At 37.2% G+C, this 144,179-nt stretch overlaps 5 protein-coding genes across 8 annotated transcripts in view; 2 read left to right on the top strand and 3 right to left on the bottom strand.

Annotated features, from left to right (window-relative positions):
- The window catches only part of LOC117786537 (DNA-directed RNA polymerase III subunit RPC4), a 1,724-nt gene extending 579 nt beyond the window's left edge, over positions 1 to 1,145 (top strand). The window contains exons 2-5 of the mRNA XM_034624850.1: positions 1 to 183; positions 246 to 320; positions 377 to 789; positions 848 to 1,145. The exon at positions 1 to 183 is cut by the window's left edge and continues 197 nt beyond it. Coding sequence (XP_034480741.1) covers positions 1 to 183; positions 246 to 320; positions 377 to 789; positions 848 to 1,024 — 848 coding nt within the window. The 3' untranslated portion in view covers positions 1,025 to 1,145. The remainder of the gene's footprint in view (positions 184 to 245; positions 321 to 376; positions 790 to 847) is intronic.
- On the bottom strand, positions 1,110 to 1,944 carry LOC117786539 (probable 28S ribosomal protein S26, mitochondrial). The gene is made up of 2 exons (XM_034624852.1): positions 1,652 to 1,944; positions 1,110 to 1,587 (listed from the first exon to the last, which is right to left on the bottom strand). Exons 1-2 carry the CDS (start codon positions 1,849 to 1,851, stop codon positions 1,155 to 1,157), a joined length of 633 nt encoding a protein of 210 aa, XP_034480743.1. The 5' UTR covers positions 1,852 to 1,944; the 3' UTR covers positions 1,110 to 1,154.
- Positions 1,945 to 2,031: 87 nt separating this feature from the next.
- LOC117786538 (WD repeat-containing protein 92) lies at positions 2,032 to 3,391 on the top strand. The gene is made up of 2 exons (XM_034624851.1): positions 2,032 to 2,417; positions 2,475 to 3,391. Exons 1-2 carry the CDS (start codon positions 2,143 to 2,145, stop codon positions 3,331 to 3,333), a joined length of 1,134 nt encoding a protein of 377 aa, XP_034480742.1. The 5' UTR covers positions 2,032 to 2,142; the 3' UTR covers positions 3,334 to 3,391.
- LOC117786536 (tetratricopeptide repeat protein 27) lies at positions 3,324 to 6,035 on the bottom strand. Its single transcript, XM_034624849.1, has 4 exons — positions 5,931 to 6,035; positions 5,510 to 5,877; positions 4,948 to 5,453; positions 3,324 to 4,875 (listed from the first exon to the last, which is right to left on the bottom strand). The coding sequence occupies exons 1-4, from the start codon at positions 5,992 to 5,994 to the stop codon at positions 3,408 to 3,410; spliced, it is 2,406 nt and encodes an 801-aa protein (XP_034480740.1). The 5' UTR covers positions 5,995 to 6,035; the 3' UTR covers positions 3,324 to 3,407.
- Positions 6,036 to 45,147: 39,112 nt separating this feature from the next.
- Positions 45,148 to 143,905, bottom strand: LOC117788435 (ecdysone-induced protein 75B, isoforms C/D). 4 transcript variants are annotated; one of them, XM_034627202.1, is made up of 6 exons: positions 143,843 to 143,905; positions 141,466 to 143,556; positions 89,178 to 89,266; positions 64,148 to 64,292; positions 52,742 to 52,980; positions 45,148 to 48,140 (listed from the first exon to the last, which is right to left on the bottom strand). In XM_034627202.1, exons 2-6 carry the CDS (start codon positions 142,988 to 142,990, stop codon positions 45,591 to 45,593), a joined length of 4,548 nt encoding a protein of 1,515 aa, XP_034483093.1. In that variant the 5' UTR covers positions 142,991 to 143,556; positions 143,843 to 143,905; the 3' UTR covers positions 45,148 to 45,590. The 4 variants fall into 4 exon arrangements, with proteins under 4 accessions (XP_034483093.1, XP_034483095.1, XP_034483094.1 ...); XM_034627204.1 differs by lacking the exons at positions 141,466 to 143,556; positions 143,843 to 143,905 and adding an exon at positions 123,496 to 123,615; XM_034627203.1 differs by lacking the exons at positions 141,466 to 143,556; positions 143,843 to 143,905 and adding an exon at positions 96,303 to 97,501.
- Between the last annotated feature and the right edge of the window lie 274 nt (positions 143,906 to 144,179).

Here is a 144,179-nt window from a genome sequence, read left to right as displayed (position 1 = left end):
CGAGGGCAGGCGAAGAAGTTGCAGTATCGCGTAAGCGCACAGATCGCAAAGATGACAAGTTCCAGGATCAGCGAGTGCGGGAACTGATCGGAGAGGCAAGTGATGACGATGAAGCCGATAGTGATAACGAAACGGAGCTGAACAAGACTGATTTGACCTACAAGCCGATAATGCTGAGCGAAGGTAGTTGGTTATATATAGATACTATATACTTGACAACTAAGATACAATTATTGCCATTTTAGGACTCTGGCACAGCCAAAAACACAGCGTTAAAGAGGAAAGCGCATCCATTCCAAATCTCAAGCCCAAAAAGGAGGGTAAGTCTAGTTTTTATGACTCTATTTACCCCATTTAATGTGCAACTCTCTCACAGAATCGCTAGATATAACACAGGATCTGCAGAGCCTGCACATGGCTGCTCAATCCGGTCTGGAAGAACCTCCAGCACAATATGGACGTTATCCCCGCAGCATTGGCGCCTTTCTCGAAGCGACGCAGTCGCAAATCTTTGTCATGCAATTACCCAACGTGCTTCCCTGTGTGACAGACGATGCTGACGATGTACCCGCTGCCAAAGAACAGCCAGCGCCGAGTACATCAACGGATCGTTCTAACAGCCCCATTCCCTCAACCACAGCAGTTAATGCGCCCAAGCACAGTGTGTTACACCAGCTGGAGGAGGGGCAGATTGGCAAGATACTGCGCTACAAATCGGGACGTGTTAAACTGTTGCTGGGCGACACACGTTTTGATCTAGACATGGGCCTGGAATCAGGTTTCCTGCAGGCAAGTTTATATCTAAATGAATTTGTCAGAATTAAAACATTCTTTTAAATTTCCTTAGGAACTCATGTCAGTCAGCAGCAATCGAGAACAGCGCAGCGGAGACATGATCAATCTGGGCACCATCCAGGCCAAGCTGAAGGCCACTCCCGACTGGGTGCATCTCTTTGAGCAGCAGGAGAAGGCGACGCGGCAAGCAGCTCCGGCAAGTGGCATCCAAGCTGCATCCTCTACATAGCAGACGGTCTTCTTCAGCTCTTTGCCTTTGACTTAGTTTAGTTTAGGAGCGAAATTAATTATAAATTATTTAACTCTATTGGTTATGAGAAAATGCTCTTTAATATACGAGTAACAACAAATACCTAGTCTCAATTGTTTAACGAATTCGTAGCACGTCCTCTATAAAGATTCCCAGCCGCATCAATGGCAAAGTTATGGTCCACAGGATTGGCCAGTGCCGTCTCAATAGCTTCATCCAGATTGTCTCTAGTAATGAATGTCTTGGATGCCTCGATCTCCATACGAATGCGTTCATCCGCACGCTCACGACGTTCCTCAGCTCGCAATTTGCCCGCATCCAGACGTTCCTGGACATAGGCCACCTTTTCCTCCCGTTCCTTGGCCAGACGTGCGTCCCGCTCACTGGCAATCTTTGCATTCCAGGCAGCATTCACATCCAGGCAACGCTGGAACTCTGCCTCCTCCTGCTCCGGCGTGAGCACAATGTGGTCCGCCGTGGACGTCTCCTGATGTCGGATCACCTCCTCCCGCAAATACTGCCGCACCGAGCGTAGCTGGGTTCTAATTTGGAATATCAATAAATGTAGGTATTTCTTTTAATGAAGCGTACATTTTTTGTGCTCACTTGTACTGGTTGTGCAGCCGCATCAGCTCCGTGCGCTCCTCCTCCGTCTGCTTCTTCCGCTCGGGCACGCGAAACACTTTGCTCTTGGCCACCGGCAACCAACGTGGCTTTCGTCGCCAGCGCACGAATTCCAATGCAAAATCGTTGCTGCCTGTCTTGGCAGCAGTCGCCGAGGTGTGATTCAGCAACTGGCGCAGCATTTTATTTACTTTTTATTTAATAAAACTCAATTTACTTTGTATATTTTTTGCCTTGTTACGGCATCCAATTCACGTTCGATAATTCCACTCAACTATCGATAGCTTGAAAATATCGCTTGTGGTAAACAGTGACATATCGATTGCAAGCTAGTTGTTTGAGCAACCCTGGTCATCACCAAAGCAACGATGTTGTTGACTTTTAAAACAAATTGTTTTTCAAATGCTCAAACAATTCAATTGTAATTTATACTTTGCCCTATAAAAGTCAACTGATAAAGGCAGCCCGGCAAGATGGACAAGCCTCAAATGATTGAACATTTGCATGAAGCCGTAAACTACACGGTCTACGACACCAAATGGATTCCACTCTCGGCCAAATTTGTGGTGCTTGGCTCAAAGGCGAATAGTCATGGGATTCTGGACATTTACGAGCTGAACGAGGACAAGCTGGTCAAGGTGAAGTCCGTGGAGAAGAAGGCGGCATTCAAATGCGGCACCTTTGGCGCCTCCTCGCTCCGCAATCGTCACCTGGCCATTGGCGACTTTGAGGGCCGCCTCCAAGTGCTGTAAGTCCACAAAGATTGAGCCTGAAATCTAGCATTACTGCTTCTTTAACATTACAGCGATCTGGAGCGACCTGACATGGCCGTGTACAATGTGAAGGCGCACAGTGGGATAATCAACTGCATCGATGCCATTGGCGGCACACAACTAGAATGTGGAGCCCCAGAGATTGTAACGGGCAGTCGCGACGGCGCCGTCAAGGTGTGGGACATACGCCAGGGTCAGGCACCCGTGGTGGACATATCGCCACCACCAAATACCCAAATGGGCGATGGCATTAACAAGTCGAGTCCCAGGCGCGACTGCTGGGCCGTTGCCTTTGGGAACACCTACAACGAGCAGGAGAGAATTGTTGCCGCCGGCTACGACAACGGCGACCTGAAGCTCTTCGACCTGCGTGCGCTGGCCGTGCGTTGGGAGGCAACCATTAAGAATGGCATCTGCGGATTGGAGTTTGATCGTCGCGATATTCCCATGAACAAGCTGGCTGTGACCACACTGGAGGGAGGTTTATTGGTCTACGATATGAGAACCCAGCATCCCAGCAAGGGATTCAGCTGGGTGGAGGAACGCAATGCTGGACGCAGTGTGGGCACAAATGGTGTCATCAGTGGACCGAAGGCAACTGTGTGGACTGTGCGTCATTTGCCGCAGAATCGTGATGTGTTCCTCACTGGCGGAGGAACTGGTTCTATACGTTTGTGGAAATACGAGTATCCCGATCGACGGGTCATCGAGGATGCGGATGGCAGCAAAGAGGGAGTCGCTGGCAAGCTGCACATGGTCAGCGCCGTGACCTTGAGTTCTCAGCCGGTGCACAGCTTCGATTGGCATCCGGATAAGCTGGGTCTGGCCGTCGCCGGTGCCTTTGATCAGAGTGTGCGTGTCCTGATCACAACCAAGTTGAATACGCTATAAGCCTAGCTTTATTATTACTATTAAATACATTAGTACAAATATATGTATGTACAAAGGGAATCCAGGTGTCGCCACTACGTCTTCTGCATGCGCTGCTGCACAATCTTGGTGAGCTCCGTCAGCTGCTGCTCCAGCTCATCCATTTGCGTCTGCTGCTCCTTGGGCACCTCCACCAGGCTGGCACGTTTCAGAGCATTCAGGCAGGAGGTGGCCGCTAGTCGACTCGAGTTGAGCTGTGAGGTGATCATCGCCTCACTCTCATCCGTCGCGTGCTCCTTGATTGCAGCCTGGGACAACTCGGCCACCTCCAGGCAGAGACTCAGCGCCTTCTTGGCATGTGCCGACTTGGTTTCCCAGCCCATCTGTTTGGCCGTGTACGCACGATAGGATTTGACCAGACGCTCCGCTTTCTTGAGTGGCGTCAAGGCCACCAGGGCGGACAATTCCCAGACCATCGGCTCGTTGCCATGCTGAACGCATTGTTGGCCCAGCAACTGAGCGATGCGACGTTGCAGCGAACTGGAGGCAGCTTGGGATGTGGAATCCGACTGCATCTGGCGGGCAATGCCGTAGACGATCCTCGTGAGCACCTCCTCGTCCAGATAGTGTTGCTTCAGCTCGCCCAGACGCTGATAGGCACGCATGGCATCCTCCCAGTGACTGGTGTCCACGGATACGAGCATGTAGTTCTCCCACACCTTCCAGTTGCCATAGTTGCACTTGAGGGATTCCCCGAGAATGCGATGGGCACGCTGCTTGTCTCCTAGCTTGATCAGAGCCTTGGCCAGATTATTCCACGACTCAAATCCATTTGGCTCCAGGTGCGTGTAGGCCAGATAACACTTGACAGCCAACTCCCAGCGTTCCAGCTGAATGGCAGAGTAACCACAACGCAGCAGAATCGATTCCTGCAGAGAATTAATCTCCAGCGATTTCTCGAAGTGCTCTATGGCCTGGGCGTAATCCGCCCGCCTGTAGAAGTAGTTGCCCCAATAAGCCTTGGCCTTGCCACTTGTCTGCTTGGAGTGCTGCCACGCCTGCTCATAGCACTGGGGATCATCGATGGCATCGCCGAGCAGACAGTAAAGCAAGGCGGTGGGATTCTTTTCCAGCTCTTGGCGTATAATCTCCGCCGCCCTGTGACGCAGCTCCAGGCTGGTGTAGCACTCGATGACCTGCTGCCAGGCATGGATCTGCAGGCATATGTCCAATGCGGTCTTGGTCATGCCCAGCGAACGCAGCAGATCCACAAGTTGCAGCTGCACCTGCCACTTGGGTTGCAAGAAGGCGGCAAATCCGTAGGACAAACGTGTGCGCAGTGGGTGTCGCTCCACGGTGTCCAATAACTTGACGCACTCCTCGCACTGCTTCCAGCTGCGCTCAACGGTGCGACGCTGACCCGACTCCTGGTGGCAGTTCAAGAGCAGAGCCGCCTGCCGCACCTGAAACGGTCCGTGCTCCTGGTAGAGCAAAGTCTGTGTGTACGGCTCCAGTTGCTCATCCGCCAGGCGATCTTTGGGCTGCGAGCGCTTTAGCTGCTTGCTAGATTTGGAGAAAGGAAAGGGCATCAATTTATAGATATTTGCTGTTAATCTTTGATAGACTCGCACTTACACCTTGGCCAGGACGAGCGCTTGTAGCACACTGGGCAGCGTCATTACCTCGTTGTCCTGCAGCTCTATAAACCGTATCCGCTCCAGGCGTGTGTCATCCTCCAGGAGCAGCAGCTGCGGCAAAGTTGTCTGTGCATTGCTCAGCTTTGCTGTGGGTAAACATTGATCCTCAGTCTGCTGCTGCACCACCTTGAGGCACAGTTGAGGCAAGGCCTTCTGTTGGAACTTGGTGCGCATGCCCAGCAATCCCTCCACCCGTAGTTCCACCTGCAGATGCGCACAGAGCTCATCCAACTTCTGACACGCCAAATCGGAGCGGTGGAACTGCAGATAGCCATTGGCCAGCTCCAGTAGCAAGAGAGCCTGCAGCTCCTTTGTGGCAAATGCCTCCAGATGGGAGTTCAGATCCGCTGCTGCCACTTTGAAGTCCTCGTACAAAGAGCCTGCCAAGTCGTCCAGAATATGTTGATGCAGGCAAATCAAACGCAGACGCCACCAGATGAGCAGCTGCGAAGGATTTGAGAATATAAGTCTGTCTAAAAAGGGGATTTCAAGAAAAGTACCTTCGATGTGGGATGAGCGGCAATTAAAGCATCCAGAATCTGCTTGGCTATTAGCAACAATTGTGCACTTTTTACATTGGGATTCAGCTCCTCTCCACTGGCCTTAAGTTGCTCCAAGGGATCACAGTTGTCCAGCTGCAAGTTGGACAACATTTCTGTGCAGGATGACAGCTTGTCAAAGGGTCCAGTGAAATTGTTCTGCACAAATGCGAAAATCAATTGCAGGAAATCATTTAGCAGTTCCTCTGTCTCCCCTAATTGATTCTCTCCCTTCTCCTTCCAACGTATGATTATCAATTGTAGCTCCTCCACCGTCCAGAGCTCCTCGCTCGTCCACAACTTGCGAAGTCTTCCATCAGCCGGTAAATCTGTTGAAAAATTTATTTACATTTGTTAACATTCAATAATTCCTTTTCCTTACCCTCCAGCTGCACTGCATCATTGAAGTTGCACAGAAAATATTCACTAAACGTTTCCTCCAACATTTCGATATGAATTTCACTCAATTCGCCGGATAAACGTTTCCAAAGTTTCCACGTTTGTGCTGTTTTTTAAAAGGCAGCAATGTTTATTCTTGTTCTTCTAATTGGGGCTGCCACCCTACAAAATTTTTCGATCTGGCAGCTTGTTCTAATTTAATAAAAAAAAAATTCAGTTGCAACTTCAAAAATTTGACTAAATTGAAATTTTTCTAATTTCTTAAGCTAGAATTTTTTAAATTTTTGCAGCATTTTTGTTGGAATTTTCTTGATTTTATGAAATTTTTTTTTAGATATAAATTTTTAACTTATCTCCCGTGGGTTGACAAGCTTCAAACCTTGATTAAAATTTATATATATTTTTTTTTGAATTTCGAATTTTAAATTTTCATCAAATTTCAAAAGTTTTTGCATTTTAAAATTTGCGTAAACTTTTTTCGATTTGTAGAGAAAATAGCCAGATCTAGCTATAAAATAGCTTATTTGACAACAGTGTGCCCGAGTATCGTTATCGTTATCGCTTTCTGTTGCGATACAGCGCCATCTTGTGTCACATTTGCACCACCGTACTCCACGTTAGTTCTATTCTGTTGGGTGAGGAGCAATGCTGTTAATTAACATTTATTTGACATTTTTTATTTTTAGTTAAAAAAAAATTTTTAAATGCAATAACTTTGAAATTAATTAACATTTTGATGAAAATTTAAAATTCAAAATTCGAAAAAAAATAAATATAAATTTTAATGAAGTTTTGAAGCTCGTCAACCTAAGGTACGAGAAGTTAAAAATTAAATTCTAAAAAAAAAATTCCATAAAATCGAGAAAATTCCAACAAAAATTCTGCAAAAATTTTCAAAATTCTAGCTTCAAAAATAAGAAAAATTTTAATTTAGTCAAATTTTCAAAGTTGCAACTGAATTTTTTATTTTATTAAATTAGAACAAGCTGCCAGATCGGGAAATTTCTGTAGGGTGGCAGCCCCAATTTAAAAGGACGCCACCACGGGAGAACTAACGGTGCTTTTTGAACAGAACAGAAACGATTTAGGAAATATTTTTAACAATTGAAAACAATCGACATTTCTTGAGATGGCCGATGGCCAATTTCCTGGTGGAAATTGAGATGGTCGTCCATCTCAAGAAATGTCGATTGGTTTTACTAAGATAAATATAAAATTATTCTTTCACAGTGATTTTCGAAAGCATTACCAGGAGCCCTGTTAAGTGTAAGATATTTCTGTTAGCTGCACTACTTATCAATGTTTATCCGATTTAATTTTATCGTAACTCAATTGCCATTGCTCTTTATTGTTTTTGTGGCGCTGAACTTTAAGTTCACAATAGGTATAACGTAAGTTTGAATTATTTCGTCACATAGACCTCAATATGTGTGTGTAACTGCTTATACAAGCCATTTTATACTTACACAAAGAAAGCCAAAAGCTTTTAGCATTTTTTTTTTACGTCGTAGCCGGCCGTAGCTTCTAAAATTAAATTTCACGGTCAAGGTCGAGCTCGCACCCGCTGTCGAAGTCAACGTCAACGTCAACAGTCGACAATTTGATAAAACGCCTTAAGCCACAAAGTAGTACAGCTAATGAAATGTGTAACTGGAAAAATGATAAAATGTTTGCAAGTTTTATGACTAATTTGAATGGTAAATAATTGTCATCAAACTCAAAACTTATATGTTATTACCAATAGTTTATTATTGTATTAATTACCAATTTTTATAATGAATTTATAATGTTTCTTATTTCTCTTATCCGTTTACATGCGGTTTTTATGTTGCAGCTTTAATAGTCTTAATTTTGCTCTTATTTGCAACAACATTAAAAAGTCTTAAATTCACCTCAGTAAAAAGCTCTTTTGACTGTTTGCTCTTAACACTGATTACTCTTAATTTCTTTGAAGCTTTCGACGATTCGTCAACTTGCACTCTCTTCACTTAGTATTGTTCCACGCCATTTTCGCTTTTTGCCGGCGTCTTTTTTATCACAATTGTTAAGCGTTGCACGCCGGCTTCAAGTGAACTTACACTCTATAAGCGCATGATAAGAGAGTTCAGCTGCGTCAGCAATAGCGTCACCTGGTGTCAGCGTGCTGCAACTGTATTACTATGTTGCAATTCAATATGCATAAAATATAAATTAAATATAATTTATTTGTAATTATAGAAGAATTTATGCACTTTATCTTCTATAAATATGTACCTTTCCTTATTAAGCCTAATAGAATTTTAGAAAAATTTAAGATATTGTTTAGCTTTAAACGGATTTATAAATTGCAACTTGTTCAAATTTAATATTATAATTAAAACTAATTACGTTGCTTAGCAAACCAGTTGCTAATATATTTTCATCATACATTCTGACTCACTTAATTTGTTTATTAGTATGAATATTATTTTCTTATATGTTTGTTTGCTGTCTCAAGGTCACAGTGCCTTATTTTGTTTTGTTATGGCTAGAAATGCAAATACTAATAATATAATTAATAACTCATTTAATTGCTGAGACGAAATGCGACAGCAGTATTTAAAATATTTGTTTATTTTTTTTTAAACAATTAACTTGCCGATTTTCTGCGTCGTCGCATCGCTCTCACATGTCCCGTGACAACCCCCCGTCTTCCTCCCCTTTTCCCTTCCCCCTTCACTCACTGTCTATCAATTTCTCAAATTGATGTCAGTGGGTTTTCATGCTAGGTGGCAGCAACTGTGGCAACGACAACAGCAACAATTTTCATTTTCACTTTCACGGGCTGCAACTTTCACGGCAACGGCAGCAACATCTATCTATCTCGCTCTCTCCTTTGTTTGCCATTGTTAGCTTGTTGCATTCCACACAGCGACAAGCTCGGTCAGCTTCAGATTCAGTTTCAGTTAAAAAATCAACTTCTTTTTGACCCATATCTACATGCATATTTGTAACGACTGCAAATCTTCAAAATTTTAGAGGTTTAAGGCGGATGTGGGCGGAAGGCTTTTACAAAATCCGCATCTTAATGTTTGAGCGCGAACATTGTTTAATTTAATTCAAAACTAAAGCAGTTTAAACGATGTACGAGATTTAATATAGTCCAGATCCGGAAGCTCTTTCTGAAACTTTGTAGTTTTTAAGTAAAGTATTTAAAGTAAAATGTACTTTCTCAATTTTGTTTTATTTTCTCTACGTGAAACTAATTAATTTGTATTTATCATTTTACTACACTTTTTGTTAGACCATTTCAGGGATCTACAGGTAGTTAACACTTTTTAAACAACTCGTTGTACTTACAGAACAGTGACATTTCCACCCTTCAGTATTTGGCAGAAAAATAATAAATCAATGTTAACATCTGCGTATTATTCAAAATGGCAAAATACTACTAAAGAAGGCGACGCATGCTAAAAAGTTCTACTGAAATTAATTTATTTCGCACTTAATTATTCAAATGCCCACACGCGAGAAAATACGCTGACCTTGAGCCGGCTTCGCATCCACTTCGGCTTCGGCTTCGGCATCGGCATCTTCTTCAACATCGTGACCTTCGTCAAGTTTCTAGCTGGCGATCAAATAACGGGCATAGGCAACAAAACCAAAGCCTATGAGTACATTTAGTAGGCAATAGGAAGAAATAAGAGCAGTATTTGTGTAGGAATAAATGTCATTACTTATGTATAATTGTATATACATATGTATCTGTGTATATCCCATGCTTATAGGCAATGTTGAGATGTATTTGTGTATTTGTTTATTTGAAAGTTTTCCAAAATCATATTTACTATGAATAAATACAATGCGCAGTTGTCGGAATAGATCTGGTTCTAATATTGCTGAAACAGCAAGATCACAAACTGAAATTAATGTCAGCATGACAGTTGTATGAATTTTCAACTGATTTGCTACAGTTGCTTTATTTAAATAAGCAACAAGCATTATTTAATAAATTTTTGCATTTTTGTATTTAACTTCCTTAAGATTCACTTTCTTTAATATACATACTTAATTGATAGCACGATTACCTAATCAAATTGGTTATTTGCTATTTAATGTATCTCTTAAACTTCACACCTGTTGCATTTAAATACATATACCCAACGTGAATTCCCTCCATTCACCTGTTGTTTTAAGAAATACCCCATACTACAGGTTTGCAAGGGTATTTTATGTCCATGTATAAGCTTAGATACATGTGGGAATGTTTTTAACGAGTATAATGTACTTGTTGGGTGAATATGTATATTTTTATTTTGAATAGAATGCCATAAAACATTTTTAAATAGTACAGTAATGTACCGCAATTTAAGTACAGGGTGCTCCAAAGTCGTGCAATTGACTTTGTATGATGACGACTTGTTATTATTGTTCTTGTTGTTATTTCGTATTTGTTTTGTTCTAAGCGAAATTCATATCTTGACCTTGAACAATTATTGTTTATTAATATTGCTGTTTTTGTTATTTTTGTTGTTTGTTGTTTTCGAATATTGTTGCTGGTGTATTCGTAAGTGTGTGTGTGTGTGTTTTAATTTCATTTGAGCAATATTCCTGTTTTTTTTCGATGTTGTTGCTGCTAGTTTCGGGTTTAGACATAGACGGCGTGTGCCAAGACTCATCGACAGCTTGACGTCAATCTCAATTTTCCCTAGCAACTAAATAAAGAATCGTACCGAGCATAAATGCCTCGACATATTTCGAATTAATCAAATGGAGGCGTCCACGTGTCGATTATAATTTGTGGAAATGTTCATTAGATTTTAACGAGCCACAAATCAAAAAGTGGATGCATCTATGAGTATGAAGAACCGCGAAACGTGCGATTTGGAACATAAATTTCCTTTTTGGAATAGTCCGAATTTGAAATGCGTATTTTGATTAATGGTGAATTCAATAGCATATCGTTGGCATTGGGCATTGAATTTGCATTTCATCAGGAATTAAGTAGAGCGGCAAATTAGCAAGCAGAACTCAATAAAAGAAAAAGCCCTGAACAAAGGTGTTATTCCGATTGTGGAAACGCCCCAATTACGAGTCGTACAATTAATGCATTCATTCTTGATTCTTGAATCGATGATTCTGCATTGTGCACTTCTCTTTCCCCCCTCTCTTAAAGTGAGTGCATGAACAGTTGAACAGTCCTTGAACCTCGACATATTTGCAATTTCTTGCACTTTGCCCAAATTGAAATTAAATCGCAACAACAAAATATATGTGCATATAGAAATATAATATCAAGTGCAGGCATAAAGTATACGAGAATAGCAAGGGTGTGACAGACTCTGCTATACCCTGTAAATCAGTCGATTGATTGCCAATTGAAATAACGAAAATAAAAATCATCGAGTTGAAATCTATAAGCGTTATATGTTATACTATACATACATATGTAAATTCAATAACAAATTTTATTTATATTTTCCATTGTCGCTGTAATCCATTTGCATGTGTTTTTATGTATTTAGCAACAATTACTCACCGCATTGTAATACGTCATGCTGCAAATTGCCTCTTTTTTTTTGTCCAGCCCTCGTTCTTTCTCGGTGTACCCCCCTCCTTTCGCCCTGCTCCATCTGTGCGGTGTTGTTGTGAGTTATTTGCGTCGACGTCGCGACGTCGCTTGAGTTTAGCGGCCCTGTCGCATTTCAAGGACGCGCCGCTTTGCTTTGTTATTGTCTGGACATGTTGTTCTTGTTGTTGTTTTTGTTATTATTATTTGATACGCTCTCTCTTTCTTTCTCCGCTTTGTTGCAGCAGTGCTCGCTTATTGAACAACAACAACAGGAAAGAAATTATATCTTCGTCACTCCGAAGACTTAATACCCTGTATTCAGCTATTGACTGATTTTCTATGTTACAGCTATATGATAAATTAGTATGATTTTATCTATGTTTTATCGGCTTGTATAAAATAATAATGAAAACACTAATTGTAAGATTAGTTGAAAAAAATATGTTAATAGCGATATTTCTTTAGATCCGATCTGCCCGTTTCTGACATATGTAATTCCTGCTGTAAATTGATGCACATGTACAAAGTTTCAAGTTCAAGATATATGTAACTTATTTAGGCTTATTTAAATGCGTTACACACTTTATTCCAAACTTTTTATACCCTTATCAAGGGTATCAAAAGTGCAATGGAATTTTTAATATGTATGTGTATATACATATATAGAATATATTTTGAATAAAATAATATATATATATATTTTTATTTTGAAATGTACTCGAACTTTGCATTTGTTTTGCTTTTGTCGCCACTTTTGCTTTGTTTATTTAGAATTTTAACGCTTTATTCGGGGCATATTTTATGCCCGTCTTGATTTACTTTGGCAAGACGTAAGCAATACAGTGTTGAGAAAAAAAGTACCTCACATGTGTTTGCCTTTGACTTTTGGAAAATTCAAGGTTAAGCTCAGGGGGGGCTACCGCACCTGAGAACCCATAAATAACATTTCTATTTATCTAATTAGCAAATTAAACTCTCAACAAAAGCTGCGATAATTTGGCAAATAAAAAGTAGCAGCAGTCGAATTGCTTAAAACAGCATTTAAAAAATAAACAGAACGAACACACAGAAAAAAAGGTTTCAAGTTTATGCCCAAGGACGTGAGGTAAAAATCACTTAAACGAAAGAAAACTTAAAAATACCCTGTAAGCATCAATTTATAAAAAACCTTTTTTTATGTATTAAGAAATTGCGTCTCATTTTAGAATAACATGACTAGGAATCGGACCCATCTATTTTTTCGACAGGTCGGCGACTCTAACTTAAAAACCACGAGCCACCGAATCTTACGCAGATGAAATCTGCTAAAAATATTTGTTTAAATTTTCAACAAATAATTAAATATTATTTTAAACTTGAAGCTGCCCATAGGCGATCCGTATTAAAGACTTAAAAGACAAAATAAACATAGGCCGATTTATCATAAGCAACAACGGCGCCTCTAATGATTATTTAAAAACAAATTAAATCAAATAAATATATCTGTATATATGTATGCAAGTGTGTATATATTTGTGTATAATTAACTGTGGGGGCTCGTGCTTTTAATTAATGACCTGAACTTGGACGTATCAAAGTCGGGCGACTAGTTTCAGTTGTCAGTTTCCAAAGCCGGAGCCGGAGCCGGAGCCAAAGCCGAAGTCAAGCGGAAGTCAGAGCCGACAACAAATTTGCTCTTATCTTGATGCTCTGACGTTGTGTCTGTCGCAGCGTCTCATCAACATCTTGGGTTGATTAGCGTATCAGTTGCGAGAGAGGGAGGGAGCACGAGCTGGTGAGAGGGAGAGAGGGAGGGGTAGGTGGGAAGCGCACCTTAATTGAAAACGCAGACGATCCAAAGTAAATGTGTTCAATTTTTTCTTTTTTACTTAAAGCAAATTCTAATAAACGCGACCAGAGCAAAATAAAAAGACATTAAAATATACATATGTATGTACAAAAAAAATACAACACAATAAAAGAAACACACACACAGACACGTACACACAAGCAGATTGAAGCAACAAAAATCAAATAAAATACGTTGCTCAAGGTTAGGGTTATCATATTGCCAAGATCAAGGCTATACGACTAAAGCGCTTGTTATATACAGACAGACGTTTGTCAGTCGTTAGGTTTGAGTGTTTATATGTATGTATAGAGATACCACTGTGTGTATATGAGCTATGACCATTTCGCGGCAGACAGATCGTCGAACGTGCGATGCTTCTGAAAACTGGCTCAGGAGAATTATGAATGTATTTGCCATTTAAATATTTGGCATATATGGTATATTAATATATATACATATACTAGATTTAGCAAAATTAATCACTCATCAAAGTTAAATAATAAAAAATAATGTTCTATTTACTTTAAAAGTTCAAGGCTGACACTTTGACATTTCAACTAGAATTATTCCATGCGAATATTCAAATAGAGTTTTGAATGGTTTTGAATAATTAAATTTATTTATTACTATAATGGGTTTAATCGATATTAAACTTTAATTTTATTTCCAAAATAAAGTGTTCCTAAATTTTTATTATAGTATCATAATTATGGTGGTATATTTAATTAGAATGTATTTAAAATATCGTTATTATCCCATTATAATTTTTAAGTTGATTCGATAATCAATTCATATTCGAATCTATCTACAATCTACTTTAAAAATCACTTTAATATATTTTTCTTTATTTATTTAATGTCAACTTAACTAGTTGACCTAGAGTAATTTTAATTTAAAGATAAAATTTAAAAAAGGCTTAAAATTAAAAAATAAATTAAAATAATAAAAATTTCAAATTGTAACTGATAAGATTAAAAAATAAAACAAATTAAATATTAAAAATTATAAAGCTCTGGGGATATTATAACTTATCCTGTGTTATAAAATCAATAATTGTTCGATATTATTGCTGGTGTTATAAAAGCGGTCTGTTTTCGTGTCTGATTCGATTTAATTGGTGATTAATTGCTTGAGGAAGTCACTCTGATGAGTTGGCCTCACACTGAGGTCTGCATGCGACTTAAACTTCAGATGTCATTGGGCGTTGGAAATGAAAACGGAATCGAAAAGATAAACAATCAAGCGAGAGGGCTGTGGCTGTGGCTATGGCATTTGAATATTGAAATATCGGAAGTGGTGTTGTAGTTTATTCACATCTAACGGTGTTTCATTCACTTAATATATAAAAGTACAAGTATGCGTATGCGAAGGAAAACTGGTTTCGATTTGTAGACCGTGATTTCAAGACTGTATTTTTATGTGTATCTGTATCTGTGTCTGTATCTCAAGCTGTGTATCTCGAGCTATGCATGCGGGCGACTGTCATACTTCTAAGTGCTGCTGTCAATGTAGCTGCGATTCGGTTTGGTTTTCCAATTTGTTTGGTCGTTTATTTATATTTCATTGTCTGTCTCACTGTCTCTCTGTTTGTCTGTCTGTCTGTCTGTCTGTCTGTCTGCCTGTCTGTTCAAGTTCAAAGCCCAACCCAAAGATCAGCTCAGTTCAGCTGTGGCTAACTTTGCCTTCAGCTCAGCGACTAAAATGTATAGTTAGCTAAGGTCAGTCAATGGCGTTGAAATTGTTTCGACTGTTTGGCGACGCCCAGGTCCAAATATTGACGCTGACGCTCTAAATAGCCCACAGAGTTGAGGAAAAACCTTCACTTCACACCGAGTATCTCGCGGATACCTTGACTTCAATTCGTCGACGTTTCGTGCCTCGATCGGAAGCAGAGGAGCTTCGACTTGTAGTTTGCTTGGCAACCCAAAACTTGACCTAATTTTGAGCGTGGAAAATATGCCGCTTGCTGTTGTCGTTGTGCCTCCAAATTTAGCCATAATGATGTTCACGTCTCTGTGTGTCTAGCCCCTGACCCTGACCTGAGACTTTTGAGTAGGGCTCCTGTTGTCTGCGGTTTGTTCATGACTCAGAGCTTTAATGTTGATGTTAATACTTTGCCCAAGGCGTCTCACGTTTCAGTTGGTTTCCTGTTTGGGTTTTGGCCAATCTTGTGTGACTCTTCGAGTTACACTTACATCAAGATCAACAAACTCTGTAAACTATAAATTGTTTACAACTCTCGTTGACAACACTCGACGCTTTGTTTGTTATTGCGAGCAGGCAAGTGTCCGATAAGCGATCAAGTATAAATATAAGTATATACAAGCTGGCAGCAATAATAACAAACAACATCTGCCTAGGGACTCGACGGGTAATGAACACCACAAATTCACCACAAATCTATTTATAGCATCTGGAAATGAGTTCAATGGCTCATCAAGCTCTGATATTGCGCTTTCTCACAAAGATTACGCCCACATGCAGTTTAAGAATGTCGCCTACATATATGTTGAAAGATCCTCTACCATTTCAACATAATTGCCTAAAATTATATGTCCTGGGATTCTGCAGGTAACGTGCTTTGCATACACAAATAAACTGACAACTTTTTGCATAATTCTCAAAGGAGTCGCCATAAATCACACCCAGAAATGCACAGCGATGACATCAAGTCAAAGAAGCCTCTACAAACTCTGCAGAATTTCGAAATTTTTATGAATACACACCAAATTTATGTCAAGGCTAAGGCAGGAAAATTACAGAGAGAGAATGGAAGATAGAAGAAGAGGCAATTTAAGAAAAAGTCATTAAGACTTGAGTTAAGAGAACTGGAGAAAGAAAAGGTATTATGTATATATATAGTTTGAAATTATACATGAATTTATTTTCATTGTAATTATATTAAAATTTGTAACTTAAAATCTATATTTTATGACTTTTTAGACAAATTAAAGATTAATTTAAATAAATTCTCTCTTATTATATATATTTTTTTAATTTTACATCTATCAAAGGTAGGATGATTAGAAATTTCCTCTATAAATCTACATTTCAATTGATAAAAGAATAGAAAATTTTGTATTTAAAGGTACTCAAATCAGATACTAGAGACAAGGAAGACAGAGCCAAGATAAAACCGATTATTTCACTTGATTTAAAAATTGGTAAGTGATACTTATAAATCTATGTGGTTAAGCATCCGCCGTTGCCCACACAACTCAATCTGACCACATACTATAAAAGCAACCAAGGGCAGCTTGATTGAACAAATTGGACCAACCGGATTGTCGTCCGGATCGCTGCATCGCATCGCCAGCATATTTCCGGCATCAGTTTCGGTTTTTCTTTTCTTTTTTTGATAAGGTTTGTTTGTCTTTTGTCTTTCAGTGCACTTATTAGCTGCTTCCTTCTTGCAGAATTGCAGACAAAAGAAAAGAGATCATGCAAGAAGCAGCTGTAGACCCTGAACTTTGTCGCCCTTGCGCCCGAGTGCAGAGTCATTACTTCAGTTTAAGAATTTCGATTTCGTTTCCAATTCAAATTCTTTGTCATTGCAGATCCACACAGCACAGCAAGCACTTGAGTAACTGCAAGTTGCTTTTGTGATTGCCATTGGGCATTGCCTTGAATTGAGTTAGTGAACCACTGATTAAACGCATTACTTTTCCCCACACAATCACCGCCTCATCGTCGAGTCCATTGTATCGTGGTCTGTGGTCTGTGGTCTGCATAATGCTCCTAATGCATAAAGCGCACAAGGACCCGGCTCTTCTTGGCACCCTTGAACCTCATATTGACCGCTTAATTAGGGCCTGTAAGCACTGCTTTCCGTCATGGTCGTCTCTCCGCTTTGTATGCGTCGTCGGCGACGTCAACCCCTCGTATCCCCTAGAGTACAATGCCCGGTCCGGGCTGATCCCTCGGTCTACGGACTGCCACGCGCGTCAACGCTTTTAATTGTGCACTGCATATCATTTGATATTAAATCAGTATATATACTCTCATATATACATATGCCTACACATTTACATACATTTGTGCATCTACGCTTGTATATTGTGAACAGAACAGTAAAAGAGTATTCCATTCTTATAATACTCTGTACTTATTGTAGAAGGCACCAATTTCGTTGAGGACATGTTTAAAACAGTCAGAGCAGCACCTTTACTCAAAAATAAAGAAGGAATATCTCTATAAGAGTGCATTGATTTTTCCGAAAAAAAATGGTACCCCATATTCGTAATCTACGGTCAATTCTAAGATGTTTTTACAAATAAACCATAGTTCTAAAATCAATTCCTAATCCCCGCTTTTTGAGTTGAAAAATTTTGCGTTTTTAGTCCTTGAAAGTACGAAAATTTTGTTTTTTTTAGGACAAATTGTCTTTGTTTTTGAAAGTCCTGGTCCTAACACGAGTTTTGATACCAAAATACTAAAGATATGGTTATAATTCATGATGAATATATCAAAAATACGCGTTTTTCAACTCAAAATGCGGGGACTAGGAATTGATTTTACAACTATGTTTTCTGGTTAAAAATATCTTAGAATTCACCGTAGATTACGATTATGGGGTAGCATTTGTGAATTTTTGTTGGACCATACGAATCGTTGCACTCTAATCTCTATTCTTTCTCCACTGCAATATTTATCTATTTCTTTATATTTTTTCAATATTAAAAGAATTTTTATTTGCTGCTTGTATCGTTTTAAGCAACTTCTCCAGAAAGTGCATAAATGTAAAGATCCCAAAGATCTGTAAAGAGATGTATGTGGTTTTCTGTATATGCTAAGTATATTCAGAAGATTTTATTACATTCTTGTCTAAGCTATGTTATGTGCAAATTTCAGTCTTCTAGGTCTTATGGTGTGGGCGGTGCAATGATAAGTAAGTCAGTACAAATCATTTTATATACATAAATTAATGAATATCTCTTTCGAGCTCAAAATCTAATTTTCTAGTTGTTTTTTGACAGGTTTGTTGTGTGCAATATATTTAAATATGTTGGCTCAGAGCTGAGTACAGGGTAAATGATCGTTGAGTAATTTTAACCAATTGTATGTTTAAAATAATTTCTGTTTGCTTTTGTGCAATGCTGATTAATATTTTAGCTGTGGCAATTACGCGATGATTAAGCGACAAAGAATTCGCTGGAGTTCCGACTGGAATTGCCTAACCGACCTGTGGCAGCTACTTCATCTAGGTAAGAGAGAGAGAGAGAGAGAGACAAGTTCCTATAAAAATAGGTTCAATGCATTAAAATTGCATTCGCCCGATTTTGTGGGTTGCAGCAGTTGGTACATCAGGTGGTTGCTGTGGTGTTGTATAGGAGCACTGGAGGGGGTGGTGCTTTGAAAGTGGCCGCCCAACTAATTTGATTCATTCTTATTACGACTGTGCACTTGACCCTCAACAATTTGCGTCAATGTCAATGTCAATGTCAATGCAACCACCCGAAATGGTTGAACAACCCCCGCGGCATGTGTTGGGTTAGGTAAGATAATTACTGTGTATGCTGTTGCACTTGCTGTTGTTGTTGCTGTTGTTGTTGTTGGTGGCCATTGCGCCAACAGTTGCGACTGCAGCAATGACCTTGAACGATGCTGGGCAAAACCCGCGCACACTTTGCGACTAAACGAATGACCTTTCAATGCAATGCTGCCTCTCTTTCTACCCTTCTCTCTCTCTGTCTCTCATTTATTGTTACTAAAAATAAGCTCTGTGGAAAAGCTCATGCTGAAGGTCAAAATACCCGCCCAGTGGCACTCAATGTGCGGCACATGCAACTGCCGCGTGCGCAAGTTCAAGTGCAAGGGTTGCCATTGCACCCGAACAGCTTGTTATTCTCCACAATCTGCTGCCCACCCTGCTCCTCTGCATTGACGTGGCCAACGTTGAAGGCCAAGAGTGGGTGTGCCAAATGCCTGGTCAAAGCCCAGTGGCCGGCTTTTATTTATAGTGAATATCCTTACGGCATTACGAGCATTATTGTGGTGATAAAACGTCACTCGAGTAAGCTTTAACTATTTATTTGTTTTTAATTGAAACTCGAGTTCACTGAAGCCCAATTGCGTCAAAGTTGCTTGATGCGGGAGCCAGCCACGCGCACAAGCACGCTAAATCTGTAAAGCTCATAAAACTGCCAGCTATCAAATGCTGCTCCTACTTTATATCTTTGCTCATCCCTCTCATCCGGAGATAAGTTAATAAAACAAACTTCAACGACGACACGTGGCTAAAATGCAACTTTGCTGGCATCGTGACTTGATGATAACAGTGCCAGCTCAAAGTATCCGTCCTTTTGTTGACCTTTAACAAAATCTGCCAGGGCGTGGAATGTCAGCCTGAAATTTCAGGACTGTGGCCAGGGAAGAAGCCATCAAGGCGATAGAAAAGAACGCAAAAAGTAAAAGTCGGAGCAAAGCTGCTAAAAGAATCATTTAAAAATCAAATCAAAGTCACGCGCCGCAATGTAATCAACAGTCGTGTAGGTGGTGGGTGGTGGGTGGTAGGGCAGATTCAGGGAGCAGTTCAAGGTTGAAATGCTGCAGGTGTATAGAAAAAGCGTAGGAAGGGAAAGAAAAAGGTCCTGGTCCAGTCGAACAATAAGCAGCTCCATGCGCCGCTAAGTATGCTAAGAAAAAGAGAACGGGAATTTCTGCCTCAGTCGCACTCAATTGCCACGTGCGGGATTTTGCTCCAGAGAGGCAGAGGAGGCGGGAAAGGAGGAGGAAGAGAGAGAGAGAGAGAGAGAGAGTGAGGAGAGATTACGCCTGGCATTGGCAATGTCAAAGCAAGAAATCCTTCAGCTTTAACCTTGAACTTCACCGCTTGCTATGGTACGAGGCAGTTAGAAAAGCCTCGCCACGCATGCTGTCTCTCTCGCACGGGAGCTTTTACGTTAACCTTGCCTTGCCTGTTGTGTAGTAGCCTGTAGAGTCCTTGAATGTGCTGTTGCGCCTACGCTCACACTTGAGCAATGCAAATTGTTGCCTGCTGTTGCCGTCTCGCTCGCGCCACAAAAGTTGAAGGGCATTTAACGTTGATTGACGCTTAATAATAACGGCACTTGCGTAAAATACCCCTGAAAGCTTTCTCGCTCTCTCTCTGTGTCTCAGAGAGCTCAGCCCCTGTCATGTGCTCTTGGGGTAAAAGCTTTTAGGTTGACTGTACTTCTGTGACATTGCTCGAACTTTTGCCTTGGCATTGCACGCGCTTCAACTTTGCTCTCTTGAAGCTCAGTTTCCCTCTGCGGTTGTCGCTCTTTGGCGAAGGCCTCAAGTAACTTTTGGTTGTCGTTTTGGCCAAAAAGCTTTGCCTCGCTGTTGCGCATTTGATTTTTGGGCCTAAATTGCTTAGGCGCCTGTTACACTTACTACCAAAATATCCTATATGCGTCATCTGCTATTGTTGTCGCTATCACTTGCTTGCCACTGGTCCCTCCCCGCTCCCTCAAAATTCAATTTGCATTCCAAATACCATGAGTAAATTTTCCAGGAAATCTGCGTGCGTAAAAGGGCGCGGGCTTTTCTTGAAACTGCCGAATGGCAGCCGTTTTAATAGGTAGGTTTCCTTACATGCCACACGTTGCACGCACACGTGCTCTTGCCCCCAACCCTAGGCCTGGCAAATAACGCGCAATTTGTTAGCCGCCTCGTAAAAACTTTTCCAGTCCCTCAGCTTGCCTTTGCTTCTTCAAAGGCAGTCAAAGGCCAAGGCAATTTTGTGAATGAAGTTCGAAGCTACGTCGACAGAGCTGGAGGTAAGGGAGCGAACGGGAAGGCATGAGACTGTTCTGGTAGGTCAAAGTTGGTCACAAGTTAAGCCTTGTTTATGACGCCTTGTACTTTATGTTCGCTCCATCAACCTTTCCAATAAAGTCCTTAAATTGTTGCCAGTCGCAAATGTCACAATAAATAAACACTGCCTAGCCTTGACTAATTATAGCCTCTCAGATTTGTGTATTTGATCAATCAGTGGGAAAAACCACTTATTTCATTCCTACCCATTCCTCCTGCACAACTATCAACAATGTCAAGCACCTTAAGTTACTTTAGGTATTCTTATCCAAGCTCGCAGTTTATGCTGTTTTCAAAGCAAAGTTCTGCACATTTTACAAGTATTATTTTGTGTGTTATCTGGGTGGAAATTTGAACTTATTATCGATTCAATGTCAAGTGTTTGCGCTGAACTTATGCCAATCTTATGGCCCACGCACAGTTCGGTAATTCTCCTGACATCTTCTTGTTTTCGGTGCGAAGCAAAAAGTCACCCTTGAAATATATAGTCAATATTTTGGGGAGCATTTTCCTCTGAATTTGCTTGCCAGCTTCCGGTTCCAGCAACAAAATGCGAAAGCTTCCGGCAAAGCAAACAGCAACAACCCCTAGCATCTGTGTATTCTCCATGCTTCCACCCACTTCCAACGCGTGTCTGCGACGATGGTGGGGCATGGAATAACTTCGGTCCGGGGCATTGCCTCAAATGTTCAAATGTTCAGTTAGATGCGCAGTTGGTTGCCACTTCCACTTCCTTCAGAGCTTTGTATGTTGTTGTCGCTTGCAAAACTTCAAGGTTAACTTCCGGTTGTCACTTGGCTCCCTTGCGCAACATTGGCCAACTTGTGCGGGCTGCAAAACACGAGTTAACCCAGGCCAATTTCAGGGAACGCCATATTGTTACTACCAAACATTTTGGCCATTATGTAATCCTGGTCTGAATAGCCCAAGCAAATTTCTACTTTGGCGTGGGCGTTTCTGCTTGAAGAGTTCGTTAAACTCGCAACTGCCATAAATCTTGACAATCCTAGAACATCCTAGGACCCTCCTCTCCCCATGTAAGTACATAGTATATTATGGGTCATTGCTCGCCAGGCCGCTGACTGCGTGATATGCTCGAGGTGAATGTCCTAACTTCCGTTCCGAGTTTTTGCTCTGCACCTCCCACCATTTTTTCGCTGATGGTTACGATTACAATTTAGATTTGTTTTTTAATACCCTGTAGATATTGATATAAATAAAGTGGGTGCTATAGCTTGAACAGACAGAAGGCTGCATCTGCGACTCAAGTCGAAATATGGATATAATGGATATAAAAACAAATAAAAGTAAAAGTAAAACTCAATATATAAATTTAGTATACAATTTTTACATTTGTTATCTTCTTTATTATTATCAAGGCTGCAAACCTCCAAAATTTTGATCAGTGTTCGGTTCGGCGGTTCGAACCATAGAGCAAGACATCGGTTCGGTTCGCGAATTGGTTTATAATCCCTCTGAACCCAAGGCTTGGGTTCGAACCTTGGTTCAATTTCATACAAAAAAATATTTTTATTGCTATACATTTTTTTCCAGAGTTTAAACTTATTAAATTTTTTTTTTTTTAAATATAATTTTAATGATAATTTAAATTTATTTGAAGATAAATTGTATGTAACTATTCTTTTTTCGAACCGAACATTTTATTTTAGAAAGCGGTTCGGCTTAGGCTCGGGTTCGCAAAGTAAATAATTTCAGGGATTCAGTTCATGATCCGGTTCAGGTTGCTTTAAAACCCAAACCCGGCCGGGTTGAACCGGTTTGCAGCCTTGCAGCATTGAATAAGATAAGCTGGCAACACTGTACGACATGTGAACATATTTTTGGTATGTCAAAAGGTGATTCAGAGTGTTTTACAGAGTATATAGTAGTATGGTACTCGCAAATTATGTGTTCGCAGTTATTTTTATTATTGTTTCCATTAAGTTGATGAATATGAGTTAGTTTCCAATAAGTATTCGAATTATGCGTGGTGCGTGATTCTGAAACAAATCAGATAAGATCTCATTCTACTCTTAGAGACTTGATTTGATGATTAATTGTTCTTGTATTTACGCCATATGAAGTCATTTGTTTATGCTGTTTCATTGATTTTAGAAATATTTGTTTAAATATGTATGTGTTGATCATCGAATGAATTGGTTGCTTAGTATTAATTTTGGAATAGATCTAACATACATACATACATTAAATGTTTACTGCATGTGATGTAAGTATTCGTATGAACCAAAAAACTTAAATGTAATTCGGAAACGCTTTAGCTTTTGATCTGTAGGAAAAGTTTTCAACTTGCTTGCGGTTTCCCTCTCACATTGTCTAGGCAAATTCTAATGAAATTGAAACTTTGAAATGACCCACATTGACCACAGAGTAACTATGACAGTAGTATATCATCAGTCCAGAGTTCTCACGCTTCCCTTGACGATAAACTCCGGTCCGAGTTTCTTTGGTTTGAACTCAGACTGATACCAATTCCCGGAAAATCGCCACACATGCGCTGCATGATACAACAACAACAACAGATACAACAACAAAATGTTTGTTAAATTTAAAAAAAAAAATATTTGTAGCTCTTTCATTTCTTTTTTAAGTATATGTTGTTTTTGTGCTTTGTGAGCAAGAATTTTTTTTGTCATATAAAGCGCAAACTTCTTTTCATAATTAGCTTTATGTAATTTGTTGTCAGCGTTTGTTCAGCTCAGTTTTTTGTGGCGATTTCAAGGTTTCAGCAATTATTCAATACATGTTGATATCCTCCTCTCCCTCTCAGCTATTCTCCATTGTGGGATACGAGTGCTAATCGCTTGAAATGTGCCAACATCAACGGGTTTCGGTGTCGTTGTTCTTTCCTGGAATGCCCTGAGCTAAAATGTAAACAGAACTACAGTCAAACATTCCTAAATCGAATTGCAATCTCATATTACCATTTCTATACAAATAATTACAAAGTTTGTATAGCTATTTAATTGAATAACAGCTGTACTTTTAAATAAAATAAATTTTCTATAATTAAAGTTGACCCACAATTCCCAGCTGTGGTCTTAAATTTGATTAAAAATATTAAAGAATTATTGCATTTAGTTAGTGTCGAGTTTGAGAAACTACTTTATGTCTAATCATATGTGAAAGAAATTTCATAACAAAGTTTTCTAAGAATTATTCAAGAGTGGAGTATGATTTTTCTAGAACTTTCGCAATTAACTTTATATAGAATTTTAAAAATTAGTTTCGATTTTGGTAAACTATATGCCCAAACTATTTCAAACCAAATATTTTAAAGCCTGGGTAAAAACATTTCCAAAAGTTTTCAGATGTATATGAACTTGTACATTACGATTTGAAAATTCATAGATTAAAGTTGGAAAAGTTCAGCTTAGGCAAGTTTGGCTGTATAGATGGTACATAATAGAGCGCACAATTTTCACGATTTTATTGCATGACAGCATGACGTCGCGATGTTTCAAGTTCAGCGAATTTCTAGGTACAAGGCATCGAGGTCGCTGGGGAGTAGGGCCAATGACCAATGTCCGCTGGTCGCAAGTAGATGTGGGGACAATTGCGTTGTTGATGACGCACTTGAAACTGCTGAGATCCGCACTAGGTGCTCATGGTTAGCGTGAATGACCCTTGTGTACGTTGTACCCGGAACGAAACGGGGGTTCATACAATTAAAGCACATAGGGAAGAGAGAGGAAAAGGCGTATGGTCAATGTGGTCACATGGTGACCCAACCGCAACACACCCATTCCCTTTTACACTACCCGTTGTCGTCTTTGTCAGCATTTCCTGTAAATGTTTAGTCAAAATTACTTCTGGCACCCTATAAATGAAATCGAAATTTGTCACATACTCATAGCTTACTCACCCTGACCTTTACCCCAATGCACTAAGTGCTTAACTTGTGTGGTCTTTGTCTCTGATGTAATGTTTCTATTTTGATTACTCGGTATTTATTTTTGGTCATAGGCTAACATTGAAATTTCTGTATGTTCTTTATTGTATTTTAATTCTACCCAAAGTGTGAGAGGTAAGCAATTGAAATTACTGAAATGTATTATTTACAACAATTAAATTTCCATTCAATAGCTTTGTTTTTGTTTTAATACTCTTAAATAAATTCAAATTTAACTAAAAGTTACTTAACAACTGTTGGTAGCAGTTCTCATTAAGCTTTCAGCTGCTTAAGATAAAAAATAATTGTTTCAAGGTTGCATGAATTCATTTGTAGGGATTTCTAGGAAATTTTTACTATTAACTCACTCTCTACCGGATGAGTTTAAGTAAATTGCACTTAACTAAGGAATAATGCTCGACAAAACAAGTAACTATCTTGCCTTAATCTATCAGAATTTTAAATTTTGTAAGTAGCACAGATTTTAAGAAGGCTTCTTCGGGTTAAAATTAGGAAGCTTGTTTAAGCTGTCTGTAATAAAATGAATTTCTTTCGTGCAATCTGCTCTAATCCTTTTTCTTTTTTCTTCACTCTTAAGATACTTTCTTTGGGTGCAGCTGTTACCATTACGTTCGCTTGACTGATCAGATGTCATTTGATATCATATCGTATGCTCTATAACTTTCAAGCATTTCATGTGTTCGTAGTCTGCTTTCGTTCAGTGACCCCTTTCATAAATAAATTAAAAAATAAGCCAGCACCCAATGAAAGTTTGTAAGTTTGTGCTACGATGCGTCATGACCAAAAAAAATAAAATAAAAACACTGCAGCTGAAACTGTGAAAAGTCGTTGATATAGAAAAATTATACATACTTCATGATCGTCAAACCAAATGCACGATAAACATCATTTAAGCCCCAGCTCTAACGTCAACTCCAACTCCAACTCCAAATCCAACTCAAACTTCAACTTCAACTTCAACTTTGAGTGACCTCAATAGCCAGAAAACAACATTCAAATATTTTTGCTCTGCGTTCAACTCTCACTTTTGCCGATCGTTGAGGGTTCGCTCGGATTGTTTCGCGGTGAAAATAATTCAAATTCAACTATTGTTAGGGGAAGTTCAACAAACCCGCTTGAACTCAATACGGTGCAATGACACTGGAAGATTGAGGGACTAGAAAAGCTGGGAGATTTCATATTGACCATCGTTAAGGCATTATGATTATGATATATTTATCATAGGCTTAAAATATTAAAAATGTAAATCAGATATAATTTTATATTTGATTATATTTTAATTTAGAATCGAACAGGCATTTTTATTAATTTGTTTTAATTTCATTTCACTCTTCCAAGATCAACTTTTCAATTTTTAAACTAAGCATTTTATTCATTAAATATTATCTTTTATCTGTCATCATGTTATTTGTGCTAAATGTATTCCCATAGCTGTACATCACTTTCTTTAACCGAATAACATCTGTATTCTCAGCTGTTGTTGCAACATTTTTCACTTTCTTTTCTTTCCAAATGTCTGTTGTTCAAGTCTGTTCGCCAGAGTTCGGTATGGATCGCATTCGGTTTGGTTCGACACGTTGTTACACTTTAATGTTGACTAGTGTAGTTGATGCCCACCTACCCAGAAAGCCAGAGTTGAACTTCAACTGTTTGCCATAGCCAAAAAGAAAGTGTTGAACTTTCCTGATCGTGATGTCTGCTGTCTGTCTTTTGTCTCTTGTCCTCCACTGTGTTGTCTATGTTTCAATTTTGAATTTGTATTTATTGTGGCATACATTAAATTGCTTTTAATGGGAAAAGCTTTGGAGATCAACAGATATTTGCTTCTTTTTTTTCTTTTTGTTGTTTTGGGTGTGTACCATAAAACGAAAGCGCAGAAAATTGTTTAAATGAGTTTGATGAGGCTTGAAATTGAAATTGGGCGTATTCAGCTCAAATCGTAGACCACAGACCCCAATAACAGTTGCTGATCAAACGGAATTGATACATAATATGCATAAAAACAGTTAACAGACAGTTGACCAGCTAACCAACTGGCCGCAGACACAGATCACAGCCGTTACAATAATTAATGTCATCTTAAATATTTTTAGTACCTTCGACTCAAGCAACGAGGTTAAACCCTCAGCTTTCAGCCCTCAGACTCGAGCCATGAGCCCTGAGCCCGAAGGCCATTAAGAAAGCCAGCAGCTGCAAAAGCGCAGTGTCTGGTTGTGAGGGAAGGGAAGAAGGAAGAGTGTAGCATCAGGATGTCGATGTCTTCATTTCCGTAATGTCTGCCGTTTTTATGATGCGCGCTTTTTTTCTGGTGATCCGTTTTGGTGGCAACAGCAGTGGCATTTTTTGTATGCGCTTTTATACAACAGTTTTAAATGCTTTGCTTGGCCAGGTTGATGTGTCATTGCAGTTGGCTTTTGTTTTTGGGTCAGCAGCTCTGCAACCGCAGTGAAAGTCGTGGCACAAGGTGCAATATTTAATATACACGCATATGCTTATGCATATATTTTATTTTACAAAATCAACTTCAAGCTGAAATCTAATTTGCATTCTATTATATTGCTAAAAACAACTTAACATTTGAACTCTTTTTTTTGAGAAGAACTTGGCTTAAAACGAGGTCAACTTAAATTTCAAATTTCACTCTCGCTACTAATTTGCTTTTGGCCATTTGTAATTGTCTAAGGAGAGATGTAAATTGGACAAAGCTGAAAAACATTTCTTCATATTCTTCTGGCTTATTCAACTTTAAAATGAGCCGAATGAAATGAGCTGAATGATAAATGTTAAAGAAAGAAAGAAGAAAGTGAAACCGTTGCAAACGAAATTGAATAGCAAAAGAAATTTGAAGAATTGTTGGCACCATAACAAAACCAACAGCAACAACAACCACAGCAAATATAATAATAATAATAATATCAGTAATACAAAAAGTAATAAAAACAATAATAAAATAGACTAGAAAGAAATACACTTTCGCTTTTGCTTTCAATTTCATTTCAAATTGTGCTTAACCGTTGTTGCCCATTTCGCTTCTGTTTCGTTATCAATTTCTGTTTCTTTCTCTGTTTCTGTTTCTTTTATGTTCGAGCCGTTGCGCATGCGCGTCACGAGTTTGTTATTCGGATCGAGATGGGATGCCCAATGAAATTGTGATGTCTTTGGGTAATTGACAGTGTGGATTGGGCTTCAAATCAAAAATTTGCGATTGGGGCAATGAACTTGAGCGAGGGATGCAAAAAAAAACGAAATATGTATATAAAAACCACATATTAAATTAAAAGTCAAAATGCATTTTGTCGTTTTAAAAGAGATATGTATTACTTTTATACTTTTTCTGATTAGATTAACTAGCTTTTTCAGATTGTTTAATAAATAAATGTTCATTATTATTTTTTTTAAATTATTCATTTATTATTTATGATGATACCTCTTTTAATAATTCGATAAAAAGCATTAGATCTGGGAGAAGGGACTTCTCCTTCTCATTCTAGCATATAGCTAATATTTTAGTTAATAATTAAGCAGTTATTAGCTTTGTTAAATATTTCATCTCATTTTAGCTTATTTACTTCTTCAACTTTTTCTTTCATAAAAACTTTTGTGTTTAATAATAGAAAAACCACTAAAATTTGTAAATCATCGGCTTAGTTAAGAAATCAGAATTTTTTTTTTTATTTTAGAATATAATCTAGCTATTGCAGTTACTAAAATTCTTAAGGTTTACGCCCAGCTCTCAGAATAGTTTAAAAAAAAAATCAAAAATTGAACCAATCATGTCTAAAGTTTGTTAAACTTTTATTTTTTTATTTTTTATTTATTTATGCACGACTAAAAGCAGTCGGCAAACAAAAAATTACCAAGTATAAGAATTAAGTTAAAGAATAAAAATACAAATATAATTAAAAATAAATTATGAACTGTAACGAGAAAAAAAATTATAGTTAGATCTGGGGTAAGCAAAATTATAAATGATCCAACATTTGTTGCTAGGATTGGGGAAAACCCAGAAAAACCCAATCAGATCAATTAAGATTAGTATTGTTAACAGTATAGATAGATATGTTAATAGATAGTATGAATGTTAGATTAGTATAAAGTAGCATAACAAGTTATTAGTATTAGTAAGGTCAGGGATTTAACGATAGGTATTGGAAAATTGCGGATTTTAGGGAAGGGAGAGAGAGTTCTGAGGACTTGTCAAAAATTGTTGCATGTTCATGAAAAGCGTTTCAATGTTTGAGGTTAATTCGCATAATTCATTGCAAAGACCCTCAATGGCAATTATGAGGTTATTTATACGTCGGTGTCGCTGTCGTCGACGTCGGCCTCCTCTGCTGCCGTTTTTAATAGTTATAGTTGTTGTACAGAGTTGTGACTCGATGTTGTTGTTGTTGTTGCTACTACAACATTGAGCTTGGCTCATGGCACTGGAACACACAGCAGCACACTGCGACATAGGGACAGGTGCGGGTGTTTGCATCAACAACAACAACAACAAAACGACACTTGCTAATTGTCTCTGACCTTTTTTGGCATATTTTTCAGTGGCGAGGCTTTTTGGTTGTCGTGCACGCCGAGCACATAAACTTGGCGCCAATAACATCAACTATATGGCTGAAATAAATGCCGAAAACTGAAAACCAACAAAAAAAAAAGAAAAATAAACCAAAGCCAAGACCAACAGCAACAGCAACAGCAACAGCAAATCGAAGACCGACGTCAAGTTTCGAGTCACAGTCAAAGTTGGCATTTAATTGGGTTATATTCCGTTGTGGACGCTTTCATTTCGAAGTCTTGTTGGTTCATTGACATTTCTGCAACTCACTTTGGTTACAGTACAAGTACCACACTGCCAAACCCAACCCCAAACCCAACCCCAAACCCAACTACAAGTCCAACCTTCCCGATCAAGTCTCGATTAGCTTCACTTGCATGTGGAAAAGAAAGTAAAATTGTTGCTGTCTTTGGTTCCGCTCTAGTTGCACGAGTCGAGGCCAGTTGCTGTTGTAGTGGCATCTGCCTTCCCCTCTCTTCATCAACTGCTTTTCAAAAATGTACCCTTTCCCCAGTTAACTCTGCCTACCCTTTCCCTGCTCTCGTCCGACTTGACTCACTTGCCGAGTTCAAAAACCTCTTTCAAGTTTCACTTTCGCTGTTCGACGTTGCGCAGACGCAGCCAAGTGAAATTTCATACTGTCTTTCATATACATATATAAATCTATATGTATATATACCTACATTGCTACTTATGAATTTATGTGCACACTCAAGTCCCATAGCTGGGTTATTGACTTCGTTTTGGTTTGGATAACTCACGTGAGGCAGCTAATTAATATGCTAAATGATTACAAATATATTGTTATTATTTCTCATAAATAATTTAAGGTTAATTTAAAGGGGACAAGCAAGGTGTAATTATGTATGCTTATATGGATAATTACTGATAACAAGTATGTAATAAAAATTGTAATGGCAATTTGTTTGTCCAAAAAGTGATTAAAATGTTTTTAATTTTGTAAAAAAAAATATCATATATAATTGTGAAAAATTATGAAAACATGTTTAGGAAATCTAGATTATCTGTTAATGTACATTTGTATATTGTAAAATTATAGATTTGTATATTTAATTTTTTTTAATAATTTCTAAATAAAAATAGTTATTTAATACAAAAGATACAAGGTATAAATGAACAAAGTTATACAAAACACAAATTTTCTATTTTAGTTTAAAAATATTTACACTCATTACAGGTAAAGAAAAAAACTGCAGCAGAAAAAAAATAAATTAAAACGTGATCAGTTTTAAACAAATATTAGAATTACGTAAATCGAAAAATATTTATTAATTTTTATACCTTGGTCTTTTTCCTTAGTCGTTAATTAAATTTGAAAACTTTTCAAGTTTACTAATGAAAAGTTTTATATAAATCATTTAGCAATTACTGGATCAAGAATTGTTATTTTTGGTTTGAAGTACATGATCTTGCCCCCATAACAAATTTGAATGGGTGTGCTTGACATTAAAAGTAATATTGAAATCGCATTGTAGTATTTATTTAAACATTGCCTTGGCTAAAGGTTGCGCGACGTTGTCGCCACAAAACAAAAGCCATTCGGTTCAGTTGGTTTTTATTATTATTTTGTTTTATTTTGTTTTATTTTTTTTTTTACATAAACCTAAACTAAAAATGGCAGATTGAATGTTGGAATGGAACCTCCAAATAATTTATTGTTGCCTGTTGCTAAATAGTAGTCGTCTGGCAAGCAGGCTGCTTCATATTGTATTTTATTTTTATTTCATTTTCAATGTTTGCGGTATTGAAATTGGGTCACTTGCAAAAGTCGCGTGCTCACACTGCGATTTTCAGGGGCGTTAATAAAACGCGTCAGCGTCGCGTTGGAATCGCGCGCGACTTTGTACGCCTGCAGGCTTTGAACTTTGCGCGTTTTTTGCTCGTATTTTGTATTGTATTTTGTATTTTGTAGTTGTTGATTTTGTTATTGTCTTGCTGCTTTGTTGTACTCATTGCGTATTTTCATGTATATTGTTTTACATTTTTTTAATAATAATGTTGTTGTTGCTGCTGATTTGGCCCGTTGCACAGCCTACTTTGCCTTTTGGCTCCCATTGGGGAGCTGACAAATTTCTCCGCCATTTCACCGACGCGACGCATTTCTGTAGTGTTTTGTTCAGTCGCTGTTGTAGTTGTTGTTGTTGTTGCTTCTGTTGTATCCAATGGCTGTGCAAAAGTCCGTTGACTTTCGTTTTCATAAGCGAAAGTGTACTCCATTTATTTTAAATTTAAAGTTTTTTTTCTTTCTTTCTTTCTTTCTTTCTTGTAGTTTTGTTGCATTTCTTTAACCCGTCGGCAACTGAAACGGGTTTTCAGTTGGCTTTCTGGGTCAACGAAAAGTGTGTGGAAAGTGTTTCTTGTTTTTGTCAGCCACCTTCCCCTTCCCCACTGCCTACCCCACTGCCATCTGTTTCCCCCCTTGTGAAAATGATTGAGCTGCACTCCGCGTTGCCCAAAACACGAGTTTGTTTATTGGATTTTGACCATTTAATTATTAGAAACGCCAAAAATACAAAAAAATGAGTTGAGTGAACTATAAAAACACAACACAAAAGAGAGAAACTCTGAAATATCAAAGCAAAGAAAGTGAATTTCAAAATTAGGTCGCATAGTGGCCCCCTCTCATGATTTTGTTGTACTCGTAGTTGTAACAAATTGCCGACGCTTAGCGCAGTTGTTAGCTGTTTGAGTCTAATGGTGGTAATGAGTATGGCCAACTAAAAGTGAAAATATATACGTGTATGTAGGTGCATATTCATGCTTTAATCAGCTGTAGTAACTTGGCTTGAATTCGTATCTGATCTTACAACCACCCTCATGTTACTCCTGTAAGACTTGGTTTTGTCAGGCTTGTTAAATAAGTAATAATTAATTATTATCGATTAATTGTACATGTTGAGTTTGCAAATGAAATTAGGGACATAAAGTTTCTTTCACCATCAATGTATCATTAAGAAGTTCATTACCTTAACAATTATCGAATAATATTAAAAAGATGCTTTAAGAATAAATGCAAGAACATAAAGAAAACTTTTTCTTAAACATAAAACTCACACATTTGTATATAATTATTTATCAAGAAAGTGAACGAGAACGGGTACAGTTATTTTAAATTTGATTGCATGAATTTTAGAAAAATATTCAGATTTTTATTTATTAATTAACTTGGTCAATTCAAATAAAATATTTATTAAATAAGAATAAGTTCATTTAAAACAAAAATTTTCGGCTTTCATATAAACTTTTGCTAATTCTTCAAACTGCAGATCATTTTTTTTATATATTTTTTATTTTGTTATTTGCGAAAATTTTTGTAGTCGGAAATTTTTTTTTATATTTTAATTTTGCATCTTAAGTCCCAGCTGAGCTCAAATGGCGACTTTTAGGGCTTATTTCTCAGCTTAAAGCCAAACTGTCGACAATTGTATTCAGGAATTTTTTGTGAAACTTTGACAAAAACAACTACGCAAATTGCGGCGCCATAAACATTGTGAGACGCCTACGCTAAATACTAATTACATGCTATCAGTTTAACAATTTACTTATTGGGCAGAAATGGTGGAGGGGCAAAGGAAGGGGCAGGGGAGGGTTTTAGGCAGTGGTACAGAGCCACGGCAACAGAAAATTGACCCAGCAAAAATGTTTTCCCTTATTATATTTATTGGACTGTGACGCAGTTAGCAAGTCCATTTAATATTATACGTTTTTTTTTTTTTTTGGTTAATCAGCTACAGGATAAATTGTAGGTAAATAGAGGGAGAGAAAGAGGCAGACAGACAGTACTCGCAAAAGGTATAGCAGGAGAGTGTGTGAGTAAGTGAGAGGGGACAGTTGGATCAGCGAGTTTGTGGTCTATGCTGATTGATGAGGTATACATCCATACAGGGGTCTAAAGGCTTTTTCATTTGCCTGTCATTAGGCCATACTCGTATTTTATGACCCGCACATAAATATAAAGCCAGGCTAGGTTCTCTACAATACGCCTACAGTGGGCCCTCCCCCAGTCCAACCCCCTTTTGTGACTGATTGAATTGCGTAGCAGGTTTCGGGCTGTATTTTTGCTTTTGTTGCTGCGTATTATCATAACATAACCTTCGGCTTATTTTGGTTAACTTTATGAAACTTTTGTACAACCCTCTTGGTCGACTGTGTTTGTATGTAACATAATTGCTGGCGTATGCGGCGTATACGTGACGATTTCTGTTTGCCGCCAAACTCGCATCCTTGGCATCGTTTTATGCCAAATATACGTATGAACAGAAAACGTTATGTTGTCTGCGGCTTCGTTCTACCAGCTCAACTCTCCATAAACTGTCGCGTCGTCCTGTGAGTTGGCCTAAATTTTGTAAAGCCCTGCTTTATGTGGCCATAAAATTGAGCTTATGAGCTTTCTATTTACATTTGATTGCAGATTTCATGCGTGGCCACGTCGCAGATGACAGAGAGAGAGAGGGAGAAAGAGAGGGAGAAAGATGAGGAGAAGGATGCGGGATACATTCCTAGTCATAATCATTTACCATCATTAATATAAGTACATACAACATTTCATTCAGTTTAGCCTTGAGGTCTCTCCCTCTCTCTCTCCCCCCCCTGCCTCTTTCATTAACATTTTCGTATATTTTTACATATTTTAAGAATTATTTCTCGATTACTCGACAAGTTTAAAATGGACCTTTCTCTGCACTGACAATTCTTCAATTTTACATTAAACAAATTGATCTGGAGAAACAGATGTCACAAGGTTATATACTCACGTAAATATCCAACATATTCATAAGATTCAGTTATTTTTTGAATGCTATCATTCGAAGCATACATTAAACTCAGTTATCGTCGTCTGCTTCCTGTCCCATCGACCGAGAACTCAATGAAATTAAACATTCTCCCAAAAATCTCATCTCAAAATGCTGATCAAGTGCTGATCAAGAGTGTTTTGATCGATTCGCAGTTATTCATCCTATGCAAATCGTTTGTATATATTCGATCAGAACTTCCTGAATTGAAAACTTGAAGAGCAAACGCTCTCTGACATTGACAATCAACCAAATGTTTGCCATACTTACTTTGCAATGCAAAAACGCGTGCAAACATTCAAAAACCAAAAACAAAATGCAAAAGAAACAAAATGTTAAAGAAATGAGGCCTCCGTCTCACAAATTTTATGCGCATTTCGTTGAGGCCTGTAATGCGAACGATGTCCTTGACAGGCGGCGACTGGAGACAGTCGGCGCCGCCATTTAACTGACCTCCCACGGTCCCCACCTCACCCTCATCACCATCCCTTAACACTCCCACCACGCGCCATCAAATGCGGCCATCATTACACTGCTATTTATCGTTGGCAACAGTTGGTTGCCATTGCCACTGTCTCCAGACACGCACATGGATACTATTAAAAGAGGTCAGACCATGTCATTATCGGACTCAAGGATTCTAGGAGTCAAGCCCTCAAGAGGAAAGTGTTGATAGCAATGAAAGTTCCTTGAATATAGAAAAATAAAATGTGACTGTCGACCTAGACAGCCAGGCTAAAACACTGTCCGTTCTAGGCTCTTATTTAATATTAATCCATCTATAGATACTTTATTTTTTAAGTATCTTTAAATTCATATGTATATATTCTAGTCCAGCTTAAGTCGATATATATCCCTCAGCTCTCAAGGTGAGGTAGATAATACATCAGTAGTGAATGATACAATAGGTCCTTCAATCTATTCCATTCAAAAAGAAGCATATATGGAAGCTAAAGGAGTAAATTTTAAAGTATTTGTACAAAGGCTTTTATATATAGAACAAAGACAAAATCACCTAATATAACATAAACAATATGAATATGATAGATAGAGTTTAGGATACAAATACCGCTCTAGATAAGAGAGAGCAAACTAAATGATCCTGCCTGGACATTTGAGACACATAAGCAGAGTAAGTAAGGATCCTCAATCCAATGGAAATCCTTGCAATTGTGCAGAAACATGAGTTGATAAATAAAACTATAATTTATTACACAAAGTCTTACCCCATTACTATTATATAATAAAAGAAACTTGGGCTAATTAAGTAACTGTTTTTATCTGATAAAGGAACAGTAGGAGATCACAGTGACCTACGTATGTTATGTTTAACTAATTGAAGATAAATTCCAAACTTTATACTTCTCTGATTCCGGCAGAAACTTGTGCTATTGGAAAAGCGCTAAGAGCAAAAGAATTTACACTAGACATTTAAAATCGAGGTACATGTGACCTTATAAAAAACCATTTAAATTTATAATAATAATAAGAGCCTTGACAGTATTTAATACAGCCTCCATTCGGATTCTGATTTTTAATGTCATTAATGGTAAACAATATCTCGCCTTCGGAATGATTTGCATTGCCTTCGAGCGATCTGAGCATTTTTTCTTGACGTATAAGTCGTAAAAAGAGCCCTCGGATTGTTGTAATAAATATCGAGAGCACATATTTAAATATTTATGTAATGTAATGCCATAGCTCATAGCTTGATGTCTGATTGAATGTTTTGACTTCTGTTCAGTTCTGTTTATGAAATGAAATCAAAATAAATGTAACGCGTAATTTGATTCATTTTACGATCGATCGACATCGATCGATGATCTCAATTTACTTGACTTTTTTCCTCCAGTTTTTCCATATGTCGTAATCGTTGATTGCCTTCAGTCTCGCCACACAAATTGGTATACAAATTGTGTATTGCAAAGTATTCTTTTTCAATTTTATTGTCAGTTAAGAGGAAAGAAGCTGTCTCATTTGCTGACTTGATTGAAATTCAAGATGCTTAAAGAATCGACCAAGTTTACGCCTACGTCGAAGACTCCTCTCTCTCTCTCAGCATAGACTGGTCCTTGAAGTGGTCTTAGGGCGCTTTTAGTACTCGGTGTATGCCATCAATAAAACAGGAGATGGAGGAGGAGGAGAAATTACTTGTCAGCAGTCTGAACAGCCCAACTCGATGTGGTTTGAATAAGAGCTCAGATAACATATGTAGATTCATTATTCATACGAGCTCGAATCTGATTCGAGTAGATCCCTTGTCATTTACAGACTTTAGACTTTGTTCTAGCTGTACAATTTTCCTGATTTTAATTAGACAATTAAACAAAATGTCGCCTTTTGATATATTTGTTCGAGAACTTTTTGATTTGGGTCAAGTTGACAGCAACAAAAGGCATAAAAAAATGCGAATCACAAAGTTATTGTATGAATTGGGGGATGATTCTGGCCGTGCTGATGGTGTTCCTCCCGGGCATCACAGACTAATGCCAACATCAGGCGATTCGGCGCACTGACTTTGACTGTGGACATATACCCTGTAATATATGAGAATACTCTGTATTTACATCGTGTAGAAAGAAAAGCTGAGCATATCAAAACTAACTAATATTTTAATTAAATTTTCAAAATTTATCATTTTTAGGGTATTTTGAGTTCTTTACTGCATTGCAAACTCGCTTCTTTTGTCTTTACGACCAGCGCTCAACTTTGACCTTGAATGCTAACCAAAATAGGGATGGTGCAAAGCTTTCCAAGGGAAATACAATATAATTTTCGTAAAAGTTTCTGCTTTAGCTGTCCCTCCGCCAACCAACCCCCCTATCCAACCCCTCCGCCCACCTCATTAAATGTTCGCACAAAACATTTTCGACGCAATTTCGTTTCGCTCATGTTTGGCTTTGTTTTGATGAGGGGGTGCTGGATCTAAGGGGGGTGGCATTTACGGAGGCGGTTGCGGAGACAGGGTAAATATTTTGTTGTTGTAATTGTGTAAATAGCAAAATGGCTCTAGGTTATTGGCTTGTGGGGTTAGCGCGCGTGTATTTTGTGCGGTTGTTTGAGTTGGAACCCGACCGGGCCAACAACGTTACCAAAAACTGAGTGGGTTGAGTATTTGGGGGAGGGGTGCATATTTATTTAATATTTGTAAAATTAGTAGGCAGCCGTTACCCAACTAAGGGTAGTTTAGTAGCCAAGACTGTGCTCAATTAGCCAAATGCGAAGACACACTTCATTTAACTGCAACCTGCTGAAATGTCAGGACTAAAAGCGGAGCAGCAGGATGCGAGAGTATTCCCAAATGTATGCCACGTGCAAATAAGCAAATCAAGCCTGCTCCGACAAGGCATTTCCACGAAAATTTAGAGCTTTCACATGCCACTCGGCTCGGTGCTTGAACAAGAATTTCACGCGCCATATTGGCTCAACAAAGCAGCGACTAAACGACCCAACCAACCCAACCAACCCAACCAACCCAATCAACCCAACGACCCAACGACCCACCGACCTGATGGCATGCAATGTTATTGTCAAGGACATTTCAATACAACACACGCGTTGTCGTCGACCCCCGCACCGCGCCTTCCCCTTCCAGATGGCGTCTTGAAAGTGCTCAAAATGGCAGCATCCACACGCTTTTGACCTTTCTGAAGGAGATTTTTTTATGGCCAAGGGAAAGTTTGTTTAGGCCCAATAGTAGTAAAAGTTGCAGTGTATAAAGAAAATAGATCTGAGATTAGACAAAAGAGAACAGCTTTACCATGGAGCTATCTTAAATGATATCGATAAAGAGCTCTGCCGACAAAAAATGATGTGATATTTCAGTATATTTAAATTTGGAACTTTTTAAATTATGTTGATTTTCATCTCGCTACAAATCGAGCCAATTTTTTGTTTGCTTAACATATTTATGTAGAAAAACAAACAGTTTTAGTCTCACAGTTAAACGTGCGAGTGGAAGAGACAGAGAGTGAGAGAGAGAGGGTGAAAGAGAGAGTGTGTGTGGCAAGCGCGTGTCACTAATCAAGTGAAAAGCAAAAAGTAAGGAGGTAAAGGCAAACAAGAACGAGAGCAGTACAAACGACAAGTGCCAAGAGCAGAGCTCACGCATCCTCCAAATCCTACAGCTCCCACACACACACCCCCTCCCCACGGTCGTACCACCCACGCACCTTCCACAGAACTTCGCCCATTTCGTCAATCGCAGGCGCGTGCAACACTTGTCAATGTGACCTTGGTTCTGGCCAATGCCAGCAGACATTACGCCTCACCCCAAATTACACACTGAATTTTGTACATTTAGCATACTATTAAGTCTCCATCGTTAAAATCCTTAAGGTTATCAGTCGAGAAAGTGTCGATCAATTGGTTTGTTTTTTTTTTTACAAATTTGTATACCAAAAAAAAAATTTGTATAGCTTTACTCTTACTCGATTTTTTAAATCAATAAATTTTTTTTGTTCAAAAAATTAAAGTGTTAACGATATATCTCAATTTAATGATTTAAATACAATGTTATTTTAAAGTATTTATTCAAAGTCTGACATAGAAAACTATCAAGGAAAATTTTGATAGCTTTAATTTTCCTCGATTTTTTCAATCAATAAATTTTGTTAGTTCGAAAAATTAAAAATTTAGTGATTTATCTCAATTAAATAGGATTTGTTATTTTATTGTTTTTATTCAAAGTCTGAAATAGAAAATGATCAAAAATAAATATTTTTATAGCTTTATTTTTCCTCGATTTTTTAGATCAATAAATTTTGTTAGTTCGAAAAATTAAAAATTTAGTGATTTATCTCAATTTTATGATTTAAATACGATTTGTTATATTATAGTATTAATTCAAAGTCTGAAATAAATTGGCAACATTAGAAATACAATATTGTTTTGTACAGAAAATTGTTTGGTTCGATTTTCGGTTTGCAGAGTAAAGTCAAAATTTCAAAATGTTTGTTAACTGAGACTTTAATAGAAGCAATCTAAAACTTAGCCAATTTATATTTAAAATTATTTTTCTTCTATTTGCAATTATTAACTGACGCTTTTAAATACCTTTATAAAAAAATTATTAAAAAGACTGTTAATTATATACACTTTTCGTATGGTTAAAACAGGTTTTCATCCTTTCTGTCTACATGTTTTGCGGCTCATCAAACTTATGAGCTGTTGGTCCTTATTAATCCTGCTCATATTGCTGTAAGTTTCCAACGGAAAAGGCATTTCAAGAAAATTGAACTTTAGTTTTCTTATTACTATTCAATTACTAAACTTTCCTGTGGTTCCCATTTAAATATAGGTCTTCTCTCATGGGTATAAAAAAAATCCCTAGATATAATCATTTATCAATCTGTAGACTTCTGACTCAGTCATTTTCCTAGGCAAGTGGTTTCACATTGATTTGAATGCGTTAAAAAGTTACTCATCTACCATATAATTCTGTTATTTCAATTTATCCGATGCAGTTGCATATTGTTATTTTGTGTAAATAAATGCAACTTTGTATATATATTAAATATAAACTTGGGCTTTTGTAAAATCATTTACAGCTCTCACTCTCTCATTGTTGTTGATGTTGCTGTGATTAAGCTGAGTTCATTTTTCCCCTATTCAGTTGCTCATCAAAGCATCTGTCCCATCAACAGCAACAACAACAACAACAACAGCTGCTGTTGATTCTGATATCAGCTCACTACTATGACACAGACAACGTTGACGGCAACGCCAACGCCGACGTCTACAGCGACAGCGACAGCGACAGCGACGCTGACGTAAACGTCGTCGATTGCACTGCAGTTCAAGTTCAATGTCAAGCGCATTTTGTTGTGTATATGTATCTATAGCTGTATGTGTACGTGTGTGTACATTTGTATTATTTTATTTACCTTACGCCAAAAGCGTATAAACTTTTTTGTTTATAGTACAATTTACTTTTTATGAAACTTACTCTGCTGCCGCCTTGGCTAATTTTGGTTTTTAGCTTGCGCTCAAGTTGTAAATATACCTTTGATTTATTTTGGGCATCAAAGTGAACAATAGAAAGTTTCCTGTATTAGAATAATTTAATTACGTTTATGAGCTACGAGATCAATGTCCAAGTTGAATACCACAAATTGCAAATTACATAGGCTTATCGTACCAACTGCCATTTTTGGTACATTTTTACCAAAACAGGTACATTTTATAAAAGTTGATACATCATAATAGTTGAATTAATATTTTGTTATTTTTACTATGAGTACTTTTCACTAAAATACTTTTATTATTATAGATTTAACCCGAAGTAAAAGTATAAATTAATTTTTTCATTAATATTATTTTTTTTTACGGGTTTAATTAAAACAATCTATACTTATAATAAATCAATACAAAACTAAAAAAAATGTTATTTATTACATTATAATCATCAAACTCTGTTAGACTTTTTGGAAGAGGTATTTTCCCAAAAAATTTGGTACACAATATTTTCATAAAGTGTGACGACAATGCTTTTTTAGTGGTGAATTTCTAATGAGTGGAATTGTAGTTGCTTGGGGAAAGGGGGGAGGAAGGTGGGATGGGGAGTCAACATGCGTGTGCGCGAGTTCGGCTTGCTCAACTTCGGGTTTGCTTCGGCTTTGATTCGGCACGCACACGCACAATCAGAAAACGAAACGCGTTGCGTGGGCCTTTTTTTTTTAGCGCGTGCTCTCATCACCCGCTCCCCATAGCCTACCTCTGCCCCTGCCCCATGCCCCTCGCCCCAGATCGCAACCCGCTGACTCGTTCAATCATCTGCTAGAAATTCGCTAATTTCGTCTAATCAGTTAACCTTGAATTTTTGATTTTTTTTTCTTCCCCCACCGGCATTTGTTCTTGTTTCTAAATACATATACAATTTGTTGTTGTCGCTGTTGAATTATATTTTATTTGTTGGCGGCGAAATTTGCTCGATTTGTGTGTATTAATTTATTTGAGGCTTGTTGGATTTCAAGGTGAAATACGCAAAAATCTAATAAGCAACCTAATATATAAATTCTTAGTATGTAAGTACATTCATCATGCTTACGTTTATACATACTAGCATTTTTGGAAGGGATAGGGACACTTTTATGAGTCTGAAATAATTAAGTTACAGCTCGAACTTTGATATCATTTTAAATATAAATATTAGAGTGTATACAAAGTGCTTTCATTTCGAATAATCGATGGGCCTTCTAGTGCTTTCTGTAGACACAAATAAAAGCTCAAATTGTTTTTTATTTCGAAAGATTCCTTAATTTTTTACTGACAATTGACAATCTTGCATCCTGACAATTCAGATAAGTATATTCTTTCCAAATCAACATCGATGCAGAAAGAAAGGCTGTTAGGAATTCGAGAACTTCATTTTTGTACAGTTATCCTCAACCTGTTCATATATGTATGTTTAATTCTGCAATTTAACAGGCCCTGCTTCAATACATTTACTAAAACAGTCTATTAAGATTGACAGCAAGGGATAATGAGGCCCATTTAAGTAAATCGATTTTCTGTCTATTGATTCTTTTGTACTATTTATTGCAGTTCCTGCTCGGTTCTTGGCATGCATTACTCATACGCCACATTGTACATTTCGTTAATTTGTTGCGCTGTTGGACTGTTCCCTTATCTATCTATTTCGCTCTATCTCTATCTAATGCTGTTTCTTTCTGCCACAGCTTTGACATTGACTTTGAAGATAACAGATCTGAGCGTGTTCCCACCCCTTCTCTATCACCCTCCCTTTCTCTATTTAGCTCTCTTTCGCTCTGTCTCTCCCGTGCCTGCACATCACTGTACGCTCTTCATTTAAAATTAGAATATATTGCAAATAATACAATGCCGTTGTTGACACCGCATCCTCTCTTCTCCGTTCCGCTCTCCCTGGGCTGTTCCCATGGGCATGGCGCTATCTGACTGCGCGTTATCTCTATACGCGACACTCACACACTCCTCTTTTCTCTCGCTCCCACTCGAGACATTGCTTATTTGATTATTTCGGTAAATTCATTTTGCGACACTTATCGCTCAAGGTCACGAGCAAAATTCCAAAATACACAGGCGACGACATTGAGAATTATCGTCGGGCATACTACGACGATGAAGAAGAAGAAGAAGCAGGAGACGGAGGCGAACAAGAAGAAGCAGAAGCCTTAACAATGTAGTACAATATGACACATTCAGTTGCTCTGGAATCATAGAATTTTCAAAAATAATAATTAAAACAATTGGTGTTTGGTTTTTTTTGCTGTTGTTGTAATTTCTGTTGATATATTTTAAATACTTATTTTCATATTTTATTCACATATTTCATACTGGTTTTTTTTTTTATTAAAACAAACTGCAATATTATGTTATTTCACAAATACAAATTTCGTTCTTCTGTGTCGAGTTTCTCTTGGTATCATTTAGCCATGTTCTTAGATACGCTTCTATTTATATATATATGTATGTATATATTTGCTGATCTGGCGGCATATATATGTATGTTTGTACATCCGTGTACATATGTACTTTGCCCCGTCGATTTTTTAAAATTGTTGTTGCCTCAATTCACAAATTGTGACTGATGAAAATATATATATATATATATGTGAGTGTGTGTGTGTTCATATACATACATACATATACTTACTCGTTTCGTATTTATAAGCACATATATGTACTCGATCTTCCAAGTATCATATTCTATATGCCTGCTCAGTTGGATTTCAGCTCAGTTACGTTAGTTGCTATTACGTTTTACATTTACGCTTTACGAGTTACGTTTTACGAATTACGAGTTACGCTTTACAATTTACGATTTACGGTCTTCGTATTGTATTTTATTATATGCTTAATTGTCGTCATTTCATTGTTTCGGTTACCGTTACTTTCCCCCCTTCACACACTAAATATCTATCGTTATCGGTATCGATAGACTGCTTTAACATAAGTTCTATATCCAGACACAAGCTGGCTGCTATCGTACTACAATACACAGTGTTTTCTTTTAGTTTTATACATAAAATATTCAGTTTTAATACAATATTTGTTTTTTTATTTTTATTTTATTTTATTTGCTTGCTAAAAATTACGGACAATTTTACACACACACGCAAAAGATTGTTACACACACATGTATGTGTCTGTATATATATATATATAATTATTGAAGTGTGATATTTTATCTGGTATAACATTTTTGTCATAACCTTCTTCCCTCCCGCTGTTCATAATATTTGACGTAGCTTCTTCATTTCATTTTGTCAGCACGTTTGCATAAATTTTAAAAGAATATATTTATAATATATGTATATGTATATGTATGTGTATGTATCTTAGATTTCATTATATTATGCTTATTGTTTTTTCTTCTCATATCTCAATCGTCAAGTGAACTGTTTTTTTTTGTTGTTCTCCTTTTAACACACATAATACAATATGCAAAACTTTAAAAATTATTATTTTATGTTTTTTTTTTTGAGTTCTTCAACGCGGTAGTTTATAAAGGCAAATAAAAAATTATTCGAAATAAATGATATATTAAAGATTTTGATTTCCATTTGTCGGCTTACCGTTCCTTGTAAACTTAGAGTAAAAGAAATTAACTGAAAAACTTAAGATAAACTGAAAGTTGAAATGAAATAAATAAACTGAAGATATTTTTTTTATATTTTTTTAACAATTTTCATTTTATTGATTTGACATACAAATTTCTGCGCCGGTTTTCTTTGTTGTTTTTGTTTTTTGTTGTTGCTTACCACAAGAAATAGTAATTAATTAATCATAAGAATTAGAATAATCATAATAGTACTGCATAATTAATTATAATATAATTAATGTAATAGTTTTTTGCTACCGCAAGTGTATTTTACTTTTTTTTAAATAATATATTTATATATCATCAATAATCTTTTTTGTTTGTTTTTTTTGTTGTTGTATTTTTTGCTGCTAAGTTTTTGTTTGTTGTTGTTCTTATGCCAATTAAACATTAAATCGTTTAAGCATATATTTCATATTTTAAATACGTTGGTTTTACGTTTAAATTTAATTATAATTTTAATTTAACATTTAACTATTTACACAACAAATATATTAACGTTGGGTTTTTTGCTGCTAAAACTCTTAAGCATTTTTTGTTTGATTTAAATTTTCATATATGTATAAGTATATGCTCTTTTATTTTTTTTATGATTTTTTTTTCTTATTTTGTGTGGGTTTTATTTAAAATTAGAAAACAATAATATTAAACGCTTAAAATTTTACATAATTTTGCAATTCATAAAAACTGAATTTTATCTGAACTTAAATATAGTTGAATTTTTATCGCATGTTCTCAATGTTTATTAATAAAAAACAGCAATTGTTTTTATATTTTTTTCACTTAACGGAGATCGCAAAAATAAAGTTCATACCATTTTTTTTTTCAAGGGGGGTTTTTAAAAAAAAGAAATAAAACAACATTAAATTGCAGTTTTTTCAAAAAACATTTCAAAAAGCAAGTAGTTGAACGCATTGCTTGTCTAGAATAGAAATAATTAATAATAATATGTAAAATGTAATTGTAATATGTACAACAAATTGCTTAAAACTTAAAAAACAATTAAAAGTTTTGCGGAAATCAAATCGAGTTCGAAATCAGTATTGAAATTCCAATTGGCAACCTCAACAGATGCCATAAAAGCAAATGGAAAATTTAATTAATAATTTATGTTGTTTTTTTTTTTGCTGTTGTTTGTGTGTGTGTGTGTTTGTTGTTGTATTGAGTTTAACTGCTAAATTAAATGGTATATATGCATTGTTGCCTTGCCCACGTTTTAATACATCGACAAACAATGTTTTATCAGCTTTTGTTTTTTTGTTTTTTCCCTTTGTTGTTAATTAATAACTTGTAGTTTAAATATATATTTAAATTGCATGCATTTTGAAACTTTGTACACTTGCTCATTTGTTTTGTTTTCTTTCATTTACTTATGTTTTTGTTGCTTTTAATTATTTGTGAAGTTGTTTAAAGTTAAAAATAATTTAATTTAATTTTTACGCTTTTCTTTTCTTTTATTTGTATTTTCTTTGCTGGCTTTTCTGCTTGCTGCGAGGGGTGTTGCCAGTGCTTAAGGAAAATGTACCCAATCCCCTGTTACTTCCCCTCCTCCTCCTCCTTATTCTCATTAACCTGTCAGTCTCTCAGCTCTGATGCGATTTACGCCTCTAACATGACTTTGTGCACAGTCGGAACGCCTGAAGAGGCACTGTTGTTGTTGTTGTTGCTGCTGCTGTTGTTGTTGCTGCTGCTGCTTGTGGGCGGTGTGCCACTGGGCGTGGCTGCATTGCTGGCCGCCGTGACAGTGACATCAGCGGACAGTGTTGGATAACGCTGCACAGCATTGGCGGCAGCAACTAATGCATGCAACTTACTAGGCGGCGGCGTCGGCGATTTCTTGGACAGATTCAACGGCTGCGCAGGATCTGCAATTTCCACCTTCAGCTCCAACATGGGCGATGGTCGCGGTGAAGGTGTCACTATACAAGTGGACGTTGCTGTCGATGAGGTGGCGGAATTGCTGCTGTTGCTGGTCGAATGCGGCGACTGGAAATACTGACAACTGTTGCTGTTGCTGTTGCTGCTACTGTGACTGCTGCTGCTGTTGCTGTTGCTGGAGGAGGAGCTGGATGAGCTGGAGCTGGAGCTGGAACTGCTGCCATTGCTGTGTGGCGAGACAGATTGCTGTCGCTGCTGGCAATTGCTGTTGATCCAACGTTGCTGTTGCTGTTGTTGTTGCAACTGGTGCTGCTGTTGCTGTTGCTGCTGCTGTGGAGGCGGTGGGGAACTTGTCGAGGGCGAGGGGCAATGATTGCTCGGACTGCGTCCACCGCCTGTGGTGCTGCTGGCAACTGTTGCCGGCTCACGCATCAAATAGTTTTGTATAATATCCGAGCGCTTGATCTGCTCGGGTGTCATGCGTGGCTCGGCCATCAAGGATTTGGCCAGAACCGAGTGTGTGCTGGCCATGGAACCCAGCTGTTGTTGTTGTTGCTGCTGCTGCTGTTGTTGTTGCAACTGTTGCTGCTGTTGCTGCTGCTGCTGCTGCTGCTGGCTGGGACTGTTGCGCGTTAGATGCATGTGCAGCTGACTGGTTGCACCTGCGGGTGGCGGTGTCTGCACCACACTAATGTGTGCCGTGTGCGGCGTGGGACTCTGGCGCGGACTGTGAGCTGGTATGCTTGTGGAGCTGCTCGCATCCGCCTCGGCGCTTTCGAACTCGCGATGACGCAATGCACGGAATTTCTTGTGCGGCTTGTAGGCCTCATCCATCAAGGAGTTGGTGTCGTACAGCGGCGGCGCCTGCAACACGCGCTTCAGCACGGGCATATCCTCGACAATCTGACGCTTGAGATTGGCGCTGCTCGACGGTTGTGGCGAGCGCACTGGCGAAACGGAGACACTCACTCCCACTCCCACACCGACTCCGATACCGACTCCGGCGGAAGCTGCCTGGGCGGCATCGCTGCAGTCGAGCGCATCATCGACACTGGAACGGGGACTGGAGCAGGAGCTGCTGCCGCCGGAGCTGACCGCCTTGCACTCGTTCTTCTCGTTGCCGGACTCAATGCCCGAATCGGTGGGCGAGTCCAGCTTGCGATAGCGTGTGGCACCCGAGGTCAGATGATGATGCAGCTGCGGATGTTGCTGATGATGGTGATTCACCTGTTGTTGCTGTTGTTGCTGCTGTTGCTGCTGCTGCTGCGGATGTTGCTGCTGTTGCTGCTGCTGCTGGTGACGCACAATCGGCGTGATTGTCAGACCATTCTGGGTGAGATGGGCATGGGAACCAACGATATCCATATCGGCAGCACCCGAATCTCCGCTGGATCCGGAGTTGGCGCGATTGCGCAACGGACAGCCGCCGGAGAGTGTGGCAGCGAGCAGAGGCGCCGAGCTGGCCAACGAGGAGGTGTTGCCACTGTGCAGATGCGACTGCACTGGCGTTGCCACCTGCTGTTGCAGCTGTGTGCTGCTTGGCGTGCCATAATCGAGATCGGCGGATTCAGTGCTCGAAACGGAGCCAAGCGGACTCTTGGCTGCCTCCACATCCATGGCATCCCAGCTGGCGGCGGGACTCTTGCTGGATGCATCCCCCTCCTCCATGCTCCACATCTGTTGACGCAGCAGCTCCTTGTGCTCCGTGCGGAATACAACGAGCTTCTCCGTGTGCAGTGTGCTCAGAGTGCGCAGATCTGGCATCGTGTCCAGCAGCTTGGCGAGAAAGTCGGGCTGATCGGGACGATTCTGGGAGACTATGCACTGCAGGCAACCCTTCAGGCGGCTGTACATCTTCTCGATCAGCTCCAGATTCCGCAAGCCCGGACGATCTGGCGTTATCAGTACGATGGCGCAGAAGAGTCCGATCTCGGCATCTGTCAAATTCATCGAGTTCATGCGTTCCGCAAAGTTAAAGGTCGAGTCCACCAGGAAACGGGCATTGGCGCCATTTTGGATGGCATCGCGACGCATCACTTGGCCATTGAGGCAGATGATCGAGTTGATCGAGGAGTCGAACATGCAGATGAGACGCACAAACAGCGCATCGAAGAGTCCCGCCTTGAGCAACGTGAACTTATCGTCCTGGGTGAGCAACTGGAAGCCGGGTATCATGCCCGCAAAGTCGATAACTCCACGTATGACATGCGCAAATCTCTGTGAGAATTCCTGCTCTGACTGAAGCTCGGGCGCGGGATTTAACGGACAAGCCTGCAAATATACAAGGAATGCAGAAAAATCAGGTTAGACTGAATGATGACAGTAATAGTTAATAAAAGTTGTAAAAAATTAGAAATATAATGACAATTATGATGGTAATGATAATGAAAAGTATAATAATAATGAAAATAACAATCACAATGATCCTGATAATGATAATAACACTGATACTAGAAAAAGAAATTGCTAATGATAATGATAATGATAATGCTAATGATAATGAAAAGTATAATAATAATGAAAATGACAAGGACAATGATACTGATAATGATAATGAAAAGTATACTGATAATGACAATGACAATGACACGGATACTAATAATGATAATGATAATGCTTTTAATAATGAAAAGTATAATAATAATGAATATGACAATGATACTGATAATGACACTTATAACGATTATGATATTGCTAATGCTAATGATAATGAAAAGCATAATTTAAATATAAATAATAATGATAATGAAAAGTACAATAAAAATAATATTCATAATCATACCGAAAGTGAAAAGTATAATAATAATGAAAATGAAAATGACAATGGCAATGGTACTGATAATGTTTATGATCTTAATATTAACAGCTTTTGGTATATTAATTATATTTACTATAATAGTAACTGATTTAGTGTAAGGCTGCCACAAAACTGTTGCATTCCCCTCCCCATTGCCGCGTCATCAAATATTTATATGCGTTCTATTCACGCGAAGGTCACCGAACTGCCTGTACCTGTCTCTCTCCATCTCTTTCCCTCGCACTGCAATCAATAATCACAACTACTATTTGTACTTCCGCACACTCCCACACACATACATATACAGGCACATTCACTCACGCTCACTCACACTTACTCACCCTCCATCCCTCAACCCTGAACTACTTTGCTCTCTCTCGCTCTTGCCTAACGTCGCACTTCCTCGTCGCTGGAAGCTTTTTATTACAATTACACTACAAAAGCTTAGCTGGTGACAGCTTGTTTTTAGTTTCTAGGGGCGGTTTTGCTCTCCCTCTCTCTCTATCTCTCTCTCTCTCTGTCCCTTTCTATAACTGTTCTTGTTGTTTGTGTGCTTTCATCGCCTGTCGCTGACATTATCACCAAGGTCGACGAACCAGAGTTCAAGGTTCCGGATTGTAGTTGTTGTCGTTGTCGTTGTTGTTGTTGCGCGTGTGTTCGCTCGTGAGGGCGAAAGGAGTGTATGTCGGGGGTAGGGGGTAGGGGGTGCTACTGATTTTGACCCTATTGCTCAGGCGTTGTCATTGTCGCTGTTTTGTCTATTTCAAGCATTGTTCATGTTATTATGCCATTTTGTTTTCCGGGTTTTGAGTTACATGCACGCGCCAGACAAACGCGAACGTGCCTGTCCCCCCAACCAAAAAAAACCACCCTCTCATGCTCCCACTCTACCCCCCCTCCCCATCTCCGCCACACCTCTCTTTTCAATGTTATAAAATTATGTTTCATTTCATGTTTGCACGTATGTGTGTGTGTGTGTGTGTGTGTTCGTTTTTCGTCTAAATTTGTATGATTAACCTTGAAAATTATTCGCCCCAAAATGCCGGCAACGTTCTTGCCTTGTCTTTCTTCCCGACTCAGTCTTCTCTTTGCTTTGCTTTGCTTTCTTGGCTGGCCTTCGTCAAGTGCAAGCAAAAGCAACAACAATACGCCGGCATACAACCGGCACAACAACAACAACTACAACAACAACTACAATAAAAACTACAATAACAAATTTCTTTCTATTTTCTACAACTTTTTGCCGGCGCTTTGACGTCGTCTTTGGGATTTATTTCGTTTCTATTCTTGCCCGTTTTATTTTAGAAATATATATTTTCGAAATTTTTTATTCGTTTCATTTGCGCAAAAGCGGAAATAGTTTGCAAATCTACTAATGAGTGAGTGAGTGAGTGTGTGTGTGTGTGTGTGTGTGTATTAAATTCTATGAAATGTATTTTTGTATGACCCGCTTTCCCCGCTCTCCACTTGCTGTTGTTGTTCCCCTTTTCCCTTGTTTTGTTGCTGCTCGACCTGCGTATCACAAGACCTTCAATTTAAATTTGTTGGCTGGCAAAATGATTCCTAGAATTCTTGTAGCTGATAGAGCCAAAAAAAAATGTATAAAAAAAACAAACTCAAGTCTAATCAACACTGAAGAATTTGCAGTTTATTTATTTATTTATTTATAGAAAGTAGACAAAAATTTATAAAAAATCTTAGCCTACTTGGAGAAGAGTCATGACAACTTAGGTCTTCGACTACATTTGCAGTTTATTATTCATTTATAAATATATGTACATGTGTAATTTAAGCATCAATTGCACCTGTCACATTGTCAGATTGTCACATTGTCAGATTGCCACAAACCCCTTTTCACCTTGTAACTTAAACGCTTCCGTCTCGTCATAACTCAATAGAATTTAGCATAGAATGCGATTTATTTCCTTATAAGTATTTACGAGTAAGCATGTTAAAAAAAAAAAAACCACCTGACTATTAAATGAATTGCGCCATCGCCACTCTCTCTCTTTCTCTGTCTCTCTCTCTCTCTCTTTCTCTCACTCTATCATCATCTCTCCCTTGCACTATTGCTCTACTTGGCGCAGCCTCTACAGCTCTCTTTCCCTCTCTCTCTTTCTCGTCATGATCGCTGTTGTAATTGGCTCTCTCTATTTCTGTCTGATTTGCTTTGAATTTGCTTCCTCATACTGATGACATTTAAAGAGTACTAAATATATTTGCATATTTGCATGTGTATAATTTATTTTTTGCGTCATTTATTTTTCCTTTCTTATATGTACATACATACATATTTATTATTAGTATTATGTATTGTTGTTTATGCATATACAAAGTACTATACATAAGCAGTTCTAAATAATTTGTATTTGTCTAATCGTAACAAATACATGTGCAAGAACCTACACACACACACGCACACACACACACATTTGTACAGTCATTTCATTCATTCCAAGGTTAAAAAATAACTCGCCACAAGGTCGTCTCGCGACTCGTGCGAGTGTTCGAGTGTGTGTGTGTGTGTGTGTGTGTGTCTGAGTGTGTGTGTGTGTGTGTTTTGATTCTACGCTGCAGACATGTGCAAATTATTCTTTTGGCGATAGCGCTGATCGTTCCCTCTCTCTCTCTCTCTCTCTCTCTCAGTTAAACGTCACTCACTTATTCTTTTACGCTCTCATTTTTGGAATTTCTCTCAGTGTTGTAAAAGCTTACACTGTCTCTGCTGCTGCGCCGCTCTGTCGCCTTTTGGCCTTGCACTTGACTTTGACAATGGCCATACATTGTTTACTATCGCCTTCTCTATTTGCCTTCTCTTATCAACGCTCTCATTAGCTCAACTGCTTGATAATTAGCCGAAATAAATAACAGAAACACTGCAAGAAACAAAGAGTTCCCGCTTTTCCCCTACCTCCCATTTATTGCCTTTGTAAATACATTTGTTATTAGGCTTTTTGTTGGTTTAAATATTTAATTTTAATTTATTTAAACAGCCGCCACATGTGTCTTTCCCCTTTTGCAATTCTCCCTGCTTCTACTCATTCTTAATCATCCTTTTTTCCACTCACTCTTTCTCTCTCTCTCACTCTCTCCCTTACTGTAGTATTCTCTATGTGTTTACTTGTATTTTTTTTTTTATAATGACGCTATGCTTGACCTTGAGCTGTAGAAATGTTTTTTTTTTTTTAATTATAAATTTTAATTTTTGTTGTTGTCGGAACACGTTTCTCGTATTGCTTTTGGTTTCGGTTTCCTTATCGTGCACTTTGATAATTCTACAATACTTTTGCGAATTTTTACTGCGATCCTCTAAGTAACATTTTTGTGATCATATTCTATATTTAAATTATATATTTTATATTTCAAATGTTGAAATATTTAAATAATTTTAATGTGATTAATGTAAAAGTTTTCAAGTCATTAGAAATTAATACTTATTAAATATAAAATAATTATGATCATCGCATATATATATTTTACATTTAAATTGTATATTTTCTATTTAGTTATATTTTAACCATGACGTCAGTTGTAAGCAGAGTTATTCACTGAATTTACAACTCATTTATCATTGTTTGTCTTTCAGTTTCTGACATTGACAATTTTTGTTGCTGTCAAAGTTAAAAAATGTGTTTAGGGGCAACAAGAACTTGACCCAAAACGTTTCAATGGCCCAAGTTATATATTTCTGACCATATCGGAGGTCTCTTTGCCGCATTGCAGAACAGTAAAGACAGAAGACAGACGGACAGACGGACAGATCGACAGTCGGTTAGTTGTAGACGCGTCTACGTGCGATGTCGTTGATTTCCTGGTTTAGAATCATGCAAACAGGTTCACCTTGGCGTATGAGTAACATGCCACTAACTAGTTTGTTGTTGTTTGTTACTGTTATTATTGCCGCTACTATAGTTGTTGTTGTTGTTGTTGTTGATCTATGCATGCCAATAAATGTGCCCGGAAATGTGCTTGACATTCGCCTACACAGCAACCTTTAGCCATATTAGTTTATAAGCCCAACTAAATACGTATTTAAGAACTTCAAGATTAAGATTGTTTGTTTGGCTGAACTTACCAGCAAGGTTGGCATTGAGTACGATGGGCATTCTCGGGCACGCTGTCGCATGGCCGAGACCTTCTCCTTGGTGAACTCGCATGTCTCGAGATGGGCGCGCAGCACGGCCGCCAGGAGGCGTGGCTGATCATCCAATTCGGTGGCAAGTGCCCGCTGTTGGCCACGATTCTGTGTGCTCTGCTGCATGGCGGCCAAAATGCGCGCCTTCTCACGCTTCGGCACGCGACCAAAGCGCACAGCTGCAAGAAGATAGAGAGAGAGGGAGAGAGAGAAGAGAGAGGAAGATGAGTATAGACCTTGTAAGCGCAACTTATACTTAAATATATGCACATATATTTCAAAAGGGGGTCTCAGGGGGTTAATAGCCGCTTGAGTGAGCAGGTGCAAGGACTTGACAACAACAGCAGCTGCTGCAATTGTTGTTGTTGTTGCTGTTTGTCACGCAGGAAGTTGTCATACACACTGCACTGTAATTTATGACCAACAACAACTGCAACTGCAACCAGATGAGAGTCCCTTTAAACTGGGTCATTGCCTGACTTGACTCTCAGCTGTCGTTCCACTCTTTTTCTTATTTTTTCATTTATTTTATTTTTATCGACTTGTTCTTCTTAAACTTGCTATACTTTCTCTTTTTTTGTTTTTCTTTCTTGCTTCATTTTGTAGATTTTAATTTGCACTAACGAATTTGTATGTGGGTGAACTTTCACATTTCGCCAGAGACATGAGAAGAGAGAACGAAGAGCGACCGAAATGCGACACGTTTCTGGTCACGTTTTGTAGATCAACGTTGACTTTTCGACTGGGCCAAAAGTTGTAGGCGCTAATTGTAAAGGTGTAAAGTGTTTAAACTAGTTTCACAAACTGGGTTAAAAGCAAAGCAATTTTATTAGCTTGGCCCTAAAAGACATTGGCAAACATTTGGGCCTGAAACACGAGAGTATCCTATAGACATCTACGTATCTATCCAAGTAACTAACTATTAATCTATCTTTCTAAGTATCTATCTATCTATCTTTATATCTACTCATTTCTTGGCCAACTTTTGGGACTTTAACATGAGAGTATCTTCTAGACATCTTAATATCTATCCAATTATATATTTATCTCATTATCTATCTAAGTATCTATCTATTTTATCTATCTATCTATTTATCTTTATATCTACTCGTTTCTTGGCCAACTTTTCAATGTCAAAAGCAATGCAATTTCTACAATTTCACTCACATGGATAAAACTGGCACACTAAACAACAAAATCAGTAACAAAAGTGAAACAACTACAACAACAAACATAAAAAAAAAAAAGTAAACGAGGCGCTTTGCAGATTTTTCTACTACTTTTTCCACAGCAGCCGCAGTCGCAGTCGACGTCGCCGTTGCTGTCGAGAAATCGCCACACTAAAAGTCAGACTGACTGACTGACTGACTGAACGAGTGAATAAATGACCCACTTGCCAGGCAGCGAAATTCAGGTCAAACGAAATGGAAAATGAACGCAGCTGCTGCGACTGCGCGTAGAAATTAGAGCGAGCAAGCAACACAACATATCAACAACAAACAAATCAACAGAGCGTCGACAGCGACGGCGACGGCGACGGCGACCGAGACAGCGACGCCTGCGCCAACTTTCAACGCTTTAAAGTTGGTCAGACATGCAGAGAGCAGCAGAAGCGCTACTTCTTGTTGTAATTATTGTTGTTGTTGTTGTTGCTTTTTAGAAAATAGCAAAAGCAGTACAAGTGATCGTCGACGTCGACTGCGACTGCGACTGCGATTGCGACTGCGACGCCTGCTGTTAAAGTTTCATTTCAAGTTTAAAGCTCTTCCGCGGCCGCAAACCAAAAATGATGAAGAAAAAAAACAACAACAAACTGATTATTATTATTATTGTTGTTGTGCGTATAAACGAGGTCAACACTTCAATGGCGCTTAAAGCGTTAGCAGAAGAAAACGAAACAGCAATAGCAACAACAAAAAGGTAAACAAAACGAAAAGCAAATCAAAGTCAAAAAAAAACTTTGCTGCTGTCGCTGTCAAAGTAAAAAGTATGTCTAGTTATTTCTATTTGTTGTTGTCCAAGTCTCGCTGCCGCAGCGCAGTCGCAGCGCAGCAGCAGCATCCCATTTTGCTGCGTTAGAAATTGGAGCTTTTACGAATTGTTGTTGGAAATTGAAAGCGAGTCGCTGCGAGCAGAATTTGTGTCATGTTTTGAGAGAGTTGCGAGTTGCGAGTTGCGAGTTTGTGTTTGTGTATCTTTCAAATGCATTTGTATCTTTTACTTTTCAACTTCAACTTACGCGCATTGTGATAGTTAACGTTGCCTTTGAGTATGCCTTTTAATATTGGTAATTCTTCGCCCATTTTATGTGTGTTTTTTGTATTTTGTTGCTTTTATTATGTTGCTAATTTAGTTTAATTGTTGGCACACATATATGCACACACATACACTGAGAGATTCCAAAATTCTCTTTATTGCATTTTCCAATTTTTAATTAAACTTTCATTTGGTTTCTTTTGGCACACACAATTTCAACTTTGGTTTTTTCTTTTCTTTCCTTTTTAACAGATAATATACAACAATATTTTCTTCTGTTTGCTTTTATGTTGTACAATATTTTAAATAATTTTCTTTTTTTTAATATTTGCACTTTATGTTTTCTAAATATATTTTTGTTATCAATGCAGGAACTTTCTTTGCTTTTGTTTAAATTTTTAAATTTGTTGTAAATATTTAGTAATAATTTTTGGAATTGCTCATTTTTTGTTTAAATTATGTTTTGGGTTTAACTTTATGCTATTTTTGTTGCTTAGGTTTTTTACCGCGTAATCCAAGAAACGTGTGTAGGGTTCTGGAACTGTAGCTTGAGTTAAGAGACTGGTCGATTTATCTTCACATTAACAACAGTTGCACATTAGGAATTGTAATATTTGTGTATATATTTAAATTGTTTGTAATGCTTGTTGTTGTGTTTTGTAAATATTAATTAGTATTATTTGTTGTTGAAACACAGAAATCGTAGTATAGTTTAGTTTGCTTTCTGTTGATTTTCAAATAATTCGCTAACATGACAAAACTCGACAAGGTCTCGAACGCGACTAACTGTAAAAGCAAAAGCACGTTACGAATATACCCCAAAGGTAGCAAGCAGCAAGACTGAGACCGAGACTGAGACTAAAGCGGCCTGAGCAGTCGAGCAACAACAGAAACACAAAACAGCAACCGAAACCGAAACAGCAACGACAACAGAAACTGAAAAACGCCGACGTCGCGACGTCGCGTCGCTGCTGCCGCGTAAAAAAGCCGTAGAGGCAACGACCAACGCAAAGTGCCAAAGAGCGGCAAACGAAACAAAGAGAGCAACAGCGAGAGCGCACGTAAGAGAGCCAGCAGTCAAAGCAGTTGTGATAAAGCTCTGTGAGTAATTGAAAGCAGCTCTGATTAAATTGTGATATGCACAAAACAGAGCCGAGTTAATAAAAAACACAGCAATACAACAAATATTATAAATATATTGCAATGCAAAAAATAATAAATTATTTATTTACACTTGTACATTTGTAATTGCAGAGATGATTAAACACATTAACAGTCATCATTAAGCACATTAAACCCAAGCGCAAGTTCAAGCACTGATAAGCTTGCAACACACGCTCTATCCACAGCTCTTTATCTTTTTATCTTATCTGCGGCCACAAAAGTTCAATGCTCGTGGCGCCAAAAACAAATAGCAAAAAAAAAAAAAACTATACCGCTTTAAGAGTACCAAAGCAAAGAGCACAACTCTTAAGTGGCTGCTCTCTTGTAAAGCTCTTTAACTGACAGAGCTTTTCAACACACCACACAGCAGTGTGTTGAGTTTCGCGCGTAACTTAAGAGAGCCAAAAGCTCTTCGAGAGCTTTTCAGCAACATTTGTAGCACTATTTGTAGCGAGCAAAAGCGGATCACAAATTGGAGGCTGGAAACTTGAGAATTTGGAGGCTGTCACATTTGCATTTGCATTTGTAATGAGATTTGTTTAGAGTGTCGTTAAAACACAATTTTTGTCATTTACGATTTAACGCTCGTTTATGTTTTATGACTGCACTGGCCCCGTCTATGCAAAAGAGCGAGATAGATAGACGTTGAGTCATTTAGTGAGTGCTAAGTTGTAGTTATTTGTACTGCAATGGGTGCAACTAGTTGTAATCGCTTTGTCAAGGACAGTTACACACATCAAACATAGATATAAAATCAAATTCGAGATACAAGATACTCGACGCGTATCTCAAAAATACATATTATTGAGGTCAACTCGCGCGACTCGTTTGCTGAGTCAGTTGATTTATTTTTTGAGTCATAAGAGAGCAATTTGATTATTCAAATTGTATGCAAACTAATGCCCGTTTTCAAACTTAAAAACGTCATCGAAACCACTTGAAGGAGCCACTAACAGACTGACAGACGGACGGACGGACAGACGGACGGACGGACAGTCGACGGTCATCGAACTTTAGGTACGAAATGAGGCCAAAAGCCAAACAATGGCGACAACAACGAAAGCCACCAAAAACAGAGGAAAAAACAAAACCAATTTAATAATAATAATGTTGTTGGCATTTTTTATTGTTGTTGTTGTTGTTGTTGATTCAACGTCATTGCCTCACATTTGTACGCACGAAAGTAAAAGTGAAAGTGTAGAAATGTGGAAATATTGGGGAAGACAAACAGGCAACAACAACAACTACAATGTTGGCCAAGCAGGTAGTAAATAGGCCTATAAACTTGTTGGGAAACAAATACAGAAGATGGGGAACGCGTTACATAATAAAATTGTACGAAAGATACTGGAATATTCCAAACAGATACTTATAAAGTAGAGTATCTTTTACTAAATATCACTGAAATATTCGACTTAGATAGATCTCTTTTCATAGTTAGATCTATCACTTATCGCACAACTCGATATCAATTGTTTATAGAAATTACAAAAAGAAATGAAACCAGTTCGAAAATATGTCATAATAACAAGCTCATCATATTTTCGAACAATTAAAAGCCAATTAACAAGTTTTCAACAACATTTCACTTTCACTCTCAACTCGTATCGACTCTAACCTCAAATGCATTGACACTTTTGACAGTTTTGACAGCGAAACAATTTGCCGAGCAATTGTCGAGCTTGTTGTCACTCGCTGCTTTCTCTCTAATCATTTTTCAGGGCATTGAAATAGCAAATTGAATAGCAATTGTGTTTGCATTGTTATTATTATTATTATTATTTCTATTATTATGATTGTTACGACTTGACTGAAGTAATGGCTTCCCGTATTACGGCAGGCGCTAATTGTTGTTCGAGAAGAAGTGAGAAAGAAAGAAGAAAGAAAGAAGAAGCAGCAACAACAACTAAGGCACATAAAAAAACATTTGTTTATGTTTTCTCTTGGTTTTATGAGTCAAGCGTCAAAGCAAAGTTCAATGCACCGGCTAATGAATTGGCTAATGAAAAAAGCAGAAGAGGATAAGATAGAAAGAGAGAGACAGAGAGAGGGAGAGGTAGGCCTACTTTTGTTTGTTACTTTGGTGATTCACAGCGTTTTTTTACGTAAAAGCGACACAATTTTTTGTTTTTGTTGCGTAAGTTGTTTACAAAATGATCGAGAAATGCGGAAAGACGTAAGTTGAGTAAAAACAAGAAGAAGAAAGCAATAAAAACCGAGAGAAACAGATAACAACAGCAGAAAAAAAACTAAATAAAGACATCATAAGTGTTTGTTACAATGTATTTCTTGGAATCGAACTGGCTGTGACAAAAGAAAGCATTGTTGTTGTGTTTTGAAAAACCAAAAAACAAAATAAATAAAAAAGCGCCTATTTTTAATGTGTATTTTAATTAGTGGGTCACGAAAAAATAAGCTCTCAATGAAACATGGAGGACGCACAGGAGGGAGGTCAGACAACGAAGGCAACACAGCCAATAATACAATAATAATAATGAAATCGTTCATTGGGGACCCTGTGCCATATACGAGTATTACAATTATTAATTTCACATCACATAAAAAGGTCACGCTCATCAATTGTCCGTATGTATTCATGTATGTATGTATGTATGTACATTCTTTTAATTTCATCAATAAACCGAAACAGAAACAAAGGCAAACCTCGACAACAAAAGAGACAAGCAATCATTTCTTTTTCTTCTTTTATTTTATTTATGTATTTTTTTGTGCAATGCGTCGGCTACGTAATGTTTTGTTTTGTATGGTGTGTAAGGGCGGGAGGGAAGCTTATTAACTTGAGGGAAATTTTAAGCAACTGTCTGGCTAAATTAAATTGCTATACTATATAAAATGCATATGAAATACATCAAGGGAATGCCAAATAAACTAATTTTGTATTTTTTTTTTTTTGAATTCATAATTATTTTCAAATAAATGCGCGCCAAGGCAACCGCCAATTGCAAATTGCGATTGCAATGCGAATGCGAATGCGAACTCAAACGCAGCAGCAGCGCTGCAACTGAGGCGAATGACCGTGCCTGACCCAAATAAAAGTCGCTGCACTCGCCAACAAAGGCGACAAATGCCTGCTCACTCACTCACTCATTGACTTATTCACTCACTCACTCACTCGCTTGCTCATTCGTTCTGTTCGCTCAGTCGTCGTCATCGTGCAAAAACAAAAAATTGCAACAAGAAAAAGCGCAGCGCGCAGTCCAAAATGAGGCCGAGTGCAATGAACAGCATTCAGCACAAGAGAGCGAGAGCACAAGAGAGCATGCATTACACTAGGTCTGTAGGTGTGCAAGTTTGCATGCACAAGAGACTGAGCGAGAGAGCGCGCCAGAGAGTGGGAGAGTGAGCCTATGCAAATGCAGTCGAACAAGTTGCGACGCTGACGTCGACGCTGATGTTGCAATGCGAAACCTTCGAGAAATTTTACAAGAGTCGTTGAACTCTCCAGCGTGTGTCGGTCGTTTAACTGTGCCCCAAAACGCTGATGCCTATGCCGCTGCCGCTGCTGATGTCGCCGTCGGCGCAGGCATTGCAGCAATGTTGGCTGTGGTTCGGACTCGGCTCCACTTGGAGCTTGAAACTAGTTTGCTGCCGAGGCATTGAAAAAGCGAAAGTACATTTTTCTGCTGCTGCTGCTGCCCGTCTATGTCTCTCTCTCTCTCTCTCTGTTATGTGGCGTTCGTTTCGTTTCGTGTTTGTGCTCGTGGGATTGGCGCTCGTTTGACGTTCGTTCAACGAGGTAAATGAACCTTTTGAAGGTTCAGCTTGCGTAGTAGGCGACGTCAACGTCAACGTCAACGTCGTGTAAAACAAGTTTGTTACGTTGCTGCTGCTGCTGTTGTTGCTTTCGACAGTTTTGTTTGGCGCTCATTTCTTTGCAATTTCACCGTTAAGCCAAATAGCAACAACTACTATTTGTAAGGCAGGTGAAGCGTCTTTATGTAACAGAAGCAGCGACAGCGACCGAGGCAGAGCAAAAGCAGCGCTGCTTGAAATTGTTTTGATGATGCGTGTCACGCGTTTAATGATTTCACTTATGAGAGCGAGAAGCACAACCAATTATTGTATAATAATACTGAAGTACAAATGTATCTACAAAGTGTATCTATGTATCTACTGCATGCATTAACCTTCTAGCCAAGCTCACACCTTAGATACACACACCTAGACACACAGCCTTAGTCAACTGAATTTGTAATTGCATTGAGAACAAACCTCTCCCACATTTATCTCATTGCATTCCTCATTATCATCGTCATCATCATCATCATCATCATGATTATTAGTATTTTGTACTTGAAGCTTTGACCCCTCGCAACCAGGGCTCCTCAAGTGCTCCGATTGAACCTATAGACCTCCCCCTCCCCCTCCCATTATACACCCATTTCAATATAATCCAATGTGACCCCAGGCCAATCATTGTTGTTCTTGTTGTTGTGGCAGTAGCCTCCAATATTATTTTAGTCAACACCTCGACTCACATATGTGTGTGTGTGTTTGTGTGAGTCTGTGTTTGTGTAGCACTGGCATTTTAATGTATTTGTAATTGACCTGAATAAAGTTCAAAACACTCGCAGCAGCAGCAACAATAACAACAACAGCAACAACGACGTCGGCAAGGCGAAATCTACATGCAAGTTGTTGTTGCATGTGTGTGTGTAGCCTCAAAATAATAATGATTGCGACAACAACAAAAGCTACAACAACAGCGTCATTGCTACTGTTTTTTGTAGTTGCTGCTCATGTGCACACATATGTACATACATACATATACACACACACACACACACACACACATTTTGCCTACGTTAATTGACAATTGTCTGATTATTTTTATGTACATAGATAATTGTATATAATTTTTATTAGTTGTTGCTTGATTTAAGTTTGAGATACAAAAATATTTACTTAATGCAAACAGCTGAATTTATTTTTAATTACTTCTTGATTTTAGTTTTCAGATACAAATATATTTACTTAACTCGCAGCAGCTGAATGTATTTTTCAATCTAATTCTTTGAAATAACATTTGCTGTTCATAATTTAGTTGCTCTCTTATAAATGACACATACAAATACTCATACTCATACTGTTGTGCTTCTAAAGAGCAATGATCATAAGTGCAACATAACTAAATAAATTTGCTCTTTTGTCTTTGCTCTTTTTATTTATTTTTTTGATTTCAATGCATATTTACTTTCAATTTGCTTAACCTCGCGCTAATTTAAGTTCATTTCAATTAAAATAAACATGCTGCATGCATGTGAAAACTAATAAAATACAAAAAAATGTCTACAAAAAGTAACTGCAAACATTTCTATGCCTGCTGTGCGACAACTAAAATAAAACGAAATGAAAAAATATAAAATAAAATAAAATAAAAAAAAGCAAATGCAAAATGAGCAGCGGGACGACGAAATGAGTAAAAATGCTTGTTTACTATCAAGTTAACTTACAGACACACTCACACTCACACTCAAGCACCTTCACTGCTGCTGCTGCTGCGGCTCAGCTGCTCAGCGACGTCGCTGCTTTGGTTGACCCAGTTTCGTCGGTCAATGAACTGAGCGCTGCTGTTGAGGCTGAATGCTTTGTGGGGGAGAGAGCAACTGAGAGCGGAGGAGACTGAAGAGTGGAGAGTAAAGAGCGGGTGTCGCTTGGCTCGTGTATGCTTATTGTTGTTACTTTTTTTTCTTTCTTTCTTTCTTTCTATGTTTTTTTGGGGGGCGCTCTATCCATGAGCGAGTGTGCTTGCGTGTGTCTGAGTCTGTGTGTGTGTGTGTGTGCGCTAAATTTCGGTTTCGTTTTCATTTTCGTTTGACGGCGTCTTGCGTTTATTTTCGTGTCTTTGCAATAGGCAAACACAAACACACAAACAAAATGGCGCCTAATAATATTACTACACACATATGTATGTATGCATGCATGAAAAGAAATTATGAAAGCCGCAAAAAGAAAGTGTTTCGAAATGGCCAGCGGCAAAAGTGAAAGTCTTTGCATATTATAATGTAGTTGTACTAAATGTGATATATGTATAAATTCAACATTTGCGACAGCAACAATTTCTAGGTCACGTAACTGTAAAATATTCGACAACAGCCCACATGTGAATGTTTGTTTGTGTGTACATATGTGTGGGTACATTTAATTTTCCTTGAAAGATAAGGCAAGCCAATGCAGCGCAGGCAACGTCAACGCTGGCAGCGACGGCGACAGCGACTGCGACTGAGCTTAAATAGCACACGGTCATTTTTATTATAAACAATTCGAATTTTGTTGCTTTTTTTTCTGTATTATTTGTAGCTGTTGCCGAGTTCGAGTTCGCTGCTGTTTATTTTGATGGCGGTCGTTTATTGAGATTTTTGTTGGTTTTTTTTCTATTTTTTGGGATTCTCATCGCTTATTTTTGGCATTAGTTTATTGTGTAGAACTAGTTCAAGGATTTGCCAATTGTTAATTAATCTAACGATAGTATCTGAAGTACTATGAAATGTATATTTATGAGCTTTTATTGTTGCTCTGCATTTCTCCCGTTTGTGCCACAAAACTAATTCATCAATTACAACATAATAATAACAATACATATGTACATACATATATGTATTATTTAACACACGCTGCGCCTGCGTGCTGCGTACAAAGCAGCAACTGAAACGTCGCGTCGTCGCGTCAGCTCTCGCTCTTTCTTTTCTGTCTCTTTCTCTGCTCCATAAGCACGCAGCTTGAACCACTTTCGTTTTCGACAGCAACATGGCCGCCATTAAAGAGCAGCAGAAGAAGAGACCGCTAAAAGTCAATGAACGTTGAGTGTGTGTGTCTCTCTGTCTAACTCTGTCTCTCTCTCGCTCTCTCTGTCTGTCTCATTTATATTTTGTTTGCTTTCATAATCGATACGAGCGTTGGGCATTTCCTGTTCAAAATGTTCCGGGCTTGCGTTTAATTTTAACAAATTATTACAAAATTTAATAAAGCCAAAATGCACACAGAGAGCAAATGAGAGAGCAAGTGCGAGTGTGAGTGTGAGTGTGAGTGGGAGCGGGAGAGAGGAAGACGGCGGCATATTTCATTGCTGGCTGTATTTAGGTTAAGTGCGTTCATTCAACTTTGGCACAATTTCGAAATGGCGCACAGTTGTTGTTGTTGTTGCGGCTGCTGTTCCCATTGGAAATTTGTTTAAATTAATTTACATATGTGTGCCTTTTTGTGTGTGTGTGTGTGTGTGTTTGCTTTGCTGTGCTGCCTGCTAACAACTTTTACTTTGCCGTGAAATCGCGCGCGCCTCACACAAATGGTGCAACACACACACACAAGCACACACACACACAGCAAAGCTAAAAATTTCGTTCATGGCTGGTCAACGAACTCGTCGCTTGTCGCTTGTCGTTTGTCGCTCGTGTCTCGTTTCGATTCGTTTAGTTTTAGTTCGTTTGATTTTTCGTTTTTGCTTTTTGAGCTTGACTTTCTTATTATTTGTATTTGAAAAATGGCTTGGTGGGGGCAAAAAGAGCTAGTTAGGATATTGCTAATACGCACTGTTGTCATTTAAGTCAATTTGTGGATATTTATTATTTATTAAAGTTAAAGAAAAGACTAGTTAGGATATTGCTAATACGCACTGTTGTCATTTTAGTCAATTTATGCATATTTAGTATTTAGTAAATTCAAGTAAAATCTAACTAGAATATTGCTCATACATTCTCTTGACATTTTAGCTATTTTTTGGCTATTTATTATTTCTAAAATTCAAGAAAAATCTAGCTAGGATATTGCTAATACGCACAATTGACATTTTAACTAATTTATGGCTATTTATTATAAATCTAATGCATTTTGAAGCCTTTTCTCTTATAACTTTATTTTATTTTTTTTTATCTAACCAATGATTGTTATTGTAATAACGGTACTCACCATCACGACTCATGCCAACGGCAATGCACTTTTTCAGCCGACAATATTGACAGCGATTGCGATTGATCCTCAAAATGCTGCACTGTTGATTTTTGGTGCATGGGCGATATTGTATCTTTTGCTGTATGGAGCGACGGAAGAAGCCCTGCAATTAAATTAAAAACAAATGCAAATTAGAACAACACATCTCATTTAAAATAAAATTAAAAAATTTAGTCATAATAATAAATTTGCAATTAGCTTTAAATATATAATGAATATAGATTAGATATAAATATCTTAGATGATAATCAATTTTATCACTTATATTGCACCTACATCGGCACTGGCATCCTCAATTGCTGCTGTCAGTTTGGCAGCAGCTGAATTGTTGTTGCTGCTGCTGCTGTTGTTGTTGTTGTTGTTGCTCAATGCCGTGTCCAACTTTTCGTCAAACTTTTGACACAAATAATTCAGCTGCGATGCCTCGAGTCGCTGATGATGTTGCTCACAAAGCTCATCATCACAGCCCGAATCCTGGGCGTCCATATCCTCGATATGTTGCTGCTGCTGTTGTTGCTGCTGCTGCTGTTGTTGCTCCTCATCGCTGCTGCTGCTGTTGCAAGTGCAATAATTGCCAATGCCATTCGTCAGCGACTGCGTACTCGAATTGCTCAGCAGCGAGCAATTGCTGTCGGAGCTGTCACGTCGCTGTTGTTGTTGCTGCTGCTGCTGCTGTTGTTGTTGTTGCTGCTGCTGTTGTTGTTGCTGCTCTTGGGTTTGTTGCAACAATAAATTGGCAATTTCTTTGTGTGTTTGCGCGGAAAAAGGACTATCACAATGCAGTTGATTGAGCTTGTTGCTGTTGCTGGTGGGTCTTGTTGTGGCAGCAACTGTTGCCGCTTCTGCGCTGCTCTTTTCATCAGGTTGCTGCTTCGCCATGGAATTGTTCTCCAATTCACGCTGTTTCAGCTCCCGAGCATAGCGTATTTTCTTCCAAGGACATTGATATTGCTCATAGTCGCTGCCATCGTCGACAGCAGCAACTGTTGCAGTTGTCGTGCCAGTGGCATCATCATCGCTGTTGGCACAATCCTCATCAATGCCTGATTCGCTATCATTTTTGGCGGTCAGATCGGCACATGGCTTTGGTGTTGCTGTTGCTGTTGTTGCTGCTGCTGCTGTTGTTGCAGTTGCAGCTGCAATTGCTGTTGCTGTTGGCTGTTGCAGCAACAATACAATCTGCTGTTGCTGCTGACTAATACTATTTGTTGTTGTTGTCTGCTTGGTGGTTGTCTTTACTAATGTTGCAGGTGTGTGCTGTTGCTGTTGTTGTTGTATCAGCACTGCTTCGTTTTTCAGTCTTATGCGTTGCTGTTGCTGTTGTTGCAGGTAAACTATTTGTCTGGGTTGCTGTTGTTGCTGTTGCTGCTGCTGCTGCTGTTGCTGTTGTTGTTGCTTACTGAGCGGTGCAGACTCCAACAATTTAACCAATGCCGAATGTTGCTGCTTAAGCTGCTGACTTTTCATCTGTTGCTGCTGCTGTTGCTGCTGCTGTGCATGTTGCTGCTGCTGCTGCTGCTGCGGTGCACTGACAATGTGCACATTGCTGTTGCCGGCTGTCAGCAACACAATTGTTGTGCCATGTTGCTGCTGTGTCGACTGTTGCTGCTGTTGCTGTTGCTGCTGCTGCTGTTCCATTGCACAAACCATTTTGGCTAAAACTTAAACTTTTCTCTCTCTCTCTTTTATTTTTTGGTACCACAAATGACACTTGCTGTTGACTGCTGTTGATTTTGCTCTATGATTTGCTAATAAGGAACATTGCGTTTGCTTTTTTCTGATTTTGAAACTTTAATTCAGTATTCACATCACCAACAATTTTTGCTTTTAGCGCCAAAAATACTTTTAGCGGAAATGGAAGTCTTTTTTATATGATCTCTCTCTCTCTCTCTCTCTCTCTCTCTTTCTCTTGCTTTCTCGCGTTGTTGCACTTCACTGGCACCAATAAAAATAATATATGATTTAGATATATTTGTAATTATTTAAACTATTTGTTTGTTAGCTTTTGTAACGTGTTCTGTGTGCTCTTTTTTTTTTTTTGTTTTGCCGTTTTTATCTATTTCACATTTATGTGTTTCGCGCGCTTTTCTTGCTCTGCACAACCGCTGCCAACGACGAGCAATTTGCGAATGAAAGCAGCGCCAACAGCTCCAACAACTCATGGCTATGCAATCGGCTTCGGCTCAAGCTCGGCATACATCGGCTGCCTTCGCTGCTCTCTCAGTTATGCGCTCTCTCTCTCTCTCTCGCTTGTTCGCTCGCTCGCCAGTGCCAACCTCGCGCTACATATTGTTTTTGTTTTTGTTTCTATGTACCAACTGAGGACATTCACTCCAACGCTATCGTCAACGTTAACGTCAACGTCGACGTCGACGCGAGCAGCTAACAATAGACGCCGTTGGCGCTGCTGCTGCTGCTGCCTCTGCTGGCGCTGGCGCTGCTGCTACTGTCGCTGCAATTGGTGGGGGCGCTTTTATTATTTTGTTGTTGCTGCTGTTCTTGTTGTAAACAATTCTTGGAACACCTACGCGACGCAGATTTAAGGTAGCTTCTGCTGCTGCTGCTGCCACCTGACTGATCAGCTTTGTTTGATAACAGCAGCAGCAACAACAACACACACAAACACACACACACACACACACACACTTACATATATGTGGCTGAAGTTTTTTGATGCTTTGGCTTAGTTCAAATATTTGTGTGTGTTTTTGTTTTTCTAGCTTGTTTTGAAAAATGAGTGACAAATAAGATTAATTGATATTGAGTGGTGGGCGTGGAGGGGGGCGGGGGTAGGGCTATCAATAAATATGACAGCTATAAGAGGATCTCAGATCTGGAACGGACTCTTAACATGTCTGAACTATTTTTGTGGGTTGTCTGCATAGATTAGAATTCGAATTCGAAATAGAATTGTTGGAAATTTCTAGAGAGTGTCTGGAGTGTGCTGGGGATTACTTAACCTATTTATCATGAAACTTTAACTCGATATCAATATTTATAAATCTTTGTTGGCCCAATTTTAAAGCTATTCAGCAAAGATAGCCTGATTATTTAATTGCGACCATTGTTGCGCTGTGTGCTCAACACAAATTATAGACTACAAAATTAAACGCTACGCTTTTAATAATATTAAATAATATTTTGGGAGCGAGTTGTTTTTGTTTTCTTTTTGTGTTTTGTTTTTTCTTTTTTGTCTTTTGAGGCCACACAAAAGCAGAGACGCTGCTGTCTCTTTTTATCTCTCGCCCATGCTGGAAGGCTACGTAACCAAAAAGCCCCAAACACCAACAACAACAACAACAGCGACAGCGACGTCGACGACGTCAACATAATACGACGACGTCAGCAGAGGTTGGCTGACTGGCAGTTCAGTTCAACGAACCCCGCCATTGTCGTGACCTACTTTTCGGTCAAATACCTCCAAATGTGGAGCTGTTGAGCGCGCCAGAGACGACCGCACTGCCGAACTGCCGAACAAGCAAACGAGCGAACGAGCACGCACGAGAGAACGAACAAACGAACAAACGAAAGAGCGTACGAACATTCGAGCATTTGATGCGACGCTCTCAATTGTTTAGCGCTCTCTCAGTGCATTTGCATGTGAATTTGTTGTTGCTGCTGCAGTTTGCAAGCCTTTGCTTAAGCTAGTTTGCTGCTGTTGTTGTTGCTGTTATAGCTTGGAGTTCATTTGAGCTGGCGGTCGGTCAACGACACAGAAACCTCAGACGGACAACTGCATGGTTATGGGCTTGGCCTGGGGGCGTGCAGTGGCAACAGCAACGGCAATTGCAATTGCAACGGCGGCAACATGGCCAAAATGCGTTCAAGGAAATCTTTGGCAATGCAGCACGCTTAAAATTTTGGAATAAGCCAGCAAAGTTACATCAGCAAAGTGCAACAGCAGCAGCAGCGACAGCAGCGACAGCGACAGCTATTAAAGTGTCTCACAGATAAGGCTGTAGCTTCATTATATAATTGAAAACTATAAATATTAATTTAACAATATGAAACTCAAGCTGCAGCAGTGTGCGAGCGAGAGTTCAATGCACTCAGCACTCACTCAACGACAATTTGCACTCATTTCAATGCCTCGCAGCCCCCGCAACAACAACAACAACACCAAAAAACAACAAAAATAAACGAGCTTCGGTTAAGTCAAGCTTTTCTTTTTGCAACCAGCGACGAAGAACTTTCGGGAACAGCTGTGCCCGTTTCTGCTGCTCTCTTTCGTTATATATTACCTGCAAGCGAGCTCTCTCGCACTCGCGCTCTCTCTCGCTGCTTTGGATGCTATGCTAAATGTGAATGAACTCTGCTGGCAGCTGCAATGCGAATAACAAGTTTCAAAGGAAAGTGAGAGCATTTCACGTTACGAGCAGACACACTCACACACACACACACTCTTCTAGCTCGCGTGTGTGTGTGTGTGGCAACGTTGCGTACACCCACAGAGCAGCCAAGCGTTGTCTCCCCCTCGCTCTGTCTTTCTCTGTTGCACCCCTTTAAATGATCCAATGTTCAGCCTCGTCATCGAACATGAACCATGGGCATTACAAGCATTATAGTTTATTGTTTGTTTGTTAAATGATTTTTGGCTTATTCTGGAAAATCTCAATGGGATCAGTTGAGAACTTATGAATGAAAACTATAGTGATCCCTCGAGTTATGTACAGTACAAAAATATATGTTGATATTGTCTACCTGTTCTACAAATACTTGACCTGCATTTGAGTGCTTGACTAAAGTATCTTCATGGACTACTGTTGAGTGGTTTCTTCCACCTCTTTCTTTATCTTGATCATTCTAAATATCTTTTGATGCTAATAAAAAAATAATATAAAATAATATTTATAAAGAAATACTTATGCTAATAAAGACAGCGATTAATTCAATTCTTTTCAATTTTTCCCTCTCATTTTTCGCTATTTTTTTTTACTAGAATTTAGACCTGCATCAACTCTTAGTACTTTTTATTTAAACTTTCATCTTCTATCTCTTCAGCTCTCTTTTCTTGATCATTTTATTAATTGAGCTTTGAAAGCGCATTAAAAAGCTTCTTTTTCTTATTACCTTCTTCGTTTATTATTATTTATTTGGTCTTGTCAGATGCGTCAGCAATTAGCACGTGCCTAAACGTTGTCCGACTCATGATGAGGCATACGACAAAAAGAAAAAAAAAATCAAAAAATTCCCGGATAATAATGGCGCTTTACGGTTCATTCAGCATTCGTCATGTTCGTTGAGCTGTTGAGTTAATATGACGTGACTGAACATGAGTTATGTCGCTGTTGACTTGGTCAGAATGAGAATTGGTTATAGATAGCTGGCCAGCAATTAGTTGACGAACCAAAAGTACAACAATAAATAATTGTTTGTTGTTGTTTCAGTTACGAATCGAGTTGAGGTCCTATTCAGGTCAAAGTTCAATGCTCTGCACAAGGATATTTGCCTTGCCTGACCAAACCACTGAAATGTCTTTCTCCTCCGCCGCCTCCTTCGCATTGTGCTTGTTATCGTGTACAGCCGCACGTAGGCAAACATCCCCATCCCCTACCAACATCAACCCCCAACCCCATGCAACGTATTTCCCTTTTGGCCTCGCGCTTATTGACGTCACTTTTGCAGTTTGCTGCTGTCTCGGCTCAGCTCAGTTCGTTCAACTCACAACATGCCTCATGGTCGCCTGCATTCGTGTTGTTTTGTGTTGCATGTGTGGCAGGCAGGCAGGCAGGAAAAGGGGCAGCCTTTTGTTTAATTTCTATAAAGTTTGGGCCACTGCAAATTCGGCTTTGTCATTGATCAGTGACTCACATACGATAACTAATCGATAAATATGCAATTAGAGCAATTAAATAAATGATTAAGGACAATAGCTAATAACTTATTTTGGGTTTCACAAGTCGAAATAAATAATTGTGGAGGAAACTCTACAGAAAAGACTTTTACAATTCTCAGCAAAGTTGGGATATTTATAAGGATAATTATTTTCATATTTACTTTTATAGTGTTTTCTTATATATTCTAATTTTACAGTAATAGCTTTCAAAATGCTCAGCAAAGTTTAGCTTAATTAATGCAAGGTTATTTTTAAGGATATTTTTTTTTTATTCCTTTTTTTACAGTACAGTACAGTTTTTCTGTTAATTTTATTTGTATTTTTTTAGCATATTTTAAATGTCAAAATTTTAACAATTTTTGGCGAAGGGCAGCCAAAAAATAAAAGGACCAGAATAATAATCCTGCCAGGGCCCTTTGAGCAGCCGTTGCATGCAGCATCTGAGCTCCCAAAATTAACTTGTGCTAGGCAACAACAACAACAACAACAACATGTACAACAACAACAACTACAACAATGCGAGGCTACAACCAAGGAGACCGTCGATTGGGGACATTGCACTGCAATAACCTTAAAGAAACAGCACAGGCTGAATCTGAATCAGAAAGAGAGACACCGAGAGAGCAAAAGAGAGCGATAGATAGTGTGTGAGAGAGAGAGAGAGCATGCTGTCCCAGCGGAGAGCCATTTTGACTTGGCGCACAGCAAATTCTGTTTGCTCCAAAGAACTTTTTTTCTCAATTTTTTTTTTGCATAAGCGCAAAGCGAGAGAGTGGAGAGAGAACGGAGAAAAGGGGGAGGTGGCAGGGGGCAACGTGTGTGCTATGCCTAGAAATTGGCGAGTGTGTCATGATTGTGTACAGTTAGAAAAGCTTCAGCTTCAGCTCCAAGTTGTATATATGTGTGTGTGTGTGTGTGTGTGCGAATCGTGGGCAGAGGAAATGACCTCAGGAAGGAAATGCAATGTATTTAATTGGCCAAATGTGTGTACAATACAGTGAGTGTTGTCTGTATGTTGGCATTTTCCTCTATTGTTGAATTGTGGGAGGTTGAAGTTTGTCAAAGTGATAAATAAAGGCAGCTGACAAACGATTAAATTATGAAGCTTTTATGACTTAAATTTGCTTTTTATTTAACTCATTACAAGTATATCAAATTCGAATATTCCAAATTGCCTTAAAACTGATAAGAAGCCTTATAGGCTTTTAGTAAAGCTTTTTATTGAGCTTTAATGTGCTTTGTATTTTTCAAATAATATGGTATTGCATTCAAAATTAAATTAAATTCAATTCGATCAGTTAAATGCTTATTCTTATTAAATAAAAATTAACTTGAATAATCTTTGATGCTTTCATAACATTAAAAAAGCTAGAAAATGGATATTTACTTACTGAGCAAGTGCACGCAACCAAAAGCTCTTACATTAGCTTTCATAGCTTTAATGTGCTTTTGGTAATTACTATGATCAAAAATGTTTTAAGAACTTTACTTAAATAGCAATAAAAAAGGTTACATATATTAATATTTATTTAAATATTTTGCTTAAATATTTTTAAACAACTTCATCATTATGGCAATCAGTTTTCTCCCACTTAAAAAAAAAAAAGGAGAAGCAAACTTAACAATCAAATTGTCCTTTAACCAGTCCAATGAACTCAAAGCGTGCCGAGCAATGAAAAAAAAAGTGAAATAAAAAGAGGAAAACTGTCAACGTGTCAGTCTGAATGTAGTGCTAAAATTGGCGCGCTCGCAATGGAAGACACCTGTGCCATATCAAGCAATGAGAACAGAGAGAGAGAGAGAGAGAGAGAGGGTTGCCACCCTCGCTGCTCCTTTTTCCTTTCACACAACACCAAATTCACCAGGCGAAGCAGCAAACGAACTCGGAAAACGTTTCACTTTTGCTGCTGTTGCTTCACAAGGCAGGAAGGGGGATGTTGCAGGGGATGTATTGCGGGGCTGGGGGGTGAAGGGGGCTGACCACTTTGCTTTGACCCACTTAACGTGCGTTGAACTCTTGCTGCGCCCGGATGAGAGCTCAGGTTGTATGCTAAGCTTTGGGTTGGGGGTTGCTACGACTCTGTCAGTGTGTGTGTGTGTGTGTATGTGTGTGTGTGTGTGTCGTACAACAATTTAGGGGTTACGAGCTGTGTATATATGTAGGAATGAAAGTGTTTAACCACCCGCTAGGTGGCGCTGCAGCAATGTTAACCTTAAAAATTGCTGGCTGGTTGCCGCTGCAACTGTTTCTCCCCCTCCCCCATCCCTCTACCCCCTACTTTTCCCTCAGTTGCAACTGTTGGTCATGTGACAGCTCTTGAGCTCGAGCTCTGCAGCTGCAGCTGGAGCAATGACCGCAGCTCGACAAAGTTGAAGGATAAACTCGCAGGCGAAATGCAATTTGCAATTTGGAAGCTACCAACAAAAGGGTGACACTATCACGAGTGTCCTTACAACCATATTCATGTGTTTTAGCCAACTTTTCAAGCAATTAAAATAACACCAATAATTATAGACTGACAAAATTTCATGTTGCGTGCATTGAAGCCAAATTTAATCACAATTTTTTTGCCAGCGACTCGACTGTGTTCCACTTTTGTCTGCTGATATTTATATATATATATACTATACTAAATATATATAACTAATTATATATGTATGTGTAGCTATGTGTGCATATTTTTATCTACACATGTCGACTCGTTCTCCATTTGCTTGTATGCTGTATTAGTTTAACGTACACTTTTTTGCACTTATTTATTTTTATTTTTCCTTTATGCCATGCGTGAGTTCATTGAACTCAATTATTTTGCGATTATCTTCTGTCGGTTTATGCCTTTTCAATAGTTTTATGTGTGTGTATGTGTGTGTGTGGGCCCGAATATAACTAAACCACAAGAGGAAATAGTTAAAAAGCCGCAAGTAGAATTTGAAATACTCGCACCTCGCACAATACATTTAAAATGTCTAACTGACTGATTGAGTGATTGACAAACAAATACAAAAAGCAAATAAAATGACTTGTCTTAAAGATGCATGGACTTCCAGGGTATTTTTTTAAATTCTACTCCTTAACACAAAAATTTTAAGAAACTCTGTTGTATACATTTTGATGGTCTTTGTGCCATCAACTTCTAACTAATTTTTATGTAATAATATCTATGTCAAAAATGATAAAAGTCGCATTTCGCAGATTTTGTAAACTACAACCCCTTTGGTGGACAAAATTTGAATACTTCAAAATTGGCTTTAAACTGAATAATAATTAATAATTGTTTTACTGGTATATATTTATAATATTTAAACGCTGCGCAAAAAATATTTGTTAAGGAAATATAGAAATTCTGGTTTCAAGAGTATTTTTATGGTTCTACATGAAAAAATCGAACATAGAAATAATGTTTTAAGCTGTTTTTAAAAAAAATGCACACACATTGGTGGTAAATTCCAAAGTTAGAGTCAAGTTAATATACCTCATATGTAAAATAGTCGCCGGAAAAATCAAATTTATTTTAAAATTGTCGCCAATGTATTTATAAGGCTCGAAAGAAAACATTTATAATATTTACTCAAAATTAATGATATAAAAACAAGCTCCTGGGTGGTAAATTTTTAAATTATAATTGATTTTTGCATGCCAATGGCATCATTTAGGCATAATGCCCACACTGAGCATGGATTTTGTTACCAACTGACAACAGTCGACTGTTTGTTTGGAACACAATTATAAACCATTATTTGGGCACGGTTTTGCCTCTGTTTCTTCGACTGGCCAAATAAACAGAAACAGCATACGTGCATATGTGTGTGTGAGTTGTGTGTGTGTGTGTGTGTGTAAGCCAAACTCACACACACACACACACACAGGGACGGCAAATCTAATCCAAGTTGGGCCATTGGCGTCACGGCTTGACGCAAATATTAAAACAGTTGGGAGAGATAGACAGAGACAGTGAGACAGAGAGAGAGAGAGAGAGAGAGAGAGAAACGAGTTTGCAACACAGACGAAATGAATGTGGCCCAAAGCGCAATGTGGCTTATACTCAAACATAGAAGACGCAAGGTCTTTTGCGTGCAAACGCAACACCAACAAAAACAACAACAGCAACAACAACAGCAACTACAAATCTAACTGCAGTTCTGCGCAGGTCGTTGGCATGCCATTTGCACAGAGAGAGAGACAGAGAGAGAGAGAGAGAGAGGGAGACAGAAAGAGACAGCCAGCAAGTGACGTTAGAGTGCAGTGAACTTTGTGGCCAACAAGCCAAAGCCAAGTCAAAACTTCCAACTCCAAAACGTGGCTTGTTCACCCACCATTAATGTAATTTCAATCTTTGTTTCATTTGTTGTTTTTTTTTATTTTTATTATTTTTCCTTATTTGGGAATCGCTTGGACTCTTAATGACGCCCCGACCGACACAACAACAACAACAACAACAGCAACAGTATTAAAAAAAAACACAAAAAGAACTGTCATATAAATTGTTGGCGTTTCGGCGGTGCTTTTAATGACTCACCCACCCGATTCATTTTCTCCTCCACAAATCCAACTCACGTGCCTCCAGCGCTGCCTTTATATGGGCGGTAGTCTGTTTTATTTATTTATTTTTTTTTTGGTTTTTTGAGAATTTTTTTTTTGTTTGAATCGCTGCCGAAACGCATGAAATCTCACTGCATTTGTAAGTGGGCAGCTGCAGCTGCAATGCCGTTTGTCCAATTATGCAATTGCAGTCGAATTTCTGTCGTTTGTTGCCTTAATTTATGGCAAAAGTGGGGAATGTCTGTATTGCTCATGACTCGGGCTCTATAAGAACCTTCTTTTACTTTATTATTATTATTGAAAATCAAAAGCTATCTTAAAATAAAAATACAATTTTTTTAGAATAAAAAAAAAAATGTTCCATCCATTTATTAGATCTTTCCATAAAATGTTCTACATGTTCTCTAAATCTTGCTGTAAATCTCTGTTAAAAATCTACATTTTAATTATTTTTTACTATTTCGACGACTAAAAATCTAAGTTCTATAAATAAACAATTTACATAGACTCTTAGTTATTAAAACTTAGCAAGCTCCAAGTGCAACTTATTTTGAAAATATGGTTCCACGCCTAATAATTTTTTAACTCTATAAAGAAAAAATAATTAGGATTCCAAAAAAAAATACAAAAGGAAACTAATAAATATTTTTTCTTTAAAAGTATCAGTTTTTTTGTTACTTTCTTTATGATATTAAGGAGTTTTTGAATATCCTTATTTTCACTTTCAACAAATTTGTTTCTATAAATTCGATTGTAAAGATTTCTTTTTGTTTTCCAAATATTCGGTATAAATTTGCCTAAACATCGTATTCTATAGTTCTATTGTAATAGTTAGAGAAACTTTTGTAATATTAAATAGTTTCTATTCGATTAGGTTTCGACAACATTTTAAATAAACGAAAGAAATAGTTGATTTGATCAGTACCTATAAATTGGGGTACTACGAAAAGTCCAGTTAGTTAGGCTGTCTATGGATTAAAGTGTGTTAAGTGTGCACACGCACACAAAGGCACTCACACACATATATATAGTCGTTATATGCACATTCGCCTCAATTCGAATAAACAGAAGTGTTGCACAACGCACAAATGTTTATAAACTTGCGAGTCTTTATCAAATGTTGACAGCGTCGACAACCACAGCAACAGCAACAATACGAACAACAACAACAGCAACAGCAGCAATAACAACGGCGACGAAGGCACTCAAATGCTGTCTAATAATAATTTATTTTATTAATTTTGAAATTGCATTTGTCTGACAAGAGCAACGAGAAAATTATACAGCAATCTCAGTGGCAGTTGTAGTTGTAGTTGTAGTTGCAGTTGTTGTTGTTGCAGTTGCAATGACTGTAGTTGTTGTTGCTGTGGCTCATGCAAAGTGAGGTCGCTGCCGTTCAATAACCTCGAGCATTGAGTTTAGCTACGCAATTGCAGCAACAGCAACAGCAAAAAAACGGGCGACGTTGGCGCATAGCAACAACAGCAACAACAGCAACAACAGCAACAACAAGCAAGCAACAACAACAACAACAACTGCGACAACAACTATGCACACTCATGTGGCATGTCATGCATGTGCGTGTGTGTGTTAGTGTGTGTGAGTGTGTGGCACTTGGCAACGCCGCCGACTCGCACTAATCGTCTGTCGTACCTCCCCTCTCCCCTCTCCCCCCATCCCCTTCTGCACGCCTCTTCTCGTTGATAATTGGGCACTGTTTTCACGTGGAATGAGTCGAGTACATGTACTTATATACCCCATAAAGAGAGAAGGGGCATAGTTAGGCAACTGGGAATGGGCCTGTCCCGATTTTATGTCTAACGCATTCTATTGCAATGACTTACTCAGTGTGTTTTTTATTAAGTGTTGATTTTAGAGAGGAAAGAACGTGGTTTTTAGCAATGAATTGATTAAGACATACCTGAAATGAAATAAAGAAATCAACTAATTAGTAAAAGTCAAAGTAAATCAAGAAAACTTAAATTATAGATTATAATAGATTTATATAAATAATTTTATCATGCTAAATTGTTCAATTTATATTGCTTAAGAAAGTTTTCAAGAATAAATTATGATACTCTCAACTGATATTTGATATAATGTTTATGAGAAAGTTTATAATAGGTTATGTAATTAATGAATCAATTAAGTTCATATTTATATTAAACAATGACTTTACTCAAATACACGTTTGAAAAACAAGTCAAATATGATTAAACATTCATATAAACTTAAGTTATCTTTTGTTTAAATATTTTATTATAACATATTTCTACTTTTAAATTAGATAACAAATCGAACACTTGATTCCTAACACTCGAGTAGAGTATAGATAGGGTATAAAATGATGATCAAGAGTTAGTTAAGATATTATAGTATCTTATCACAATATTTAGAAACTCAAATCTCATTCAGAAAATTTTCTTAAATATTTACAAAGTTTAAATTATGAATAGATTTAATGATTCATTCACAATTGTTTTCTTGTATCATATTTATTGTCTACTTTTCAGTCAGCTAATGAAATAAATCTTAAGATTGCATTCGCAAATCTCCAGCAGAAACTATACTATAGACGCACAAAAGCTACTTCAAAACTAAACAAGACAACACTTCAACTTAAAGCATTACAATACTTCACTTGAGATCCTTAACAACTTGCCACACGAGGCCCAAAGCAATAAACTGGCTAACAAACAGTTTCCAACAGCTTAACATTTTTCTTCTTTCTTTTCTTTTTTTTTTTTTTGGGCCAGGCAATTAAACTGAATCAAAGCACAGGTCTACACAAGTTAGCCTACAGTTTGCAGTCGTTGGTTGCAAGAGCTTATCGCATACAAACAGACGGAACAGAAGAAGAAGAAGAAGAAGTGGGAGAGAAAGAAGAGAAGGAAAGAGAGTGAGAAACGCAGGCCTAGTCAAGTAACTAACCTAACCTAAGCTAACCTACGCTAACCCAATTCAGAACCAAACGCGTCGAGTTCAATAACCCAAAGTAAAAAGCAAAACGACGACGAACCCGATGACGATGACGACGACGAAGCAAACGACGACCTGACGTCGTGCAATCGTCATTTTATGGATGGCACGCACCATGGGGAGGAGGGAGGGGCCCTAAAGAGGGCGATTTGAAAGGCTGTCCGATTACCTACAGTGCGTTTTAATTGTATGCATACAAGTTGACGCATCTTGAGTTAAATAGCATTATACAAATATATATGCATAGATTAGCTGTAAATCGCATGCCTAATCAAACAACGTGGCGTATACGCAATGTAGTTAGAACGATACTTTTAGCTGCCATAATGACATGCATGCTGGCAGTCTTGGCATTCGTGTCTCGTCTCTCTCTCTCTCTTTTTCTCTCTCTGTCTCTGATTCTCGGGGTTTTCTCTGGACTGCGCGACTGCCTCAACTAGAACTTGCTTGACTTGGTTTCTTCTGTCCCCTACGTGTTGCGAGTTCATTGCACTTGGCGTAGCGGCATATTTTGCATTAATCTACCTCTCTCAGTCTCACACTTTATCTATCTATCGTTTTCTCTCTTTCTTTCGCTGTTTCTGGCAATCTTTTGGCACGTTTTGTGGCTGCCTTTTACTTTATGTTCATTTTTTGTTCTTTGTTTGATTTTTCGCCACTCTCTGAGCTGTTGTCCAAGTTTTAACCCCGTACTAAAATCTTCCTTTTACAATTGTCTCCTTCCTTCTCTTCTCATCCCTTTCCCTATACTAAATGCTGTCATTTTTTTTGGCACAGTTTGCCGACTGTGTCGAAATAATTGCATTAATGACAACACACTAAGAATGAAAATTAAAAAAAAAAAAAAATGTACAGCAAAATATAGAAAATAGCTGAAAAACTAGCAAAAAAAATGATACTTGTCACGTAAAATTTTGTAGGTTCTGTTAATTAAAAGCAATTAAAAATAGCTTCGCCTCTCAAGTGAATTCCTAACAGTCGCCGTTCATTTCATTTCAGTTCAGTTTTAGTTTTAGTTTTAGTTTCAGTTTCTATTTTTTTTTTTTAAATTTATTCTTCATTTTCTACTCGCTGGGCTTGACAGTTCTGACGGAAACACAAAATTTAAGGCATTTGAAAAGCGTCGCCTTTTATTATTAGAAAAAAATTTATGTTGGACAAAATAGAAAATGCGTACAACTGAAAATTGTGTTCAATGCATACGAAGTGACTCTCAGTCAGTGAGAATCTTCTGTTTCCTTTAATTTAGTTTTTTACTTTTTGTCGTTTTCATTTTCGGTAAGGCGACAAATTACGGCACTTATTTTTGGTAGTCGAAATGGGTTAAGCATATTTGGGATTGGCTGAGAAGCTATAAAAAATAATTGGAACTAGCTCGCAGTTCACAAATTGGCAAAGAAGCGTACAAATTGTATGAACTGAATCATTAACAGAAAATGGAAATTAAAGCGAGCAATTTTTGTTTGTTTAATAAATAAAGTTACATGTTTACGATATCATTAAAGTAGCACATAATAATGTTAATTTAAAATAATAATTTTCTTAATTTTTCTAAGAATAATGTATTGCATGTGATATTGTTTTTAATAAAATATTATTGCTAAAAAATATAAATAAACCCAAATATTATTTTAAAATTAAGTAATATATTATAATTGTTTATTTTGAGAAAAAACATAGAACAAGTTATCCTTTAAGTTATAAATTGTTTGATAATATTAAGAATTAATGAAAATATTTCAAAATAATATTTTAAGTAGACTGTAATGTTATTTGCTTAAAAAAATATTTAAATTAAAAATTATTAGAAAAAATATAACCAAAATTTTCTTTAAGCCAAGTTATATGTGAGATTAAAATTCTTTAATAATATTTAGAATAAAAAAAATTTTGAAAATATAAATATTAAATATTGATATATGAAAATAAAGTCAAATATGTTTCTAAACTCTTGTAGCTTAATCTCAGCAAATACTCGTATTTTTGAAAGAAATCTGAAACTGAGATTCAGGTTGAATTTCTTTGCCATTTTTGAGTTGAATGACTTGCCGAACTATTGATCTGTTGGATCTGTTGTTGATCTCGTTCCAAGTATTATAATACGCATTGCGAATTTTTGCTGTTCTGTTGGAGAAAATCGCAACAATTTTCATTCTGAGTGCTCGACTAATGTCTATGGATTGATGCCAGCCTAAAAATTCAAATATCAACGAAACAGTGATTTAAATTTTAAAACAAAGGCGCCCACATAACAAACCAAAGGAACAGCAACAAAATCAAATGCGAATTTGAATTGTAAAGCCTGTGGTCGCTGCAACAGCAACAAGAACAACTCGAACAACAACTTGAACAACTTTAATGTCTGGGCAGAGAAGAATTGGTTTTCGTTGCGCCCATTAAATGCAATTCCATATAGACTTGAAATGTTGGGCCCCAAGTTGCGGTCGAGTCACGTTTTTTGGTCTAGTCCGAAGAGAACTGAACTGCGAATTTTGCGAGAGCTGCGAACTGAGAGTTGAGAGATCTTTGCGATCTGTGAGACAACCAAAACAACAGAGTTGTTGAGGTGATTGTACTGGTTAACAAGTACGTGCAGTTTCTGAAGGCTGCAGAACGAGTTTATCGGGCAGCAAACACTGCAACACGTTGCAGGCTAACAACATTGACAACAAGAACAACAAGAACAACAACGAGCCGCAAATCTATTTCAAATTGAGTTACATTCGATTTTTTTTCAGAGTCAACATAAATTACATGCCGCTTAATTTTCACACAGAGCTCAAAGATCTTTGCACTCTGCTTTGACATTTTCGCTGACAACGTTGCAAGCTGTCAATGTTTTTTTTTTAAATTTTTTTTCTTGTGTTGCATGCTACCAAAATGTTTGAGGTTATGACAACATTTGAGAGGCGACACGAAAACGACAACGACACCATTAAAAGTTGCCTGCCAAAAGGGACTTGAAGAATGCCAAAAGTCAGTCAAGTCAATGGCAGAAAGAGAGCGAAAGAGAGCGAAGGAGAGAGAGAGAGGGAGGAGCAGAGAGGTAGGTCAGTCAGAGAAGTATACCCTGTAATTCAATGCAATAATGCAATGAGCTATGAGCATGCGATGTATTGCATTGCATGCCTACAAATATTACTCATACGCACTGTGCACACACATGACTCATACACACACACACACACACAGTCGTGTGTTGGCCCACATTAATTACCATAAAAATAGGCATAAAAAAATTGCAGGCCAAAAAACTATTCAGCGGGTGGGAGAGAGACAGGAAGACAGGGAGGAGTTTTTGGCGCATTCATAGAATTTGTGACGGAAATGAGTTAGTGCCGTTTTGGCCAGGCCTCAAATGTAGAATGTTACTAAAGTGCAAGAAAGAAAAAGAGTGGGGGAAAAAGAACGAGAAAGAGAGAGAGAGAGAGAGAGAGAGAGGAAGAGGGAGAGAGGAGGACAGAGCTATCCATATTAAATAGCCAGCCAAGCTCCGTGTCCGGGTTTAAGCGCTGCATTTTGACTTTGCCGCTTGCATAATTATCATGCAACATGCGGCAGCAACGCGACGTTGCACAGACCAAAGATTTGTGGCCAAAACGTTTTGTACGCCGAACGCCTGCTGGCCAACTGAGCAGAGGAGAGCAGAGAAGAGGAAAAGCGGAAAGCGCAGCGGCATTTAGGCCTGGTCAAGTCACGCATTTGCACGCACATTGGCCACAGCTGCGAGGGCTGCTCAACAACTTATAAGAACACAAACAATTAAGTAAGAAACCCTGCTTAAAATAAAGGATTGCTAGGAAAACTATGAAATTTAAGCAATTTGTATGCTATTTAATACTTAAACATATGTATATTATTTTTATTTTGAATTTTGGAATTGGAAACAGTCGAAAAGTAATTTTGAAATCATTTAAATTACATCATACGTTCTTTAAAAGTCAGAAATATTTGTAATACATCATTAAAAAGACTTAAAAATGTAGTACAATTTGAAATAATTATTTTAAATAAGAATAATATACAAATTATTTTCATTTTTTGTAAGAAAATATTTTTAAAATTGAAAAATAACTATTTTTTTTTAATAAAAATATTTATTAAATTTTAAATTTGTTTTAACATGTAAACTTTTGTATAATTGTTTAAATTTGTATTTTTGAAATTTATTTTAGATCTTTGTATCTTTGACTTTAGTTGGTTTTAAATAAATAAATAAATAAATGGTTAGCAGTCAGCAGTGTTGGCCAGGCCAAATGGTCAATTGGCCAGCTTCAGCTGAACTGCAGCAACTGAGGCTAACAAGTCAATGACTACTGTTGTTGTTTTATTGTTTTTGTGGCTTGCCACTTCCAAGTTGAGCTCCAATTGTGTGCCCCAAGCTGTGGGCGGTGCCACGGTGTGGTGCGGTGGTGCTGTGGTGCGGTGGTGCTGCTGTGGTGCGCGTATGTGAACGGTCTTTGAGTGCAGTTAAAAAACACCGTTAGGCAGGAGCATTTACTTGGCTTGCAACCTGGCCTAAACCAAAGCTCATTGTCTGAGGTTAACGTTGCAGCAACAACAAAACAAAAAGAAAAAATCTAAAAATTCAGTTAAAATAGCCGCGGGCCAAAGATCTGTTTTGGCCAAGCCAACAAAACTGGCCAAGAAAACTACAAAGCCAAAGCGAAGCATAACATTTCCCATTCCCATTTGAAAATAAATAAAATAAAAAAAGAGACTTGCGTGCTTGTTGCAAGTTGTGTTTGTTGTTGTTGCAAGTTGTGCCTTTTGGGCGTATTTCGTGTTGCCTATCGCGCCTCAAATGCCACATAAATCAATTAGTTAGGGGCGGTCGCTTGTTGCAAGTCGATGGTGCCACAATTGGCGATTGTCAAAAAAATAAAATTATATATTTTCTATATAAATTGTTCATGTATCGTTATAATTGTGCGGCACATAAAACTGTCAACAAATGCTTTGACTTATGACATCAGCGACCATTATGGCGACAGCCAAGGTGCAACTGCAACTGCAACTGCAACAACAACAGCAACTTGCAACTGCAACCAGTTGCTTTTGGGCAGCAACTAGTTAAAGGCATTTGCATGCAAAGTGCATTCAACTCGCCACTCAAGTCACAGCAACATGCAACTTGCAACAACAAAAACAGCAACAACAGCAACAGCGACAGCGGCAACATTAGCGGTGGCAGCAACAGCGGCAGCAAAAGAAAGCAAAGCAAAGTCAATGCACTTTCCAGCGCATAAATGTGTGTGTGCTGTGTGTGTTGCATGTATGTGTGTGTGTAGCTTTGTTGCGGTACTTTCATTGCTCAACAGCGACGTCAACAGCGTGCAACTATTTTGCAGCAAGCTGCCGAGTTCGTTGACGTTTCTCAGCTACAGCAAATTGTTGTTGTTGTTGCTTTTGTTCTTTCTCTTCTTCTTGCTGCTGTGCTTGTTTCTAGAATGTTGCGCGCGCCAAATGTGCAACAAAATGTGTTGCCGCAGAGAAAGAGAAAGCAAAGTAGCAACAACTTTTAAAAATAATAAGCAAATAAAACATAAATTTAGTAAAAAAAAAAATTCAAGACAAATTAAAAAATACAAATTAAAAAAAAGTTTGAGTTATAATTGCAGAATGCCAAAACTGTTCTGAAAGTGTTTTGTTTAAAAATAAATAGCTATTGTTCATAAATTGTTTTTTATTATTCTCAGAGAACGACATCTAACTATAATAAAATAAGAAAAATATAAAAAAAATTACAAGATAAAGATTTGTTTTGATTAAAAATTTAATATATTAATTGATTTAAAAATAAAAATTATTTGCATTTTTTAAATAAATATTGGTATTTATTTATTTTTCTGCATTAGTTCAATAAAAATGATGATTAATTTGCTTTCATAACATACTGTATATTCACATTATCAACATAATTAAATTCAATTAAGGCAGCAGTTTGAGATAAACATGAAATTCCAACTCACAAAGCTAGAAATGTTTACTTAAAAATTGTGAAAATAACTTCCAGTGTTCTTTAACTTGAGAAAGAAAAGTCATAAAATATTGGAAAAATAGGAGTACTTGTATCATATGCAAAAGACAAACGCCGCAATTTAATTAGCAATAAAGTCAACAAGCGACAGCCGAAAATGCTTAAATTTATTGCCACAAAATGTGGCGAGGCTGAAAAGCAAACACACAACAAGTAAAAGGCACGAAGCAGGCTAAGCTACAAGGCAAACAAGACAACAAGCCAGGCCAAGACACACACACACAAACATGCACACATACACATCAATACCACCCTCACTCCAGTGCGAGGGTAGATCTAGCAAAAAGGGGTAAGTAACCTCGAATGAAAGCAAAGGCAAAAATGCGTTTTGGCCTCAACCGAACACAGAAATGTGTGGCAGCAGCGAATGACACTTAACTGGGTCAGCAAAAGTGGCAGACGACGCTCAACCTCTTACCCCTTACCCCTTATCCCTTAGTCACCTTACATCAACCCTCTTGTGGCAGCTGCTGCAAAAGCTGTAAAGCTTGCCACATTTTGGGGGTGGCTTCAATATAAAGCATACAAAACACACACATACAAACATACAATTCACGTTTTACTATCACTCGTAGTTTTTATTCCCAAGCGTGTGTGTGTTGTGTGTGTGTTGTGTGTTGTGTGTGTGTGTGTGGCAGGCAGCAAATTGCAACTGATGCTGCTGCTGCTGTTGCTGCTGACTAGCCAGTTCATTGCACTATGCCCTCGCCCCAGTTACGTAGCTCATAGTACTCGAATGTTGTAGTTGTAGTTGTTGTTGCTGTTGTTGTAGTTGTTGCTGTGTTGCAGCTGCACGTTCTCTTTGGCAGTCGTTCGTAGCAAGCACAAATGTTGTTAGATAAGCACAATTCGTTGTTGGTGGGCGTATGAGACACATTAATTTAGATTTTTTTGTTGTTAATAATCTGTTGTTTACTGCACGACTAATTAGTCAATACAAAAAAAATGAAAGAATTCGTTTTCCAAGTGTCATGTTTGATGGCCTTGTAAATGTTTGTTAAAACACTAATTGCCTAAGCTCGTTTATAGTTTATTTAACTTAAATTCTTAACAATTTATTAATATATTGCATTTATTCTGCATAATTTATTTACCTTTCAATAGCAGTTGTCAAACTTGTTTATTCAAAATGCGCGCGCATTTGTTGCTCACGCGCAAAAGCTCAATGCTACTGGCAAGTGGTGAGTAAATTTTTTGTTGCATACTTTTGCGCGGGCACTTTTAAACACGTATACAAGCCGCTAGATGGCGCTCCACTTTGTGAACAACAAACGTATCACATATTTATTTCCTCAAATCCGTATCTTTTTTTTCTTGTAAATAGATTTGCTAGCAATTTATTATTCTATGAATTTATACTCTATTTACATTAGCTGAGTTCGGTCATAAATTGCATTTCTTTGCCCACGAGATTTGTGAGTTTGTAAGTCAACAGCTGAGGTTGTTGACCTAATTTGCAAAGTGCATTGCACTTTTTTTATGGCAACATGCGGAGCAGACTGAAAGGGTGAATGTGCGGGTGTGTGTGTGTGTGTGAGTGTGTTGAATATGCATAAGTATAAATATTTGTAAGTATGTCACCAAAGTGATAAGCAATACCACATAATTCTTGCTCATATTTATATAATTATATAAATAAAAAATCACAATTGTAAATTGCAAAATTAATCTGAAACCTACATAATTGCATTTTCTTAGAACAATTAAATTACACATGTGGTAGACTTTCCAGAACATTCTTGCCTTCCACACACCTACATATATGCGTATGTGTGCACTTACAATCCACACTGGCAGACAAACGTATCTGAGGTTGTTGTCCACTCACTCCCACACAACGGTTGAAGTCAGTCGTTCAAGTGCATTTCAGAGCATTAACCTTTCAGTATACATGCACACATACAAGCATGCATACAAATGTATGAGTATATGTATGTATATGTGAGTGTGATTCAATTTGGGTCCTAGCACAACACAAATACATGCATAACTATGCTCACGCCGCCTTCTCTTTCTCTGAGAGCGCAACTTATATTGAGTGCGCTGCAATAGAGTCTCTCTCTCTATTTCTCTCTCTCTCTCGTCACTTTTACAATTCAAAGTGCATGAGAGCAGAAAATGTGATAGCAAAATGTGACAGAAGAAATGGGGAAAGCAAGTGTAATAAAATAATATAAGAAAATGAAATTCTCTCACTCGAGTGAATGCAATGTGATAATCAGATTTGCTTAATGCAAATTAAGTACATAAATGGCAATTTGAAAAACTTGGCTCAGCTCTCTAATAAAGTAACTACTGATAAACAATGATCTAGGTTGAATTTTTGCAAGCTTTTCTATTAAAATTGATTGAAAAAACGAAGAGAGGGACTAAAGCACTCTTTAATTTTTCTTATAATGAATATTGATTTTAATTGTGTACCTAAAAATTTCAATTTGTAATCAAATCATGTGTTTGACTGAATAATTGCTGTTATTCTATGTTTATAATGAATGTATCTACAATGCTATTTCCTTATTTATGTCGTTGTTTCTATATTTATTTTAAGCATTTTCTATTTACACAATTTTACTCTTGTATGTACATATTTATAGGTACATGCATATGTTTGTGTTGTGCCTCAAAATGATAATCAAGTGTATTTGTATTTGTGTGGTTCTTTGAATGGGTGCAACGTCATTATCATGTGAATGATGTGCGCTTTGAAATTGATGCAGGTTAGGATTGTGAGAGAATTTCAAGCTGTAATTTTCTATGCAAACACATACATAGATAATTCGAGCAAATGCTTGTCTAAAGTTCTTCTATTAACTATGTATGTATTTAATATTTAATTTGGAAGAAGAAAAAAAGGAAAACTTCATGTCGAGCAGGCAAATAAATTACTTTTAGAGCATGCTGTAATTATACATACAAACATGCACACATATGTATGTATGTATGTATGCATGTATCTGGTTCAGAGCGCACTTCAACTGCTGCAAGCGAGAAGAGAGCGAGTGAGAGTGTATGTGCAAGAGAGCAGCACACAGCTCGCTCTCTGAGTTATGCTCATTGTTGTTGCTGAAGTCGCTGCCGCAGTCGCTGCTGCTGTTGTTGTTGCTGCTGCCGCGGCTTGTTGTGGCCCATGCTGCGTACGCTGCTTCGCCGCAGAGCTGACATTGAACGAGTTCATTCACATTTACACAGACACACACATACACACACTCTCCACTCTCACACCCATACAATCGCTTACTCAGTCAACTCAATGAACAACAACAACTGCACACGAAAACTACGTAAAGCATAAAAAACAATAACTGACCACGCAGCGAAATGAAAAGAGACAGCAAAAAACGGCAACAGCAAAGTAGTAAAATAAATATATGTACAATATGTGTGTGAAAAGATACAGAGAATAACAGAAAAATAAATACAAATAAATAAATAAAAAATGCTAAATAATGTGAAAGAATCCAAACATATTGTATAACAGTCGGAAAGAAAGCAAAGCAAATGGCTGATGATGTGGGCCAAAAGAGGAAATCAACACAACTCAATTCACTCATACATACATATGTATATGTATGTGTACCTGTGTGCAGGTGTTTACCTAAGCTATGTATTTATTTATGCCCCTCTTTCATTTTTTCCACTTCGTTTTTGTTTTTATGCATAAATTTGTATAGGAACTTTTTTAGGAGCGTTCAATAAATTGGGTCATTAGACATAGGAGCAAGAGGGTTAAGAGAATGGCTAAGCAGCTATAAATAAATACAGAAATAATTAAAGCCATAATCATTTGTTCTTGCTGGTCAAGAGTCAAACACTTTGGCTTAAAAGTACAATTAAAATCTTAAATTAAAATAGAGGTCAATAGACAACATGAAGGTTGCTTTTGGCCAGGTGCGAAGCCAAACGATATAAACTTGGCCTGGGCGGAAGTATCAACAACATGACAACAAAAAACGAGAACGAAAATGATGATGAAGATCAGATTGATAATGATGACGATGACGCGGCGTATGAGCAATGAGAAAAAATGGCAAAAAACACTGAAACTTGCTTCCTACTTCTAGTCTACAGTCTACACTAAGAGTGAGCGAGAGCCATAGAGACAGAGACAGGCATAGAAACACAAAAGACTGTTGTTGTTGCGCACGCGCTGTGCTCAAAAGTGCGTGCGCAAAGAGGAGCGCGCAAGAGGGAGCGAGAGGGGGAATGGAGAGTGGAGAGTAGGGGAAACGGTAGACAGGACAGGTTTTGAGCTGGAACCCTTTTTTGAGATTGCCTTTGTTTAACCTTGAACTTCAAAAAGCGCGTAAGAAGCTTGTTAATAGGGCTACCTGTCAAATAAATTTATATATATACATATGTATATATAGACATATGTACATATGTGTGTGTATTTAAATTAGCGCATGTGTGTGACTGACGCATTGAAAAAAAGAGCGCTACTCTATATCAGCCAGAGATACATATAATATACATATATGCACATATATAAAACTCACCAAAACGCACTGCCAAAAAATAAAAGCAGCAAAAAAAAAAGAATGTTCCAAGAAACGCAAAGTCAAAGAGTGGACGCTTGGTCAAGAGCCACAGTCAATGAACTTTGCCAAAAAGATATTCGCAAAAATAAAAAAAAAATTAACGACAAGAAGAAGAAGCAGAAGAAATGTGCAAAAACGAGCTTTAAAAAAAAAAACTGAAAAAAAACGACTTGAAAGTTTGAAATTTCAGACGTGCAGACGTCGGGAGCCCAAAGAGAAACCAATGCTAAACAAATAAAAGTAAATGCCCAAGGATCGTGCTAGAGTGAGTAAGAGAGAGTGAGAGAGAGGGTGAGAGCTGGAAACTGGCTGTTAACCTAATTCAAGGACGTCATTGAGACATTATTCCCGACTGCCGACTGCGTTAAGAATATAAGGGAATAGGGCAAACTACTTTGCCAAGGTTATGAGCAGAGACTGATTAAGAACGTGCAGCAAGCAGAAAAGAGGAGAAGGGAGAGGAGAGTATGGGAGTAGGGGAGAAGGGGGTAGACGCTGTAGGGCACACGATCAGCATTGGACTTTAACTTGGACCTTATAGACATGGAGATATGCTCTGGCTTCAACAGCGGGACGCTGGGGGCGGGGCAGGCGAATGAACTTGCCGCATTTTCAATGTCATCGACTAAAGGGGTACATTGGAAGCTCTGGTGGTGCTGATGCTGCCGCTGTTGTTGCTGTTGTTGTTGTTGGTGGTGGATCGGAGATACTTTTGATTTATTTTATTGCGACGCAATTTATGCAAGGACAATGCGATATTGAATGAAGGCGTTTTGAGCCGCAGGTTTTATGTCTGCAACGCAATTGCCACAGAGCGAAAGGGAGAGAGAGAGAGTGAGAGAGGGAGAGTCCAGAACCCACCACTGTACCACTGTAGCTGCCACCACCAAATATTACCCTTCGCTGTCGAGGTCAAATGAGTTCAATGTCAGCCGTTGGTTGGTGGTTGCAATGCCACAAGGACAGACAGACTACACGTGGCAGGCACACGCAAAGACATACCTTGCAACTTCCCCCCACACACACAGAATCAGTTAATTTTTATTGCAACTTACCTTGCAGCCCTCGCAGGAATGCACGCCGTAATGGAAACCGGAGGCCTTATCACCGCAGACGCGACAGAGCACCGTAGTGCCATCAAATTCTGCAAGAAAGCGAAAAGAACAATGAGAATTAATTAATGCAAGAAATAATTCATTAAAATTGTTTATTAAGATTAGAATTTATCGAGTAATTGAAATTGAATCTTTGTTTAAAAATGAAGAAAATCGTTTCAATATTTCATTACAATAAACAATTAATGAAAGAAATAATTAATGCCCGTAAAATTTAATTTATTTAGCATTTAATATTGACTCACTGATCTTAAAGCGAATTTAAATCGTTTTATTTTAAAACTTAATGCAAGAAATAATTAATGAAAGAAATAACCAATGCTTGAAATTTTTTATTTGTATAACTCGTTTTTATCAAATAATCAATACTGATTTCTAACTCATTCCTTCAATAATGATAATTATTTTTATAAAAATTTATGCTACCAATAATTATTTCAATCAGTTGTTTCTTAAAGATAGAACATTAGCGCATTGAGTACCCACAACTTTTACTCTCAATGGCCAGAGGAAAGCCAATGCCGAAGAAAGTAAGCGGTGAACACAGACGTAATACTTTCTTCACAGATCGCCAGACACGAAGACTCGATGCCAATGTCAATGCTAACAACAAAAATACGAAGAAAGCAGCAAAACAAAATGGGCAACAAAATGTTGAACTTGAGCTCGTTCTGGCCAAACACAGACAGAGCGGAAGACAGAGAGAGAGAGAGAGAGAGAGCTGGGAGAGACAATTGCGGGCAGGTTACATAACTTTCACCGCAAAGTGTTAAAGAAAGCATCCGAGCAAACACGAAGAAAGTAAACACAACAGAACAAGAATACCGCGGCAGAACAAGAGAGAGAGAGAGAAAGAGAGCGGGAGAGTGATGGTGTGAGAGAGACCAGTCAAACGACTTTTTATAAGGAAAGACTTTCTTTGGCCGAAACGAGTTTACGCTCATCTCTCAAAAGAAAGTCTTTCACACCATAAATCTCATCACTTGGTTATGAAACTATTAAATAATACACTTATTATTCAGAAAGAAGAGATACCTATGTATCTATTGTAGATAGAAAGAGACAGAGTGGCACAGAGAACGAAGACACGATCTTCGCATTATTTTCTCGTTTAGTGCAAAAAAAAAACAATTGCAAAAAGGTTTTCATGTTCGTGATCTTCACGCTGTCACGGTCATCATTATCATCATATCATACTCGTACCAACATCATTATCATTCTAATTATCATAAACATTATTATGGAGCAAGCAAGTACACACAAACATACACATTTATTGTACATATATATATACATATTGTATGTTGAGTTGTTGTTTCTTTTTGCCAGACACGCTTCGTGTCTGTCTCTGCACTTGGTTGCGTCTCTTGTTTTTGTTGCTGTTGTTGTTGCTGTTGTTATTGTTGTCGTCGCAACAAGTTCACTGACATTTTGCACTGCAGAGCGTTGCACTTTTGCTGCAACAACGCAAATACCAACAACATCTTGCCTCTCTCTCTATCTCTCTTTCTGTGTCTGAGTGTGTGTGTGTGTGTGTGTGCGTGTGAAATCTCCAACGATCGCAACAAAAACAAGAAAATGAAAAAGACAAATTTAATACCCTTGTAGAGGGTTCTTCTGGGAGCTATCTACATACTTATATTCTCAATATTCGTGCTTCCCAGAAATTTGAATTTGTGCAAAAATAAAAAAATGAGTTTTTTGAGCAACAAATCTATTTTGCATACATAATTACTTTGACAGCTATATGATACAATTTTTATATGATTTTGTTGAAACTTATTTAGAAACATTTAAAGTATATAAAAAAATTTAATTGTAGTTGTTTTTTTTTTCAAGTATTAAACAACATTTTTTTTTAGACTCTTGAGTCTGAATATAATGAAATAATTTTGGCAAGTCCTTTTAGGACCCAAAATTTATGTCTCCAATTGGTTTGCATCATTAAAAACATATTAACAGATAGTGATTGATTCAGCTAATCTAGAATTTTTAAGTCTTATTAATTTTAATCTTCTACTCGTAATATTCTCTGCAAGAATATAAATCTATAGTCATATTGAGTGTACATACAATTTTTCGAATTGATCTTAAATCCACAATTTATCCCTTTTACATTTTGTCTATAGTTGTTACAGTACTTGGCACATTTGTCACTTTTTAAACGTATTTATGTTATTAATAATAAAGTATTACTAAACAAGGCATTTATCAGTCCACGTGTCGCCGATTAGCGAATGCGAATGAATCTATAGTGAATCGCGACGAGGTATAAAGGGAAGACGATCGACCTTGTCGCTTCGGGTGCTTTGTTTATATAGTAGAAATGCTTATTAATCTATTACAAAGCAAGCTTTCCAAAAATAGTCTAATATACCACAATGTGGCAACTACTGATTGTTGTTTGTGGCATTCACTAATGACGTAATTTGAATTTGATTCAATTGTGCTGATGCTGATCATTCTATAGCGAAAAACAAATGTCTATTAGAATTATACCAATATAAAGAGCGTATAGAGATCAAAAAAGCTTCTCGGTTGTAAGTCGTAAACGTTTTGAATAGGCTACAAAAGGGGTTATTACTATAATTAAAGATATATATTTATCGAATTATCATTACGTTTGTGCTGATCTAAAAGCGGAACTAGTTTGTTCCATTTTTTTTTTTTTGATGAATCTGCTGTGCTGAAATTGGCGTTGGTAACCTACGCAAATCTCTGTCTAGCCAAGGACGTTGTTAGGTTTTTTTTTTCGGCTAACCAAATAGACAATCTATAGTCGAAATCTATTAGTATTATCTAATATATGTACGCACACTACACATACAAACACAAGCGAGTCGACCTTGAATGTTTCATTCACTTCACACGAACACACGCAGACATGGACTGAGAGAGGAGGGGTAGGGAATTAGGCGGCACTATCAGCTAGAAATACGCCAAAGAACAACAAACAAACAAATGCCAGCCCCAAAAACACACTCACGCACACACACACACACATGGAGAGGCATGGATCATACACACAGACATGGAATGTATGCAATACAAACAAATTAATTCCGACAGCTTGCCGAATATTTTCGGTTGACTCGCTTGATATGAAATACACACGAGCAAACACACACACATACACGCATATATGCACACACTGAGAACGATTGGTTTGTTGGAGAGTGGAGAGTGAAGAGTGGAGCATGGAGCATGGAACGATGAGAGCGGGAGAGGGCAGAGATTGGGCTATGCGCCGCCTGCCATATTGGTAATGTTCTGAGTCGAAAAACTCTACTAAATTAAAATTTGACATTGAAATTTTGTGTGTCTGTTGCTCTCTTGCTCGCACCAATCTAAATCAATAAACAAAAGTTTAGCGCGTGTAGAGCAGTAGCCAAAAGAGAGAAGAGATGTCTTCATTCTACCTCATTCGCACTCATGCTCACGCTCACAAAGTGCGAATGCCTCAATGCGGAAATGTTCGTACAGGTTTCGAGGTAGGCAGTTCAATGTATCGTGCAATAAAATTCAATTTTTTGTTGGTTATTTTAAACATTTTTATCGAGTTCAAAAAACGCAGCTGAGGTCATGCGAATTATTTAAATGCGCCACCTTGTAAAATGGGCGTTGATTGCCGCCCATTAAGAATTTTATGTACTTACACGTGTGGTGCATTGGGAGAGATCAATCTGTCAAGTTTGTTGACTTTTTGAGCCACTGTTATGCAATCACTTGTATTAATTTAATTCAAATTAATAACCGTTCCACAAACGTGCATTGACTTCTCCTCATCTTTATTTATTTATCTTTCTTTTGGGTGCCTTGCACTTTCTGGAACTGATCGGAGAATGCTAACAAGCGCGTTCTGAACATTGATTTGGGAAAAGTGCTCTGAGTTCGAGATCTGTATAAATCATTTAAGCAAAACTATTGATTGGAATTTCTTAACGATTTTAGGTATCGATAACTTCAAAGAGTGATCGGTTATGAATCTGATCAGGTTAGTTGATCAGCTCAGTGAGAATTTATTATTCCATCGATAACAGCAAAACGGGTTCGATAGCAAGTTATGGTTATTATAATGTTTTTAAGAATAATCAGTTGATCAACTAAGCTAAGATTAGTTTAAGTGAGAGCCAGCAAATGTCTGGAAACTTAAAAAATTTATCCACTTTTACATGCGGTTTCTTTAATTGACTTTAAATTAAAAATAATAATAAATCAAAAATTAAATGCAAATGTTATCGTTATAAGATCGTAAAAATTCTCTATTCCCCTGAACTCTAAGGTAAAAGTCAGCTTTTAAAATGCGATACACAAGTGAAATAAAAGTATTTATACATAAAATAATGATGGGTTTTACTTTCAATTCGACTGTTTTCACTCTCTATATTGAGAGAATGGGTGAGCGGGTCTTTGACCGATTAATAAATTTCTAAAATGCACAAAATAATTGTGCCAATAAAAATAAACAAGATGACGGTGTTGGTAAGAAAAACTTTCCAAGCAAAAGTTCAAACGCCGCCTACGAAAAATAAAAATGAAACAAAAAAAAAACTGAAAAAAATACAAAACGAAAAAAATTAAATAAACGAAAAACTGCAAAAAGCAAATAACTTTTCTTTTGCACAATTGTAGCGAGGCGACGGCGTTGGCGACGTTGCAATGACTTTCACCGACATTCAACAAAAGGCAGGGGCAGGGGTAAGGCAACGGCAAGGGGATAGGGGCACGAGGTTCGTTCCAGGGACTTGAACCGAACCGGACTGTAACCGGACGGACTAGTCGCTGCCAAAGTAAAAATGTCAAAGACAATTTGGCAGCAAATTTAAATTAAGCGTGGCATCGAAGGTGCAACACCAACAACAACTTCTCCTCCTCCTCCTCCTCCTCCACCTCCTCCTCGTTTCAAGAGGTGTTTGACTTGTGTTAAGCTGGCTGCGTTTTGGCCATAAATTGACTGCGCATGTGCAGTGAAAACTAAAAAAGCATTTTTTTTTTTTATTTTTGTATGCTGTTGCATTCGTCGTTTTGCTTTTCACTTTCGTTTTCACAATTGAAATTAAAAACTTGGCAAACGGATGCACTTACAAATGCCAAGAGCCAAAGTGTTGAAACAAGCAAACATACTCGTATCTACATACACATATATACATATTATTATATATAGTATAGTACAGTTAGCTCTACACACTGGGTAGCAATGAACTTGGCGCATTCACACTCTTTGGCGTATCAAATGCATTCGGTCGCCCAGTTTTTTGTTTAGAGAAATGCAACGCCAACAGACACATCAATAAATAAATAAAAGTTTGTCAAGAGATATAATAAAATAGCAACAACAAAACTGATAGACGCATAATAGACAACGTGCCACACAATTTGGCTTAAAGTCGACACAAAATTTCACTTTCGTTGACAAGGCGTGAAATAATTGCAAATGTATCTATGCATGTGACTAGCGTTGTAGATTAATTGACGGATTCGATTAGAAAAAACATTATTTAAGAAAATGGTTTCAAGTTAAATATGTGGGTCATAAATTGTGTCATATTATATTTTTCGCTACAGTTAAAGAATAATTGATTAATGTTTTAACTCCTTTTAAATGGCATCACATTTGATTATCACTTAATTTAAAAAAAAAAACCTAATTTTAAAATTTTTTTCTTATAAAAATGTTGCATTAACAAACTTTCATTTATCATCTTTTCAATGTATATTAGAAACATTTTTATAATAAAACTTTCGGTTACACACCTTTGATTGTCAACTTTTCACCTAAAGTAGAAAATTTTCGAAAAAAAAGTTTTTATTCGCTTTTGTTTAAGAGTTTTGAAAATAAAATTTAAAACTGTGGCGATATTGAACAAAATTGTTTATCGTTAAATATTCAAAACATTTTACAGAATTTCAAAAATTCCAATAAGATATACAGTTCAGTTAAATACGAATAGAAATCATATTAATGGGGTGAAATGCTGAGTTATTTAAACTGGCCAAGTTTACACTGAGAACTAAGTTAGCTTGAGCGTTAATTGAATAATAATAAAATATTTACTTCCCCCTCGGCGAATCGTCATTGGAACATTACCTTGACTCATCGCTTGAACTGACTTCGATGAGTTGCAGCATTGATTTACAAGCGACTTTTAGACCGGTCTGATAACTCCCGACATCGTAAAGTGCATTAACTTCCTTTCGTTAATAAATATAAATAAATGCGAGAAAAAAAGAGAAGCAAAGGCAATGCCTGACATTGGTACAGTTATTTCTTTGTAAGTAAAAATTGTCGTACATTAAAAATAAAACGAGTTAATTGAACTCGCTCGAACTCCCCAAGCGGGGACTTATATATGTATATATATATATTGTACATATCGTAGTAAATACATACATATATTCGTGTGTATTTTCAGCTGATTTTTATTGTATGCGGAACGACCTTGTTGTTGCCATAAGTTGACTAAGTGAATGAACGACTGACTGACTGCAATTCGGAAGCGTTACTCGAATCTGGCTAATTAACATGACGTCAAAAAGTCAATACACTCATTAGGCCTTAGCCTTAGCCCCCAAAATAAACGTTTCCGTGCTGAGCTGTTGCTCTAAACTGCCGCGTTTGCCAACTTTGCTCTGTTACCAAGCCGATTGTGACCTGTAGAATAGGCCTAAGGCCAAGGTTGTCAGATCAGAAGTATACTATTCTATTAACAGTTTTAAGCAGAGGTTTGCAGTCAAATTTGCGTTCATAATTTATAGTTAAATGAGCACACGAAAGGAAATTCAAAGAGTGTTTAATTTGGTTTTCAATATAAAAAATAAATATTTTTCTAAAGCGGCCAATAGGTCGAAAATAACAGTTAGAGTCCGGGGAGTCAAGTGAGTAATTAATTTGGTTTTCTATATCAAAAAGAAGGTACTCGAGGAGAACTTATTTATTTTCTAATAGTTAACCTCTCTTGCTAATTCGGCAACAGCGAAAAAGCGCCATTTTGTCGAAAATAACGAAATGAGTCCGGGGAGTCAAGTGAGCACCACTCCTGACTAATGTCGACTCCTTGAACTTACCAATATTTAGCTCGGGTTCACCCTTGACCGAACTGGCGACAGTTGTATCCATAACTGGGTAGGATTTAATATATTCCGGCGTCTGAGGACGCGAATCGGCGGGCATTACAACGATGGCCCCATTGTTGGGTTGGCCAACAGGAACTGGAACCGTTACAGCACCCAAATGATGATGATGACCCCCATTTGGATAGCCATGTGAATTGGCAGCAGCAGCAGCCTCTGCCTTTTGGTGATGATACATGGCGGCCATGTGATGGGCATGAGCTTGGGCAGCCGGGGACTGATCAAAGTGCGGCTGGAGGGGCAGTTGGGGTGGTGCCTCACTGGTGCTGACCACAAGACTGGAGCTGGACTTGTTCACATAGATGACATTGCTGTGGGGCATTTTGCTGGCCATGGGCACACCTGTGGGCGGCACAGTATCCATTTCTGTGACAGGTGCGACCTGGCGCTGATGATATTCCGATGTCTGGAAGATGACAGCACTTCCTCCTGCCCCACTCGGCTGCTGTGCCTGCTGTCCCACAATCAGTTTGCTGTGCTGATAATATGTGGAGACGCTCGTATTGGGCGGCAATTTTAAGGCGTTCTCCAAGTGGGATCGACCTGCCACCAAAAGCTGAGCATTGTTGGTGGTGCTCGATGGTGAGACCTGTGCACCTTGACCCAGGCATATCACTGAGGTCTTGGCGCCTGACGAATCCATGGATGATTCCATGGCGCTACTGCTGGGTTGACAATCGGAACTGTCCGCGGACATAAGCATTTTGCTTGAACAATTTGAATAACTTGACACTTCACTTTGTTAAATATGCTTATTACTTGTATTATCATATAATTGAAATGGGCCTAAACAGGCATTGTTGTTTTTGCACTTGTTATGAACTGACAACTTGACCAACATACATGTATATTTATGTGAAACATGTATGTATGTATCAGCACACTCTTGGCATATCCTTTTCACGGATATATTATTTTATTTTGATTTTGTAGTTATTACTTTTGATGATATGTGATTTTAAACGCGCAACGCGAAACACGAACAATGTCGGTTAAAATAACGAATACGTAGCGACAACGACAACGACAGCGACGACGACGATGACGATGACGATGACGATGACGATGACGATTACGGAGTAACGACGATCTGTTCGTTGCGATGTTTCAACGTTGAATGAAAGGAAAATCAACATTTGCGTTGGATCTTGTTCAGTTTTCGGCCGGTCGATTCACTCGACCCTGAGAGAGCGCGCGCAAGAGAGAGAGCGCTCACACACAATGTTTGCTCTCACGTGCTCTTGAAAATAATTAAACATGTGTGTGCGGCGGCGAGCATGGAATCAAAACATCAACAAGAGCGAATGAGCGAATGAGCGAGTAACTGCGTCTGTGTGAGTGAGTGTGAGAGAGATCCAAAGCAGTACGTGTATCTAGTTGAGGGTGTTGCTGCTGCCTATAGATTCTTGTACTCAAACCCAATATTACCATTAGGCTGGCCATTATCCACCCCAAAAAAAAAAAGCCAATTTGTCAGGCTCGTTCTCTTCTCGTTTACCCTGGCAACAGGCGTCGCTCTCTTGCCGAGTGAAACACATGTCGTCGACGATAGCCGAAGCGGCACTTTCCAAGGTAAGCGCTGTCTGCGGTTATTGTACTCTTTCAGCAATGATTCCGACTCCGATTCCGATTTCGATGGCAATTCCGATTGCGAATTCCATTGCCAACATACAATAAGTATAATCATGCTGTGGGCATTATTAACAACTTGCTATTGCTAGTTCATGGCGCCATTTCAAAAGTTCAATAAAACTTAACCAAGTTCATTGAGTGCTGCTAAGTGAAATGTTGTTTCAGTTGCAGCTGTAATTTATTTAATTACTACTTGTTGCGTGTTTAATTAAAATTATATCACAACGGTGAGGCAGAGGTGCATTGCCCACTGCACAGTCATTGACATCGTGCCGTTGACATTTCCAACATCAACATCAACATCGAAAATGAAATGAAAACAAAATGAATATGTAAATATTTACATTATGGACAGACAATCAACCCGTTGGGCCCGCCTAGGTCAATGCTGAAAATGTTTCCTGTTGCTGCAACTGTTCCCAACTCCGAGAACGAAACAAACAAACACGAGTACAAAAATGCCACGTGTGGCCATTGATCGTTCCTCTTGCCGTATTCCAGTGCTTCACCCTCTCTAGTTCCAAGGCTAAGGCGTCAATTCATTCTCTCCACAATTCTACAAACTCATTCTCTATCTCTCTTGCCTTCCCCATTGTTCTACTCAATGTTTACGTGGGTGTATTGCGAGATTTCTCAGACGAAAATATCCATGGATCGGATCGACTCTTTATTCTATTTTCTCGACATATTTTTGGCTTTCAACGTATTTTCATGTTTACAAATGTGTTAAACGGGGGGTTTGTTTTTCCTGCGACTATGTTTTATGGTATTTTCATTTGAAATCAAAAATCGTGGGCGTGTGAATGCACTAATTTATTGTTTAAAACAATATATAGAACAATATTCAAATTCATTGCTAGATTGTTGTTTTTGACAGATTCATGTCATGTGATAACATATTGATATTCTTATTGTTTAGCATTATCAGATTTCTATTTTCTTGTAATATGATAATCTTTGTCAAGAAACCAGATCAGAAATCACAAAGCTTTATGAAAATTCTTAACGTCTCAGACATGAGAAGACCAAACAAAAATAAACTTTTAACTTCCTTATTAATGCAATTTCAATAATAACAGCTTCGTTTAAAAATAAATGAACAGACAAAACGAAAGTGCCAGATACAGAAACATATATAATTTGGAGTATGATCTTGTGAAGATTGCAGGCCATGGAAAAGTTCAAGTGGAGGTCAAGATCAGTCTGCAAGGGAAATTAGGTAGGCCGAAAGTCGTTGCATTTCAAGAGCCTTAAAGCTTGCATTATTTTTAATCAATTCGAGGATGATGATCATGATGATGATCGTGAAAGTTAAAAAATGTTTGCGATTCGCAACGTCATGATCAACTCTTTGGCTGCGTCATGACAATGCATTCACAACGGAACCAAGTTGATCGCTGAGGCGAATGTACCCCTGGCAAATGTCATTGGCATCTCTCGGCTTGGATCGTCGGATATCGCCTCCTCCCACAGTTACCTATATCAACATTGATAGTCAATCATCATATCGCCCCTTCCCTCCGAAACGAACTTGTTAATCGTTAATGTCGCTAGTCAATATGTTGAGGCTTAATCAGATCGACCTTCCACAATTCCTCTCTCTCTCTCTGTCTCTCGCTGTCTAACACTCTCAATTCTCTCGCAGATTCTCCCGCGTAGGTTGAACGACTCTTGATGACTTTTTCATTGGCAAAAATTGTGCGATTGAGAGAGAGAGAGAGAGAGAGACACACACAGAGACAAAATCAACTTCCTTGATAACTTGTTAACAATTTGAGCTGGAGTAATTTTTTATATTTTTTGTTAAGTTTAGAACTAAAAAACCAGTTTTTTCGATTGCGCAACTTTTGAACTTGCTTTTTGGCCGAAATTGTGGGCTAAATCACATAAATATATGTTATATACTTATTCTATATGTATGGATGTATGAACCTAACATCTGCTGTATGCTAGCGTATTTGTTTTTATCTATGTCTCTGTATCTGCATTGGTATCTGTATCTGTATCTCTCGCTCTCACCATATAATTAACGCACAATGAGAAGGTGCGTGTTCCGTCCGTCAGTCTGTCTGCCTGTCTATGCCTCGTTTGGTGGTGTTCATGAACTCGGTCAATTTGAAGGCCAACAATTTGCGGCGTACGCATAAAAAATGTGCTTTTTTTTGTCGGTTTCGACTTTGGTGTTCTACACTTCAAGTAAGGTATCTTGATGTTGTTACTAATTTGGTGCACACGATAGATATGTGCTATATATAGAGATAGTCTTTGTTCTGATTAATTGATAGGTTGACTGATAGACTGATTAAAAAAGCAGAGCGGTTGAATATTTTTGCTTGTGTTTTCATTTAAGATCATTGGCATTTTATAAACTGTGCTCCTAAAAGGGGAAATATTTTCAGGCAGCTGTTCTACTGTACTTTCCTGAACTTTTTCTACAGGCTTATAAGTAATTAAATAGAACAAGCTCCTGAATTCTCCTTCTATCTCAATCTTTCTTTCTGCTAATAAGAAATATTAATAATTTCTAGACAGTTTTCAGCTCTCTAGATAATATATGAAAATTAAACTTGCTTATAAGTTCGATCTCTACGTTAGTCTTCCCCCTCTAACTTCACAGCTCAGACACTTCGTTCTTCGGCAACTTTTATTGGAAAGAGTATCAGCTGATCGTCAAGCGATCTTTGCGCTTCTCATTTTTTTGTGTACTCGAGCAGTTTAATTTTTTGCGTATCTTTTTCTGTTGCCAGATTTTGACGTTAAGTGTGCTTTTTGCAGGGTTGGTGATTACGCATAATTTTTGGGCTGTCCAAAAATCTCATGATGTCATGCCACAGAACAAAGAGAGACAGAGTGAAAGATAAAAAGAGAGCAAGATATAGGCAATTTTTGGGAGTATTAAATGAAGGTTCAAGGTGAGATATTATTAGGAATCACCAGAATATTTCCATAAATTGATATAACCAATATAAAAATGTGCATGTAATACTTAAAGTATTAAAGATCCCCCATAATACTTATAAGACGTATAATATCAGATCGTCAGCACGCGAAATGCAGTGTTATCTTTTAGTATGTAATACTACATTAGATATAGAGTGTTAATATGCCTTTGTTCCTCGGTCGTAAATAGAAATGGGACGATGTAATCGTTTGTTTATAATGTCGTAATAGCGATTGAAAATAACATGCGCCTTTTCAACGTAACTAGAACTTAAATAACAATAAACATTCACCCACACACACACACACATATAAAGAAATTTCTTATAGGATATCGGTGTTATCGCCTGTTATCAGCGGACAGCAGCGAAAAATGAAGGTCAGCAGCACAAATTCCTGATGGCCGCTTATCTATTTTACCCACAAACACAAACACCAACAAGAACCACACACAAAACGCGTCACTTTGATAAAAATAGCTGGATAACAATCGGGAACTATGGACCAACTGTGAGTTTGACTATAACGACAACATGATTACGGTACATTTACTTTAACATATGAAAATATTAAAATATTTACGATCAGTTGAGCTTAGAAACAAAAATAATTGAATACAAATTGAGTCACTGTTTAATTTTAATCAGCTTTAAGTTGTTACTGTAGGGTATTCCCTAGTCGCTTATTGTTCTAATTTGATTAGCTTCCTTATCAACGGATGAACAGTTTTTGTAGTTTTCGCGCAAAAGGTGAAAATTCGATAAGAGTTTTCAAGGTCCCAACGTCGAATATTAAGAAGCGCGTGCTATTAATGTTTGGGCATAGTTATTACACAATACCTATCTCTATAAGGAGAGAAAGGGAGAGAGATAGAACCAAAGATTGTGCCTTTTTTTTGGAAAGCTTTATTAGTCAAGGTCGGGGAAATTAGCTGATTAACAAGCAAATTCTACAGGTGCAGCTTTCAGAATTTCTTATATCTTAAAAGGGGTATTATAATATTATTATGAAATATGTTAGTAGACTTTTCAAACCCAACATGTAGTACCAGCGATAGATTTCTAGCTTTCTGCTTTAAGGATCATTATTTCATGAAAACACCAAAATTAAAAATATAGTTGCTGTAGAACCGTCTGGAATATCTTCTAATGCATTAGAATGCATCTTTTTTTTTTTTAGAACGAATTTTCTCGAATCTTCTCTTAGTATTTTAACCAAACTACAGTGAGTATTTCACTCTCCTAATGCTAACTTGCTTTCTGCTTTTCTCTCACTCTTTCTTTCTTTCTGGAACTCTTCTGTTGAGATAGGCAAACCTCCATGTACTTGAACTCGTTTTTCTTGCTGTCCAAATGAAAAATTTCCTCTTTTGCCCATAATTTCACGACTGAGACGATACGATCATCGTTTATCAAATAGATGCGGGGTGTATTCTTTCTCTTCCCTGCTTTCTTTTTCTTCAGCTTCGGTTTTGTCTTGTGGCTGTTCTATTGTTATTATCAGTGAACATGCAAGGGCAGGAAGCGCAACACAATTTATTGTAATGGAGCTGCGGCGAGGGCTTATCAGTGGAAAGAGTACATACGAGTATGTATATACATATGTGTACTTTGGTCTGATCAAAGTGAACAGTGAAAATTAATCAAAAGTGCAGCGCAGACGCCTCCACTTGAATGCAACTGATACACACACACACACTCATTCTCACAAACATACACTGATAAAAATATATAATATATTCAAATATATATTTTGGTCACAAAGGTAAGAATTTTGGTCTAACGAGCACATCAAATTCTTAAAGTTACAAAACATATCTTGGTTTTGAGAACGTTTCAAATAAGAAATATGGTTTCTGACTTGGTAATTTATAAATAATTCGTTACTATGTTTTTCTATTAATTGAAGCAGCGACAAATAAAATATGACAGATTTATACCTTCCTAACAACTTAAGACTTTTATTCTTATATTTTTTAGATTAATATTCCTAGTTTTACTAATTTGGTCTTCAAATTATCTTATTTAAAAAAACAAAATATTTCAGATGAATGTTCTTGATTTTAGAAGTTAGCTCATTTTTTGCAGTGTACACTTACACAACTATAGCGCATTGAACGCTTAATGATCTTTTCCAATAGCATCGTGCACATGCCCCGTTTTGAAAAGTGAACTCGACATTGAAAAGCAACAAAAGCAAAGCGTTCATTACAATTATCAACAGCAGCGAGAGGGAGAGAGAGAGAGAGAGAGAGTCAGGCATAAAGAGAGTAAGTGTGTGAGCAGACAATCTCTCCGCCTGCAATCTGTGTGAAGTTCAAAGCCACTGCAATGAAGACTCTTTAGTCTCCACACTTGGACACCCCGCTCACTCTCGCTCTCTCTTTCTCCACAACTCTCCCGTTTGCTAGGCTATCGCGGTGGAGAGCGTGTTTTGTGTGTGTGTGTGTGCATGTTGATGTAGGTTCGGACTGTCTTCATTTCTAATGGGCTGCTGCACTTTTGCTTTTCCGCTGCACAGATTTTGTTGTTGCTGTTGTTGTTGCTGCATATTTTTTTTGTATCTGCATCTGCGCTTTGGATTTTTCCACTCACATTTCTTCGCACACATTTCACTGCAGCACAGCGATCGTTGAGGGTCTTTAACCCTTTCCCCAGTGCAATGCACTCCGCTGATGACGAAGACAACGACAACAACAACAACGAGCACAACTTTATTCCAATTCACTTCACTTCACTTCACTTCACTTTACTTCATGCAACCCCACCAAGAGTGCAGCTATGTGTGTGTGTGAGTGTGTGCAATTTTCTTGCACATTCTTCTCCATTCGCTGTGAGTGTGTGTGTGTGTGTGTGAGTTTGCCTAGGTCTAGTTGCGTACATTGCACTGCCCATTCCTCTGCCGCTGCCGCTGCCTCTGCCGCTGCCACTGATCTTGTCTCTCTCTACTTTTTACGACTGCATACAGTTTTGTAACTGTTATTGAGGGTTATTTGCAGTTGCAGCTACAGACCGAGTCTTGGTTCTGCCAATTGCAACTTGGTAGCTGGTTGTTGGTTGTTGGTAGTTGGTAGTTGGCTAGTTGGTGCCAATGATCGCTGATCGTGCTTAGTTTGTCTGATAAGCCAACTGAGTTGAGTGCTCTAAGCACAGATAGAGATAGCTAGATAAGTGTGTAAGAAAGAGAGAGATAGAGAGAGAGCGAGCGAGCGAGCGAGCGAGGGGACGAACTTTGCAATGAGTTTATTGACTTGTCAGTTGGTTGTCGGCCACGCATGTGCACAGTTGGCCAAGTTGAATGCACTTGGCCACAGAAATTGGAAATTGCCGCACGTGCTTTCTATGATTACGCCATAAGCGATCGAATGGCCAGATCAGAGGCCAGTGCTAGCTGCATTTCGACGCCCTGTCCAAACCGTCCAAACCGTCCAAACTGTCTTAACAACATCGCATCTGTTTGCAGCTGAGAAAGTTGGTAATTTGCACTTGCGGCTACTAGCGCCTGTAAACTTGTAATATCAGTGTACTTGGCCAGGCCAAGAGACTCATGTGTTTTTATTAAATTATAGCTTTTGTGTATTTAATAGATTCAAACGGTATTTGATTGCTTTATGCCTCAAGTGGGGGCATCTAACTTGGCTATGATTTATTAGAACGCAATGATGATTACAACGCAAAGCGGAAGTGAAGCTAATTGGTTGTCAATACAATAAAGATTCACCGTCTGTGATTCATTCAAAATTCGATGCGATCGTGTCACCTTATGGCGATTAGGCCAACTTGCGCACAGCTGCCCCAAAGATTTATATCATGATTGTAATAAGTGTGGAAAGCCATAAAAATAACAAATAACAAAAACGAGCCAGACTTTTTTTTTTTTTTTTTGCAACATAATAAGATTATATGATATGAAATGGCCAAAAAAAGAGCAAACAGGAAAGATGATGAGAAGGAGGAGAAGTTGGAGCACGCAACTTAACACTGACTGAAGAAAAAAAAAAAAAAAGTACGTTCGAATTGACTTAAAGCACAAAAATTACAATTCGTGCGAAAGTGAATGACCTCCATTAACCGCCATTAAGCGACAGCAACTGAGAACTCAACTGGGAACTCAGAGCTGAGACGAGAGTCCAGAACAAAAGGCCCACAGCTTGAAGCTCTTACTTCTGCTGCTTCTGCGTCTTCGTCTTCGTCTTCGTCTTCGGCTGTTTCTTCTGTAGAAACATGCGTCGTCTCTTTGAATTCGCATGAACCCTTTCGAGCTGCGCTCATATCAAGCTTAGCATAATAATTAGTAAGCCAAAACTGGGCTCAAAGCCGATCCGGGACCCAAAATGTGTGTTCTCCGTCTTCCTCTTCTTCTGCAGCTTGTTGTTGTTTTTGTTTTATTGGTTCGCTGGCTTTGACTGCGGCTTTGTTCTATGGCCCTCGTCAGGTGAGCAAAAGTCGCGACCAACTGGCCAGGAATTTGAAACCTGTTTGAAAAAAAAAGACGACAAGCAATAGCCGCAAAATTTTGTATGCGCCTAGCATAATTTTATTTTATTTTTTTTTTCTTTTCAGTATTATTATTTGTTTGCCACTGCCATAATTTATGAATGCGAGCTAAACGTAGCGCCAGTGCCCTCCTCACTAGGAAGTTTACCAGGGTTTAATGTACGCAGTTGACGCGTCGTAGAACGTGTGGGCCAAAAGCCAAACAGGCATTTAAACGGTAGGTGGACGGGGTCTCTGCCAACTAAAGTATATATGCATGTGTAGATAGATAAGGCAGCTCGTGTTAAGGCTAACACGTTGATCGATTCGACTCTAGGTCGATTAGCTTAGCGACTGAGTGTGCGACGGGACTGTTTTGTCCATGATGACGTGATGATCACCAATTAGAATGATCGGCAAACAGGAAGAGTTGTTATGCTCAGTTGTATGTGTGAGTGTGCGTTTTTGTGTCAGCCAAGACAGGGAAGTTTGTTTGAGTAAATTAATTAATAGATTAACAGATTAGCTTAAAAATTATTAACTTTCGATTCTGAGATTATTGTTTATATATAAAAATATTAAAAAATAAATAAGTCAAATATTAATCCAAAAGATTTAATATATTCAGGTGTGCCACAGAAATCGAAACCAAGCTAAAACCAACCAAAAATTTATGGAGTTTTTGTCGGTTTTTGGTTGATTTTGACTCGGTGCCAACCTTTGATTAAATAAAATTTGTTTGCATTGATAATAATAATTTTTAATATTTTTTTAAAGTCATTTAAAGTACTCCGCTATGTGTTATTTAAGAGTATAGATCTATAACTTATGTTTCATGTTATAAAAAACTCAGCTTATCCTTTAATAAATTTTCAAGTAACCGTCATTTTACCTGATTTATATTTTAGTTTTTATTATAATATACTTTCCACTAAATATAATTTCAATTAAAACAAAAAATCAGTTTAAGTATAGGCTTAGTTGCTTTAATGAAGCATTTTATTTCATTTGAATTTGATGCTTTCAAGATATTTTTATAACTACAACTTTTCAATATGATATTTCTGTGACTTTTTCAAGTAAACTTTTCCCTTCTTTCTGATCTCTTAATCGCATGAGAGATTCTCTAAGAATTTCCTCAAAATTTAAGCATTTTGATTGCATTTCCATAAAGCATTTAACCAAAATGCAAATACCGAGTATCCGATCATTTTAGCATGCACTTTCAATCGAAATGCAGACAGAGTAGAGTCATGCGATCGGTCCCATGCGATCGGGTGCATAAGTCAAGCACCCCGTGCATAGAGGTCATTACTACCTCAACCCAAGGCAGTCAGTCCACTCAGAGTCACAGTCAGAGTCAGAGTCATAGTCGGTCCATCGCCACTTTCTACCACATGTGGCATGCAAAATAGCGTAGCAAAAATACAAAACTGGTATGTGCAGCTACAACTGCAACACAGCAACAATAACAACAGCAACAACAACAACAGCTGATGACGCTGCTGCCACGTCTAATAGTTTGGGCTCAGAGACAGCAGAAAGAGAGAGAAAGAAAAAGGGAGAGAGAGAGGGACTAGCAACGGGCTCGGCTGGCATTTTGCAGTTTGTGTGTGTGTGTGTGTGTGTGTGTGTGTGTGTTGATCGCAGGTCGCTGCACTTTTGGAGCGCAGTTGCATTCAGTGGAGCATTCGAGTAAATTTGCTGGGCAACTATGCTAGTGATACTTACAACAACAACCACAACAACAGCAACTGCAAATGCAACAACAACTATGGAAGTTGACTGACACTCGAGTTGCCAGGACTTTAACCCAAGCAAAGTGAAATTGTTGGGCGCAGAGAGTCGCAAAGTCGATGCCAATTCGATGTGAAGAGACTATCGGGAGTTGGGAATTTCCACGTGTTGCACAAAAGCCAGTGGGAAAATTGGCGCAACAACAATAACAACAACTACAACAACAACAACAACTGCAGCAATTCGCACAATCATTTTCGATGTTGTGAAAGTTTTTTCGGCATTTTGGTGTGTAATTTATAGTTTATTAACTTTATAGAGCGAGTGCAACGACTGGAAAGCAAAGCGTCTATTGCCATCTGATTGGTTGCTTAGTTACTTGGCCGAAACGATTTTTTTTTTTTTTCTTTTTATTTGGTTGTTATTTTGGAGGTCATGCAAATGCCGTGGGTGGCAGTGAAAGTCGAACAGCAACAAGAAAAACAACTTACCAAGAGCAGAACATAAAAAATATAAATGAAAGTGGAATGGGAATGGGAGGAAACTAAACACTGTTTGGGGAAGTTCAATAAAATTATTATTTAATTTTATATTTAATTTTAAATTAATTAATTAATTATTTTATTTATGTATACCAAAGTGTATCTGCTAGTCAAGTTGACACAAGAAACTAATTTACTAGTTAAGTTTACGAAGAAAGTAAGAATTTAATACTTTAAATTAACAGCAAACAAATTTTGGAAAAGTTTTATTGCAAGGAAAAATCTAGAAAGCTCTCAATTAATCAATTAAATCATCGAAACCATAGATTTCTATATTTTTAGTTTAACCTTTAGATTAAAAAATTCCGTACTTTTTCATATTTTTCCATCCATTTTTCTGTCCACATACATATACATATACATATTTCAAATCATATAAGAAATTATTTAAGCTGACAAACAATTAAATTTCTTTTACCAGTTTCATCAGCTTAGCAAATTTTCATCTACTTTAAGTATGAACTGCTCTTTTTTAGTTTTCTATATAGAAATATGCTATATGCTCTGTTGAAATTGTCCCAGACAATGAGTCAATCTGGTTTAAGAACTGCTAAGACTTCAACTTCTGCGAAATATCAAATTAAAAAAACAAAAACAAAAAAAAGCCAAAATAAATCCCCAACACCTTTCAAAACATATAAACAACATATGTATATGTATAAAGAAGCTAACGTAATGGTAGCTAACAATAACAATAATAACAGCTGAAAATGGCGTCGCTTAGTAAGCCGAGGGAGGCAAGAAGGTGAAAGAAGCATGAAGAAAGAATAGGAAAGAAAAAGAAAGATAGAAACAAAACAACATTACCTAACTGACTTTTAAGCAGTGGAATTTTGTTTATTTGGGACAAGTTCACTGGCAACGCCAAGTTAAAAAAAAAAACGTTCTACGGTATGATCTAACGACGATCTGACAGTCTGGCATAGAGACAGATGGACAGACTTTTTGGACTTTCAGACGTTCCATCTCGTACTGCTGTAATACCAGAGGTTGGCTCGATTTTCATTTTCCTTTACACTCATATTTGTTTACAACTTTTGTTTTTTTTTTTTTTTTGGGGCTGTCTTTATTTCGGTTTTTAGGTTGTTGTTTGCGACGTTTGCTTATTTAATGACTTTCTACTTTTTGCTCCTCATCATAGAAGAATCTAAGAAAGCTAGCAACAAGAATAGAACGTGTTGAGGCTTAACCTGAGGCTTCAGGGTAATGAGTTGATTTTTTTTTTTTTCCATATAGTATGAAATATTTCTTATGGTTATTGTGTTGTTGTCTGGCAACTTGATTAGTTCTTTGGTAATCAAAACAAGTTTGGTCAAAAGCGCACTACAAAATCTTAGCCAGAGTCAATTAACGGTATTTAGCAAAAGCAGCTCAAAAGACCTGTCGACAATGTCGAGAAGTTACTGGAAAAGTTGCGAAAATTATAACTAACAGAGACTAAGAGATACCCTGTAGACCGAGATAAGTAGTTCCGGGGATGGTCCTCCTGTTTTTCTTAAAAATTTATTCTTTAATAATACCTATGTTGTACTGCCGACCGTTATGAAATTTTCAGATTAGATACTAATTATGTTAAAATATGTATAATTCAAAATTCAAGGCAAAAGCTGTACATTTTTCTATTTAATTTGAATTCTTTGCAATGCATGGAATTTAAAAATACATATTTGAAAAAAATTTAAATTAATGTTGTTGATCGATTTTAACAGAATGTTCCATCTTAAAAAACATCCTCCTGAGCAACCGATGAATTTGTAATATTGATATCATCAGCTTTACGACCAATTATTGGCGCGTGTGGCCTAAAAGGATCGTCTGGAATATGCTCAAAGTGAAACCAAATAAGAACTGCAACTGCCAAACAATCAGGCCAGGTATCGGCACACCAAATAAGTATGTGTGTACCTTATATAAACTTCAAGGCACCCAGAACCAGGTTCAAATTCTTAACTGCCAAAAAAAAAAAGGTGCAGGAAAAAATGACTTCCTTTCGGCAGCAACATTATCAATACTCGTAACAACAACAATCTATCGCCGCAACCAGTTTTAAAATTATTTTTTACTTTTGCTCTTCTTTAAGCATTTCGGAAAACGTTTAAGCGAATTTTCAAGTTTATTAAAAGAGAAAGAAGAACAGGGACTTTGATATAAAGAAAGTAAAGCAAAATTAGTAGCCGAAAATTGTATACACTGCCATTACACTTCAAAATTAACCAATGTATTAAACTTGATCACAATATTTGAAATTCTTTCTAAGTTTGATATTATAAGTTTGATTTTGATATATTATATATATGCGACCGTTTTTCGTTTAAGCTTTCCAAGTTATATTTTCTTATATACATCAGGTTGATTGATTAAATTGTTATATCTGCAAATTCAGAAAATAAAAGTATGCATTGAATCAATATAAATATTAATCCCAAATTTCAAGATCAAAAATATTGTATATTATTTCTGATTTTAGACACGCCCTCCTTTCAGCAATACACATTTTTTGACTAAATTGGAATACTTTCCGCAAGCGTACCAAAAAGTAAGGAAAAAATTAAAGAGGCACAAGAGAGAGCGAAAAAAAACGAGGCTATGTAGTCAGTGCCTTGGGAATAGACAGAGGCGTTCGAAAGGGGATCATTCGATACATAACTTATTAATTAATAATAAATTCTTATGAATCGATCAGAAAATTTTTCTATGTCCAATTTATAAATTCTTTTCAAGCTTCTGATCTTATCTCAAAATAAGCCCCCTTTTTGTAACGTCACTGTGCAATCATTGCATTGTTGTTGTATTGCAATCGTTGCCGTATTGTTTGAGCTTTTTTGCACATGTTGCTGACGTTGTTGTTGTTGTTGACGTTGTTGCTTACTCGGTGGTCGTAACGGGGTGAATGTCATCAGGATTTGTATTTGCCAAGCGGTCAATTGCCTCTGCGTCTGCTTGGTTGTTGCTCGTGAAATTTAATTTGTCAGTGATTGTTTGTTTTTAGTTATTGTTGTTGTCGTTGTTATTGTTGTTCTTTATATATTTTTTTTGTTTTGGAGTGTGTGAATCGCTGACGAATGCATCCCAAAGATACTTGTACGCGCACATACTTGTGTGTATAATGACACGATTATACAATCGTGACGCGAAAGTCGCTGACCGTTGCAAAGCAGAACAAATTCAGTATGAGAAATGAATTGAAATGCCCTCGAGTTGCAATTGAAATAAGTATGAAATCTGCTCCGATTCTCTCGGATTCTCGCTGTTGTTGTTGTTGTTGGTGCAGTTGACGTTATGATTGTCGAAAATTCAGTGCAACTTTCGACTGCTTGAGTCATGGTTGGGAATGTTAGCGTTATCAGGAAGTACAAGTACATATATGGTTGCAAATCGTCACTGTTCCATATTATATACATAGATCGGGATCGCTGCACTGAATGTACCCCCAGCGGTGCTATTTTTGTACCCAAATGTGTAATGCTTAATACGAACTCTTAAGTATAATTATGCACATTTATATTTACTCCTGATGACCAACTGATCTCATTAAAGTCTAAAATAAGTCTTGTGGCTTACCACTGTATGGGTTATTTTTTGCCAGGAAATATGTCATGTAGAATTGACAAGCCCTATTAAATCATGTATGTATTTAGATATTTGTAATATCTTAATATAGGCACAGTTTAGTAATTCTGTGATGAATATTCTCTTTCATGGGGTATTTTGATTTTAAAATCTGTTACGCATTAAAGTAGCACAAAGACGATGTTTCTCTGATCTTATTATATCAACAGATGTGGTTTTTGCGATTAATTTATTACTTCAGTAGTTATATTTACTTTAAATCTGTATTAAATGAAGAAGACTTCTCTCCCTTCTTTTACATACGTAGATCAGTGTTTCCGTGATAATTTTACCACTTAAAGGAGTATTTTTGTTAGCGAAATTTGATATATCTTTTAGTAATCATGTCCAACTTGTAAATTATTATGTGCCTGCATCTTTCTGATCCTCTTATCTTAATTATATCAGTGTCATTAAATAAATCATGTTTTTCATATATCTTTTAGCTGGACATATTTTTGAACAGGATGAGAATCGGAGTCAATATAATTATGCGGATTAAAATGTAAAACTAGTCAAATTCAATTACTGATCTAATTAAAATTAGTTTGTTGTAAGAATAAAATATCTTTCATATATTTCGAGTTGGGAAATAAAATTTAAAATATCAACAAGCTGTTAGGGTATTTTATGATCGTCAGCTCGAAGATCTGATCTATTGGCAAAGCTATAAGCCCACATGTTCGCACACCATTTGTAAGTCAACGAACCAAGCGAACAAAACCGACAACTTATAAGCCGCAAATGTATCTTTATCTTTTTCTATCGACGGGTTTTCTGCACACTTTCGAGTGAATGGCAACAGCAGCAGCAACAACGGCAGCAGCAGCGGCTCAGCCGACGTCCTTGCTTCAGTTAACAACAACTGCGACAACAACTACAATGACGTTGCAAAAGTGGTCGATGTGGTACGAGTATACGAGTCAAGTATACACATATTTATTGTTAGTCTCGTACACGTATTTGGTATGCCATTTCCTCCGATATCGTACCGATTTGACTCAGCTGTGTTGGGTTAGTTACCTCCAGCGCGATGGCAATGAACCAGAGAACCATTGACCGACCAGAGTCGAAGCCACACCAACAACCGACGATCATCGATGCGGCCATGCAAGTTGCAACACAGACGCTGCACGATCGTCTCCGTCTCCGTGTTCGTCGACTTCGCCTCGATGTCGATCTCGATCTCGACTCGGCTCGGTACAAGCTGCGCCAACGGACTAGGACTTGAATGCCAAACAGGTTTTACAGCAAAAAAAAAATATATATGTATTCAAAAATAACAATTTGCAACATGCCGCGAGACCGAAACCGAGACTGAGACGCAAAGTGCAATGATCGCAACGAGGCTGCGACTGCAGAGACAGTTGAAGATCACAACGAGCTGAAGTGGAGGCAACTGTGTTGTATGTGACTTTGTTGGCGGTTCATTGTTATTTCGACTTGTTAAAATTCAGATTACTTTAATGCTGGGCCACAAATAATTGTTAGTTCTGGAGTTATAAATTCTCTTTTGAAAAGTTTGTAAAAATAAATAAAAAACGCAGGTGAAAGGAAGCCCTTTTAGTCGGCCAAGTTTAAGGCCTACTTAAAGACAAGAAAAACAAGCAAATACCAAATAACTTTAAGAAAAAAATATCATTTTTTTATGGAAATTGGTGTGTTGAAAATTAAATACACTTGTCAAGATATTTATATATTAGCTATAAGTGATTGCTTTGAAATTTTATTTTACTTTATTTAATTGAAGTTTAAAAGTGATTAAAAGAAAGTTTTTTAGACTTCAAAAGAGTTTTCAACTTATTGCTGATTTTTTAGCTGCATAAGACAAATTATTAAAACTAAAACTTTCCAATAGACTGTTTTAATTTGTACGCAAGCTCTTTTTGGTGGTTAAGAATGTAAATTTTGTTTTTTTCTATTTTCAACTTCTTGTAAAAATTAAAAAAAAAATTCTTGCCAATCTCAAAGAACAACATTAATTGGCATATTCAAAAAAAGGGTATCTCGCTAGTCGATCATTGCAATGTGTTTACCCATTTTTCTGCTGCTATTGTCGAAAAAAAATATATGTATATGTTTATTTGGCAATGAACTTGAAACACGCGTCATGCATATGAATAAGTTTGCGCCACTTTCTGGTCATTCTGGCCATGTTGTTCATTCTGGCTAAGACAAGCTAGGAAACGTTGGTTAATGGTTAAATTATGATGCAAGCTTTTGTCGCTCTCTTTGGTTAACTACTATATTCGCTGAGACTGGCGATTTCTGCTCCGTCGGAGGGAATGTAGGGAATGGGGGAATATACATACACGTACATATATCGTAAGCATTTGCATGATTTGCACATGGAGCCCACGGGCAACGTTGTATTTTTAATTATTTTCGGCGTAATAACCTAGATTCGTGGCGTCGACTCGGGGAACAGGCAATACGAACAGTACCCATTATTGTTTCTGTCATTTTTTTTTCTACTATTTTTTGTTCCTCTTTTTATTAACATTTTGTTGTTTGTCTCGAGTTCCCTTTTGTGAGTGCTTTTGCAAAGACTTTTTCTTTTCGACTTCGACGTCGATCGCCATTTTCTTTTTGGCACTTTTTGTACGATTGTTTTTCTTGGCACAGTGTGAATGACACTTTGTCGTTTGGTTTGCCTTCCCTACCCGAGTAATTGTAAGCTTATGACAGTTAAGATTAACAATTGGAATACTTATTTTTAATATGTTAATTTGTGATGGGAAAATCATGTATTGATTTAGGATAAGCGTTTTAAAGCGATCTTAACTCGATTGCTCGATTAATCATGATCGATTATTCGGTACATAGATAGCAAAAAATATTTAAAAACATGTAAACATAGGTAGCACTTTTTTTTCTATTTAATTAAATTTATGCTTAAAATTTATATATTTTTTAAAAGAAGATTGTATAGCTCATATATGTGAATATAATGTGAGAGCGGAATAAATTTAGAATTTGAATTATTTTTATAGTAAACAAATTATTAAGTAAAATAGCTGATGTTAAGACTTGATGATATCATAAGATTTAAACCACTTGAAAGCACTTCTGTAATAAAATGTTAAACACTTAAATTTCCATTCTATTTGTAGTCGAATAACTAGAATATTTATCATGATGATAATAAAAACATGAGTAACGTAGACAATTTTTTGCTATTTGAGTTTTATTTAACCTGTGTGAAAATTGAGAAACCCATTTAAAAGGGATTTTTTAATTATAGAGCTACCCGACCCTGGACTCAATTCTATTCCAAATTCCAATTGGCCTGTTCGGTGGTGTGTCTTGTGTGTTAGGTTATGGTTCTAATGTCTTGGCCTCTTTTATGGTGTTTTCTTATGACCGGAGACAGAGACAGAACAGAAAGGGTCGTTTGATGAATGAAGTGTCAGTCTGTCAGTCTGTTTATAACCCTGTTTTGTTGTACCTGCTATCGAATTAGACAAAACATAGCCTAGAAAACGGACCGAACAATAACTATGCGTGTCAAGTGAAGACTTTAGCATACGAATGTATATAGATAGAATACTTTATAAGGTTTATTATATAATTGTGCTCGACTAATATAACATTTGATAGACCTCGAACAAAAGCCCTTGGCAGAGTTCACTTTTAGAGGTGTTCATAGGTAAATGCTCCGTAATGCTTATCTTATCATTAAAACACACGTGAACTGAACGTCAACAAGTTTCAACAAATATGACACTATATAATAGACTCAACTATCTTTATCTATGCGAACAGCGAAGGTTACTTCCAAATCGAACTGCGTTGAACTCCGGATATTTATGTACATATGTACATATTATATCTGCCTATCCATCTGAAAATGTACATATACTAAAATAACAATCAGGCATAGAAAAAACTGATCGTAGTCAGGGGGTTGGGCCCAATACAAATTCACAGCAGACAGGCATAAGTTTTAAGGAGAGCATATAATACATATGTATACAAAAATACATACGCGTACATACATTTATATATGCATACATACGCATAGACTGTTGGTGTTTCTCAAATTAAAATTTATGTGCTGCGGCGCTGGTCGAATTTTCGGCGTACAAAGCAACAAAAATGATTTCGAAGTTCAAGGTCAGTAAACTTGCTACGCACACGCACAATGGGAACGACGACGACGACGACGACGAAGCGACGCACACGCAGCGATCCGAGGCAGTCGGGTAAACATTCGGCTACATATGGAGATACAAATGAAAGATAAACATACACATACACACACACACACTCGCGCAGAAGAACACGAGCAATAGAAACGTTCGCCTGAGCGTTACCTTGCCTCTCTTGGTCACTTGCCCTCTCTTGCGCTCTTTGCCGACTGGCTCTCTTTTGATACATTTTAATGGAAACTAGAACGAATTCGAAATGAGCTGAGCGGCTTTATAGATACGCAGATAGATCATAAGGAAGCGAAAAACAGACAAGTCGAGAGTGCTCGACTATGAGATGCTCTGTAGCAAGCTCTATCGCTTATATACATATACCTATATTCACAATCTTAACTAAATAAATTATCTAGGCACACACCGAAACGAACCCATTGCTTGGTTTGGACGCTAGGTGGCGACAGCGCTGCCGTTTCCCTCACTATAGAAAATAGTTATTTAAATAACTTCCGCGTTGATTAACCAGTTACTATCAAACTTACAGGTTTGATAAAGAAAAACATCGTAAAAATTGAGTATACCTATTAACTTATTAATTTATTAATGTATGTAAAGTTCTGTTGATCATTTTGGCTATAATTATTACAAAATCATAAAATTTAACTGCTTGTGCGTAATGTGAAAAACATAATGATAATGATAATTATAATTATCTAAATTAGTATAAAGTTATAACAACCTTTTTAGCCCATTTATGAACAGAGTATATACAACCAAACAAAATTACTTTCGAGTGTAGAAAAATAAATACAAATTAAATGAGTTCCGCTTAAGATCGCTTCAATTGGTGCGGGTGTGAAATTTATAAAAATATTTTGAAGATATTCATTTATAGACTCTAAGCTGAGGCATATTTTGTTTATATCTTAGAATGATGATCTTATACGTCGGGGAAACCGGTTCACATCTACGACTTTCATTAATCAACCAAAAATATGTCCATTCTAAGCGAAACTGTTGAAAAACTTGTTCAAACACCATATACAATCTCTATATTTTTGTCAGATAACAAAAAAAATATTTTAATCAAAACATTAGCTATAACTAAAAGCCCTGGGTCAAAGCACGAAGAGAAGGTCAGTGATGTTGTGAGTGTATGTATATGTGTACTATACATTTAAACATACATTGATTCATTTATTAGAATGTGCGAACAGCTTATCTATCGATAAGAGACTTCAAATGTGCTTCAAAAAATAAACGGAAATTTATAGAACATCGTTAATTAATAAGGCACAAAGTTATAATAAAATACATTAGACAATTGTTTAACTAGTTAAGTAATTATCTGATTCTTCAGCAATATGGGAAATAAAAAAGAAAAAATAAATACAATTAAATTCTCACTGATTCTGAAATCAAAAGTCGTTTCTCAAATGCCGTGCCAACATTTATTGTTGTTATTGTTTGCTCTCGTCAACTTTCTTTTGTGCAGTGCTTTCTTTTGTGCTTGCTTTCTTTTGCGCTCTCTCTCTCTCTCTGTCTCTCTCTCGCTCTCTTTCTTTCTTTATCTCGCTCGCTGCCTGTTCGACTTTTATGTAACACATGCGCTGTGACCATGGCCTGCTTTTGGCCATACACTTTTTGGGCTATTGAAATGGGTTAATGGACATTGACTTGAAATTGAAATGCGTTTAATAAAATTATGAAACACCGGAAGAATGCAGAATTGGAAAAAATCAAAAAATTCTAGATGGATAATTTAGGAAATTTGTTAAAAAAAAATACAATAATATGTATAAAGAAATTTGTATTTTATGATTTTGTAAATCCGTAAATAAATAGAAATAAAAACCAAATATAATCATATGTTTAATATTTTTCCAATTAACATTTTTATAATAATAAATCTGTTATAAATTTTATAATAGGGCTATCTTCAACTATTAAATCTATAACTACAGTTTTTTTATAGCACTCTTGGCTTTAATTTATGTATTTTTTTAGGGAGCCAACACTTTAACTTGCTCCAAAAATTGATCAACATTTGTTAAGTACTCATACACGTGTTGGAACGGACTTTATGCTTAAGACTTGTGATTATGCTAATAATGAGGTGAGTTGCTAGTTTTTTGTTTTCTAATGCTCATGATTAATGTTATTAACAATTAAATTGTTGTAGGCTCTGACAAGGTTGCTGATGTCATAGACTAGTTAAAGCCGAAGTTGAAGTTCTAATGCCAAAGCCTATTAAACGTGCCTATGAGAACTTTGTATTGTGTACCCTGTAGACTTCAAATGAGGGGTATATATTTGCACATCCATATTCAAAATCAGCTTAAATGTGCTGTAGGTTTTTGCCAAAATTAAGCAATTTTTTAAAAGTCATTTAATTTTGAACACATTTTACTGGGTATCTTACAGCGTAGTAATGTCTGGCTTAATATTTTGCCAGTCACAAAATAATTGTTCAGACTGGCGTTATGAGACGACGAGTTCAAGTAACTTTTGGCCATGTCACGGCTCAGTTGCCATGCGGCAGACAAAACTTTGGCCTAGGCCAAAATTCAAACTCAAACTCAAATTCGAGCTCACGTTCAACTTCCCTTATTTTTTTTTTTTAGGCATTTCTGGGTGTTGCTGTGTGCTGTGCATACACAAGTGTCAATTACAAATTACAATCTGACGGTGCAAAAAGAGATACAACAAATAATATACATATATACAATACTTATAAATATATTTAAATGAAATGCCAACCGGAGTCGGAATCGGCAATTAAAATGCGTAAATTGAACTTGAACTTCGGCAAGGAAGCGATTCCTCAACTGTTCCAAAGCCAAGGGCTATCCAATAGGTTGTTGTCGTTGTTGTTGAACGTGTTAGACATTTTTGATTGCTTGATTGCCTAGATTTTGGCTTGGAGGTGGAGGCGGTTACGTGGCACGCGGCACGTTCTACGCCATTTTGGGAGCCACAGGGTTCCACTGAACCACTGAGCCACCAAACAACCGAACCATCGAGCCACCGGCACCAGGCAAAAGAAAGAGAAATGTGAAGGCAATGAAACAACTTTTCAGCACCATGTCGCTGAACAACTTTTTGTTAAATTTTATGCGGGCACCATTGTAAAGGAAACAAGTAAGACGGCACTACCCGAAACAGCTAAACTAGAAAATACCCTGCAGAAAAACGCATTGATTTTTTTAATAAAATTAAGGTTCATTTTTAGAATATTCGATTTGTAGAGAAGTCTCGATCTTTAAAATTATGATTGTTACAGCTTTTACTGAAAGGCATTCGTTTGGTATCTTCTTAATTTAAACAGTTCATTAGACACATAAGGGTTCCTTTTATAATACCTTTTTTTTGCACCTTTTTAATGGGTACAGAGTATTAAAAAAATACGCAAAACCGAGTCAAAGAGAGAAGATGAAAAAACGCACACATACGCACAAAAAAAGAACCAAGAAAACAAAACTTTTTTTGTATTCTGTTTTGCCCAAAAAGTAATGAAAATGTCAATGTCCGAACAACCTTGAAAGCAGTCAGAGGAGAAAAGCCAACAGAGCGACATAACATAAGGGAGGACCGAGCAAGAAAGAGAGAGAGAGAGAGAGACAGAGAAAGAATATTGCAAGAGACGTAGAGTGTATTGAGAAGGGCTGGCGAAATTTGTAATGCGCATAATCTTCTTATTTTGGAGCTTCAATTATTTGTATCGAAAACTAAGGGCAATCTGAATTGTAGATGATTCACAAGTTGGGGGAAGGTATCGAGCTGCGAATGCGTAATAATATCTGATCTATTCATCAGATATTTAATATATGCAAGACAATTTATTGCCCAAAATTGTAATCCTTTGAAAGTAGATAGATTGAAACTAATTAATACAAGTATATTTTCTAGCTAAATCCAGTTGCACCTTAATTTAAATAAATAAATCATTAATTAAATATAAAGCATAATTTTAGGGATCTTTAACATAAATCAAGTATCAAGTGTCGCTTGTAAGTGAAATTTTAAGCACAATTTTTAAATTCTTAGCAGTCACTGAAAATTAACTTTATTTTCAATTTGAAAAATATTCCCGCGCAACTAAGCTTTATAATAAAGCTCCAAATTACAGAAAACAGCAAGCGCTAAACAGTAACGACACCTGCGGCCAAAGCGCGCAACTCTTGCCAAGCGCTTTCCGAATATACAGAAAAGTACCAGTGGCTGCCGTCAGATGGTGCTTTACCAATCTGAAAGTGTGCACGTTTACGTTCAGCTTGCGCGGTGTAAATTTCTGTGGCGCCATCTGCACGTGCAATGGCAAAATAAATTTTAAATATGCTCAAAAGTATGCAACAGTATTTGTTACATTTCAATTTTCAAATAAATATTTAATTTTTCAAATTTATTGAAAATGACTTGATTAAAGTAATAATAATGTATAATATTAAATAATATTACTATTAATTTAATATTTTGATTATAATCAATATACATTTATTGCAACTAAAATGGTAAATATAAGCCACAAGCTAAATACAATGTTAAAAGCTCAGGCCAAGTATTGTGTCAGGCATATAAAATTTACAGTTGCTCTTTGACGTCATTGCACACATTGCACATTTGAAGGAAAAACCGAATTGAGTTCATGAACGTTTGTCGACTTCAATTTGCTCTGTGACTAGAAAAATGTGCATAAAATGAATGCACACACAGACAATATACATGTGCAACTATCAACAAACGTACAAAGCAAATACATTTGCGAAGCCGACAACAGCAACAGCAACAAATAGGCCTGACTGCCTGCAACGAGGTCACGTGCAGATTACAATATGGCGCTCGACGAACACACAGGCGAATGAACTGAATTGACCCGCTTCGCAATAACCTCTAAAATACAGTGCAAATAGTTTTGAGCATAATGTGAGAGAACAAGTGCCTCTCTCTATTTCTCTACCTCTGGCTGAGTATATCAAATTATTGATAATTTGAAAGCAATTTTAATAAAAAACATTTATGACATTAAAAAAGTAAAATATCTAAGGATTCGACATCAGCACCCGCTAGCGTCTTTGTCATTTCCGTTCGCCATTAAAGCATTGCCAAAAACGTGCCACGTAAAAAAGCTCTGCTAAAGCTCCACGAATCAATTCGTTTGGTTTGCTCGAGCCGGTTTCGTTGTAGTGTTGTTGTACTGTGCTACAGTGGTGTGTGTGTTGTTTGTCGAGAACACAAATTGAGTGCAAGTTCAACACAGACACAGCAACAACTATAAAACTTTGTTGCAACTATGCAGTGTGTGTGTGTGTGTAAGAGTGTGTGAGAGTGTACTTGCGTATCTGTGTGTAAATTTAGATCGAGGTTATTGCTTTACAATGCTGCCCGTACATTCAACTCTCAGTGCAGTTTAGACGACAACGACGCCGACGACTTCAACGCAAAAAAAAAAAATGACATTAAGAAAAATTATGTTGAATTTATTTATTGCATAGTACGAACGAATGAACAAAGCGAATGCTGTGCGCTCTTCTCTCTCGCTCTCTCAGAGTACTTGTATTATTTTTTCTGATTTCAATTGCAATATGCAAATTGTGTAGGCCGAAGCATGGGACATGGAACATGGGGACAGTCAAATACAAATGGTCGAGTGCATTAATAAGTAGACATTTATTTTTATGAGTTATTTGACTCAGATATTTCTCTGTTGCAAGGTTGCAGCTAGCAAACACACACACACACACACACAAACCAGGTGAAAAACCTCTAATGACATTCGATGTTCGTTTTCAAATTGAATTATTTTACTTACGACTAGATGCGAATATGAAATGTCCTCAAGAACTTACCTGTAATGAAATAATAAGAAGTTTTGATTAGTAGAGCAAATACAATATATAACATAAATTATTTGGTTATATTCGTAATAAAAGATTTTGTAATTGTTTATATCACATCCAATGTTGTTTGGACAATTGGCCGTATGCGTAATATATAGATTGTGTATACGACCTGTAGGTATACGAAAATCTATTGCTGCTCTGCAATTGAAAGCACACTCTCTTCACAGCCACCACCCGCCACCCTCCAAGTACCGCTGCCCCCTTTTACGCCCCCTTTTCCCTCTCAGCACAAACAGCAGGCAAATTTTATTGGGTCATGAGATTGGCGAGCTGGCGAGTTGGCGAGCTAGGGGATTCATATCGCCGCGTACATCGACTATGATGATAATGGAAATAAACACAAGCATACACACACACACACACGCACACTCAGGCACAAAAACTTAGACACAGATATGAGCACAATTCGCGATTCGCAGGTCAATGAACGAGGCAGTTATTCAAAGCAATTCCAAGGCCAAAGCCACGGCGCATAGAACCCCAAAAACCGAGAGATAGAGGGAGAGTGAGAGAACATTAGATAGTGTTCGAGAGCGCAACGCAAGGAGAATAAGTCAATGTAGGCAAAAGCCATAAAAGAGAGAGTATATAAAATGGGGAAAATAGCATATTGTGTTATTGAGCATGAGTTTGGCGCAGTTGAACCTTTTGACAAGAGTTTCAAGTAGTTATAAAAGCCAACTAATGTTCTGCAATCATTGCTTTTACCTTATCTTATCACTACTATATGTAATTCTAAGTTATAAGCAAAAATAAAAAATTGCTGGGCAGAGATAGTGCAAGTTGATGAACAACATTAAAAAAGGGGAAGGAAGAAAGCTATAAAAGGTATAACCATGTTATGATTGCCCTTATAATTGATAAAAAAAAAAAAAAAGTGAAGTTGCCCCTTTTCAATTGATGTTCCCAACTGTAGTTCATAATAAGCCTATCTATCAATTTTTTTTATCAGTTTATTATCTAATACCTTTAAAAAGCCACTCGACTGTTTTGTCGGCATGCAAAAAAAGAACGGAAAACCAGCAAAAAAATACAAAATAATGAAATAAATATATACATTTGAAATGCCACAAATGTCAACAGATGCCCTAAATATTTTGAGCTACGAGCTGTGACTACACGTGTGTGACACATACATGAGAATATATTTTGAACGGAACCAGTCTGGCGGTCACACAATTGCAATTCTGCACCACAGCAACCATCGTGGCGTATGAGCAATATTTGAAAGGTTGCAACTTAACGAGTTTATCTCATCATGTCTACGTTCGTTCTGCGCTCTCTCAAATCGGCTTGTTTCTCAATTGAAAGCGAAATTATTCGCCCGTCTTTTTGCCCTACCTCCCCCCTACAACACCCCCTATCTAGGTATAAACAGCCAATAGTGTTTGCCAAGTTCAACGACCGCACAAGTCCATGGCCTAGATTTTACAACAAAAACGTTGATATCGTCGTCGCTGTAGTTATCTATGTGTGTGCGTGTGTGTGTCATTTTTTATGTATGTAGTTGTTGCTTTTACTTTCGAGCGTTGGCTTCATGACTTCACTCGGCTCTGCATTTAGATTTGCCGATTTGTCGCTCGTTTCACGCTCGTTTTTATGTTTCTCAGTTGTCTCAGATATTTGCTACGCATTTTTTATTTATTGATATTTACTTGCTTCATTTATATAAATAATATTTTGGACAATGCGGCGTATGAGTTATTTTTGCAAACTTTGAGATTGTTAAGCAATATGAAGTATACGACATGGTTTCAATATAGCTCTTCAAATCTTAGCCAAACTAAATCAATGTGATTAACCTTAAGATTTCAAAGGACTATGACAAAGTTGAGCAATCGTTGCATAATTTTTCACCTTAAAACAATCATCATCATCATCGAAATTATTATTATTTTATTACAGGGTATTAAGACAGCCAGAATCTGTACGCCAACGCTATGACGCTGTTCGATTTTTTCTTAGTAAATTGCACAAACAAAATTTGGGTTAATGAGTTCAATGACCGCAGAGGAAGCGCCACAAAAACTATTATGTAGAAGGCGAAATTAGTTGTCTATTATTTTGGGATGAGAGTAAATTAATGATCAAATGAAATGAAATTAGACAGTAATTTTCTATGATACTACGGGAGTCCCACTCACCAGCTAGAACTCTTCCGATTAAACGTTCCGTATCATCGATATGCTTGGCCTGAGCAAATAGATCCTCCCGACTTCCCACAGTCATTTTAATAAGGATTTTGTACGTATGGAAATTCAAAGGCTACTTCTTATGTTAAATTATTTATCTACTGATTGATTGATTGATTGTTTGATTGGTTTGTAATTTTATATTTATTATCACTTTAATTATCTACTCGCGTTGCAACAACTAAGCAATTTTTTATGGCACTTTCAAGTTTTAGATTGTATGCTTAAAAACAATTTAAATTTAAAGTCTCTAGATACCCGTTATATTGGCTAATGATAATGATTAATTAATCATTAATTAAAATAGATTTAATAACTATTTGTAATTTTCAATATCACAAAATAGCAACAATAGCACTTGCACTCTCAATTGGCAACAACAATTTTTTACGGGTTTTATTTTTGGGCAAGTCTTTATGCATTTTCATCTAATAAATGCAACAATTAGTTTAAACATTATTTTCACTTTCTTTCTTTCTCAGGAGAGTGTGCGATAGAATTTATACATTTAAGGCTATGCTTGTTCTCTCTCGGTCTAGTCTTTTGATTTATGACACACAAGTTGATTTTGGGGGAATTATGAATTTAATTGCACTTTCACAGGTTTTTTCGCCAAAAATTCCGAAAAGTTTTTGAGCGCCAAGCACCGGAACAACAACACAAAACACACTACACACAGGGCTGTCTAACGTTTCGTACACGCGCTTGTTCTATTCTGTTACGCTCAAATGGCTATGTTGTAATTCAAATCGCTGTCAACCAAATGCTGTGCTGCTAATGTTATACTCAAAATGGCACTGGTTTTATTATTCACAGATGCTGTTTAGCGCCTGCATGTTAAGGTTCTGTTATGCTCTAGTGGCACTGCAATGATTTTGTTATTAAATATTACAATTTACCAAGTGAGCAACAATAGATTTAAATTTTAGCCAATTGATCTTTAAAACTTAAAATAGGGATAGAAAGCTACTTTTTTAAGTCTTATAAATATTTTTAAATCATTTTTGAATCAAATGTAAAATTCGTCTATGTTAACATCAATGTAAATGTTAAATGAGCAATTTACATTTGTTTATCAGGGAGCTTTCTGCCGTTTTGTGGCATTTGAATTGTGCCGTTTGAATTTAAATATTTTGATAAGAATCCCCATAAACTTAGAGTTTAAATTGTTATTAGAATACAGGAAATTTTTAAATAATAAATTTATGTTGCGGAATTAGCTTAGGATTTTGTATAAATATTATAGCGCATACAAGCCATATTAATACTTTGAAATTGAGCTCAAATTTTAAATCAAAACATACATAAATTGAATTCATTTTAGTTTAAGTATCTTTAGAATGTTTTTTGCCAACTAAGTGGACAGCATTATCCTGCCTGGCCTCTTTGGCACTCAAGTTAAATGAACTACAAAAATGCCAATGACAGTAGAATTATTCAAGGCCGAAAGGCGAACCACGAATTTATGGCCAAAGACAGTGGAATGAAGCAGCAAAAGGGACGTGACGAAGGCGCGCCAAAAGCCAATCTTTAGCTGTATCTGTGTCAAATTATAGAGGACCCAAAGCAATCCTTGGGATAAGCTATATACATACATATGTGTATGTGTGTGATTGCTTTACTCAGTCTGTCAGCGATTAGTAACGCGGCATTGAAAGCTGGAACAAAATGTCAGCGAACGTATTTGAACTTTTTATTCCTGCCATACAGACAGACCCAGACCTAAGTACCGCCCACTCGGCAATGCCCCCACATAGCCCCCCTTTCCTCCAAGCTTCGTAGAACAACATAACATTTTACACAAATTGCCAGTGCCTCTGCTGTTGTGGCAAGTTTCAGTTTCTGTGTCGTTGCACGAGTTCAGGGTCAGTCCACAGTCGACTGTCGCTGACGTTGTGTTACTTTTTTTGTTGTTGCTGGTGCAGCACGTTGCAAGCAGCTAGCCGTTGGTTACCGTAGGTTGCATAGCTGATTGTGGGTTGACTGGGTTGTTCAAGTCTTTGGGTTATATTCGATTGTCTACTTTGCCGCTTCATTAGCCGTGCCAAAGCGACAGCTGCAAATGGTGTTAAAGCCAAATGTGCACTTAATACAAAGCACTCTTAATTTCATTAGCCCAGACTCCAATATATATGTTTACAGTATGTCAAGTAACTGTTTTGACAAAAAAAAAATGTGTATTATTTATTATTATTTATATTATTATTTATTTTTTCTTACTTTTCCTTTTTTTTTGGTTATAAATTAATATGACCGAATTATTATTTAAACTTACTTGACTCACTGTGTACATCTACATTTATCTATACACTCAGTTATACTTATGTATACATTTGTATTTTCCTCTTCACATTTAGCAGGCTTACAAAGCTGACGTTGCCCCCAGCATCATTTGTAACCTTCTGCGTCTATTGAACTCGGAAAATCGGGCAAGGACGCAAACCGTGTAAACTGTGCGGCTACCATTTGGTTAGCAACTATGCAAATAGCACAATGCAGCCACTACTAACAGTAGCCAGCATTGGAAGATCATAAAAAAGAAAAACATGAACTTTTAATAAAACTCACGAGAACAGTTACATATGTTACGGGTGGAAAATGATTCAAGAGATACTCTTACAATTTGTTTCCATATAGGACAGTATACAATTTTTAAAAGATAAATTGTTGTATTCCAAATCTAAGACATCTAGAAATTAGAACCGATAAAATTTTAATTGAATAAAGAAAAAATTAGAGTTCAGAAATTCGTTTAAGCAAATTTCCATATTTATTTCAAAGGTAAAGCTAAAACAAATGTTATTTTACCAAGAACAGAGAGCATTTTGTAATCTACGACATTTGATAGGAATACAAAATCAGAACTATCCAAAGAGTTTAAGAGTCATAAATATTTAAAATTATCCCTCCATATAATTACGACAATAATATTGTTTCAAATTAATTGTTTTGATCAAAAATAGAGCTTTTGATAAATTTATAGATATACAATACATTTATTGGGGTATCTCTAGGTCTCTGGCATATAATTGAAATTACACCAAGCATTAGTATTAAACTTCTTTATTATATTCTAAATACATGCAAATGTATACGTACATAAGTATGTATCTTATGTGTGTATGCATGCATGATAAGTATGTGCTTTTAGAAAAGCTTTGCTAGTCTCAATCAAAATAATAATGAGCTTATACAGAAATATTATACAAAATAATTCCAACAGCTACACAAAGTGATTGTTTCGCATATAAGAGCTCAGTCCTAGGCGTGCCTCCTCTTAGGTAAGGCAGGTCCAACCTGACAGTGTGAGAGTATGCATGTGTGTGTGTGTGTGTGTGTATGAGTGCAGGAGATAGAGAGAGAGAGACTGTGCCTCATAGGCTGAACAGAACAGAGCGCAAGCTGTATATATATACAGAGAAACAGCAACATGAACGAAATCAACAGCGAAAACGATGATGATATTCCACTTGGCCCAGATTATTTTGAAGGTCGAGTATTATCGACGGTCGTTCACCTATTTATTTGACGCCGACGAAGGCGACGACGATTGTGGGTTCGGATATTTTCGTTGATTGTCGGCTGCTTTTTTCGGCGGTGTTATGTGCATGTTAGGTATGTACATAAATATGTGTGTCTGTATGGGTGTATATACTTTTCTTTGGAGTTTTGTATATAAGACAGTATGACATTAGGTGTATATTTTATCAGCAGTTTTCTCATCAATGTTGTTGTTTTTTTGTTGTTGTTGTTGTGGCGCGTGTATTTTCTTGTGCGACATTTTGCTACTTTTTGGGCATTCAACAAAATTATGCGGAAAAGCGTTAAAGGAAGTGTTGAGGCAATCGTAAATACATATAAAATGTTAGACTCGGTCATTAGGAATTGGTAGAAAATGTGTTTCGGCCATGTTTTGGTATGTATTTTATTTGCTACCTCGCATTTTTCATAATAAGCATAAACAAACGATTTGCAAATTGGATTTAGTCCTAAGAGGTTTATAAACAAGTGTTACAGGCTCTGTTAAGCTTATATAAACTTAACATACTTACAATACTTAACACGGTTGCCACATTTGACCCAAAACTGGGACATATTGTATTCGAAACCATCAAATTTTTCTATCTATGCAAAGATATAAATTCGTATATAAAGTCGCACACATCAATTTCATCCGCAAATTGAAAATATTACACTAAGTACAGTTGACCTAAACTGGTTTAAAATTTAAAAAATTTAATTATTTAGAACTGGCAAAAATTAAAATGAAATTAAGATTGAAATAAAAAACTGTATTTAGGATTATTTTTCGAAGTCTATTTAAAATTTATCTAAAACATTTTTGAATATGATAATAATTTCTATTAATTTTGATGCAAAATATTCTTAAATTATATTAATATATGTTTACGAGACATTGAAAAAATTGGCTTAGTTTTTATAAAAATATGGTACGAAAATGGTACAATTTTAGCTAAAATCTGGTACAAAATATTTGTATGAGTCCAAGTGTGTACTACAGAATAAACAATCAAAAATTATTTAAATTTTTTATTTTAGGCCAAGTTAAAAATTAAATTTCGCATAAAATGAAAAAAGGAAAATAACTTCGGACACAAGGTTGAACAGTTAATCGATGTGTGACAGAGGTCGACAGTGAGATGACAGGGAGTGTGAGGGAGAAAGTCACATATTTCTGTACAGAAAGAAGAAAGAGAGTGAGTGCGAGAGCGAGAGAGCAGCACAAAAAAAAATATTTTATAGGCAAGCTGGTTTGGAATTGGGAGCTTGGGTTAGTAGAGCGCTTCGTTATTTTTAGCTCAGAAAAAGTCCCAGGTCGCCCCCCTGTCTCCCTCCCTCACACGCATGGGGAGAGCAATTCACTTAGGCCTAGCACAACAGTGCGTGTATTGAGTGTGAAACGGGAGTGGTGGGTTTTTCTTACATACATTTGTATATGTGTATCTATGTGTGTGTGTATGTACAGTGACTTCTGGGGGGTTTGACACATTGACCATGAATTTGAGTTTTGCGTGCGCAACGTTTTTGTTGGTTCAGAAAGTGGAATGAGGAATTTTGTCTTCCTTTTATTGGGGGAGAAATTTCCACGTGCTGAATACAATCAACATTTTGTGCAAAATATGCAAAGTGTCAGCTTTTGAGTTGCTTTTAATTCCCAAAGAATGTGACTTATCAATACGACTGACAAATTGAATTATACAAAAAAATATTATATAAAAAAGCCTCTCTGGGCAAATAGTAGAGGAACGTTGAGAGCGAAAGCGCAAATTCCGCGAATTTGGAGCGCATTTCATTAATAACACTAAAATGAACCGAAAGGTTATTAAAAGTCAAGGCCAGGCAATCAAAAATATAAGCCAATAACAAAGAGCCAACGAGCGAAACACGACACAAGCCATACGAACCCAAACGAGTCGCAATAGAAAACAGTTGCAACTTGGAGATACTCTGTTACTGGGCAAATTCTTGGAAAAGTTGACCAGCAATAATAACTGTTTCCAAATTACTTGTGCAAAGATCGTGAAATAAAGCAAATATAGTCTACCCTAGATAGTGTTCTCTGCAGGGTATATAAGAGAAATGCGAAAACGAAAGAAAAAAGAATTGCCTAAGTGCTAATGTGTGTGAGAGTTAAATGTACTATGATTCGTTGTGGCGAAACCTCTAGAGACCCCCACTAATTTCAGCTATGTCTAAGCTTCTTAGACTTTATGTCTTTCTGGTCAACATTAAATGACACTTAAGAATAGGAGAAAGTGCTAAGAACATTGTGAAATGGTGTGCAAAAAATGCGAGATATTTCTAATAACAAATGGCAATTAGAGAGTTTTTGTTGAAGACACTTTGGTCAAGGTTAAGGACAAGACAACTGCTGGAGGATTGTGAAAGTTGCCTAAAATAAGTTTTCTATATAAGTAAGTTGTCTATAATATCTATAAGGGATATACTTGACTTTAATATGGGGCTAAATTTATAAGATACAAAAAAACAAGTTAATTTTAAAATAAATATTAAATCAGGTAGTTTATAAATTTTCATGAGAAACTGTTTAATTTTACTGTTAAGTGCTATTTTAAATAGTTAAGCTTTTTAAATGCAAACGGAAAAGCTCACAAGTTTCAGTTTAATTCATATAAGTGCAAAATGCATTTGAAATTTGCTAGAACAAAGCTGGAATGCAAAGCTCAAAGCTTACGGAAATGCACGTCGCGTCGTTGGGTTGCATGACCAACTATTAGAAAAAGCTTAAATAAAAAAGCTCGAATGCAATTATAGTTGTAGTGCAGTCAAGCAAAACGAAAAGCTCGCATTGCAATTGCAGATATTGGCAACCCTATGCAGCTGTAAGTGAAAGAAAGAGAGAGCAAAAGAGCGAAAAGTAAAGCTTTTTGTTTCGACCTGCCGACAAATCAAGCTACAAGTTGTTGCTGCAGCACAGGACGCAACAGTTGAAAAAAAAAAGAATCCGCCGCAAATTTAACAGGCAAACAGCTGTGCGTGGCTAAAAGCTTTGTTGCACGGAAAAAAGGACCTTGACAGTCAAAAGCAAGCACGCCATCTGCATGTCCTCCCCCCTAGGCAAACGTCAAGGATCCTAGTTTGCCGCTTACTACTGACATTGAGCTGCCCTTGATCGTAAGTAACCTTCGGGCCGCTGCACCCGAGTCCTGTTGCAAGGACAAGGACATTAGTTTTCTTTCAGCATTCAGAATTGCCACAAATTAAACTTGCGCTTGCACTAATTGCTCGGTTGTGTCGAGAGCTGTGCGCTTAGCCTAGCCTAATCGTAAGTTACTCGTAATTAACTTTGTTGTCCTTTAATTTAACTACAGGAAAATTAGTTTACATAGTTAAATTGCACAAAAATGCATTTATATTTTAGATATATGGGATTAATTAAGTAACGAAGGCGGGGAATTAGTCATGGTAAATATTTAGAACGAAGCAATTTTAATTGCTAATTTAATTAAATGTTTTAAATACTCTGTGGATAAATACGGAAGTTATTAAAAAATGAATTTTGCAAATTGCAAAGGAGTGAGTAGTATAATGTGTAACATAATGATTGATCCTTTGTGAATCACATATGAGCAATTTAATAATTTCTATACATTTTAAACAATTTTTTTTTTATCGAAGAGCGTAACTTGTAAAAAGTTTGTATGTTTGTTAACGGAATTAAATTTAAATATGAGTGTCATTTGTAACTAGTTTATTTTTAATCTATTTACAGGGTATCTTCTAGTCGCAAACTTTCTACAATTAGCTTTCTCACTTGTTCGTCTTGTGTTTATCTATTTATTTTGCACATTTTGCAGTTGCCTATGTATTGTGTAGTACGCTTTATTGCGCAAAGCGCACGCCAACGACCTTGACCATCACAATTTATTTTCATTTTACTTTTCGCTCTCTCTCTCTCTCTCTGTCTCTTTCTCTTTCTTCCTCTATCTCTGGCACCCTCTCATGCTCCCACTCACGTAGTCTATCTAACGCCAGTGTATGAGTTTGTTTTTCGTTGTTGAGCACAATGAGTGACACACATTACGTATACGTAGCTGACATTTCCATGTGACAATTTTGCCTGCTTATACAAGAGACATCGACAGTTTGACTTTCACAACAAAATAATAATATAACAAACAATAATATTTTGTATATTTTATATAATTGCAACGAATTGTAGAATTGCATTTATATTATTAATAATTTGAGCTGTTCACATATATTTTCCATGTTAATGCGGAAACATTCAAATTGTTTTCGTGGCCAAGCAATACATTTCCGATTCCCCGATCACTCGATGCTCGTGAAATATAAAAATACATTTTCAATGTCGCACACAGACTGTGTAAAAAGTAATGTGGGTGAGGTCAACACAGCCATTGTTGACGCAGAGGGAGGGGGCGTTTCTCCTCTAAGAAAGGGGGCGGGCGGGCGGATCTATCAGCTACGTCAGCTGGCAACACAGTGGGCAGCCAGCCAAGTATCCAAATGCGCGGAAGTGAGCCAAGTGGCAACCAAATATAATTATACAGCAAATGGCGAACACAATTTCATAATAAACTCAACGATGACGCCCTTACGGGTGTGAGTGGGGTGCATTGGGGTGTACTATAGTAGGGTGACCTTTACCGAAATGTCGCGCAAATTCGGTGGCAGCACTAAAGCAAAACGAAAGTGAAAAGCGTTGCTTAAAATTAGGTTAGTTGGGCCAACTAGAAATATCAACAAAAAATCGATTACGCTGCGTATACTTGACAAGCACAAATTATACAATATAGATATAACGTATACGGCGTTGCGATATCAGCCAATTACATTCGACTGTAGGTTCTCAATCCTGTCATCATCCTTGTCCATGTCCTCGCCCTTGCCCTCACCTTTGTCCTCGCTCTCGCCATCTCGATTATACAATCCACACACTCTCAGCATTTGCACATTTCACAATGTCAATTCTCCTATTTGTATTGTTGTTTTTGTTGTTTGTTGGAACCCGCATCCTTGGCCCTGAACAAGAACTTGTCAATTGCAGAAGGCCTTCGCCAAGCACACACGCACTCAACGAAGCAGCTACTCGCCCAATCTCCATTCATTTCTCCTGCTTCTTTTCTCCCATCCACTCCCCTCTCTCAATTTGCATGCTAAAAGAAGCGGAAACACATGAGTTACATCTGAGAACCCCCTGCAAGGCAATGCATAACCCAAAAGCAGCTGCCTGCTGGGAAAAACAGTTGAATCTCAGTTAACATTACGAATGCCAACAAGTGCGGTAATTGAGTAGCTGTTAACCAAAAAATGTTGGCCTTGAACTTGGAATGCAGTTCATTAGCTAAATTAAATTAATAGACAGCAAAGAACATTAATAACTCTAGTTAACAGCCAAAATTTAAATACTAAATTCTATTTAATCTGGTATAAATGAGGCCCCAGATGGTGATGAAAAAAATTCAAGATATTTCTATGGTGAATGTGTGTTTCAATTTTTATATTTATTTATTTCAAAATGTGGTTTTTTTAAGCGCTGCTATTACTCATTTATTAATATATGTTCTATTATTCATTCAAATGCAATATTAGATTTTAGAAATCACTTTAAGATCTGTTTATCTTTAAATAAAGTATTTCATAGGATTTTTAATTTTGTTCTTTTTATTGGCTTCAAGTACCAAGACCATTGGAAAAGAATATAACATTTTTAAATAATTAAACATTTTTCCAATGCTAAGATTTTATATTTTTAAACAGATTTTTTTAAAGATGAAAGTAAAAGTGGCTATTATTTTAAAGTCACTACCAAATTTAAAATGCTTCTAAAAATCATAAATTATTTAATTATTAAATTAAATATTATTCATTTGTTAGTAGTTATTAATCTATATAATCTTGACTTGCTATTTTTTGTTTTTCTGACAGTTCACGAAATTTAGTGAAAATTGTAAATGGTTTCTTAAACTCATCCATCTGAATTTAAATTGTTTGATTAATTATAGTTGCCACAAAAACTTATGTTTGATAAATGAGTTAACAAGAAAGTCCTTTAAAGTGTGAGCTTGGCATACAAAATTTAGCTGAGAGCGAATTCAACGATTCTCAGGGGCATTACCTATAAGATGTAGCCCCTACTACCCACTTTGTCCTTCCCTTTGCAGTTGGCCCCCTTTTCTGGTCAAAAACATTTGCATTTTGCAGTTGACGCGCATGAACCTGACATTGAACGTGAATGTGTGTTGGCAATGAAAATTTCTTCGAGACTTCCGAGTTGTCGGGTGAAAGGGGAAAGGGTGTCAAAGGTTGTTACGAATATGCATGACCCAGGTATGGGGTGACTTTGTGAATTGTGTATTGTTATTGTGACTGTTGCCATTGCTATTGCTGGTCTGGAGGTCAGGTCAGGGCCATAGAACTTGACATTTTACCGATGTCAGTTCACAAATAGCAGAAAAGCAGGAATGGGTTACTGTGTCATATATAGAAAAGCCTTAATTGATTTTATAGCCAGACTCAAAATGATCATAAATGTGCATATATATTTTAGCAATCGTTTTAACAAGTTATTGACCTAAGTCAAGGGCTCAATGCGCAAGCGCAACCAGTTCACTATACGCAGTGTGTACAGTACGATTTTAGGCGCGAAAAGTCGTTGTAGGCGCACACACATATGTGTGTACATATAAATAGCTTTTGCATTTCAACGACAAGGTATAAATAGCACCTCCTGCCCCTAGTTTGCCCCTAGACTCAGCCTAGTCGAAGCGTGACGCCAACAACAAAAAGAACAACATCAACTTGGTTGCAACATGGCTAGACTCCTTGCTGATTTGTATTTTTAGTCGTTGACAATATCAAGGTCTTGGCTCTGTTTTATTGTTTGCATTTATATAGTTTACCCCCTCCACTTGTCTCTCTTCCAATACCAGATCCCTTGGCAGACTTCTGCAGAGGATCCCAGCCATGTTTTGCTTAGTCAACACACACAGCAAAAGCCAACGACTTTTGCTTCTGGGTCAATGGCACTTGGCTGCCACAACTTGCTGCAGAAACATTCTCTCTCACTCTCTCTCTCTCTCTCTCTCTCTCTCTGTCTCTGTGTGTGTTACTTGCAACCAGTTCTTTTGTGCTGTTGATCCAGCTAATAAGCAGACATTCTCTTCTTCTCTCGATCCCCACTCCCTGTTTCTTCCGCCTGCCCTATATTGTGATTGGGCGCTTCAACTCTTCAGTTGGGGACGGAGCCTGACTTGATTTAATGCTTCTTCGGCATGATTTTATGCTCACTGCTTCTGCATGTTATCATTCCTCTTTTTACCCCTTACTCCTTCCCTTTGCTGTGAGCTGTTCTACATGCTCTCCTGCTCCCCTGATCTCCTGCTCCTGTTGCTGCTGATTTTCCAAAGTTCAAGGTCTTCCCAGCAACAGTTCATCGTCGGCGTTGTCTCCGTCATCGTCTGCGCAGATTTCACTTCAATATTCTTCTTTTTTATCTTAAGATACTCTTGCCAAGGATATTATCATTCTGAAAACCGTTTCAATAAAGTTTAAATATAGTATATGGCTCAGGCTGTACATAATTTTAAAAAATTAGAGTAATAATAATAATAATAGTTCTTTAAATAAGTTCTGTTCAAAGTTAACTTTTATACTCTTCTCTCTCACTTGTTTTTTTATTTTAGTCGAAAAAGTATGTTTTTAAGTCAATATAAAAAAAACAGAAATATTGTTTAATAGGACTATTAACATAATATCGTATATAGATTGATTCTTTATTCTAATATCTTTTGTATTTTATGTGTACAATTATAATTTTATTTCTATATATTTTTGAAACCTTAAAAAGAGTATAAATTTTTTCACAAATCAAAGCTTTACATTATACTTCCTTTTTTTATTTGATCAAGAGACCTTTTGTGTTTTGTGATTTTGAATTCTTTTCTCTTTCTTTGCTTCAACTCGTATTCCATATAAAAATCGCCCTTTTTTTCCTCGCTTGTTCTGCTCTGCTGGCCGGTTTAATTATTGGACTCGATTCAAGTTTTATATATACACATCCAGATGTAGATTTGTATTGTGTTTCAGTCTGTGATGTGTTTTTATTTTAGCATGCAATTCGACTTTGGAGCTCCACTTATTCTGTGTAATTAAGACGCTTCCTGTTCATGACCTATATGTGTTATTTCAAGAATCAAACTGGGGTGCAGCAACTATTAATGATAATGGAGTTATAGAAAGGGAAAATCTACATGAATGATCTATAAAATGACGCAAAACTTTAAAACTGAGAGAAGGACAATGGTATTTTATGAGTAACATGAAAACGAGCTCTTTTATAAACAATATCAAAATATTTAGCACTCAATTACAATGAAACATAACCAATTGATCGTTTTGATTAAGTAACCTTCTTTCATATCTGTGTCTTCTCAAATTTATACCATATAAAGCTCATATAGCAAGCTGCGTGACTATTTAAAGAATATTAAAAATGTTGAACTTCATTTGCGATGACTCAATTGGATTTGACAGAGTTCGGGGCTTGAAAGAAATTGTAAACTTTTCTCCAATGACTCAGCTTTGACCTTGAAGCGATGCTCTCAAAAGTTAAAAAAAAATATCTAAAGTAGAACTGAAATGTGTAGACATATAAAATATATTTGTAATTACCGTTATTCGCAAATGATAATCAATATCAAAAAAAAAAGAACAAGAAAAATACCCATATATTATAAATTAAACAACGTCTGGGATTACAAAAGACCTCGCCACGTAATTATTGCTTGGATGGCCTAGAGGCAAGGTCCGTTACTCAACCTCGGTAATTGAATACCTACTTTACGTTCTCTCTAACGGTTATCAAGAGAGCACACCAGATAGAGCGACAATGAGTGGGAGAGAGAAAGGGAGAGCGGGGGATTCTGATTAGCTGGATATGAGGAACTTGAATTCAACACGTCACAATCTACGAGTAACTGCATCATGTAACTGTAATAAAATTCGATTTTCGCTAATTGTCACAGCATACAAATACACACACGCATACACTGAATGTATCTGAGTGTGTGTGTGTGTGTGTATGCATACATTCACTCTCAACAATGCAGGAAGTGTGTTGATTTTTCACGTTACGTCTGCACTTGTCTTCTAACGTTCGCTCTACATATAATATAATTACATATATAGACAGCAAAAAAAAAAAAGAAAAACATTTGTTGCTTTTTCAGTGTGTCACATTTTTTTGTTGCCGCCTTTTGCTTTTATTATTACTTGTATTATTATTGTTGCTATTTCTCTTCCGCTTCTAATGCCGCGTCAGACGCCAAATGACCTTGTGCTTCTTTTTGTTTTTGTTTTTGTTTTTGTATTTGTATTCATTTCATTTCTTTTATTATTATTGTGTTTATTGTTGTTGCTGCTGTTGTTGGTATTGTGATTTTATATTGCGCTCCCACTTGTAATTCGCATTTTATACAATTGCCACATTATATAATTTCTTGCCTTCCCAAACAGGTTTTGTTCCGAGTCTATTTATCCGCTAGATTCTAACAGCTTTTAGCATTTAGCTAACTGTTTTTTTTTTTTAGCTAAATAGCTAAGCAAACGATTGAAAGTTAAGTGTAAATATTATAAATGTGACAATCTTTTGTTAATCAAATTAACCACTTATTTAATACAAAGGCATTAATAAATATAGAATACAAAGTATGTATATATTTGTTTTTTGCATTAAAGTTATTAATTATTTGATGCTTGGAAATTAATAATTAGTGATACATACTATACTTAATCACATTTCAATTTAATGTATTATTCGAATACTATAACAAATACGTGCATTTCGTTTGCATAACCTCAAGGCCTCTGGGCATTGTGATTACTAAGTAATATTTGCAATCGGTACTATGTACTTATAATGGGGTTCATAATCAATTTATTTTCACTATTTGGCAAATGCTATGCAAATATTCTAAACAAATTACGCCTTTGCCTATTATAATTATTATTAAGTATATGGAACTCGATTACACAATCTTTATGTAATTGCCAGGCAAGGTCAACTTATTTGCACCTGATGCTGAGGGCAAGGGCAAGCTGTAAAACAAAAAAATAAGTCAAACCGTTTCCAGTGACTCAATTGAAAGGTAATTAAAACTTAGTGCAAGTGCTTATTATATTCACACTTATTCATTGGAGCGAAAATATTTGTTTTTTTACCCCTTTGGGTTATGCAACATTGTAGAAATCAATTTTTTAATCGTATCACATAGTAACAGTAAATAACCTCTGATTGGAAAATGACCAGACCAAAGGACCGAAATATTCTTCCCCGAAATTACATTGATACACCGAATAATCAATCTTGGAAAAAAACACTTATGTTACAGTTGAAAAGTGCGGAAAATCTTTCCTATTTTATACTATAAAAAAAAATTAATTTTAGCTTAAAACGCCGTTTAGTATATATTTCTGAGTTTTGATTGGCAGCCCAAAAAGATGAAATAGTTTTAACAATAATAATTGAAATTAAATATGTGATAAAATGGGTGCAAACAATGTTGAATAAAAAGAGCTTAAATTGGGTAATTAATTTAAAACCAAGACAGATTAGAAAATGTAATGTATTTGATAAATTACGTTTGCCAGAGATTAAACTGTTTAATCATTATCAGAATGTTTATTGTTTATGTTAATTAAGTTAGTTGCATTTAATACGAAGCTTTAAAAATTAGGCTGTCTCTAGCATATCGATGTCAGTAATTCATTCATATAATTCTACATATTTTTAGATATACCCTGTATTAATAAAATAACCAAAAATGCTTAGTCTTAAAAGTGTTCTAAGTGATATAAATCAATCCATTTATTTATATCTAACGATATTGATAGTTTAGTTAGAGTTAAATACAAAGCTCAGATATATACATCGATATATTTAGGGTATTTTACAGTCGTGCATTCTAAATCACAACTTACTCGCTTGTTTGTTATGAATTACGTATCAAGCTCTTCTTTGAATATTATAGTGTTGGTAATTGTTGCTATTCGTGCGAATATCAACAATTTCATTATAAATTTGTAGAATGAACATATCTCATATGATTATTATACAGAATTCAAACTACGCTCGAGTAAATAAAAAGTTTACGAAATATATGCACGTACATATACATATATAAAGAGGAATGTCTGAACTATCAGCATGCCTTTTAAGAGCCATTAGAGTTTGATTTTAAGATTGTGTTTTTGCTTCGATTGGACAGGTAAAGGACAGGTAACAGATTCGCAATATTGGCAGGTTCCACTTTCACACGAGCGACCCATTTAAAGCCACATAAATCTATCAGAACACGATCTGCACCCCAGTTGGCCTTGACTTTTATTTACTTAACTTTTAATAAGCGCAACCAACAACAAACAACGGACCAGACTTGTTTGTATATAAGCCAAGCGACAGTACAATAAAAAAGCATAATAATAAAAAATAAATAAAAATCTGTTGTCCGACTGTCCAATTATATATATATATATATTTTGTATTCGTTTGTATTCGTTTCCTATAGCTGAGCATATTCGAGACATTTGTTTAAGTGGAAGTCAACAGAATGAAATTATTAGAAGGCCGATGACGGTTCCACTCCAACCGTCTACTACGAATACTGTCACTTTTAAATGGGTCTCTTTTTCTCTATATCTGGCTATCTCTCTCTGGACTGGGAATTGGGGGAACAGGTTTTCGAGTATGTGTATTAATCACAGCTAGTGAGCTTAAACGAAATAAATTTCTTTTAATTGAAACTCAATAAGAACTATTACAAGTATGTAAAGTGTAATATAAATAATTTATTTTTATTCGTGACAAGTTATTTTTAGTGAATTTTTTAGCATAGTTTAAAATAACTAAAAATAATGGTTCATCGTATTCAGACAATTTAGACTGAACGGATACTTCATGAAGAATTACCAATGCAAATTTCTTGTCGCAAAATAAAATATATTGAAGAAATCAGAACAAGAAAGCAAACGAACAAACAAAAAGGTTTTCATATGAATGTACAACCGTGCGTATACGTAATTTTAGCAAGAAGTGCTGAGTAAGCAAATATAATGTATATTATTTATATACATTATATTCAATTATTATATTATTAAACAGGTCGAGTTATTTTATTATGTATTCTAATACGTATACTTAATATATTAAAAATATAATAGTGGAACATAGAGTGTCACATGTAAATTTATATTTATGTCTTACGACAGTAAAATATCATAGGATATATTTGAAAATAAATTTCGCAATCTCATTTACCTATAGGGTATCTTAAATTAAAACATACATTTGATTTTCGAATGTTTTGTGAATTGAGAATTGAAAGCTGAGCGCCAAGTTTATTCCAGTTGAAGTTCAAGGTAAAAGCGTCAGTCAAAACAACAATAACAACAAAAACAACACCAAAAACAGACACGCAAAAGAATTATCGTATATACAAAATTAACACACAAACAAAAAAAGCACGCAGCCTTGACAATAACACCCAACCGTCAAGACGAAATAAAATAAAAATAAATAAATAAGTAAAATGCAAAGCAACGACAAGAATATGCCCTGTAATCAGATAAGATGTTCATTTGCTTATACAAATTCATTTACTTGTTATTATTACGTACATTTACTATTTTTATCGGTGTGATAAAAAAGAGTCTAATATTTTTATAAATTCATAACACCCGCTTATTTGTGTTTATAGGGCATACCACTCGTAATTTCAACAAAAATCGGGTATGGACCGGCGTGATCGGGGGCAGTAAGGGCAAACCCAGAGAGCAATTTCAATTTAATATAAATAAGATTTGAGGCGCAGCTCAACCACGTTCCGAATATCGCTAATATCATTATAAACATTTGCATGTGTATATATATATTTAAAAATATATAAATATAAGAACATATACATTTATATAACAAGAGTTGATCTTGCATACAAATGAAATAATTTAAGTGCTAATTTTTTGATCAGTTGACTCGCAGTTTTATAAAAATAATTGTGTAATACTTTCGCTTCTGTTTGTCAAGAACAGGAAAATCGTAAGTTGAATAAATAAATGTAAGTGAGTGTTAAGTACTTCCGTTTATTTTTCCCAGTGCCAAAAATATCTGTATGTCCATATGTGTAGTATAAACAATATAATTTAATTGTTCATTAGTCATTTCTGGCATTATCATAGAATCTGATCTGACCTCTGTTGCTGTAAAACAACCGTTACTTACAACTAGCTTATACGCTAGCAGTGGGTATTGTAAATCTGTTATATAATATGTAACACACTGAGACAGGTGTTTTCGATCTGATTACGGATATATAAATATTCATTGTCAGGGTCAGTTTTGAAGGTATGTATGTGCATATTCTTGCTGTCTGTGTTTCTTAGTGACAGATCTCTCTTACATATTAAAATACTTATGTATGTGTGCAACATATAATTTAATTTGAGTAAAACATGAGGAATATATCATAAAGCAGACTTAGGGAATGTTATACAATTTATTCTTCTCATTCTAAAAAAATTAATCGTTTTCGCGCTTATTCATTCAAAGTCTGATCTTGATCATAAAAATTCTTTAAATAATTTTTTCTGATACAATACATGAATAAATAATTCAAACTTTTTTAATAATTAAAATGTAAGGATATTCAGAAGTCGTTACCATAAGGAAATGCTTTGTTTTACCTGTTGTCATTTGTTATTGCTTGTTAAAGTTAAATAACTGTTTACCAACTCCATAAACTGCCGTTCGATTTCGTTATGCTGTTTATACATAGAAATATATTTTTTTTGATGAATGCATATATGTTTCTATGTATTTATTGTTGTAAGTGTTTAACAATATATGTAAATAAATCAATTATTTACTTCAGATTGTTGTAAAGTGCACTGGAACCAGTCCACATGTAATCGAGCAATTGCGTGTGTTGTCTTTATAGTGTGACAAGTTGTGTCCAGGGTCAACGGGTTACAGCAATTACATATATACATAGGTAACTATGTTATTGTATGTGTATTTGTGTGTGTGTGTGTGTGTGTATTTACAGTTATGCTTAACTGTAACTAAGAGGTGGACAGTACTGCTTTCAGAATATTAACGAACTCACAATTTAAGTTTCAAATAATTTCAAATTTAACTTTATCAATATTATCGATAACAACAAAAAATTTTAATTCTGTTAAAATAAAACGATTTATTTAAAAAAAATATTGATATAAACTTTAGCTGACTATTCTTCCTATTATTCTTCCTATTCCTATTGAATCAAATTTGCAATTGTAATTTTAATATCAAATAAATATATAGATAACACATAGTTATCGATAACAGGCATGTGGTTAACAATTGATATTAACACTTACCTAGATCAGGGATCGAGCTGGAAGGTTCTTCTCCATTGCTGCCACCGCTGTTGCTGTGGTTGCTGCTGTGATTGTTGTTGTTGCTGCTGCTGTTGCTGATGCTGGAAGCATGTTTCACCTTTGGAGGTGGCGGTGGTGGAGGCGGGCGCATGGACGAATTGCCATTGTTGTTGTTGTTGTTGCCGTTGTTGTGGTTGTGCAAATGGTGTGACGGCAACTGTTGCTGACAGCCATTGCCGTTGCTATTGTTGCTGCTGCTGCTGCTGGAGACGATGGGCGCGCGAAAGATGTGCGATGAGGATGCGTTGGGGCAGGAAGAGGAGCTGGAGGAGGAGGCAGAGGCAGCGCTGCTGGAGCTAACATTGGTAACAACATGATGTTGCTGTTGTTGCTGCTGCTGTTGCGATTGATGTTGTTGTTGCTGCTGCTGTTGTTGATGTTGCTGCTGTTGAAAGTGGTTGGCAGCAATGACATTGACATTGACATGACGTGTGCTCGTGCTCGTGCTAACCACGAATTTCCGAGCAGCTGCTGTGGGTGGTGCGGCACCAATATATTGTTGTTGCTGCTTTGGAGGTGGTGGCAACGGTGGTGGCGGTGGTGGTGGCGTTGGCGGTGGTGCCAGCGGTGGCGTCTGTCGCTGCTGTTGTGTCTGCTGCTGCTGCTGATATGGCACATCCACATAGGCGCGTCTGGTGATCACCGGGGAGACGGGCGCGGAACGCGAATGATGATGCAACGGCGGCGGCGACACCGATAGACGCCGCCCACCGGAGCCGCAATGGGATGTGGAGAGGGATTCCTCATAGAGGCGACCATCGCGTATGACACGCACATGTTGCTGCGGTGTCGATCGCTGCTGATGTTGCTCCTGTTCCTGCTGCTGCTGTTGCTGTTGCTGATGATGCAACGGCGGCGGCGAGTGTCCCACACGTTGCGAATAATGCGCGGAGGGTGAGGAAGCGGCGGACGAGGAGGAGGACGAGGGGCTCGCCGAGTGGCGCCTTGAGAGATGCGATTGCGACTGCGACTGCGTTGCTTGCAACGTGCGTGTTATGATTATTTGTGGAGCTGTAGAACTCTCTGAGGGACTGCCCATATTCGGTGTATACATATTATGCTTGCCAGCCAAATTGTTTGAGCTTGCCGCACGCTGTTGCACATACTCCACACGTGGCGTCAGTATCACCTTCTGTGTGCCACCGGGCGTGGTCAGTCCTGTGGGCTGACGTGGCGGCACAGTCTGCACCTGTACGTGTGTATAGCGTTGTTGTTGCTGTTGTTGTTGTTGTTGTTGTTGCAACTGCTGCGATCCTGCAATAGTTGTTGCAACTGTCTTCCCCTCCCCTCCGTTGCTGCTGCTGCTGGGCTCCGCCTGCTCCTCGAGATGCATCATCTCAAAATCGATGGGCTCCGTTTTGATGAGCTTTGTGGCAGGCATTGTTGTTGTTGTTGTTGCAGTAGCAGCTGCTGCTGCCGCCGCTGCTGCTGCTGCCGCCTCCATGCACTTTAGTTTCTTCAACATGTTCCAAGTAAGTGTTAAAAATATATATATTTATATAAATTTATATATAAATGTGCGTGCGCTGTCTATGTATAAAAATGTTGTTGTATCGCTTATTGGATTTGATCCTGAATCACTTGCTTTGCCTCTATTTTCGCCTTTCTCTCACTCTCTCTTTCTCTCTCTCTCTCCTCTTCTATAATCTCTTCTTCTTGTAAAAATCAGTCTCTTCTTCTTTACACTTGTTGCAAAATTTATCCAGTAGTTGTTTAGTTTTCTGTTTTTTTGTTTTTATCAAAATGTTTTCAGCCTTCAAGTTGCAAAGTTATTTTCAAATATATATAATATATATTTCTATATATTCGTAGTATCCTAGAATTTGTTGCTTACTTTGCTAGCGTTGCCCTTAAACCTGCCCAGAGCTTTATGTGTATATGTTGATTTAAAGTTAATGAGGCTTCTCCGTTAATGAGGATATTTTTGGGGGAGTTCAAAAGTTAAATACTAATAATACTTCTTGTTCGATCTTCCCGTCTTTACAGCAGCGTATTTTCTTTTTCTGAGTATGTTATCGGTATTTTAAGTATCTGAAAGTCATAGAAAATAAGTACATACTTTAGATATCCATATTATAATAGAATCTAACAGAGTCTGACCAAACAGTAAGACCAAGGGTGCTGAAATTTTGACACAATATAGCTAAGACAAATTCAATCGTAACAAATTTGTATTGACTAAAACTTAAACTCATTTTTTTTAAATTTATCTCAAAAATAAATCAGTACCTTTTCATTAATTTATTTATTTTAAATAGGGTTTTAAGATCTGTGGATCGCTTATACTTAAAAGTATTTATTTAACGTTTATACTTACTTTGCTTTTGTAATTAAAAACACCTGATTGATTTTTTGCTTGACTGATGATTGTTGATTGTTTTCAATTGTTGAATAATAATATGCAAAAATATATGTATATTTATATTTAATGCATAGTTGAATATAATTGATAAATTTATGTATGATTTTGGTTGATTTTAAATACTTGCATATAAATTGTTAAAATTAGATTATAGTTATTTAATACGATTATAGACGAATGTTTAATAACATTAAATATTGTAGTTTAATTAACATTTTAATTTACGTTTAATATGTATAATATTTAGATTTGATTTTCTCCAAAAATATATATATTATATTTATATCTTTTT

This window comes from Drosophila innubila (genome assembly GCF_004354385.1).
Source record: "Drosophila innubila isolate TH190305 chromosome 3L unlocalized genomic scaffold, UK_Dinn_1.0 0_D_3L, whole genome shotgun sequence".
In the NCBI taxonomy this organism is placed as follows: Eukaryota; Metazoa; Arthropoda; class Insecta; order Diptera; family Drosophilidae; genus Drosophila; species Drosophila innubila.
This window is presented reverse-complemented; position numbering and strand designations above follow the sequence as displayed.

Excerpts from the sequence above, each read along its gene's own strand:
- LOC117786539 (XM_034624852.1), bottom strand. The coding sequence starts at position 1,851 with ATGCTGCGCCAGTTGCTGAATCACACCTCGGCGACTGCTGCCAAGACA. Across the intron at positions 1,588-1,651 it reads CGGCTGCACAACCAGTACAA|AACCCAGCTACGCTCGGTGC; the intron begins GTGAGCACAAAA and ends ATTCCAAATTAG.
- LOC117786538 (XM_034624851.1), top strand. The coding sequence starts at position 2,143 with ATGGACAAGCCTCAAATGATTGAACATTTGCATGAAGCCGTAAACTAC. Across the intron at positions 2,418-2,474 it reads GAGGGCCGCCTCCAAGTGCT|CGATCTGGAGCGACCTGACA; the intron begins GTAAGTCCACAA and ends TTAACATTACAG.
- LOC117786536 (XM_034624849.1), bottom strand. The coding sequence starts at position 5,994 with ATGTTGGAGGAAACGTTTAGTGAATATTTTCTGTGCAACTTCAATGAT. Across the intron at positions 5,454-5,509 it reads CCGCTCATCCCACATCGAAG|CTGCTCATCTGGTGGCGTCT; the intron begins GTACTTTTCTTG and ends AATCCTTCGCAG. Across the intron at positions 4,876-4,947 it reads GCGCTCGTCCTGGCCAAGGT|CAAGCAGCTAAAGCGCTCGC; the intron begins GTAAGTGCGAGT and ends CTCCAAATCTAG.
- LOC117788435 (XM_034627202.1), bottom strand. The coding sequence starts at position 142,990 with ATGTTGAAGAAACTAAAGTGCATGGAGGCGGCAGCAGCAGCAGCGGCG. Across the intron at positions 64,293-89,177 it reads ATTCCTGCGAGGGCTGCAAG|GGCTTCTTCCGTCGCTCCAT; the intron begins GTAAGTTGCAAT and ends ATTTAATTGCAG. Across the intron at positions 52,981-64,147 it reads CGTTGGCATGAGTCGTGATG|CTGTGCGCTTTGGTCGCGTG; the intron begins GTGAGTACCGTT and ends ATCTTCTTGCAG.